At 36.1% G+C, this 106,540-nt stretch overlaps 7 protein-coding genes, 1 non-coding gene and 3 pseudogenes across 15 annotated transcripts; 9 read left to right on the top strand and 2 right to left on the bottom strand.

The window, feature by feature from the left end:
* Positions 1 to 4,841: 4,841 nt before the first annotated feature.
* LOC137743927 (3-ketoacyl-CoA synthase 12-like) lies at positions 4,842 to 6,599 on the top strand. The gene has a single exon (XM_068483858.1). The coding sequence runs from the start codon at positions 4,862 to 4,864 to the stop codon at positions 6,275 to 6,277; it is 1,416 nt and encodes a 471-aa protein (XP_068339959.1). The 5' UTR covers positions 4,842 to 4,861; the 3' UTR covers positions 6,278 to 6,599.
* A 7,958-nt stretch (positions 6,600 to 14,557) lies between these two features.
* LOC137743352 (nudix hydrolase 9) lies at positions 14,558 to 18,240 on the top strand. The gene is made up of 9 exons (XM_068483233.1): positions 14,558 to 14,720; positions 14,849 to 14,923; positions 15,309 to 15,365; positions 15,533 to 15,615; positions 16,023 to 16,081; positions 16,328 to 16,476; positions 16,734 to 16,874; positions 17,449 to 17,607; positions 17,890 to 18,240. The coding sequence occupies exons 1-9, from the start codon at positions 14,640 to 14,642 to the stop codon at positions 17,983 to 17,985; spliced, it is 900 nt and encodes a 299-aa protein (XP_068339334.1). The 5' UTR covers positions 14,558 to 14,639; the 3' UTR covers positions 17,986 to 18,240.
* Positions 18,241 to 39,145: 20,905 nt separating this feature from the next.
* Positions 39,146 to 42,220, top strand: LOC137742053 (ankyrin repeat-containing protein At5g02620-like). 2 transcript variants are annotated; one of them, XM_068481794.1, is made up of 4 exons: positions 39,146 to 39,346; positions 39,566 to 40,204; positions 40,303 to 40,712; positions 41,165 to 42,220. In XM_068481794.1, exons 2-4 carry the CDS (start codon positions 39,844 to 39,846, stop codon positions 42,041 to 42,043), a joined length of 1,650 nt encoding a protein of 549 aa, XP_068337895.1. In that variant the 5' UTR covers positions 39,146 to 39,346; positions 39,566 to 39,843; the 3' UTR covers positions 42,044 to 42,220. The 2 variants fall into 2 exon arrangements, with proteins under 2 accessions (XP_068337895.1, XP_068337894.1); XM_068481793.1 differs by having other exon boundaries at positions 39,522 to 40,204.
* Positions 42,221 to 45,575: 3,355 nt separating this feature from the next.
* On the top strand, positions 45,576 to 53,293 carry LOC137741911 (E3 UFM1-protein ligase 1 homolog). The gene is made up of 20 exons (XM_068481611.1): positions 45,576 to 45,825; positions 46,135 to 46,446; positions 46,526 to 46,792; positions 47,035 to 47,082; positions 47,488 to 47,553; positions 47,677 to 47,780; positions 48,200 to 48,293; positions 48,372 to 48,428; positions 49,114 to 49,546; positions 49,651 to 49,805; positions 49,962 to 50,027; positions 50,119 to 50,187; positions 50,322 to 50,417; positions 50,569 to 50,634; positions 51,229 to 51,275; positions 51,373 to 51,436; positions 51,557 to 51,634; positions 51,731 to 51,793; positions 52,503 to 52,595; positions 52,929 to 53,293. The coding sequence occupies exons 1-20, from the start codon at positions 45,652 to 45,654 to the stop codon at positions 53,028 to 53,030; spliced, it is 2,454 nt and encodes an 817-aa protein (XP_068337712.1). The 5' UTR covers positions 45,576 to 45,651; the 3' UTR covers positions 53,031 to 53,293.
* Positions 53,294 to 55,597: 2,304 nt separating this feature from the next.
* LOC137741631 (BAHD acyltransferase At5g47980-like) lies at positions 55,598 to 56,897 on the top strand (annotated as a pseudogene).
* A 2,363-nt stretch (positions 56,898 to 59,260) lies between these two features.
* Positions 59,261 to 61,898, top strand: LOC137743098 (stemmadenine O-acetyltransferase-like; annotated as a pseudogene).
* A 6,727-nt stretch (positions 61,899 to 68,625) lies between these two features.
* Positions 68,626 to 70,038, top strand: LOC137741570 (stemmadenine O-acetyltransferase-like). Its single transcript, XM_068481265.1, has one exon. The coding sequence runs from the start codon at positions 68,626 to 68,628 to the stop codon at positions 70,036 to 70,038; it is 1,413 nt and encodes a 470-aa protein (XP_068337366.1).
* Positions 70,039 to 79,683: 9,645 nt separating this feature from the next.
* LOC137742040 (stemmadenine O-acetyltransferase-like) lies at positions 79,684 to 82,183 on the top strand (annotated as a pseudogene).
* A 1,297-nt stretch (positions 82,184 to 83,480) lies between these two features.
* On the bottom strand, positions 83,481 to 90,663 carry LOC137742038 (probable NOT transcription complex subunit VIP2). Of its 7 annotated transcripts, none has more exons than XM_068481776.1 (15): positions 90,536 to 90,663; positions 89,108 to 89,240; positions 88,383 to 88,488; positions 88,134 to 88,312; positions 87,925 to 87,973; positions 87,592 to 87,810; positions 86,680 to 86,886; positions 86,500 to 86,601; positions 85,482 to 85,573; positions 85,190 to 85,372; positions 84,457 to 84,882; positions 84,309 to 84,361; positions 84,188 to 84,229; positions 83,782 to 83,926; positions 83,481 to 83,695 (listed from the first exon to the last, which is right to left on the bottom strand). In XM_068481776.1, exons 2-15 carry the CDS (start codon positions 89,123 to 89,125, stop codon positions 83,636 to 83,638), a joined length of 1,881 nt encoding a protein of 626 aa, XP_068337877.1. In that variant the 5' UTR covers positions 89,126 to 89,240; positions 90,536 to 90,663; the 3' UTR covers positions 83,481 to 83,635. The 7 variants fall into 7 exon arrangements, with proteins under 7 accessions (XP_068337877.1, XP_068337878.1, XP_068337872.1 ...); XM_068481777.1 differs by having other exon boundaries at positions 85,482 to 85,570; XM_068481771.1 differs by having other exon boundaries at positions 87,592 to 87,973.
* Positions 88,383 to 88,460, top strand: LOC137743967 (small nucleolar RNA snoR35). The gene has a single exon (XR_011069572.1). It is a non-coding gene; the product is annotated as a small nucleolar RNA snoR35 (small nucleolar RNA).
* Positions 90,664 to 92,536: 1,873 nt separating the features above from the next.
* LOC137743097 (uncharacterized protein At1g24485) lies at positions 92,537 to 97,117 on the bottom strand. Its single transcript, XM_068483008.1, has 9 exons — positions 97,045 to 97,117; positions 96,147 to 96,666; positions 94,987 to 95,462; positions 94,396 to 94,528; positions 94,200 to 94,268; positions 93,982 to 94,053; positions 93,824 to 93,895; positions 93,313 to 93,554; positions 92,537 to 92,721 (listed from the first exon to the last, which is right to left on the bottom strand). Exons 1-9 carry the CDS (start codon positions 97,115 to 97,117, stop codon positions 92,537 to 92,539), a joined length of 1,842 nt encoding a protein of 613 aa, XP_068339109.1.
* Between the last annotated feature and the right edge of the window lie 9,423 nt (positions 97,118 to 106,540).

The raw sequence follows: 106,540 nt of genomic DNA, 5'->3' as shown, positions 1-106,540 counted from the left end.
TTCTTTTTTTCCTTCTTACGTGAAGAGAAAGAGAAAGAGAGCTTGGACTCATAATCCAGAGTGTTTATATATACCTAATGCTTGAAACAAGTAATAGGTTTATTAGGTCAAAGTCAATACATATATGCTAATTAAGTCTACAACGGTCGGATTATTTGTATAATTTGGCAAAGTCCCATGCATATCAACTGGCGACAGCTACAAACTGTCATGCATATTAGGGAATTTGCTTTCAGCTTCATCCGGATAATCGCCAAAGTTAAGAACAAATAATTAAAAAATTCAAGGCCCTGGTTGACCGTAACCTGCAAGAGGCCAACTGGTCAGGTCACGTCCCAACTACATTTTAGTTATATAATTAAACTAAGCTTTTTCTAAACGTTGAACTAGTTAAGTGTGGACCGATAGAGTACTTGTACTCTCGCATTCACAATAAGAGTTCATGAACTTCCATTAATTTTTCGTGCGTACGTCCATCCAATATTTCAATGGTAATTTAGCGAGTTGTTCCCTAGCTCATTTGATCACTGCATCCGAGTTGCAAAGAGGTTTAGGCTTAATGGTCAATACAGTTTAGTAGAATTTTCTTCTCTATTCGCAAGTAGAATGCCTCTTATTCAATACAATATCTAATTTTGACTAACTCATTGTGTTGTTAGTCCAAAATTTCATTCCTACAATATAATATATAGATTTTTTGGGATTGACTTGAGAAGTTGACGCAAGTGGATCAGAGTGAATGATACACATGTAGTCTTGAGGTCTTAACACTATTAAAAAAAATACTTTGCGCGACGAAATAAGATTTGTTGAGCAAAGTATGATTTCGTTGCTCAAAACCTTGCGATACGAAATTTTTGTCGCGCATGATTGGTTGGGCAAAGCTCATTACGATAGGGTTTGCGTGACGAAATATTTTGTCACGCAAATTTTTTGGTTTTTTATTTTTTTATTTAATTAAATTAATTTAATATTTTGCGCGACGAAATTAATTGTTTGCGAGACGAATTATTTTGTTGCGCAAGGTATTTTATATTTGTTTTATTATTTCTCTTATTTTAATTTAGTTATATTAATTGTTTGCATGATGAAATTTTTGGTAGCATAAGATTTTTCGAATTTTTACTTTTTTTAATTTAATTTAATTGTATCTTTATTTTTTTTAATTATTTTAATTTAAATTGACATATTCAAAATAAAATTACATATGAAAAATAGTGATCAAATTATCCATAATATATATTATATTAAAAATGTACACATAAATTAACAAAGTACAATAATAAAATCCTAATACAAGTCTAATGTGGTGGTAGTGGCGGGGGATACAGTCCGATAGCATCCTAATCCTCAAATTTTGCTGTCAAAGTCTCGATGATTCCCTACAAACAAAACAAACATGGTCAAATAACCAAAAAACAACATAAAATAATACAAAAAAATTAGCATAATCTCCCCTAAAATTGTTAATTAACTCCAAAAACACATATTAATGAAAGAAAAATTAAAATTTGGGGGAGAAAATACCTTTTGGCAAGATTGAGAGTGAGTAAGAATGAGAGAGAGGAGTAAGTGTGAGAGAGTTAGAGGAGATAGTGAGAGAGAGATGAGAGAGTGAGGGTGAGAGATAGAAAAGAGAGAGCGAGTGAGAGTGAGAGATAGAGAAGAGAGAGAGAAGAGAGATTAAGTGAGAGGAGTGAGTGTGAGAGAGAGGGTCGGATTTGGGGAGAGGGAAAGAGAGGAGAGGTAAGAGAATAGAGAAAGACATTGAGAAAATTGTGGAGGAGTTATTTTGGTTTTGAAAGGCGTATCACTTTGCACGACGAAGGATACGAGTTTGTGTGACAAAATATTGGTTGCGCAAAGTCTCAAAAAAATTTTAAAAATAAAATTTCCCGCGTCTCATTTTTGGCGCCCGCCCAAAATTTTTAGGGTTTCGTGTGACAAAGTGTTGGTCGCGCAAAGTTTGGCGCGACGAAGGATTCATCGCACAAAGTCTTAAAAAAAATTCCCGCGTCCCATTTTTGGCTCCCGCCCAAATTTAAGGATTTTGCACGATGAAATATATGTTTGTCGTGCAAAATTAAAAAAAAAAATTATAAATAATAAGAAAGAAAATTATTTTATTTTACAATTTAAATATAAATAAGTTAAAATAAATAAGGTTTAAGCGACCAAATGTTGATTTGTCGCGCAAAGAAAATAATTTAGTTTAACAATATAAAATATAAAATTAAATAAAAAATGTAAATAAGGTTTAGGTGACGAAATATTGATATTTGTTGTGCAAAGTTAAAAAAATAAAAATAAAAACTTATGAAAATAACTATATTTTAAAATTTATAATGTAAAATTAATAAAAAAGAAAATAAATTGGTTTAGGCGACGAAATATTTGAATTTCGTCACGCAAAGGTTTTCAAAAAATAATTTGTTATTTTTGTAAAGACTTTGCGCGACAAAGTTCAAAATTTCGTCGGACAAAAGTAACTTTAAGCGATGATGTTTGTTTCGCCGTGTAAGAAGTTTTTTTTACTAGTGTAAAACCTTTGTACAACTTGAGTTAAGAGCTGAGGCCCTAGCTTGGACTGACTTCGTTAGGAAGGCATTGTCTATATACCTAACGCTCATATCAAGGAATAGACTGAACGGAGTCAATACAGAAATGCCAAGTTTCCAACCATAAAATTTTCTACATTAATGTATGTTCTACCAAAGTGCCAAAGTCCAACACAAATCAACTGGCTAGTTACAAAACTAACACAAGTCAACAGACACCAGATTCCAGCAGAAAAATCCCCAAAATTAAAATAATATACTTTTATTAAAGTAAGATATACAATACCCTAGTTGATTGTAAGAGATAATGTATCTTCAGTTCATCAGTTGTGGATCCATTATTTGTTTGAGGGGCTCTAAGTTATAAGAAGATTGAAATAATGTTAATACAACATATGTGTTTACGTTTGTTCGTGCTAAGTGAAACGTTTATACTACTTAAGTAGTAGAGCACTTTACTCACACTCACTACTACGTTTAACAATTATCAAAATGAAACAAAGGCTGTCGCACAAAGAAGATTTTCGTTGCGCAAAAAATTTATCACGACGAAACAAAGATCGTCGCGCAACTTCAGTAGTAGAGCACACTTTACTCGCACTCACTACTGGTTCAACTCACGTTCTCCTTGTCTTTTTCTAAATTATAAAATTTTGCTCCTACTAAATTTGTTTATAGTTTTGGTCATTGGAGAAGTTACACAAAGAGCCTAGAACCCAATTAACAATCCCCAATAGCTTTACTTTTCCACGCTTAAAATGCGACTTAATTTGATCAGGAATAAAGTTTGATATCAAGGAAAATGATAAATACACACCTTTTTGTTTTTGTGACTTTGGAGGTGATCCCTATTTATCAATGTTCTTTTACTCAAGCCTTATTGATTTTCAGTTTTTTATTGAAGTCCTTGAAATTAATGCAATGATGCATTTCTATGTAGGTTATTATAATTTTAGATTAAAATTTGACATTTGTAGTTACTTATATTAATGAGATTTTAAATAAAATCTATGATTTGTTGTATTGAAAATATTAAAATAAATTGTATTTATATTATAAAAAGTATAATTTATCTTAAGGACATGATTTGTCATTAAGATAAATTATTATGTAAATAAAACTCATGATTTGTCATTACTTATATTAATGACATTTTACATACAAAAAATTGGTAATTTTTATAGGGTACATTTTACTTACAAAAAGTTGATATATTTTATATATAAAAAAGATGGTATGTTTTATATAAAAAAAAGGGGGGTACATTTTGTATAAAAAAACAGTGGGTACGTTTTATATAAAAAACCAATGGGTACATTTTAGATTAAAATAAATAAATAGGTCTTGCATTAAAAAAATAGTACTTACAAAGAAAAATTGGTACATTTTACATATAACAAAGTGGTATATTTTTAAAGACAAATGGGTACACTTTCAATAAATTATGGGTACAAATAAAAGGTTAAAAAAATATGAGTACAAATAAAAGTTTGGAAAATATGGACACAAAAAGAAATTAATATATGTGTACAAAACTGAAAAGAAAATTGGTACAATTTAAAAAAAGGGTTGCAAATTAAAATGGGTACAAACTAAAAACAAACATATATGATACAAAATTTAGCCACAAATATATATATATATATATATATTTCAAATGTTACATTTCTAACACTAAATGAATATATTTAGAAATAAAATTTAGTTATCTTGACGTGTAAAATATTTTATTATTGAAATAATTGATGACGTTTATTAAAACCAAGGGACCTCAATAAAAATTGAAAAGGAATAAGGTTTCAATCAATAGAGTTGAAAAAAGAAGGATGTGAACCTAATTTTTTTTTTTTTAAACATATCTCTCTTTATTATTATTATTATTATTTTTTTTTTGTGATTATTATATTAAAAAATTAAATTAAAACATTAGCAAGAGTGTATGCATGGTTATCTTACTTGTCTTTTAAAAAAAAAATTATTATTATTAATAGGAGAGGGAGAATTCAAAATAATTTATAAGAGAGGAGAGTTCAAACTCAGAATGTATGAGTAGAAACGTCGCGCCTTGAACCAAATGCAGGCTATAATTTACTTGTCAAAAAGCTTGAGCCACACACACATGGGATGGTGGGGGTTGAGAAGTTGCAAATGAGTCTTTAGCATCTTCACATGTAGTGTACCTCTTCCTCCTCTCTTCTTATAAGACTCCCATTTTCAATTCCCCATCTACCCAATAAGCTCACATTTCCATCCACCTCTCTCTCTCTCTCTCTCTCTCTCTCTCTCTCTCTCTCCATTTTATAATGGAGCTTCTTGCTTTAGTCTGTGTTTTTTCAGCCTTGTACTTCATTTTTATTATGTGGAAGCTTTTTGATGAGAGGAGAGAGCAAGAGTGCTACATTTTGGACTACCAGTGCCACAAGCCCACAGATGACAGAAAGCTAGACACTGAATTCTCAGGTGAGATTATCAAGAGGACCAAGAATCTTGGTCTTTTGGAATACCAGTTCCTCCTCAAGGCAATTGTAAGCTCAGGGATTGGTGAGCAAACTTATGCTCCAAGAATCATGTTTTCAGGCAGGGAATCATGTCCCACATTGGACGACCGCATCTCGGAGATGGAGGAGTTCTTCCATGATAGCATCAAGAAACTCCTTGACAGATCAGGGATTTCACCTTCAGAAATTGATGTGCTTGTTGTGAATGTCTCCATGTTTGCATCTGTTCCATCTTTGTCCTCCAGGATTATAAACCACTACAAGATGAGGGAGGACATAAAGGTCTTTAACCTCAGTGGGATGGGCTGCTCAGCATCCCTAATCTCAGTTGACATAGTGAAAAACATTTTCAAGTCACACAGAAATGTTTATGCACTTGTGATCACTTCTGAGTCCTTGAGCCCCAATTGGTATTCAGGCAATGCCAGATCCATGATTCTGGCAAACTGTTTGTTCAGGTCCGGCGGTTGCGCGATCCTTCTGACGAACAAACGGGCCTTAAAACACCGAGCCATGTTCAAATTGAAATGCTTGGTGAGAACCCATCACGGCGGGAGAGACGATTCCTACGGGTGCTGCATCCAACAAGAAGATACACAAGGGTATCTAGGGTTTCACCTAGACAAATTCTTACCCAAGGCGGCCACACGAGCTTTTGTGGACAACCTAAGGGTAATATCCCCCAAGATTTTACCCATCAGGGAGCTAATGAGGTTTTTGCTTGTAACCCTAGTGAAAAAAAAGACCTCCTCACAACAATCCACCAAGGGAGGGGCTATTTCTAGCCCATCACCAAAACCTGTGATCAATTTCAAAACTGGGGTGGATCATTTTTGCATCCACACCGGTGGGAAGGCGGTGATCGACGGCATAGGATTAAATCTTGGTCTCAGCGAGTATGATCTGGAACCTGCAAGGATGACACTCCATAGATTTGGGAACACATCAGCTAGCAGCCTCTGGTATGTGTTGGGATACATGGAGGCAAAGAAGAGGTTGAAGAAAGGGAATACTGTTTTGATGATAAGCTTTGGAGCAGGGTTTAAATGCAACAGTTGCTTGTTGGAGGTGGTAAGGGATTTGGGGGATGAAAATGTTTGGAAGGAGGACATTGCTACGTACCCACCAAAGACGCTCACAAACCCTTTCTTGGAGAAGTTTGGTTGGATTCATCAGGAGGATCCAAGCACATTCAACCTGGATAATTATTTGAACCTTTAAACTAAAGGTGATATCAATCTCTCTGATTGTTTTTAATTACTTATAAAAAGTATAACTTCTTTGGGGCTTTTACTCTTTAATTTCTTTGTTTTTGTTGTATTTTGATTTTTCTTTTCTTTCCTGTATACTATAAAGTTCTTATTGTTGAATCCCTCTGCGGATTTCATGACCAATAAGATATGCTGCTGCTGCTGCTGCTGCTTTGAAATTTAAATCCCTTTTCTCTTCTTTTAGGTTTTTCTTTTACATTTCATTTGAATTTATCTTTACCTTGATTCAGAAACATTTATGTAAAACAAGTTTGTCCTACATATTAATTTATACAGATTTATTTGGCTTTGTATTTATTTCCATTGTACAAAGAGGATGCATATAATAAGAACCTTTTTGCATTTGATTTTATGGAGTGATTGCAATAGCTAGCAGATGGGGCCCAAATCCTGGGTGTATAAACTGTGGTAACATGACATGCTTTACACGCTGGACTACCTATAATAAATTTTCTTTATTAGGCAAATAAATTCACCCATCTAACCTAATCTGTACAATGGCCATGGATGATGATTCTCTTACATAAAGTTCAGTTTGAGTTGTCTGTGTTATGTAGTTTTGTTATAAGCAAGGTTTGTGGTCTCGTTATTAGTGAGTTGTCAAGTGTACTCTCTTTAGAGATTCGTCGTGTTTTATCGAGTTGTAACTAATGACTTTTGTCATATTGGTGGTTGAATCGTGAGTGTTCGTCATATTTAGCTCCGTGCTTGCGTGATTCTTGTTTATTGTTTCATTTCAATTAAAATTATATCATTTCTTCTCATTAAAAAAAGGGAAATCTCATTTCCTAAACACTAGGGGGCATATTTGCTAATCCGTAATCAAATTGAGAAGAATTAAATTAAGGAGGAATAAGGTGGAATCAGAATTAGATTCATGTTGGAGTTGTTTACTAAAATTGTCTGGAATCGGAGTAGGAATGATGTTGAGTCCATATAAGTTGTTTACTAATTCACTTCAATCGGAATGAAAACTAGGTTGATTACTATATTACCCTTACATAAATAAATTATTTTCATACTCTTTCTTTATCATTCCAAATTCTTTTTTCATTATCCCCAATTTTTTTTTTCTTTTCCTTTCTCCATCTTCTTCCCCTTCATCCTTGCTCCCTGATACTCTTCTTACCACACCCCCCCCCCCCCCCCCCCAAATTCTTTTAGCTTCCTCATCTTTTTTTCTTTTCTTTTCTCCATCTTCTTCCCTGTCAATTCAATGCCAGATGGGCACCGAACGAGTTACAAACCCAGTTGTCGCCAACGACAACCTATTCTTCACCAACTACATCTTCGAAACCCATCCTGACAAAATCATCCTGAACCAACCAGCTTGAGCCCCGCCATCGTCGGTGGACAGGATTGAGCTAGAGTCGGCACTTTGTTGAAAGGCATAAAGACATGGGTAGTTTGGGTAGAAAAGTCGAATTCCTGATGGTGGCTTCTCCCTGGAATCTAAATACCTCTATAGAGGGGATCCAATTCCGAGAGATTCAGGAGTTCAATTCCTGATTTTGTGTAAGCCCCACCTTGTTTCCAATTACTGAAATGTTGGTAAACAGTTGAATGCCTCGAAAAAAGTGCAAATCCATTTCTTTGATTTCCATTCCAGTTACGTAAACACGGCCTAGGGTTAGAAACATTTTTTCCAAAATAGCTATGGGTATTATACTTTTTTTTTTTTTTTTTTGGTCGAAGGAATTATATTGATCAATCAAAATTCAAATGGAAACATTTGCATCTTCTGCTAAGATATTACAAAGAAATTATGGTCATAACTCATTCTAACCAAAACCCCCGCCATGTTTATGGGTATTATACCTTAAGGAAACCATTTTTCTAATGTATTCGTAATCCCTTCAATTTTGAAACCGCCTACGAAATAAAGAAACAAGGGCAAAACCCATGTTATTAATTGTGTCTAAGCATGTTTTAGAATTGGATTAGTGAGTTAATTTTGATGCTGACTTAAACCATCTTCAAATGAGATATTAAATCATAAGTGGAATATCAAATTTAAAGGTAGGAGCAAACTCCAACCGATATGTCAATCCTATGTGGATTGAAATATGAGTTTTCATATATCAAATTTGCTATATAAGAAAATGTGATGTCAAATCATTTTTAATTATTTTATTGTGTGGATCCTATTAATGCACCAATTATAATTTTGAAAAATTATTTTAATTGATTTCTTTTTTAAAATAGGTAGTACGAATATCATTTATAATAAAAAAAAGTATATCGATTGGAAAAAAAGAAAATCTGACATTGTCACGTTAGCCATCGAATGAACATTTGAGATTCATCTTTTGACATCTCCATTGGAGATGCTCTTACAAGTCAGGATACCCCAATGAATGATTCTTGCAATTTGATGTCCCAAAGAATGGTTCTTGCAATTTGGGGAGTCACATTAAATATATGTATACCCTTGTACTGTAGTACATATGGAATGAGAGGATACTTGTGAGCCTGAAATTGGCACGCCATTGGACGTTGGGGGGATAACTTTGAGAAAGTATGACTTCATTTAATTTTCGGATAATGCTAAAGAGATTAAATTTTTCAGACCAAAGATAGGGTTGTAGATCATTGGATTAATAATTAAGTGTAGATTAATGTGCTTGTTTTGTTATTGGTGACACTTTATTTAATTTGCAAATTTGGTGTAAAAATTTAGTCTCTCTAACATTATCCTTAATTTTCTTAGAGGCTTGGAAGCTTCATCAATAAACTTTTTGTTTTCAAATTTACGATAAGAGTTCGATTCGCGTGAGTTCGATGAATTCAAACAGCAAATAACCGTATAAATATAATCTATTTCCCATAATTAGTGAAGAAGGGTGCATAAATTTCATATGCATCAGAAAAAGGTATAAAATTTACAGATATAATATGGCCTGCAGCAAAATCCACACACAGCTGACACTCCTTTTATCCTTTAATAATATGCCGCTAAGATTGAGAAATGGGCTAACTAGAGAGAGCATACGTGCGATTGATCCACGTACAGCTTAGATGCAACTGGAATTAGTATCACCACCAATAACTGAACTGCTGCAGGTTGATGGAGCTAACGCGATCTACTGCATTAACTTTTACACATCTACTACTCCACCATCATCATTAATTTAATCAATTCAAAAAATTATTTTTAATCAAGGGTCCCTACTGTTGGATTTTTGGATCATTAGGTCTACTTCATTCTAACGACATCGATACTGTTCTCAACTTTACCATCTCCCCAATCAGTTAGGTGTGCAGTTTACCACAGAAAATTTCATTATTAGTTAGAGTAGAATAATACTATTTAAACCCATTGGGTTTCTTTGAACCTACCGATGTAGGACTTTAACACCTACTCCATAGCCGTTGCAATGTGTGTGTGTCTGTGTCTGTGTTAACAGCTTGGACACATGCAGAGAAGAACTTTAGCTCTTCTGTGGCCACCCTCTACAGCAGAAGAACGTTCTTCTGGAAAGAATATTGAAAATCTAATTAAGATCTTTTATGCATATACCAGTTTTCTTAGTTTCTGCTGACACATGGGTACGGATAGTGGTCCATCAGCCAATAGTTGATGTAGGGAAGGTGAGATATGATGGTTAGTCATCCACGCATACATAGACAATTTGTATATGTTTTTTTTATTGTAAACCCTAAACTTTCTAATTGTATTTGTATACAATGTATATGTTGAAGGAATAAATGAAAAAAAAAAAAAATTATGTTCAACTTGGAGGTTGAAGATGAATAACTCATGAAAGGAAAGTTATAAATTAATTTCCTTTGTATCTGATTCATATCTAATCTCTCACCACTTAGTACTATGGTCTAGTAATATTTATCTTCACTTGTAAGTGAGAGGTCTTAAGTTCGATTTAAACCACATTATTGCAAATTCATTGTGAGACTTAGCCCACCTCCTTTCCCCTTAGTGTAGATAATATCGTTTCTTCACAACAAAACAAAACAAAACGAAAAATTCATTTCTAAGACACTAAGAGGAGGGAGAGCTCGGCTAAGTCACATAATGGGCAGCCTAATTTGGTATCGAATTCGTCATCCACGAGATTTGAACTTAAGACCTCTTACTTTCAAGTGAAGAGGAATACCATCAAACCGTAGTACTAAGCGACCTCTACTTTTAATATACCATGATTATAGAAGCTTATTCATTTAAATCCAATCCTTATTGTGTTATAGTCAAGATAAGACGGTACTTAGGGTTTAGGAGTGGTTTAGGGTTTATGGTTTATATATGGGTAGTTTAGGGTAGTTTGAAATCAAGAAATAAACAATTAGAAATGTGAAAACATAATTCCTTCTGTCCAGCCTTCAACCAAAAAGGAGAAGTGAAAAGTAGTAGGCCTGTCTAGCAGAATTTTCTCCCTTGAGTTACACAGTTAACTTCTCCTGTGAAAAACCAAACAGGCGCATTAATTTGCCACTAAACTTAACAACTCTTCGGCCAAATTGTGATTTCATTAAAATCCTATCCCTCTTTTTGCGTTATTAGCCGAATTTCTTGGTGTGATGACTGTTGAACCACATGTGAAAGAAAGCCGCTGAACTGCTAGTTGTTGCAGCTGTTGCTTGGTCTATTTTTCTTCTTTCCGAACTTTTTCAGCTCGAATTTCGAGACAGGGTTTTTAGTTCAATTACCAAACCGAAACCAGCCCTAGTTTACAACATTACATTTGGTATATTTGTATTTATAGCTAAATTTTTTATCACATTTTTTAGTTTTATTTATGCCTATTTTCTAATTTGCATCCATTTTATAGTAATTTTTATTTTAGCTTTTATTTGTACCCATATATTTAATTTCTTTTTGCACCCACTCATCAATTTCGTGTAAGATTATGAGTATGAAACATATACAAGAACTAGTTATGGAAAAGTCTTGGTTAAAACTATTTAGGTTGTCCTTATTGTTTTAGGATAACAGAGTTGAGAGAAGTTCCAATTGGTTTTGGTAAAGAACTTAGTGTTGGAACTTCATGAGGTCTCGTAATTCTTTATGGTTTGTATGAGCTTGAATCTCAATCCAATTCTGATAGGGAATGGACATAGGAGCACTATATATTTATGGTTCAAACCACTGTTCTTGCAATACTAGCTTATGTTGTTCTAAGTCCTATTGATTAGAGAAGCTATTGTGATCGTAAAATAGGAGAAGGTTTTGAACACAGGGACTACAATGGCTTCTTCATCAGGATCGAGCAACGCAGGTATGTTCTAAAAGGTTTTGGTTCTTAAGTCTGTTAAATGCAAAATTTAGACTAGTTGTGATTCAATTGGATGAATTCTTGTTTCTTGGATAAGTTGCTGCGATATTATTCTTCCATTTCGTCCATAGCTGCCAGATACGGAGTAAGATTTGAGTTCGGAGTTCGGTTTGGGTATGAAATTCACTAGTAACCTATAAATACCATTCGTCAGAGAGTATACATAGACATTACCATATTCAATTTAATTCGTTCTAAATTCGCAATGTTGAACCTTTCCTCTCTCCTGTGCAATTCATATCCCATCCACTCTCTTCCCCTCGGTAAGCTCTCCTTAATCTCACTTTCCTTCTTTTCTCTCTCTCTCTCTCTCTCTCCTTTCTTCTCCTTCCCCGACAACCACAAGGACCACAACGGTGGTAAACTCATTCTGACTTTCCCTCTTCTCAGTCTCTCTCTTGCTCCCTCATCTCTCTCTCCTTTTTTCTCCTACCCTGACCTCTTCTTTCCTCTCCTTCCCCGTCAACCACAACCAAGACAACGATAAATTTACCTCCGATTTTACAGTGACCAAATGCGTTTTTCTTTTCTTTAATTTTTTTTTCTAATCTGATTAGAGATCTAGATGAACCATCGAATCGCCAAAGTATTGGTTCGTACGTACCGATACAAAACTCGGACCCTATTTTACCTAATCCAGCAACTATGATTTCGTCCTTACCATCCATCTTTGCCAAATTTTTTGTTAATTTGCTAACATGCCACTTTGTGGGATCCATACGTCGGGTAACACATTGACACATGGACTAAATAAACAAAGTAAAAGTAACATCTAAAAGTTTTAAAACAATAAGAAAACTAAAGAATAAATAGAAATAAGATTAAAAAAAATTTAAAATATATGTTGTCAATTCTCAACAACCCGAACTAGCCACCTCCACCTTACATCACAGTCGGACCCAGCCCCCTTAACCCCATCCACTAAATGCCAACAATGACAAATCTGATTTAAAAACTTGCAAGTGCCAGTGTTAGATAGGGACTAAGCGAACTCCATTCATAAGGGCTAATTCGCAAGGGAATAGGATTTTCTCCCTTTCTATATCTATCTTCTTTCATTTCCTCATCTCATATATTATTTCCCCATCTCATATATTATTTCCCAGCCACCTTAACCCCATTCACTAAATGCCAACAGTGACAAATCTAATTTAAAAACTTGCAAGAGCCAGTGTCAGATAGGGACTCTAAGCGAACTCCATTCATAAGGGCTAATTCGCAAGGGAATAGGATTTTCTCCCTTTCTATATCTATCTTCTTTCATTTCCTCATCTCATATATTATTTCCCAGCCACCTTAACCCCATTCACTAAATGCCAACAGTGACAAATCTAATTTAAAAACTTGCAAGTGCCAGTGTCAGATAGGGACTCTAAGCGAACTCCATTCATAAGGGCTAATTCGCAAGGGAATAGGATTTTCTCCCTTTCTATATCTATCTTCTTTCATTTCCTCATCTCATATATTATTTCCCAGCCACCTTAACCCCATTCACTAAATGCTAACAGTGATAAATCTGATTTAAAAACTTGCAAGTGCCAGTGTTAGATAGGGACTCTAAGCGAACTCCATTCATAAGGGCTAATTCGCAAGGGAGTAGGATTTTCTTTCTTTCTATATCTATCTTCTTTCATTTCCTTATCTCATATATTATTTTTTGTTTTATTGTCTCTATAAAAAAAATTAATATAAAATATTGACGTAGCTTAACCATAACCGTTCAAATAAAATGAGAAGGAAAGGGGAAGAGATTAGAAGGGGAGATTCCTCCATTCGCAAGGGCTAATGACATGACCGCATAAATTAAAGAGCTCCACCACTCTCCATCGATGTCCACCTAAACATCTAGACACCCTTAATTAAATCAACTCAAGTTTACGTCAAGAGGTGACATTATCCTCGCAACTTGTCGACATTTCATTGGCATGCACCAGATTCATTGTAAATTTGTCACTTCAACGCTCTAAAAATGCGGAGAGGAGCAAATCTACCACGATCACCGGTAAATTCATCACTTCAACCCCCCAAACAGGGGCTGACCGATCTAAGAAGATCCAACTCATTTCAGTTGGGATAATAAAGCCCCAAGAAGACTTGAGGTGAGACAAATCCTTGACCGAAAGTCTAGCATCGAAGGGCTAGGAGAGAAAGCTCGATCTCCACATATAATGGGAGGAGTGGCTAGTTTTATTTTCTTAGCCAAATTGGTTTCAAAGGAGCGGGAAAAATAATCAACTAGTGTGAATTTCTATTAAACTTCAAAATAGTTATCATACATCTCTGTCTTCCTTTTTTGTTTTTTTTAGAGAGTGCACAGTGCCCTATTTTAAAGTGGTATTAACATAAGAGAATTGGTTGAATATGATAACTTCAAGATTCAAGACATATTGAATGAAGAAATTGACGACAACTTCCAAAAAAATTCAAGTTGAAAAGTATAAGATGGATTACTAATTAATGAAAGAAAGGTATCCATTCTAATCCCCAAAAAAAATAGTAGGCGGTTGGTGGTTGGCCTTCTACACCTTCCTTGCGGCAGCGAGGAGGGCCTCTCTAAGAATATCTCCAATAGACATGTCAAAAGACAAAGATCAAATATTAACTTGATGGTTTATAAGGTAATGTCAAACTTCCTCCTTTAGATCTAACCCACATGCATTTTGTTTGACCATGTTTGACAATAAAAAAAGTTATTATCTTCAGTTGACAAAGAAAAGAGGAGTGCATGGTGTATACATCTTCGAGTGACAATACCAACTCCCTAGCATACAAACCTGGTAAGCCTAACGGACCAAGACATTGGATTGGTCAATGGGCCTGCCCGACTCGATCCAGGCCTGATAAAAAAGCCCAAACTTTTTATCTTGGGTCCTAAAATTTTAAAACTAAGCTGGCCAAGCCCATCTGAACCATAGAGCAAGTTGGCAACCATCCTTGCCAGTTGCTTGCAAGCATTGGCCTCTCAAAGTTCTCAGAATCCCAGAAGACTTTCATCGACATTGGTCTGCGCTTGCTATTCCAATGGAGAAGGCAGAGATTGAAACGATCACTAAGCCTTACAGGCTTCTGCTCTCTTGCCCCTCTGGTCTTTCGCCCTCGCAGGTTCTTCAACTCTTCGTTTCCATCATTCACTTGATTTGTATGATTAACAAAGCCATACTTCAATGGTAATCTTTTCAAATGCATATGATTTACAAACCTGATGAATTTTTTGTTTTGTGGGTTTATAGATTTCTGTGGTTTTTGATGGAGTCTATGATCGAATTCCCCATCCAGACATCAACTTGGAGAATTCTATTTCTGAGGTGATCTTTTGATTGTGTAATTTTGTATATGTGTGATCAGGAAGCTGCATTTTATATATTTATGTTTATTTATGTATTTATTGTATTTTGGGTTTCTTTAATTTGATTTTTACAACTGATTTTTGAGAGAGTTGTAAATTTAAGGAGAAATGAAACAGTCCAGTGTGTTATGGGTTGCATTTTGGGGAGCCCAGTTCTGGTAGGAATTAGATGAGCTTGTTTGTTCTTTTACAAAATCTGCAATTTTGGATCCTGGGATTGAGTTTATTTTCTTGAATACGCAAGCGTCTTTCGGTGGTTTTTTCATCACAAGCTTGGTTTTCTGATTTGTGTTCACTCACATTTCTATACCGTATGGCTAAGCTGTTTTATTTTGTTTTTATAGATATGGGATCAAAGGGTCCAGAAAAATCCATCACTGTACAATGGGACAAAGTTCAGGGTATGTGGATCTTCTTTGACAATGAAACTTATGTAGTATGATGGCAGGATCATTTAGTGTCTTCCTGACACGTATCGCTCTGTCTGAAATTGTAACCCGTAGTTTCATTTGATTTTCGATATTCATGTAATGTACTGATCTAGTGTACATTGTTGATAATCATACAGTATGGACAACATGTATGGAATGGTGGAGGTGGATCTAACCAAGAGCCTCATGTGTGCCTCCACCTTGGTCTGACAGATTATAGGTCTCTCTCTCTCAATCAAACAAACAAAATGATCGGCATATATACTGTCTAAATCTGATTCTGTAATGCAACATTCTTAGATTTATGCGCTTACTCACAGTTATTACCTCTTCTAAAAATAAAAAAACAAATATTGACAGTGGATAGCATTTTAAGTAATTTAGCTTATTTATACAGTTTCATGAAGAGATGGTTTCTTGAACAAAGTAGAAATGTTTTTCGTTCTGTCTTGGCAGATTCTAATTCCATGATTCTTGATAAGCGAAATTAGTTTGTAATTGGTTCTTTCCGCCTATGAAACTAGGAAAACACTAAACCAATTACAATCGGATGCCACTTTTTTAAAAGGATATACAATCAGCCTTTTACTTTGCTGGTTTTAAATCAGTTACCTACTTGCTTTGCAGGACTTTTGTGGGCACAAACTTAAATCCTTTGTGGGAAAGATTCCTGGTTCAATCAGAAGGTATTACTGCAGGAATTAGTACATTTTTCTCAATGAGCTTCCATTATTTTTCTCATTTTTGTCTTTCGCACGCCCACAAACTTGAGTCCCTGATCATCTTTAATCTTTTGTCCTATTGGAATCCTGAGCATTTGGTAAAATTAATGATAATGAAGCCTTACGATGGGTAAATTCAACTCAGAAGGCATATAATTATTCACTTGGTTCGTAAATTTCTTTGACATTTACAGCTTTGCTTATCTGTAGATGATGCCATACGTTGTCAACACACCTCAAGTTCATTGGGTAATGGTGCTATTGTGGAGACATCTGACAAGAAAGTACTAGTGTTGCAAAGAAGTAACAATGTCGGGGAGTTTCCCGGACACTTTATATTCCCAGGAGGCCATCCAGAGGTATCATAACTGAAACAAAAATAGTTTGCGGCCTCATTTTTAGCTGCATTGTGAGATTTTATCGTTGGATATACGCTTGCCTGTGCATGACTTCATTGTTTTGGGATCATATCAATGCCTGCCACGCATTATCTAGATCATTTCAAACTTTTTTTTTTTTTATCCTTGTAGTTATGGTAAGAAGGTTTTTCTATTGCCTTGTCCTTTTGCGGGGGTTTATCTCGACCTCTAATTCCATAATATTTGATGATTAACAGCCCCACGAAGTTGGAATAATATCCCATCACCATAAGGACGTGACAGACTCCAAAGCTATTAACAACAAAGTTTCTCAGGAGATGTTTGAGAGCATTGTTCGTGAGGTAGTTGAAGAAATCGGGGTACCTTCAGCTTCCCTTGTAAGTACATCTGTATGTTTGTTTCCTAATTGTCCATTACACATTTTATGTGTCTTCCCCACTCACGATGAGTTTTATTTACTCTCTAGGGTTTTAGTATTTTAATATCGGGTTTTAGTTATTTGATTTCCTACTTTTATGAGGATTAAGATTACTTCCAGTTTCATTGGGATTAGATTTAGTTTCCTAACATCCCTTGTAATTCCAATAGTTGTATGAATGAAGAGTTTATGAATAGAAAAGCTGTTCTTCTCAAAAAAATGAATAGAAAAGCTGTGTTTTCCAGAGATTGGAATTCTGATCCTGCGATGGGATTATTTTGTTGAGATGACAAAATTCTTGGCGAGAGGCCAAGAACGGGTGTGATGCCCCTGGAGCGATTCCAGTTATCTTTTGCGCTTGTTTTAGTTAAAGTTAAACTATCTAAATTCTTCTGCCTTCACCAATCTGACTCTCTAGGTTTAGGGCATTTTATTATCCAATGATAATAAGCTTTTTCTTTTGATACTACTTAGTAACTCCTCTCCTCTCTGACTAAAAAGTATCTAATGTTAATCATTTGGCCATGATGCAGCATGAGCAAGTTTTTATCGGTATATCCCGCAGGGAGCTTAATGTGAGGCCAACTGCATTTTTCTTCATGAAATGCAGTCTCAGCTCAAGGGAGATTCAAAAACTGTATCCTAGTGCCCAAGACAGCTTTGAATCAACTCAGCTCTTTACAGTTCCAATGGTAAGTTCAAACTTTTATCCAACAGAGACGCACCATCATGTATTTATTTTCTAAACAATTGTTTGCGTTGGAAGTCTTTCGTTTACTTATTTGTTAATATTCAAGTCACGGTCAATGATGGTAGAATGGCAAGAGGTAATTGTGCGGTAATGTTGTTTGCGAGCTATGGTGATACTGACTGAAACATGGTTGAATAGTGATGCAACCCTATGGGACCACTCATGAATCTCAACTTCCGTTTTGAGTTTCAATGCAAATCTCATGAAATTTTCTTTATACCAGATTGAATTAGAGAACATGGTGTCGAAAATGCCAGGCTGTCATGAAGGTGGATTCGCGTTGTATAAGATGACGGTTGAAGCCGTGAAGAATGTTTGATGGAAGATCTGCTCATATCTCTCAGCCGTTAGTGTCTCAGCAGCTTTCCGTAACACTTCTAAGGCTCGGACTCCCTTTCTTCATCATTAGCGATTCAGTACAAAAACAGATAACCTTGCTTGTTATACTCAGTTATTAGCGATTCGGTACAAATACAGATAACCTTGCTTGTTATACTCAGTTTCACACACATGCTTGTAAAACATATAAACATATTTTACAATCTGTGATTATGGTTTTTTTTTTAATTGGTTAAATTGCAGCAACAGTCCCTTTTCATTTGGATTTTCGATTTCGTCCTTGTAGGTTTTTTGTTGCATTTTGTAGTGAAACCGAATGAAACCGCCAGACGAACATGCAACAAAGAAATACTGCAAAGTCGAAAGTGAAAATCCGAGCAAACTAGGAAGGATAATTCTTATGAGGGATTCATGCCGATAATTTTTCCCGGTTACAATTCATGTTGGATTTAAGTACATTGGTAAAAGCTTCCGTCAGATGATCTGTGTTTTTACTGCGATTTACATCTGAGACTTCAGCAGCAAGGTCAAAACTAAAAAGTGCCCATTTCTGGAGAGTAGGTGCCTAGTTGGAGTCCATGAAAGAGAAGGCTAGGCAAAGGGGTTAGAGTACCTTGTCTTATAATTGCCCTAACAATATTTTTCCCACTTGACCAGATGCATTGTTTATGATCCATTTTTCTGTTGCTTCTTCTTTTTCTTTTCGCTTTATGGGCTTGTGTGGCAGAGAACTTACGGGGGACGGGTGCATTGTCGCTTGGTGTCATTATTAATGAAATAAGGATATGTGGACAAAAAATTGCACGTTTTTATTGACACAAGACGCTACTGTGGTAGTATGCTCACGTCTTGTAAATTCTTCTATGTGTGGTATACATTGTATAGGCTGCTAATCTTTATAATTTATTTTCTTTTTCATCCTTTCAATTTTGGCAATGTTTGTCTTGTAATTTTGTTTAGTTTGTGATCAAGTTCAACCATACATAACTGAAAGACTAAGGAGACGTTTGATAATTATTTCGTTTTTAATTTTTAGTATTTAATTTTTACTTTTCTGAAAAATGAAAACTTTGGTAAGTACTTTTAGTTTTCAAGTTTCAAAAAAATAAAACCTAAAAGACAAAACTAGAAACTCAAGGCCAAGTTTTGAAAACTCAAGAAAGTGGTTTTCATTTTTTGGTTTTGAAGTTTCACTTTTTCTAAAAACCGAAAGTAGTTACCCAATTTCAGAATTCAAATAAGTAAAAGCAAAATAATTATCAAATGGTCTTTAATATTGTCAGAATTAAAACATGTATCAAAATAAGTAGATCGAACGACTTAGATATATTAACCGACACATTCTATTTATGGGAGCTTAGTAAAATTTTGCAACCTACACGTGTACATGAACAAAAATTGCAATTGGGCTAATAATTGATCCATATATAATTACTAGACCTAGAAGCTTTCCAAGTTGCACTGCTTTGACTGGAAAACTGGACACTTCAGTTTAGCAGTCGACACCCACGGTAGTGTGTACGAAAAAAAATGCTGATAGACGTAAATGACAATGAAAGCAATCGGTATTTGGTGAGTCAATGGTGGCGAAAGCAAAGCCCAAGTCAATAAATTTTTTAATAAAAATATAAACCATACATTATATTACTAGATAAGCATATGATGTTTACATGTTGTACCATATTTCAAGAAATTTCACTGTAACACAATATCACGTAACGTCATTAATTTGTCTTATATTAAAAGAAAATTGTAGCAACCGTATCTTAATTTTAACTTAATTGAAGCAATAATTCATTAACAAAAAATATGTGATCATTGGTCATTAACTCATGAAAACGTGCAGTTATAATCTATTTCGTCAAGTCCGTCAGAACGTCTATCAAAATGAGTCTTGTTAAAAGATTCATTGCTACAATCGGATTAAATTTGAAGAACCATTTATTAATTGTGTTTAAGTTGAGGGATTATTTCTCTTAATTGGGTTAAAGTTAAAAGACCATTGCTACAATTTTCTCATCTGATTTTTCATATTTTCTCCTTGATTTAGCCTCACGTACGTGGCACGTGACTTATTTTAACAAAAATTTTAACAGAGTTGAAAAAAAAAGAGCATAGCTACATAGTTGAAAATTTTCTGTCTGTATATCTCCTCAATGAGAAAGAATGACATCAACATTTTAGTTTTACTAAGTAGCTGAGGTGGTCTGTGATTGGGTTTAGGGGAACAAACAAACGCCCAAACAGTGCTTTTCCCTGTGGCTTGTTTGTGTATAATTATAACATAATCTAGCACAAGATTACATTTATATAAAAATATATTCTATTTTTTTCCTTTAATTTTGGCCTTTGTGATTTAAATAAACAATTAATTGGTTCTGTATTTACCACCAATTATGCAGCTTTCTGTGCTTCCTTCGACACTAAGTACTTGTATTTTTTTATTTTTTGTTTCTTTTTAAAAAGGTCGAAAAGCCACCATTGACTTGTAAAGAGATTCTGCTGCATTTCTTCTTTATTTTTGTATCTCAATGTTATAATTTATTTGGTTACGGAGCAGGTGTAGGATTCTTCATTTCTTATTTTTATCTATTTTTCTTTCCTTCTCACATATTATTTATTGTCTTCTTTTGGTTATTAAAAAATTAACACAAAACGTTGATGTGATTTAACTATAACTCTTCAAATAGAAGGGGAAGAAAGAAGAGGGAAATTAAGAGATGAGAGAATCCTACTCCGAACCAATAATGGTGATTGCAGTAGAAGCAATAGGTTGAAGCACAATTTTTTTTTTTTGGGCACACGTCCACAAACACAAAAACAACTAAACAAACTTGGTCCAGCAACCTCCCATAAGTCTTCCTGAACTAAACCACTAACATCATCGGAAGGAGCCTCAAAAATATGAAAACCATACTTCAAAGGACAAATTCCTGCTAATTTATCCATAACATAATCTCCCTCTCTATAAGTATGCTGAATCCTACACATATCACCCTGCATTCAAGATTTACAAAAAGCCCCCACGAAAAATTTTAATTGTATAAAAATAAGTTTACTTGTCCGTTAAGCTAAAAATTTTCTACCAACATATCATAGTTATAAATTATTTATGTACAATTATTTAATTTCTCTCGTAATATTCATGTTCATGTGAGCCTCATTTGTATATAAAGTTATATACTCACATGTCTTAATCTTTATATGTGAGTGTGAACAATTGATTAATCTAGACTTTAGATAGAAGTTTTGACATATGAACAATTGAATTTGGATCTGTTGATCCTAAAAACTACCAAGCCTACATAGCGCGCATGCCGAATAATTAATAAGCTAACTACATCCTTCGGTTATGTGCGGGGCGTGCCAACTCGTCAACTGAGCTAGGCCGGGGAGTAAAATATGTTGATGTGGCATTGGGTGCGCTGTTGGCTTCTCGATCTTGCAACTGCAGCCGAGGAAGGAATACACCTCGGCCTTCGGGTTCTAGAGCTTGAAGACAAGGTTGATAGTTCTGCGAAGTTCAAATATCAAACTCGACTTTCAATGTGCCGAATGTAGTAACCTGGTACCACCTTACTTCGCCGAAAAGGCTGATGAGATGACCTCTACCCACAAAGACTCTTGTTGACCGAGACTTGGATAGGTAACCAGTCGCCTCTAAACAGTGTTGTTTATCTAGGTGCTCCTTGGTCGGCTGATTCTACGGCTCTAGTGCTATTTATCCAAATTGGAGATGTCACTGGTTGCCTTCACAATGCTGTTTATCCAAACTGAAGATGTGTTAGTGGAAAAAGAAAAAGAAAAAGAAAAATCTCAAGGTTGTTGAGAGGTTTCGCGTAAAGCGAAGGTTTGCACAAGGTAGTTTATGTGTTAAATTTGAGAGGGCTTTTACGTTGTGTGCAGCTTTGTATTTATAATACCAAACCGCATGATGGCCGCCTTGTAGAGCCTTTGCCGCGAACAACAAATCACGTATTGATACTAAAGGATAATCAACCACTGTTTGATAATCATATCGAGCAATCCTTATCAACACAATTCGTGGCATGCATGGTTGCACGAGTTCCTAATATTCATGTTAAGTGAATCTGGCTTCACAAAGGTCTTCATTCTGACTCACGGTATAAAGGCATATGCCAATATGCTAAATCTTTTAGCATAAAAAACCAAAAGTTAACTATCTGATTGTTGCCATCTTGTCATCACCATCATCCAAAAAGTCCTTGTGTTCCTTCATACCAACCTGATACATACAGTCTCACTTCAACTGTAAATCTTGCATGCAATCCCTATTTCCCGTAGATGTGATAATGCATGCAATTGCATTATCCCATTTGAATTAAAATACCATGGATATTCGGTGATGATAATTACCCCATCTTGCATGCTTCATCATCTGATGCCGTGCCTTGTAAATTACAGTCGTATCATTCCACACGACATTGCCAGATTCTATCAAATCAATCTCGTAATGATGCATTACCCCACGTGGCCAAAGCAATACATGAATAAGACAAATTATTCCATTTCATTCAAACCGATTGGGATCTTAGATAATATTAAATTAAAATAATTTAATATACTATTAAGAGATAATAATTATGATTAAAACCACAATATTATCCCTCAATAATGATAAGAAATTACCTTAACAACTCCACAAAGGTCTAGAACTCTACTCATTCAACGGCCTCAATCATTCGACTTGATGGTGTAATTTTGGGTCCAAATAGGATCAAACAATTGATAAGTGTAGACTTCTTTGCTCATCGATAATAGATGACAATCTAACATTTTGATTTCAAGATAGTATATAAATTGTTAGAGCATCTCCAAGATAAGCTCTAAATTTTTGTTAACCTAGACAACGAACAATGTCAAATAACTATTTTAGCTACTCAGTTTAACTTTTCATCTCTAACAACACTATATTTAAACAAACTTTGAATATTTTATACTTAACAATTCAAACACAACCCACTTATTTTCTAAAACATTATCTCTCTAAATTTAGAAAGTGAACAATTGCTCTCTAAATTTAAGAGTGACTGTTCATTTTTCTATAATATAAAGTCTTTTGAACTTAAACAGTAACTTTTTCTTACTTAAAAAATCACCTTATTGTTCTTAACTTTTTTATTGTGATAAAAGACAAAAATGTATTTTCACTCTCTTTTAGTTGACAAAGAGAGTTTTATTAATATGTAATTTAGATATAGAGAAATGTTAAGGGAACTCTTTCAAAAGTGAGGCTCTTCACGAACGCACTATCACCTCACAATTTAACATTAATTTCAGTGCCAACATTATAAAACATGTGAAAGAAAAATATAAGATAACAGAGAGTTCCACTTTTATAAGAGTCCCCTTAGTATTTCTCTTAAATATATTATATAACTTATGAGATCAAAAGAGTGGTTATTGACTTCCGATTCGTTGTTTTGGTCTTTTATAAGAGTTCCCTCCTCTCACACTTTACTTTTGGTCTTATTATTTTTATAAAAAAAATCAATATAAAATATTAACGTGGCTTAACCGTAACCATTCAAATATGAGAAGAGAGAATGAGAGAGATATTAGAAAAGGAGAGAATCTTCCTCCAAGAGCCTCATGTGTGCCTCCACCTTGGTCTGACAGATTATAGGTCTCTCTCTCTCAATCAAACAAACAAAATGATTGGCATATATACTGTTGTCTAAATCTGATTCTGAAATGCAACATTCTTAGATTTATGCGCTTATTCACAGTCATTACCTCCTCTAAAAATAAAAATAAAAACAAATATTGACAGTGGATAGCATTTTTAGTAATTTAGCTTATTTATACAGTTTCATGAAGAGATGGTTTCTTGAACAAAGTGGAAATGTTTTTCGTTCTGTCTTGGCAGATTCTAATTCCATGATACTTGATAAGCGAAATTAGTTTGTAATTGGTTCCTTCCGCCTATGAAACAAGGAAAACAAGAAACAAATTACAATCGGATGCCACTTTTTTAAAAGGATATACAATCAGCCTTTTATTTTGCTGGTTTTAAATCAATTACCTACTTGCTTTGCAGGACTTTTGTGGGCACAAACTTAAATCCTTTGTGGGAAAGATTCCTGGTTCGGTCAGAAGGTACTACTGCAGGAATTAGTACATTTTTCTCAATGAGCTTCCATTATTTTTCTCATTTTTGTCTTTCGCACACCCACAAACTCGAGTCCCTGATCATCTTTAATCTTTTGTCCGATTGGAATCCTGAGCATTTGGTAAAATTAATGATCAAGAAGCCTTACGATGGGTAAGCTTTGCTTGTCTGTAGATGATGCCATACGTTGTCAAAACACCTCAAGTCCATTGGGCAATGGTGCTGTTGTGGAGACATCTGACAAGAAAATACTAGTATAAAATTTGTAACAATGTCGGGGAGTCGCAAATACTAGTATTGTGAAGCCGAATGAGACCACGAGACGAACATGCAACAAAAAACAATTGCGAAAGTGAAAATCCGAGCAAACAATAGAAAGGATAATTCTTATGAGGGATTCATGCCGGATAATTTTTCCCGGTTACAATTCATGTTGGATTTAAGTACACTGGTAAAAGCTTCTGTCAGATGATCTGTGTTTTTACTGCGATTTACCTCTGAGACTTTAGCAGCAAGGTAAAAACTAAAAAGTGCCCATTTTTGGAGAGTAGGTGGAGTCCATGAAAGAGAAAGCTAGGCAAAGAGGTGGAGTATCTTGTCTTATAATTGCCCTGTCACTATTTTTCCCACTTGACCAGATGCATTGCTTATGACCCATTTTTCTGTTGCTTCCTCTCTTCTTTTCGCTTTATGGGTTTGTGTGGCTGAGAACTTACACGGTACGGGTGCATTGTCACTTGGTGTCGTTATTAATGAAATAGAGATATATGGACAAAAAACTTGCATGTTTTTATTAGCACAAGATGTTATCGTGACAATACGTTCGTGTCATGTAAATTCTTCTATGTGTGGTATACATTGTAAGTTTGCGACTATACATAACTACATGACTAACGTGACGTTTTATAATCATTTTGTTTTCAATTTTAACTTTTTTAAAAAATGAAAACTTTGGTAATCACTTTCAGTTTTCAAAGTTTGGAAAAATATAACCTAAAAAACAAAAGTTTTGAAAACTCAAGAAAGTGGTTTTCATTTTTTGGTTTTGAAGTTTCGTTTTTCTGGAAACCGAAAGTGGTCACCCAATTTCAGAATTCAAATAAAAAACAAAATGATTATCAAACGATCTCTAATATTCATAATTAAAATATGTATCAAAATAAATAAATGGAACGACTTTGATATATTAACCGACACATCCTATTTATCGGAGTATAGTAAAATTTCGCAAACGACACGTGTACATGAACAAAAATTCCAATTGGGCTAATAATTGATCCATATACAATTACTAGATCTAGAAGCTTTCCAAGTTGCACCACTTTGACTGGAAAACGAGACATTTCAGTTTAGCAGTAGTGTGTACGAACAAAATGCTGATAGACATGAACGATAATGAAAGCAATCCGTTTTTGGTGAGTCAATGATGGCGAAAGCAAAGCCCAAGTCAATAATTTTTTCATAAAAATATAAAACCATATATTATATTGCTAGATAAGCATATGATGTTTACATGTTCTAAAATTAAAGAAAATTCGCTGTAACATAATAACACGTAACATCATTAATTTATGTCTTGTAATATAAATAAGAAAAAATTGTACTAATGGTCATTTAACTAAAAATATGTGACTATTGATCATTGACTCATGAAAACGTGCAGTTATAATCTTTTTCATCAACTCCGTTAAAACTTCCGTCAAAATTTGTCATGTTGAAAGACCATTGCTACAATAGGGTTAAATTGTGAGACAATTTCTACAATTGTGTTAAAGTTGAGGGACCATTACAATAATTTTCACATTTGATTTTCCATATTTTCCCCTTAATTCAACCTCACGTACATAACATGTGACTCATTTAACTGAAGTTTTAACAGAGTTGAAGAAAACGATTATAAATGCACGTTTTGATGAATTAAGGACCTAATAGGCACGTTTTTTAAAATAACCATTACTTCAATTAAGTTAAAATTAAAGAACTTTTACTATAATTTATTCTATAAATAAATAATAGCACTATGTATCATGAGCCTTAATTATAAATTAGATATGATGTAGCGTTGCACAAGCAAACGGAAAAATTTCTGTCCCATTATCCCCCCCCAGTGAGAAAGAATGACACCAACATTTTTGGGGCACTATACGCAGTGCACAGATTCCCACATAGGAGGACTGTTTGGACCAGCACGTGCAAACCACACGTGCGGAGAATTACTCTTCATTTTTTTAATTAAAAAAATAAAATCACTTATAAAGAGAAACTGGGAATACAATCCGTTCAGAAAGTATTTCAAGGGATCCTTTTCCTAGAGATCCTAGGGATCCTGTGATCTCATCCAATCATACGGTTATAAATTATTTTAAAATTTAAAATTTAAAATTAAACATGAATAGTACCTTACGAAAACTGACCACACGATATACAATGAACGGGTGAGATCACGGGATCCTTAGGAAAATGATCCATCCTAGTCGTTTATTGTACATCGTGTGGCTAATTTTCATGAGATACTATTTGTATTTAATTTTAAATTAAAAAAATCAAATGATTTCTGACCGCACAATATACGATGAACGACTAAGATGTAGGGATCCTGGGATCCAATTCCTGTGTATAATTATAACATAATCTAGCACAAGATTACATTTAAGGAGTTTTAACGAAAAGCCCACGGTACTGTTCACTTTAACGAAAAACCACATTTTAACATTGAAAAGTCAATCCTGATACTATTCACTTTACCCTTTATTTTGTCCTTATCCTTAAATCTTAAAGTTTTCAAACTATTTTCATTAATTTTCCTTTATATTTATATAAAAATATATTGGTTTTTTTCTTTTTAATTTTGGCCTTTGTGATTTAAATAAACAATTAATTTTTTCTGTATTTACCACCAATCATGCAGCTTTCTGCGCTTCCATTGATACTAAGTACTTGTATGTTTATTTCTTTTATTTTTTTTTTAAAGGTGGAAAATTATGATTTCTGCTGGCCATCATTGACTTGTACATTAAAGAGATTCTGCTTCATTTTTTTTTTTTTTTTTATCTCAATGTTATAATTTCTTTGGTTATGGTTTAGCAATAAGATTTTATTTCCTCTTATTCCCCTCTATTTTCCTTTCTTTCTCATATATATTGTTTTTTATCTTCTTTTGTCTATTAAAAAATTAACACAAAACGTTGACGTGATTTAACTGTAATTGTTCAAATAGGAGAAGAAGGAAGGGGAAAAAAATTAGGTTGGGAAAGAATCCTACTCTTATGAACAAGTGGTGGTGATTGCAGTAGAGCACTAGGTTGAAGTACAATAACAACTAAACAAATTTGGTCCAGCAACCTTCCATAAATCTTCCTGAACTAAACCACTAACATTATCGGAAGGAGCCTCAAAAATATGACAATCATACTTCAAAGGACAAATTCATGCTAATTTATCCATAACATAATCTCCCTCTCTATGTGTATGTTGAATCCTACACATATCACCCTGCATTAAAGATTTACAAAAAGCCACCACGGAAAATTTTAACTGTATATAAATAAGTTTACTTGTCTGTTATGCTAGAAATTTTCTACCAACACATCACAGTTTGAAATTATTTATGTATAATTATTTAATTTCTCTCATAATATTCATATTCATGTGAGCCTCATTCGTATATAAAGTTATATACTCACATGTCTTAATATTTATATGTGAGTGTGAACAATTGATTAGTCTAGACTTTAGATAGAAGTTTTTACATATGAACAATTGAATTTGGATCGAACAATTGATGCTTGTAGACTTCTTTGCTCATAGATGATAATCTAACATTTTGATTTCAAGATAGTATATATATCAATTGTTAGAGCATCTCTAAGAGAAGTTCTAAATTTTCGTTAAACTAGACAACGAACAGTGTCAAAAAAACTATTTTAGTTACTCAGTTTAACTTTTCATCTCTAACAACATTCTATTTTAACAAACTTTGAATATTTTATAATTAACAATTCAAACACAACCCACTTATTTTCTAAAACACTCATCTCTCTAAATTTAGCAAGTGAACAATTGCTCCCTAAATTTAAGAGTATCTGTTAATTTTTCTATAATATAAAGTCTTTTACATCATCTCTTGAACTTAAACAGTAACTTTTTCTTACTTTAAAAATCACGTTATTGTTCTTAACTTTTTTGTTGTGATAGAAAACAAAAATGTATTTTCACCCTCTTTTAGTTGACAAAGAGAGTTTTATTAATATGTAATTTAGATATTGAGAAATGTTAAGGGAACTCTCTCAAAAGTGGGGCTCTTCATAGACTCACTATCATCAATTTCAATACCAACATTATAAAACATGTGAAAAAAAATATGACATAACAGAGAATCCCACTTTTATAAGACTCTTTAGTGTTTATCTTAGATATATTATATAAATGAAAAGAGTGGTTATTGACTTCCGATTCGTTGATTTTCACCTCATTTTGGACTTATACAGTCTCTCATCCATCATTTTCCTTTTGGACCCTTGCATTGCATATATATATATATATATATATATAGTTAATCAGTCTCCCTCTGAGCCACCAAACTTCAATTTGTCCTCCTATTTTATATCACATTTTTCTACGAGATCATTGGTAATTAGGATTAGGGGGATCTAATTAATTGACTTTGTGTTACACTTAGGAAAATAACACCTCAAAGTTTTCTCTCTCCACTACACTTTTCACAAAGTCAATCGTACATCATCCATGACTCATATAAGTCTAGAAGATTACTTTATATAACTACGAAGATAAACCCAAAACTTATGAACCACTAATGACATATAACAAACTTAGTCAAAATTTTAAGTTAGAACAATACCACATGGCTCATGCTTGCTTACTCATGATCACTATGAAAGATTCATTTACATGGACGAATATCATATAAACATGAGAGGTAATTAGCAATATGATCAATAACCTTGATGCTCTCTGTGTGTGTGTCTATATATATAGCGTTTAAAGGAAGGGATCCCCATTTTTCAAAAAAACTGGGGACATCTTTTTAACCGTTAGATTTAACTTTAATGAAATCCTGTGGTTGAGATTCTGTGGCATGTGATTTAATCTCAGCCACAGAATTTCATTAAAGTCAAATCTAATGGTCAAGAGGGTGTCCTTATTATTATTATTTTTTTTTTAAATGGGGATCCCTTCCCTTAAATGGACCAACTGATGTCTTTGCCAAGGCAAATTACCCTTCCGGGAGCTAAAATGACTCACAGAGGCATTTCAGCCTCCCCTGATCACCATCGTGTGATTCACCACTACAAAAAATCAAACCCAAGACGTGTCATGTGGAATACTGCTTGAAATTCATCTCCAACCACACTGAACTACCCCATAATAGTTACTTGTCGCATATATATGATTTGAATATATGTTGACGCATGTGATTAGATTGAAGAAATATTCTCTGTGTCACATAATTTGAAAAGACAGATTCTCAAACGGTTAATCTAGACTCTTCATTGAATTAAGTCTAGTTTGAGGAGATTATAAAAATAAACATTAAATCACCCTAAAGAAGCATACTCTTGTCAAATAGGCTGAAACTGTAAGTTGTTATGTGCTAAACTATAAACAGCGACTATCAACTTAAATGATTATAGTTCGAAAATGTTTTTAGAAATCAACACCACCGTCAAGCCACATTCTCTTGTCTGATAATAATTTGGTAAAACAATCTATTATATTATGTTGTTAAACTATTAATCTCGATTTTCGATCCAACGCTTTTCAAAATCCTTAATTCTATTATATGAGTCCAAAAATCAAGTGGATAAAACGATTAAAAACGTACATATTTAATCAGGAATTCCAAATCAGAGGGATATTTCTGAGCCGAAAAAATCAAGGAGAATAATCAGTTAGCTGAAAATTAGGCAATCTTGCTTGTTCTGGTGTCGGGTTGGTGTGCTCTGATAGTTGGGATCTCCCTCTCGTTATCGAGAGATTGTTCAGTGTGACTGGTAAATGAAGTAGTATATCATGTATCATTATATAAATAATGTAATATTTTTGTTAAAAAGTTAATAACTTAAAAAATAAAATTTTTCACCAATTAGATAAAAATACGTGATGTACCACCGTGTTAAAAAGTTAATCCGGATATAACCCATCTGAGTTTATCAGCACTTGTCAGCCCACGCATTCACATCCCTGCACGCACATTACGCGGCGCGTGCTTCCACTCTCCAGCAATTGGTGTGATGCGTCCAGCGATAGTAGGGCGCGGGCCCGCGGGATTTGACAAATGAGCGTGGGGTCCACTTCACTGGTGGATTTTGTCTTGTCTTGGACTGCCGTGGCAACGTGGGCGTTATCGCCTCCGTCCACAACCAGCCCCGGTCCACCTACGTAGAGGTCCCAAAATGTTGAAGCCGACCCGGGCCCACCTTTGGCAAATTTATTTTTTTTATTTTTTGGCAAATTTAATCGATTCACACACTGTGTAAAGTATGCAATCATTGTACGCTGGAATTCACATTACCTTCTAAGACTCTAAGGTTTTTAATAGACTCTTTGATAGCTTATATTTTTTATATAATATTACATAAAATTGGTATAAAAATTAACGTTAAACGATAAGATTACAGAATATTTTTAAAAATTCTCACTTTGAGAAAATCTTTTTAGCATTTTCCTTCAAATTATGTACCAATAATGAATGGAAGAAATGTTTTATTGTCAAACGATTTAATTATTTGTATTAGTGTGTGATTATAATGCATGACCCTAATTCTAAAGATGGACTCACGTACTCCATGTGTGAAAATCACAAAAGATTATTAAATTATGAATTTAGGAGAAATCGTTGTTGAACATTTATCCAAAGGCTATTGTCAACTTTTGTTAATTTGATGTGATGTCTGGCAATCTGAGCCTCTAGTGGTGTTTTTCCCATCATCCATTCTATTTTGTAAATCCAATGGCGGCTTTGAGGGGAGAGATCCAGATTTCTTCTACCTAATTCTCCTTATCAAACAATTGAGATCTTTAAAATTTAATTCAACGGTTAAAAACAGAGGTTTACTCTAAAAATATTCATAACTTTAGCCGTTGGATTAAATTTCAAAAGTCCAAATTGTTTGATGAAGAAAATTAAGTAAAAGGGATCCGAAAACATATCCCTTTCCCCTTGGGGAGATCGAAAAGTGCAATTGCACGTGCCTCTAAATTTAAAGGAGCTCTCAAAAAAAATTTGTCATTTAATATTTATATGCAAAAATGTTATACATTTGTTTTTTAAAAAGTTTCTTTTATTAGCACTTCAAAATTTTATTGTGCATTTTTCATAAGTGTAAATATTTTTGTTCTAAATATCAAATTTGGAGCACAGGATGAAATATTTTGAATGCCAATAACATCCAAAAAACGATTTGTTTTCATTATATATAATCCAATATACTAAAGTGGAACATTAAAGTTAGAGTTTTGAAGCTTTTTTTTTTCTTGTTTGATTGTTTAATGTTGAATTGTTTTTAATTATTTATTGAAAGTTATGCTTGCAGTTGTTTTTACTTGTTATTTAACCATATATGTGAACTTATATCAGTGAGTTCTAAAGTTTGTTTTGATTTAAATTATTTTTTTCTAGCATCAATACATTGTCTTATATTTTTGGAAACTACCTTAAGAAGGAGGGTCTCTTTTATAAACTGGCACAAGGCTCCTGAAATCTCAGAGACATTCCTATGTAAACCAAACCAAATCCCAAATTATATTTGTGGAGTAGAAAAAGCAACATGTTGTGTGATAAGTGCTTTCCTCACAAGCACTTTTATAGAGCTTCATATAAGCACTCAATAACCAACAATTTGGTATGCAAAAACAAAAATAAAAAACCCAACAAGTTTAGGGCACTCTCGATCCGTTTATAAGGGAAAATGATTTTTATACACATTTTTTCTCATTTAGTCATTTATGTTTATTTTTTAATTTTAATTATTTTCTACTTTCTTCGGTTTATGAGTCGCAAAAAAGTAACGGTGTGGTGTGCATGAAAGAAAAAGTGTGAAAATTATTTGTTATTTGATATTTGTTTAACTTGTGACGCAAGCAAAAGAGGTGTGATGTTGCATGTCCCATGGCAGTCTTCTTCACGGGTCAGTTGTTTAGAGCATCCCCAGCGTGGGGTTTTGCTCGGGGGTCTGGCTCCAAAACAAAGGCCCGAGGGCCGGTGGAGAAGCTCCAGCGTGCGGGAGGCCGAAGGCAGGGGGAGGCCCGAGGGCCAGGCCCGTGAGGGATTGCCAGGCCTTGAGCCCGAGGTGGGGCTGACGCAAGGCTGACGCCAGGGTGGCGTCAGCGTAATATTTTATTTTTTTGTGTCAGGCGCGTGCACCCCACCCGCGCGTGGGGGCGCGTCGCCGACACAAAAAAAATAAAAAAAGGCAATTGTCAGTTACCGTTGGGAAGCCACGTGGCTTCCCACGGTGCGTTAGATCCTAACGGTCACTTAATGTGGACCGTTAGATCTCAACGGTAAAAAAAAAAAAAAACAGTCAGATTTAATATCCACCGTTCGATCTGAGATCAACGGTGGATATTAAAATGCTTTATAAATTACAAAATAAATGAAAAAATAGTTTTAAAAATTTGAAAAGTTACCGTTGTGACACGTGGCACAATCTGGAGCGTTGGAATTCAAATTTTTTTATATCTAACGGCAGAGATTAATTAATTGAATAAAAATTTAAAAAAAATTGTAAAAAATTCAAAAAAATTCAAAAAAATATCTGAAAAATCTGAAAAAAATGTAAAAAAAATTGTTTTTACTTTTCTATAAATACCTTCTCATTATCATCTACCTTACACAACAATTTCATAATTTCTCAACTACTTTCAATCACATTCCTTTCTTTGTGTCAAAGTTTGAATCCATTTTTTTTCAACAAAATGACCACTGGTGCAGGTACGAATTGGTCGCTTATTGAAGATGTTGCGTTGTGTACTAGCTGGGTTGAAGTTACTCATAGTTCGCTTACGGGTAATGAGATGCAGTTGCGAGAAATGTGGAGTCTTATTCATACCAATTTTCTTGAGAAAATTGGTGGGAAAAGAACCAAAGAATCGATGTCCAGTCGTTGGAAATTACTTAGCCAATCGTTTAGTACGTGGAGAGACGCTTTAGCACAAGCTAGTAGTAATATTCGAAGTGGGGAAAATTACTCGGATCAGGTAACAATATATTATTTATTTGATACCCAAATTTACATTATAATTATTTGTTTGTATTATTTATTTGTTACATACTTACATTATAATTATTTGTTTGTATTATTTATTTGTTACGTACAAAATTTATTATTTATTGTTACTTATTTGTTACATTATAATTATGTTGTTTGTATTATTTATTTATTTGTTTGTTTGTATTATTTATTTACTAAACTTGGAACTCTAGCCCCATGTTATGATTAACATGACATATATATATATATATATATATATATATATATATTTATTTATTTGTTACTTATTTTCATTATTTACTAAACTTGAAGCATTCTTACTTATTTTCATTATATTTGTTACTTTTTATATATATATATGTATATATTTGCTAGTTACTTATTTTCATTATAATTATTTATTTGTTACTTATTTTCATTATTTACTAAACTTGAAGCCTTCTTACTTATTTTCATTATATTTGTTACTTTATATATATATGTATATATTTGCTAGTTACTTATTTTCATTATAATTATTTATTTGTTACTTATTTTCATTATTTACTAACTTGAAGCCTTCTTACTTATTTTCATTATATTTGTTACTTATATATATATGTATATATTTGCTAGTTACTTATTTTCATTATAATTATTTATTTGTTACTTATTTTCATTATTTACTAACTTGAAGCCTTCTTACTTATTTTCATTATATTTGTTACTTATATATATATATATATGTATATATTTGCTAGTTACTTATTTTCATTATAATTATTTATTTGTTACTTATTTTTATTGTGTAGGAACTTCAAGCACAAGCTTGGTACGCTGCCAAAACCAAAAGCAAAAATAAATCATTCAACCGGTGGGAATGTTGGAATATTGTCAAAGATTGTCCTAAATTTAGAGTTGTGCCAGTCGGTCCAGAAGTGCACATGAACAGCACCCCTCTACACTCTACACCCGATCATGTTCATGAAGATGATGCAGAAGAAGTGCCCGAAACGCCCATCCCTGAACGCGCGTCGGGTTCGACCCGTTTTCCAATTAGGCCTGAAGGTAAGAAGGCTTCAAAGAGAAAAGGGAGTGCTTCCAAGAACGATTATGCAAAGTTCATGGAAGAACTTACTCGCCAAGGTGAATTGACTTTGGCGAGGGACCTGGCGAAAGATGAGGCTGATAAGGCTAGAGAGGCATCAAAACAAGCAGCTGTTGAGAGAGAATTTTATGCTAATGAGAGAGAAAGAGAGCTACTTAGGCAAGAAAGGGAACATGTTAGAGAAGAAAGACGGGCTCAACAAGATCGTGAGATTATGAACATGTCTTTAGAAGGGAAGTCTCCAAATTCTAAATTTTTTTGGAAGTCAGAGAAAGCGGACGTTGTGCGAAGGAGGCGTGCAAGAGAAGCAATAGCAAGCCAAGGTGGTTCTAGCACCGCAAGAGAAGATCATCCTAGCACCACAAATTGGTTAAGTGATGATGAATAGAGTACTTTTTGTAATCGGAGCCCATAATTTTCCAATCACTTTGGGTTGTAATTTATTATTTATTGTTTGTATTATTTATGTTGTTTCCAATTTCTTGAATATTTATTCAAATTAATTTGGTAAGTTATTTATTAAAAGTCCATTGTTCAAATTAAAAGTCCTTGTATAAAATAACTAAAAGTCCATCGTTCTAATTAAAAGTCCTTTACATAAACATAAACATAAACATACTAAGAATTACATAAACATAAACATAACAAAATTACATAAACATAAGCATAAACATAAACATACTAAGAATTACATATACTAAGAATTACATAAACATAAACATAAAAAAATTACATAAACATACCAAATAATAAAACACACCAAATAAAATAACATAAAGATACCAAATTAAAAAAAAAACACACTAAATGAACTTAAATATCTTCAGCTTGTTTCAATGCCCACTGGTGCTCTATCAAGTCAATTTGTCGGGCATTGTGCATGTCTGGCATTTGAAATGCAGTATATCGTTGAATGAGCCTTTCATTGTAACGTCCATCCCTTTGTAATGGCTCATGTTGCACGGGCTCATCGGTGGCGTCATGAGCACAATATATACGTGTTCTTGAATTGTTCATCGGGTCTGGCTCATATTCATCAACGGCTTCATAATCGTACTCATCTTCCACAATCATGTTATGAAGAATGATGCACGTCATCATGATGGATCGAAGCGACTCTACATCAAACAATCTGGCAGCACCCCTGACGATCGCCCAGCGAGCTTGGAGGATACCGAAACAACGCTCCACATCCTTCCTGCACCCCTCTTGACAGCTTGCAAAGTGTTTTTCCTTTGCACTCCGTGGACGTGGCACTGTTTTGACAAAGGTTGACCAGCGCGGGTAGATGCCGTCAGCTAGGTAGTATGGCCCGTCGTACATACGTCCGTTGACCTCATACGTAACTTTTGGTGCCTTTCCTTGCAGGACATCGTTGAACACTGGGGATTGGGCAAGGACGTTGATGTCATTTTGAGCTCCCGGGACCCCGAAAAAGGCGTGCCAAATCCATGTATCAAAAGATGCCACCGCCTCCAGAATGATACTTTTTGCTCCTTTTCTGTCCCCGTAAGCGCCTTGCCATGCACTTGGACAGTTTTTCCACGTCCAGTGCATACAATCAATGCTTCCAATCATCCCCGGAAAGCCACGCATCTCCGCCTTCTTCAACAGCCGCTCCAAGTCCATGTGTGTAGGTTTGCGGAGGTACTCAGCGGTGTAGATAGATTCGATTGCTCCGCAAAACCTCATCAGGGACTCAAGAATGGTTGATTGCCCCATCCTCGTTATCTCATCCACTTGGTCTGCAGATGCTCCATATGCAAGCATCCGCAAGGCAGCAGTAATTTTTTGCTCAGGCAGTAGACCCATAGCACCAAAAGCATCTTTTTTTTGCACAAAATAAGAATCATGGTTGCAAACAGCAATCATGATTTTGTTGAACAAATGTCGTTCCATTCTAAAACGACGTCTAAAGTACGTATCAGGGAATGCACTATTAGGAACAAAATAATCATCCAAGAGTTCCATACCTCGTCGTTGCCTGCTTCTATCAAGGTTTCCGGAACGGCTGGGCCTGCAGATCTGAGCCGCAGCTTGGATGACTCGACGGGAATGTGAGGCTCTGCCCCTTCTTACTTCGTCATTTCTCATTTGACGCTCCTCATCCTCATCCCTCTCATTTCTTACCCTCTGCTGATTAAAGATTGCTTCAGATTCGTTAAACAATTCTTCCTCTTCCTGATTGTATTCCCACATCATCCTTGAGGAAGAAGAAGACGACATTGAAAGAAAGAAACAGAAACTATGAATAATGATACAAATTTTTGTGAATAAGGAAGCAGAAACTATGAATAACGATAGAGATCTTGAGAATTTTGGTGTGAGATTTGTGAGGATGGATGGTGGATTATATAGAGGATTCAGAAATGATTAGGTTCTGCATAATGCCACGTGGCATGCCGTCATTCGTTACAAATCTGATGGAAATCTATCCTCAAAGATTATGAACGGATTATGACACGTGGCATGCCGTCATTCGTTAAAAATCTGATGGAAATCTATCCTCAAAGATTGTGAACCGATTATGACACGTGGCGCGGCGTGATTGGTTAATAATCTTATCAGAAATCCATCACCAATAATTGTATTATTTTGTATTATTTAATAATACTTCGGATAATGACACGTGGCGCAACGAGAACGATTAAAAATCTTATCCGATATTACAATTAAAATTATTTTGTTTTATTTATAAAAAATAAAAAAAATACTAATATTTTATTGCCTATTGCCAGGGCTATTGAAGTGTAACGGTGGAGATGCAAATTCTATTGCCAGGGCTACTTACTGTTCATTAAGGGCAATTACTGTTCATTAGGTGGATTGAATAGTGTATTGCCAGGGGGGAGGGCTCCAACGCTGGAGTTGCTCTTAGTGTTTATAAGCCCCTCCTCTATCTTCTACGTTTAAGTCAACGGAAGCTTTGATAATCAATCATATTACCATTTTTACTGCTCAAAAAGATGGAAAAAGGAGAGAAAAGATGTTTTTTAGTATGAGCTAGTTTGGAAAATGCTTTTAAATGATTGCAAGTATTTTTAGATAAAAATTGTTTGAAGTGCTTCTTCACTAGTTTCAAAAACTTTTTTTTTTTTTTTTTCTAAAGCGTTTTCAATTATTTAAGGGGTCGTTTAAAAATACTTTTGAAATGACTGAAAACACTTTTATGAAAGTGCTTTTGTAATCAATTCTTAATAAAAATGCAAGTGAATAATGGAAAAAAACACTTTAAGTGTTTCCTGCAAGAAACGTATACTTGGTGCTTCTTCCATCGTGGAAAACCAATTTCACCAAAAATGTTTTCATTCATTTTAAAAGTACTACCAAACAAGTCGTAAAGGGAGAAGCCATATAACTTGTAAAAAATCATAAACACATATATCTTAAAGTTATGTAGAATTAGTTTTTTGGTTGAAACAAGTTTGTGAATTTATTGAAACAAGTTTGACATTTTCGAAAAGTAAATGTGGCATTCTTATCCATAGAAGGTCATGACTCATAAATATCAAAATTAATAACAGAAAATGGAAAATATAACAAAATAAAAACCTAAAACAACAAATTAATATAATTAATCCAAGCTTTTTATTAAAAAAAAAAAAAAGTTTTTTGGTTTCTTCCCCTAATCTCAACATAAAAAAAGAAAAAAACTTATTGCTTTCAAGAATTTCAATGGTAGGTAACCTGTCACCAGAAATTTTTTTAACGAATATAAATTTCAATATGTCTAGTTCATAACCAATTGTTTGTAAAAATCAAAATAAATAAAAAGAAGAATAAGAACATCAAAACCCTGCGCCAATCCATTGAAAAGCGCGCGTGGTCCTGTTATTTCCATTATTTCTTATATTTTGTCATTTTATTCTGTTTTTTACTCCCCCCATTTTATTCCCTCTTTTTTTTTCTTTATTTCAATAAAACAATATTTATTTAAAAAAATGAATAGTTTTCACATAATATTTTTACTGCGGTGTTTTATCTACACACTTACTTTTACCTATTACACACACTCCCTCTCAATTTTAGATTGTCAGATCAAATGAATTGAAAAATAATAATGATAAAAAATTAACAAGGATATGTGAAAAGTAAAAAAAAGTGTGTGAATACTCTCTTATTTTTCTCTTCATACACACCTGGTCATTTTGGTTGGAAAAAAACTGGCGAGATGATTTTAAATAGAAACGTACTGAAGAAAATAAAAACGTGTAAAAATCATTTTTCGGGAATTTTCTCTAGAGCCAAAACTATTGTTATATATAACCACTATGAGGTGACTCAGTGGTTAGGACTAGTTCAAGGCACATATTTCACGCGACACGTCATGGATCCAATTTTTGCTCGAAAATGTTGAATTCTATGAGTCTTTCCAGTCCCGAAAGAGTAGACTGCCTTCGCCACTATCTGATCCCCTTTTAAAAAAAAAATATATATATATATATATATATATATATATATATATATAACCATTGTTATATATCAACACAAACTTTACAAAAGGCAATCATTTATTGGTTATTCTGGGTTCGATTTAGATTCACATAAAAGTTGCAGCTGTTGCTGTTGTCGCATACAAGTGCCTTTTTTTTATTTAATTTAAAAAATAATTTTCCATTTCTTGGCCTATTTTATTTTCCTTAAATGTACATATTCACCCGCACGTATATTACAAGTTAATTCCTTTGTTGCTCTTTCTACCTCCGAAATAAACGGGCTTCTCAGAAAAAAAAGTTTCTGTTTCCTTTCATTTGTCTCCTAAATATCTTTTTACAGCGTGTTTGTTCGATCCCATTGCTCTCTAGAAACTGCTCCTGAATTTTATGGGCAGTTTTTAGTTACTGGTGCAGGAGAACATACAAGCTTCTTCCTGTTTCTTCAAGCCCAGGTGCATATCATTTCTTCATTTTATTTTTCCCTTTTTTTTCCTTTGGTTTTTAATCCAATTTTTCAAATTCTATTGGATTAAAAACTGAATGAGAAATTGGGATGTGTTGGGAAAAGTGCAGCAACAAAAACCCATAATTTGTTTTTGTGATTTTGTGTTTTTTTTTTGGTTGAAGATGGGACCGATTGGTAGAGCTCTGGTTTTTTGTTGTGGAAACAGGGCAGTGATTTGGGGTGGAGGAGAATTCAGAACCAGAGGTGTGAGATAGAAGACGATTTCGAAGGCCTTGGCTTTACTGGAATTCAGGGGATTTTAGAAGATTTTTTGAATTTATTTGACGTGGTTGGAAGAAATGATGACTGTTTTGGATCAAAACTTCAATTTTTGATCTGGTTTTTGCGGGAAAGAAGAGGAGAATTTCTTCAATCGTTGGCGTTAGAATTAGCTTGTGGAGGACAGAGAGAGAAAGAGGGGGGATATTTTTGTAACTTACTGTAATGGAGGCAGAGGCGGCCTCGGCTGAGCAGCCGCAGGCGGCGGCGCAGCCAACCTTACCCCGGAAGAAGATGACGAAGCAGTTAACAGGAAAGCGCGATGATACGCCTTTGCATTCCGGAGCGAGGTCAGGAAACATGGCCGTGGTGATGGATATCCTTGAAAATACAGAAGAGGGTGCGTTGAAGGAGTTATTGACAAAGCAGAACTCATCTGATGAAACAGCACTATATGTTGCTGCAGAATATGGTTATGTTGATTTGGTCAGGGAGATGATCAAGTGCTACGATCTCTCTGACGCCGGAATCAAAGCGAGAAACGGGTTTGATGCGTTCCACATTGCTGCCAAACAAGGGGATATGGGTATGTCTCTGGTCTACCATGAGACCCTTCGGTTATTTTTTTCATTTTTCGTGTTATGTTGTTTTCGGTGGCAGATTAATGTTTTGGGTTTTTTGCAGATGTGTTGAATGTGCTTATGGAGGCTCATCCGGAATTGACCATGACGGTGGATCTATCAAACACCACGGCTTTGCACACAGCTGCTGCGCAAGGGCATATCGAGGTGGTGAGCTTTCTGTTGGAAGCAGGAAGCAGCCTGGCAACCATTGCTAAAAGCAATGGCAAGACCGCGCTGCATTCTGCGGCGAGAAATGGTCATTTGGAGGTTCTGAAAGCGCTTTTGGACAAGGAGCCTGGTATCACAACACGTGTGGATAAGAAGGGGCAAACGGCACTTCACATGGCGGCTAAGGGGCAGAATCTTGAGGTGGTGGAGCAGTTGATTAACGCAGATCCTTCTTTGATAAACATGGCGGATAACAAAGACAATACCGCATTGCATATAGCTACTCGGAAGGGTAGAGGGGAGGTAAACTGACCTTTTCCCTGACCACTATGAGTTTTCATGTTTTATTAGTTGAGTAGAATGCATCATAGCAATAATGATTTGCTTTCAACAAAATTCTTCACATTCTATGCCTATAGCATTGTAGCCTATAGCGTATGTTATGTTCGGATGCTCTCATCTGCCGGATTTTATGCATTGCTATAGCGCAATGGACCGCTAGATCTCGATCTTCTGGAAAAATAGTAGTCTTGTATAAGCTTGTTTTGTAAATTGGGCATCTTAGTCGCTTTTTTTTGGTGCATTTCCGGGTTGTCTCCCCACAATGTTACAAATTCTACCTTTGTTAGGTTTTATAGGTACGCTTCTTTTACCTTTGATTGGCTCATCGGATGAATTTATGACCCCTTTTACCAAATTACAGAGAGATTGTATGTTTCAATCTTACGAGCATAATGCCGGTTATATGTGTGCAGATTGTGAAGATACTACTCGAACACAGTGAAACCAACACAAAGGCAGTAAACAAGTCTGCAGAAACTGCCCTTGACACTGCCGAGAAAACTGGGAACTCGGACATTAAAGCTTTTCTCCAAGAGCGTGGTGTCCAGAGTGCTAAAGAAATCAAGCCACAAGCAAGAAACCCAGCTCGAGAGCTGAAACAAACAGTGAGTGACATCAAGCACGAAGTCCACCACCAGCTAGAACACACTCGCCAAACCAGAAGACGCGTCCAAGGCATTGCCAAACGCCTTCACAAAATGCACTCGGAAGGCCTCAACAATGCCATAAACTCAAACACTGTCGTGGCTGTCCTCATTGCCACGGTCACCTTTGCGGCAATTTTCCAAATCCCTGGCCAATACGTTGACGACCCTGAAGACATTCCCAAGGGGCAGTCACTTGGCGAGGCAAACATTGCTCCCAAACTCGCCTTCATAATCTTCTTCATCTTCGACTCCATTGCGCTTTTCATTTCTCTTGCTGTCGTGGTGGTGCAAACTTCAGTGGTGGTAATCGAGAGCAAGGCGAAGAAGCAGATGATGGCGATCATCAACAAGCTGATGTGGTTGGCTTGCGTGCTTGTTTCCGTGGCATTTTTGGCGCTCTCTTTCGTTGTGGTGGGTGAACAGAAGTGGCTAGCAATTGGAGTAACAATCATAGGAACTGTAATTATGGCTGCAACTTTGGGGACTATGTGTTTCTGGGTAGTTAGGCATCGGATTGAGGCGAAAAACATGAGGAGCATTCAGAGAACATCGTTGGACAGCAGATCGCGGTCGTGGTCGTTGTCTGCAGTAATGTCTGAATCTGAGCTCCTCAACAATGACTATAAGAAAATGTATGCAATCTGAAACTACTTCCACACACACCTGCCACATTTTTTGGGTTCTTGGTTTTCCAGCATTGGGCCCAACAGGTGTAACTATTATATAGTTAACTTCAAAAATGCATATTCTCGAAGGAGTTGATCATTTTTTTTTTTTTTTTGGAACTGTTATTACCATTCCAAAATCTCATTCTGCGTTGTATTTTTCTTTCTAAGTATAGAAAATTTGGAGTTTAAAATGAGAATGTTGAGTGCTAATAATGATTCTTTTTTTTTCTCCTTCAGAAGTTTTTGGGTTTTTGGTCAATTACATCATATAAAAATAGAAATAGAGATGACAATTCAAACCGTTAAACTCGATAATCGTGGATAATGTTTGAATGGAATGGATTTGGGTATGAAAATCGGTTATATTACGAATATGGTTTCAGATGTTGTTATAGGGGTTTCCGATCTGTATCATTCTTTAAATCCGATTCGAATAATACAATTATATTCACCGAATTCATTACCTTGAGAATTACAAAAGTTGCCTTTTTGTGGGAAAGTTCAAAAGTTTTGAATTAAAACCATTGAGAACTCAATGGTGCTTATGGGAGAGATCAAACATCACCAACATCACCAATGTATCTATTATATTATAATGCATCAACTGAATATATATTTTTGGTATTAACGAAAATGAGTTCCGTTAACTGATGAGAAATTTGTTACCCGGTGGGTATAGTTATGGATAATCCTCGATGGTTAATTTGCGGTTATTAATATGGTTAATTTTTGTGGTGATTGGGATTGATATAGTATTTTAGTCCCCAAATTGAATTGTTGCCACCCCTACATAGGAACAATGTAACCACCACCCCCAGTGACTAGGGACAAATTTCAAACCCGTATTTCACACAGCACGTTCTGAGTTCGACTCCTAGCGCTAATGAATCATATAATGGTGGTTAGGGGAGACTAAAATACCTTTATGAGTCTTCCCCTCCCAAAAAAAATAGATTGGCATGACGAAGTCACCCACTGATCTCTTTTTAATTTTTTTTTTAAAATAAATAAAAAAAAAAGGAACAATGTGTCTAAAGTAAGAGAATATTGGCATTCACGAATTTGACAAGAGGGGGCAATTCTAGTGAGACAATACATTTAATGTACCCGTTATATATATTATCGTGCTGAGTTTACTATTTAGACATGTGATGATAATAATTATTAAGAATTAAAATATGTCGATGTTTAAACAATTTAACTACTCCAACGTTTAGAATATGCTTTATTGATTACAGTGTTAATCACATTTCAAGTGAGGGATGACAATTCTAACCGTTAAACTTGATAACCATGGATAACCACCTGAATGGATTGGATTTGGATATGAAAATTCGGGTATGGTATGGATATGGGGAAAAACCGTGAACTTTATTCGGTTATAGTTTTGGATATGGTTATAGGGGTCCCCAATCCGTGTTCGTCCCCGAATCCCACCCGAATATACATATATATATATATATATATTTGATATATAATATAATTTTATTCAATTTACTGAACTCTCCCTATACTAATTCATTATGCATGCATCAAACCCTATACTATCTTTATTATGCACCAAACATCATGCATGGGGCATACCAACAACCTCATAAATTCAATACTCTTATTGTTACACTCAACCAAATTAATTCATTGAATCATTTTATATATCAATTATCAAATATTACAAGTTTATCAGATCCATCTCTTTTCAAGAGTCTCACTGTCAAGAAATTTGTGCATATTATAATGAACAACTTCAAATATATTGTTAGTTTTTTGTAATTGGATGTTGCTATTTAATGACGGAATTAGCATCTACTAAAATTTATAATGCGTCAATTGGATAATTTTTTTTTTTTTTTTAAGATGGATATAACCGATAATCGATTGAAAATCCGTTACCCGGTAGATATGGTTATGGATAATCCCCTATGATTAATTTGCGGTTATGGATATGGTTAATTTTCATGATTATGGGGATGAATATAATATTTCCGTCCCCAAACCGAACCGTTGCCATCCCTAAGGATGATTTTCTACCATCCTAATCTCTCTACCTTTCCATACCCTCCTATTTGAACAGTCACGGTTAAGCCACGTCAACATTTTATATTGATTTTCTTTTTTATAGAGATAATAAAACAAAAAACAATGTGTGAGAGGAGGAGATAGAAGAGGATGAGAATATGAGGGTAGAGAATCCTCCTCCCACATTTCATGTGAAATTTGTGATTCACGTTTATTCCAAGTATAAAGGTTGGTGTCACTTTTATAAGATGACACAATGGTGGAGCCAATGTGCGGCAATGTGTCACATATAGTCTGCATAGTAAGATATTGTCCGCTTTGGACCACGCTCTCACGGATTTGTTCTTGGCTTACACCTAAAACGCGTATCATTATAGGGAGGTTGTCATGTACATATAAAGCACATCACCTCCTTTTCCCCAGGCGATGTGGAATCTTACAATCCACCCACCTTAGGGACCCGACATCCTTGTCGGTACACTTTCGGCGGGGGAGTAGCTTTGATACCAAATTGTCACATCCAATCCACATAGTAAGATATTGTCCACTTTGGGCCACGCTCTCACAGATTTGTTATTGGGCTTACACCCAAAACACGTCTCACTACAGGGAGGTGGGCATGTACATATAAGGCACATCACCTCCTCTTCCCTGGGTGATGTGAGATCTTACACAATGGCTGTTACCTACCCCAATAACATATAAAATCCTTATTTTGAAATTTGGTTTGACGCTTATACTAGCTAAGATAAATGAAATAAGGAGACCTTTAATCAATATATTTTAAATTGACACAAACCAAAACTACGTCATTTGTGTTCTGTTTTACTTAAAAAAAGAGAGAGTTTAGCATGCTAATTCTCAAATAAGCTGAAGACTTATCAAATACGCAAACACCTTCTCCACTCAAACTTCATATCTCCTAATTCAAAGCTTCTCCAGTATTCAGGTTCCGTCAAACACCTTCATTGCACGTAGTTGTATCACGGAATCCCAATCATATCAGTATTTTTATCATCTTGGGTTCATTGGGATTTTTATGATTATTGTGTTGAGTGATTGATATGAACTAACTTTTATGAAAAAAAAAAAATACAATTACCAATGTGATCAGTAAACGCAATTTTACGGTACGTTCAACCCTAGACAGAGACACAAACACTTTGATGCATGATTGAGAAATATTAGGAACCACATGATAATGCAAGTAGTCATTTGTCGAGGCGGCTGCCAAAATGGACCCCTCTATTGTCCCCCAGTTGCAAATAGGGGACAGTGGGATATTCTGTTGCAGGATGGTCCTCTAAATTCTTTTATTTATTTTCCTTTTCCGGATACCAAAAGAAACGAATATTATACAACATGGGCCTTCTAATGGGCTTCAAGCCCAATTCACAAAGACGCCCAATAGAATCCAGATTCTCCTGAGAAACGGATATTTTCCGGGAAGCCCAATGAAAACCCGTTTTGTGAGAAACGGGTATACGAGATCATTCGGGTCGAAACGTCGAACCAGAAGAATAACACAAGCAAAGGGCCTCTCTCTCTCGTCGACTCAGAGACGGTGATATGGACGACGAATTGCTGGAACTGCAGAGGCAATTCGAGTTCGCACAGCAGGCGAAATCGAGCATCAGATTATCCGATCGAAACGTCGTCGAATTGGTCCAGAAGCTTCAGGAGCTGCATATCATCGACTTCGAGCTTCTCCACACCGTTACCGGCAAAGAATACATTACTCCCGTAAACCTCTCTCTCTCTCTCTCTCTCTCTCTCTCTATCTCTCTCTATCTCTTTCTGTTTGTTTCTCGAGAAAATAGACGAGAAATCATCTAAAGAAACTTTCTTTACTTTTCTTATTTCGGTCATCGTACACGGCATTTCGGTTTGAATTTCATCGCAATTCAAATTAATATTGTGTTTAATTATTAATTATCGTGTTATTGTTATTATTTTATTCGATACGATATTTGCATTTGTAATTTGAGTACTGAGTGTGGTTTTTGGCTTAAAGATTTGAATTTGATGATGGTGGTGGTGTGGTAATGATAGGATCAATTGAGGAATGAGATATCGGTGGAGGTCAGTAAACTAGGGCGTGTTTCGTTGATTGACCTGGCGGACGCTACCGGAGTTGATTTGTATCATGTTGAGAAGCAAGCTCAACATGTTGTTTCGGATGATCTGGGGCTTATGTTGATTCAAGGGGAAATAATATCGCAGTCTTATTGGGATTCTGTCGCCGAAGAAGTCAATGACAGGCTTCAAGAGTGTAGCCAAATCGCTCTGGCAGAACTTGCCGCGCAGTTGCATGTCAGTTCGGAAATGGTGGCATCTGTGTTGGAGCCCCGCCTTGGGACTTTGGTAACTACTTTCCCTGGTTTTGAGTGATTTTGGAATTGAGGAAAGGAAAATTATGATATGGGTTGTTCTCTTGATTCAGGTGAAAGGTAGGCTTGAAGGTGGGCAATTGTATACACCTGCATATGTTGCACGGGTTACTGCTATGGTTCGTGGTGCTGCCAGAGGTATCGCAGTTCCCACAAACTTATCATTGTTGTGGAGTTCCTTACAGCAGTTGCTGCAAGAGATGGATGGAGGGAGTGGAGTGGCTGTAGAAGGTTCTTTTTTCCAGTCCCTATTTAATGGGCTTGTAAAGGAAGGACAGCTTCTTGGATCACTTCGTGCAGGAGTTCATTGGACACCTAATGTATGTGTCATATTCTTGTTTCATTTGGTTTTGGTGCTTCGATTTCATTGCATATGAAGACTGGAGTAAAAACTGCATACTCTGATTAACATCGACTTCTGTAATGTTCCAGAACAAACTTGCAGAACCATTAGCTTTGTTATTACAGAATCACTTCCCATAGACTTTTTGGCTTTCTATCAAAGAAACATATTTTCTTTAAAGCTGACTATATGTCTACATTATTTGTAAATTTCGTACAGGTCTTTGCCATTGCTCAAAAGGAATCAATTGATTCTTTCTTTTCACAGGTATGAAGCCCTTTTCTCCCTCCTATTTGTAAAAACGTGGTGTCCAAAAACCTTCAGATGCTTCCTGAACTTCAAATTTAACATGTACTCCTAATTGCATGCTCAGTTATATGTTTTAGTTTCAGCCTCTGATTTGGCCTTTTACTTTTCTTTTCAACGAGTGTAGTATGTGGCATTTAGCACTATTTTTGTATGTGTAGAGTGTCAAGATTACTGGTAGCTTCTCAGTTCAAGGCTTGGACCTTTTCAATGAATTTGTGGTTTTGTGGTTACATAATTTTCTGGGAAACCAAAGTTCAATACATTTTGTGTGATTTCGGCCATTTCTTTTTGGTTTGAAATAGGGAAGAACATTGTTAGATGTTGATGATTCTTTCTTCTGACTTGTTCTTCAATTTCCTGCAGAATTCTTTCATTAACTATGATGTTCTGCACAAACTTAGAATTCCTCAGCCTATTCAGTTCTTGCAGGTATCTAATTGCTTTCATGTTGACGTTCTGATTTTGGAGCTTATAGGGTTTATATGTGAAGTCATTGCTTATTTCTCTTATTTTTTATGTAATTAAAATTTGTGGTTATGCACTTGAATTTAGTCCAGATATCCAGAAGGCATACCTTTGGTTACTACATTTGTTCACCCCTCAATGATTGAGATGCTTGATGCTGCTATGGAAGATGCTCTCGAACGTGATAGCTGGTAAACTTCTCTACTATTTTTATGAATACTTTACTTTTATATATGAGTTAATTTCGTCACCTCTTAAAACCTTAGTACGAAAATTTATCACTTGACACTGTACCTTTTCCGTTTCTTACTCTTTGTGCCTCTAATTAGATAGCTTTCATGGGTGGGCAAAGTGGCCATCTTATTGTAGTGATAGTGCTGTTTCTTTTCTTTTGGGTTTGGAATTTTTTAGCTGAAGGCCTTTTAATCTGTTGTTTCACTGAAATCCTTTTAATTGAAACAGTACTTAAATTCATCAAGATGTTTTTCGTGGATTAGATAGATATAGAAAGCTGTTTTAACAATGTTCTTGGATGTGTTTCCATTATACTGTTATGTTAAGGTAGGCATTACATTTTTATTTCCTGATATGATTGGATGGAGCAATGCAGGATCGATTCTCTTTCTATACTGCCGATGTCCTTTGGGTCTCAAGATGCATCTAAACTTTTGTCCCTTTGCCCTTCCATTCAGCAGGGTCTCAAGGTGCCTTTCTGATATCAAGCCTGCTCTTCTATTCATACACTTGATCTGTTAAACTCTTATGTGCCTCATCTTTTGCAGTCTGATAAAGCAATACTATTCGGGGACTCGTATGTGTTTAGCAGTGGCTTTATCAAGGTATGTCCATTGAAGTATATTATAAAACTAGTTACTTTTAGGATCCAGGTCCCTGATAGGTATTTTTATTATCTAAGGTCTAATGGCTAAAACTCTTAAGTTGAGTCCAAGTAGGAAAGTAAAATGCTGACATATATTGCATACCCAAAAACAACAAAAGTTACAAACATGGCATTGACAATTTTGCTATTCATAAAATCTATTCTGTTTTTCAGAAGCATGTTGTTTATTTGAGATCTATTGATCAAGACTATGATGATTATTGGATTTTACGAATGACAAATTTACAATACAGAAAATCTATTGTGCATTTTATTTATCCAGAAAAATTTTCTGACTAGGGGCATCAGGCCAATTAAATATGATTTTAATCACAAGTTTGCACATTTGCACCTGGTGTTTTCACTTAAACTGAATTACTTGTGAACCATCAGCCATAAATCTCTTATACCCTCCCTGTACATTTACAATTTCTTGCCTGAAAAGTGATTATCGTTAGAAATATAAATGAGCTTACTTTGCCAAAAAATGAGCAAGAACCTGGTTTTTATGTTTGCTGTAGAAGTAAAACTGTGGGACTCGTGGACTTTCTGACTTCTAGAGGTCTTCGTTGTGACTTTAAGCATTTCTACACCTCTTTTTGGTTTATGAATTCTGATGCTTTGAGTATATGTCCTCATGGCAGGATGTGTATGATCTCCTAGAGAAAGAAATGGAAACCTTTAGTGTTTCAGTTCCTTCCAGTACTGTGGTGTCAGATGATTTGCATGAGACAAAAATTGGTCATGACACAAGCAGGTCGACTGCGTCAAATGAAACTGTTAGTGACAGCAGCAGTAATAAACAGGCAACAGAGAAAGGATCAAAAAAGAAAAAAGGTAGAGGGGCTGGGAACATGATGACAGGGCCAGCTGAGAGTGAGCTGGACAACCAGGACAGTGTTCCTACGAAATCTAAGAAAAACCAAAGGAAAGGCAAGAATATCTCTTCCGGGCAGGCCGCAGAGTCAAAAGCAGCTGCTAAATTGGTGAAAATAAAAGAGGAAAATCTCAACGTCCCTTCAGAAGATTGGGTAATGAATAAGATTACAGCGCTAGTACCTGATTTTGAAGAACAAGGTCTGTTGATTCTGACTTCAGCTACTTTGTTCATTTAATCATTGAGACCTAATGCCATGAGTTTCGAACCCAGTGTTGATAGAAGCAGTGGACTAATTTGATAGGTCTTGACGGTCCCCAAACAATTCTTGGACCTTTGGCACACTATTTGAGGCCTAAGTTAATCAACTCCTGGAAGGAGAGAAGAAAGGCATTGTTTACAGAAAATGCGGAGAGAATGAAGAACTTGCTTGATAATTTGCAAAAGAAACTTGATGAGGTAATAAACTCCTGCAAGGCTGCAACGACTATATTTTTTGTTCAATTCCTTATGGGTATTCTCTTGGAGTATAAGAGGCATCTTTTAGTAAGGTGCTTTTTGGAACCTTTTAATTTAGAATCTTCCATGTGCTAAACTGCCTTTTCTTCCGTGCAGTCTTTCTTAAATATGCAGCTTTATGAAAAGGCTTTAGATTTGTTTGAAGATGACCAATCAACCTCAGTAAGTTTTCCCTCTAGTGATGCGTATTAAATGGTTTCAGTTGGTGATACAATGGACTAAAGAAGGCTCATCTATGAATTATGATGGACAGGTCATTTTTCACCGGCATCTGTTAAGAACAACAGCTACTACCATTGCCGATATACTTCTTCACAATTTGGTAGCTTTTTTTTCATTGTGATCTTGTCATCTTCATGGTCACAATATGTACATGTATACCCATATTAAATGGTCACCATATGCATGTAGCTGAGCTGTTTCACGGATTTTAAATGATGGACACCTATGATGTAGGACATGCACAACAAATTGAAGAATGGAGTCGAAGAAGTTGCCGAGCCTCAAATTTCAGAATCTATTTCCCTCAATGCGGGAGAGAGAACTTCCATTGTAGGAAATAATCTACTACCTGATGTGAATTTTGACATTTCCAGAGAGTAGTTTGTCATTTTCTTTCATAAATATGGAACCTGTCAATCACGTTATGCAATAAAAAAAGTCAAGGTAAGCAAAAGTTTTATGGTCTTTTGGTTTTTTGCAGGCCAAGAATTTTCCTGGATCTCTTTCAATCAAGGCTCTTGCTGTGGTTGAAGCATTGGAAGGAAAGGTCAGTTCTTATTTGGTAGAAACACGTTGATTTCTTGTTTCTTGGACCTATCTGGATCGATTAATTACAAATCTTGTGCTGATTTTTCAGTTTAATGTTGGGTATATAATTATTTATTTCTATTTTATTGATAGATATTCCTTTATTAAGTGATTTTCATTTTTCTTAACTATTTTAGGTTGCATCCTTAGTGGATTCAGTACTTTGTTTCTGATTTCTAAACTCTTCTGGTTCTGTAGAATTTGTATTCATTTTATTATTATTTTGTATGTAAGTTAAGCACTCAACACCAGTTCAGTTTATAGATTGATATCTTAGAGTCTGTTTCCATTTCTTTGTATGCAATGTTCAAGGAAGAGCTGATTATTTCTATCTCTGAAGGTTACCCATTATTAAATGAGTTGAAGGCTCGGAATGTTATTTTTTGCGGAAAGTTTTTGTTTAGTTGCAATTATTATAATTTGTATCTTTTCTTATCTGCCTGATACATCTTATATACTTTTGATGAAATCAAGACTTTGTATGTATTAAACTGTTACTCAACTCCGTCAACTTACCACAATGACTTCACATGTTGAATGTTCTACATGGCAGCGGGTGGAAACATTCATGACTGCTCTAAGAGATATTGCAGAAGAGAGGTATTTGCATGCTTATTTATTTGTCTTTGTGATGGGTTCGTTGAAGCACTTATTTTTCTCTGAAGCTAATATAAACATTTGGGTTTAAATTTTCTAGCGGCTTGCTCTTGAAAAAGCTTGACAAGAAACTGGAAAGAACGCTTCTGCATTCATATCAGAAGGTTTTGCTCTTGTATAAGGAATTGTCAAATCTATAATCCACAAATAGCTAGATGTGTAACTTGATCATATGGAGATGAAAATTACCTTTTACAGTTTTCTTCTATCTGTATCATTTTCAGGATTTGGTGTCTCAAGTTTCTGCTGAGACAGATCCAGTTCCTCTTTTGCCAAAAGTTGTTTCCCTGATTTACGTTCAGGTTTGTTAATTTTTGTTGCTACCAGATTCAGTACAATACATGCATTCATGCTTTGTGTTTCTTGTCCAGTTTAGTAACATGAATTTTCATATGTAGGTTCACCATAAAGCACTTCAAGCACCTGGAAGGGCCATCGCTGTTGCTGTTTCACGGCTGAAGGTACGCTTTTTATTTTTGAAGGGAGTTTCACTGCTAAATTCTCCTACAAGTTGTACATATTTGCAGTATGTCTAGCCAAGATGATTATCCTAGCAGTATAGTATATTACTATATATCTCCGTTCTTTTCAATAAATTATAATATTTGATCCCGTTAACAACTGGGAGAAAAAGAAAGAGACAAGATATGGTGGTTAATTTTGGATTTTATTTATTTTGGTGTTGTGATTTGCCACACAAGATCTGTTGAGTAGTATGTTCCAACATTCAAGTCACCATAGAAACTAAACTTTTTTAAAGTGAACTTAAGGAACTGAAAGCAAGGAAGTGTTCCCTTACTAGAAGAGTTCCTACGATTAATTTTTTTTCATTTGAATAAAAGGGTACAGTGGTAAACATAAAGAGTCTTCCTGCCCTTTTTTCTCGTACATCCGATTAAAGGAAACTTCCTATCTTCTCTCTTAAACAAAAGACATCACATCTCCCTATCCTGCCTTAGTTTCGTCAATAGAAATCATCATCTCATTTCTTTTCCGTATTGAATGCCCAATGAATGTATAAGGACACATTAATTGCTCTGCTAATTGCTTCAGAGAGAACGTTGCTGGTACTTCGCTATTACTGAGCTCCAACGGTGCTCTGGCTCCCTGTATTTGTGTGCATATTGTTTCCAGTATTCTGTTCCTAATAACAACACAACTTTTTTTCAGGATAAACTGGATGAATCAGCCTTCAAGATCTTGACAGATTATCAAACTACAACAGTGACCCTGTTAACGTTAATATCTGGTGCAAGTGGAGAGGTGAGTAGTTATTTTGCAGTTTTCTAGTCAGATACTTGGTGTATGCAATGATAACAATTGATCCATAAATTTTCATCCCTGAGCCAATATTTTATAGCACTTAAAAGTTTTTCTTCAAGGGGAAGTGGCCCTCTACCACAGTGGTGGAGAGGAGTGTTGCCCTTGCACCACGGCATGAGTTTGAACCTCGTCAGCTCCCTAATCTAACAAATCTATTGTTTGACAAAAAAAAAATCTTCAAGGAGTTCATAAATAGTTGAAGTCTTAGTTAATCTTATGCTAGTCGTCGGACTCATTACTTAATTTAATGTACGCAATCTCTGTTTGCATCAGGAAGAAGATTGTTCATCTGATAGAATTTTGAGCAAAAGGGAGCTTTTGGAGACTCAAATGCCTACACTCAAAGGCCTGGTCTTACGCACCTCACAATCCTGACTCTGACGTGAAATCTTGTTTCCGAAAGTGAAATGAACCTCTGAAAACATAGTGGAATGCTTCAAATTAGAGATTAGCGTTCATATGTTAGTGTTTAAATATCATTACTACATCTATATCTTGTAAAAAAGAAAGATTATTAAGGAAGGCTTAGAAATTAGTAGATCCCTTGTGGGGGTCAGTCTTGAATTTGGTATGGATGCTGGTTGAGTTTTGGTATGATTTAACATTAAAGAACTGAGAAATTTTATGTTCTGAATACACTTGGCACGCCCGGACCGGGCTTTGGTGGAAAGTAACCCCACATCATGGGAGAGATTTTTCAATGTTTTCGGAACACAAGGTGATACACTACATGTTATTATACAAGTAATGAGGCACTTATGTTAAAAACTTAACAACTTACAAAATAAAATTTCTCCTTACTTATACAATAACACGTGATGTACTATTTGTGTTTCGAATACACTTTGTGTTGTGTTGAGAATATTTAAAATTATGATGAACTTTTTGTAATTCATTTCTTACTAATTTAGTCGCAATCGATTGCAACTTGACAATCCATCACCCAAACAAAGATTAGAAAACAAATGAAAGGGCCAATGGTAATATAAGACTGTTTTTTATATTATTGGTTGAGGAAATTAAATAATAGTGCATAGCAACATAGCACGAAACAAGGTGTAGAAAATAAATTTAATCATTGCAATAATAAATATGTAGTGGGTAACTTCAACAAGAAGGCATAGTAAATATTCATCTTTTTAGCATAAATACGGTATTCATTAATAATATAGACTAAGAATGCAACGTCCAGAAGAGATTAAGAATGTAATTTGGTTTAAAAGAACATATCACTCATGGTCATTGTCACATCCCGGCCTGGGACGGATCACTTCCCGGGCCCGCTCCACCACCGTTGCACGATATTGTCCGCTTTGGGCTTACCATTCCCTCACGGTTTTGTTTTTTTGGGAACTCACGAGCAACTTCCCAGTGGGTCACCCATCATGGGATTGCTCTAGCCTTCTTCTCGCTTAACTTCGGAGTTCCTACGGAACCCGAAGCCAGTGAGCTCCCAAAAGGCCTCGTGCTAGGTAGGGATGAGAATATACATATAAGGATCACGCCCCTGGGCAATGTGGGATGTCACAATCCACCCCCTTAGGGGCCCGACGTCCTCGTCGGCACACATGTGACCAGGGTTAGGCTCTGATACCAATTTGTCACATCCCGACCCGGGGCGGATCACTTCCCGGGCCCGCTCCACCACCGTTGCACGATATTGTCCGCTTTGGGCTTACCATTCCCTCACGGTTTTGTTTTTTTGGGAACTCACGAGCAACTTCCCAGTGGGTCACCCATCATGGGATTGCTCTAGCCTTCTTCTCGCTTAACTTCGGAGTTCCTACGGAACCCGAAGCCAGTGAGCTCCCAAAAGGCCTCGTGCTAGGTAGGGATGGGAATATACATATAAGGATCACGCCCCTGGGCAATGTGGGATGTCACAGTCATCCCACTTCATGCTAAATAAAATACGTATATGTTTTGGGGTGGCAAGATTCAGAGTTTTCATTTGATAATGGATGAAAGTAGCTTTTGCATTTATTTTGGTTGAGGCTTTGACATTTTTTGTTGTTGAAGTTTGAATTGAGATTGATAGTGATGTATCTAATTGAATTTTAACTTGTGTTGACGTGATTTGATTTAAATTTAAAAAAAATCTATAAATATAAAGTAGAATTGAGTTTGATAAATAAAAAGGAAAATAATGAAAAAATGTTTTAAAACTTTGAATCTTAACTAAAGACATTTTAATAACTTTATTTAATGGTTAGGACAAAAAATAAAAACTAAAATAAAATATTAAAAAAAACACAAATTAATCAATCGTGGGTCCCCACTTGGCTGGCTGGCTACTTATAGCCATGCATGCCAAAAATTGGGTTGTTGCCCTCGGAACCAAATCCCCTCCTGAGCATGGGGACCGAAGTCTGCTGAGCAGCCCATCTAGGCCCTTGAAATTTAATCCAACGACTGTAATTATTATAACTTTTAGAGGAGCCCCTTGTTGTAGCTGTTGGATCAAATTTCAAGGGCCCAAATGGGCTGCTCAGCTGGCTCTCGTCCCCATGCTTAGGAGGGGATCCGGTTTCGTTGCCCTCCTTTCATTGAAGTGCAACCCATTTTAATTAAGTTGGTTTTGGTTTGAAGAACCCTTATCATTAAAATTCTCTAAATAAAATCGGGCAAAGAGCCTAACCTGAGTTGGTTGACCATCCAATCTGTCCCTGAATTTTGTAGACTGGGGCATAAGGTCATGAACAATACTTGGCTACAACTTGGCCAATTCACAGAACATCTTATTTATAATTGAAACTGTTATAACGATAAGCATGATATTTTGTGAAAAAGTCGAAAGCGTTTTTGAGAAAAATTCCTTCATAACCTTGAGCAGCCAAGTATTATTTTAAAGTCAATTAACTTATTGTTGCCGTTGGTCAAGAAAAGCTGCCTACTTTATGGACGGACTATTTATGAAAAACACAACTTTTGTGGAGCAAAAGATGGCTTCAGAGATCAAAATTGAAGTGATCCACAAGGAAACAATTAAACCACTCTCTCCAACTCCTGACCACCTTAGAAGCTTGAGCCTCTCTGTTTTTTTTTATCAGTATCAATCTCAAATTTATTTCCCACTACTTTTCTTCTATCCCAACAACAATAACAGCAACAACGGCGAGGTCGAAAATATCGATCATCGTTCTTTGTTTGCCAAAAGATCCAGCCTTCTAAAGAAATCACTGGCTGAAGCCCTCACTCGATTCTACCCCTTCGCCGGAGAATTCAAATACAATGTTAGGTCAACTGTCCCGTATCGAAGATTTTGGAAAACCCCGATTTTTTGAGATCCTAAAGCAGTTGCTTCCGACTGATTGTATGTCCACACAAGCAGAGACAGGATATCTTGTGCTAGTCCCAGCCAACTTATTTGAATGTGGCGGATTGGCAATCGAGGTCAGCATTTACCATAAAGCCGCCGATGCTGTTACAGCCATCACATTCATCAAATGCTGGGCTGCACTGGCTCTTGGCTCGGCAAGTAGTACTGCTGATCACCATGTACTGCTTCCTGAGGAATTCGGTGTTGCAGCTTGTCTTTCCCCATCCCTTGATTCCTTCAACTCACCTGGAGCTCATGTGACATTTCGTACGGAGAAACGCACAACGAGGAGGTTTGTGTTTGATGCTTCGAAAATTTCTGCTCTCAAGTCTAGGGCTGCTAGCACTGCGGTGCCAAACCCAACGTGTGTTGAAGTAGTCTCAGCAGTCATTTGAAAAGGCCTAATACAAGCATCAAGATCGAAGTTCGGTTTATGAAGCCATCCATGAGGTGTGCACCGTTGAACATGCGCAAAAGATGGGGGCAGGCCGTGACAGAAAATATACGGGGGAATTTCGTGTGGTACGCTGCAGCATTGACGACAGCAGAGAGCAAAGTAGATCTCGAGAGCTTGTAAACTCAGGAAACCGGTTGAGGAATATAAGGAAAAGCATCCAAATGGAGTCAGTGGTGAGGAAGTATTTCAAACCATCAAGGTGTCTGCGGGTCTTTGGATGAGGAGAGAAGTATAAATCTATAATTGCAGCAGCTGGTGCAGGTTTCCTTTGTATGAAACCAATTTCGGATGGGGAAATCCGTCATGGGTGACCTCTCAACCAATCAATGGTATATTTTGTTTGAGTGACACAATAGATGGTGATGGCATAGAAGCGTCCTTGTCATTGAAAGAAGATGTCATGGTCATGATCGAAAGCAGCGAGGACCTGCTCCCGTATGCTTCTCTGAATCCGACTGTCATTTGATTATTATCACCCTCATTCATCATCATCGTTAATTCGTTTTGATGCTTGTACCTTGTGTGTGTGTGTTTCTTCCCCACCTTCTTCTTGTTGTGTTGTTTTTGAACAAGACTGTTGGTGTATTTTCAAAAGAACAAGCAGATGTAACAAGTCGCAGGCAACCAGTTATCAAGCCACTTCGAACCTTGACAGAACAACTTCCTCCCTTCCAACAAACTATCCAAGCCCAAGGATGGACGAAATCCTCTTGACGCAGTCTCGTCGACAAAAGTATTTCGCCTTGAGAACCCTAGCCTGAAAATCCTCCGGATTATTCCATAACCAGGCACATTGTTCTGATAGTAGTGCATCGTTAAACTCCTCCGAATCCCAGAATCTCAAAACGCAGCTTAGGATCACCGAACGTTAAGAGGTTACACACAGCAGCCGACAAATCAGTTACATCTCCCTCAGTCATAAGAGTGTGTTTGATTACATTTCAATTTCTAGTTTTCTAAAAAATAAAAACTGAGAACCAAAATCAAGCCAAATTTTGAAAACTCAAGCTATTGAAATTGAAAATAAAATAGTTATCGAACTGGCTCTAAATATCCTTTTTTTTAGGGGTGAAGTGTGGTTTAACCCTCTGAACTATTACTCTAATTGAAATTGAACCCCCTGAATTATTATTATTATTTTTTGTAAATTAACCCCCTGAACCATTTAAAATTAACCAATTAACCCCTTGTTGTTAGATTTCGTCCACCATTCCGTCAAATTCAAGGGCAAATTAGTCATTTCATCATCAATTCTTACTTGTCAATGATAACTACCATTAAAATTATGACACATGAACACGAAATAATGTGTAAAACATATAACATAATAAGAAAACATAAAAAAATAGTTCAGATTATTTTGTATCCCTATGTCATAAATTTATTGGTGACTATAGTTGACAAGTAAGATTTGATGATGGAAAGACTAATTTGCCCTTGAATTTGACGAAATAATAGATTAAATCTATCGACAAGGGGTTAATTGGCTAATCTCAAATAGTTTAGGAGGTTAATTTACCAAAAAAATAGTTTAGATGATCAATTTCAACTGGAGTAATAGTTCAACGGATCAAATAGCAATTTACCATTTTTTAAATAAAAAATAATATCAAATCCACGCTAGCATTGCTATCATGGACAAACAAGGTTGTGAATAAATTTATTAAATAGAGAAAAAAAATTACAAGCAAAGAGCGGAAGGACAAAAGCCATACTCCTCATAGAAAAATAGAGCTCATTGAGCCGGTACAGTCTAATATACCGTAATAATAAAAATACATGTACAAAAAATACTGACAAGCACAAGATAAATTCAAAAAAAGAAAAGAACAAAGGAAATCTACCCCTGCATTTCCTAGATTGGGGCATAAGGTCGTGAACACTACTTGGCTACAATGTCTTGGCCAATTCACAGAACATCTTGTGTATAATCTAAACTATTATAATCATAAACACAATATTTTGAGAAAAAAGTCGAAAATGTTTTTGTGGAAAACTTCATTCAAAACCTTGAGCAGCCAAATATTATTTTAAAGTCATTGAATCATTGTTGCCCATCTTGTTGTGAAGTCTTATTTTAATAAGATTCATTGCTAAAGAAAACTCGTTCAGTAGTTGCTGTGGAAACGTAAAAAGTCTATACAAGTCGAATAAACCCATCAATTAAATAGTACCTTTCAAACCTCTTTGTTTCAACTAATCCTGGTACGTCTAATTCATAGATTCAACTCGCACCTCAACATATGTAGCTCTTTTTTCAGTGAAAGCATAAGGATAAAATTTCCGTGCAAGCTTGCATATTTGATCAATGTTAAACGCTTTAAAAGCATATATTGGTTCTAAAGTTGAACTGAGAATAAGAAGTTCCATTGCCTCCTCACTAAACCTACTATTTAGCTTTGCCAACTTAGGTTTGAGGTCCATTACAACCCAATACAACATCTTTAAAACATTTCACTTTCATACGTCACCTACTATTTTATTTTAATATAATACCTCCATTACATTTTCCATCAATTGATCCGTTACCTCACCTACTATTTTATTTTAATATAATATCTCCGTTACATTTTTCATTTATTGATCCGTTAAGAGCTTACATGGCTGCCACATTTGTACCACGTGACAAAATAAAATAATTTTTTAATTTTTTTTAAAACATGAATCTTCTCAAAAAAAAAAAAAAAAAAAAAACTGAAAAACGCCGAACCCACACCACTTTCCTCGCAACCCCTCCCCACCCCTCTTCTCCCTCCCAACCACCTCCCTCGTCACCCCTTCTTTCTTCTCACCCTAGTCTCCCTCACTTGCATACGAACCCCTGCCGGCATGGCCTCGTTTTGGCTCTTCTCCGACGTCGAGCACAGCGATAGCAGCTTTCACGCCGCGTACTCCGTCACCCGGTCCGAGATCTTCATAATCGTCTTCACCAGCACCGGTACAGTCAGCCCGTGTGCCGCAAATGCCGCGCAACCCTCGGGGACTCTGCAAAGCTCGAATTGGTTGAGGGTTTTCCCCTTCCTCTTCTGCAATTATTCGGTCATTTTATTGGTTTTGAGATCTGGGTTTTATTTTTGTGCGGGGGTTTTTAAAATCCGCGTCGGGAAGCTTGCTGGCATTGTGGAGTTACTGGAGAAGAAGCTGGGGAGAAGAAAAATGGAGAAGAAGATGTGGGCAGGCATTGCACAAATTCAGGGACCCCAACTCAAATTATAAAGCTTGGTTATGGTTTTGGGAAAGGGTGTCCGCTGGCGGAGTGGGAGAGTTAGGGTCGAGTAGGGTTGCTCTCTGCAATTTCGTGAGTTTGCAGGGTTGTATTTCTCTTTACAGTCTTGCCAGTTCATTGAACTGGATTGAGAGGAAGATGGGAGTTTCAGGGATATTTGGTGGGGTGGATGGAGGATAGTTTGGAGCAGGGAGGGGTTGTCGGATTCCCATGGCAGAAGCAATGGAAGAAGATGGGTGTTTAGTTTTTTTTTTAATTAAATTATTTTTTTTGCCAAGTGGCACAAATTTGGCAGCTACATGGCACACATGTGGCATCCACATCAGCTCTTAACAGATCAATGAATGAAAAATGTAACGGAGACACTATATTGAAATAAAATAGTAGGTGAGGTATGAAAGTGAAATGTTTTAAAGATGTTATGTAGGCTTGTAATGAGTTTACCCTAAAATTTATTACATTATTAAAGATATTAAAGGCTGCTCATTTAATATTAGCAGGCTGTCATTAGCTGCAAAAAGTCTATCACTGTCTCATTTATCACTATCATCTTCTTTTCTAAAGAATGAACCGATAACCTACCAGCCTTGTTGCTACCCACCCTAGCGTTGTTACTCGCTCCGCCCTTGATTGTTGGGCAAAGAAGAGCTGCCTACTTAGGCCTGATTTAGTACTGAGGTGATTCTGAAAAAAGTTGGTATAAAAAAAAGTTGCGAGCTGTTTTTGTATTTGGTAAACATTCAGCCAGCTTCTTTTCACAGTTTTGGTTGAAAAAAGCCAAAAACAAGAAGCTGCAAAACCCAGCTTTGAAAAACCGGTTTTTTTTTCTCATCTGTTTTACATAAAAGTTTATCAAACACTATAATACTGTTTTTTTTTTTTCAAAAGCACTTTTACAAAAAAGTTTACTAAACACTCTGCTGTTTATTCTCACAGCACAGTAGAATCAATTTTTTTTCAAAGCACAGCAATACCAAATTAGCCCCTCTCTGTTTTTTATCAGTATCAACCTGAAATTTATATCCCACTACTTTTCTTCTATCCCAACAACACTAAACAGCGACAACGGCCGGGTCAAAAATATTGATCATCATTCTTTGTTTGCCGAAAGATCCAACCTTCTAAAGAATTCACTGTCTGATGCCCTCACTCGATTCTACCCCTTCGCCGGAGAATTCAAATACAATGTTTCAATCAGCTGTCATGACCATGGGGCTGCACTTCTTGAAGCCCAAGTCAACTGTCCCATATCGAAGATTTTGTAAAATCCCGATTTTGAGATCCTAAAACAGTTGCTTCCGACTGATTGTATGTCCACACAAGCAGAGACACGGTATCTTGTGCTAGTCCAGGCCAACTCATTTGAATGTGGCGGATTGGCAACCGGGGTCAGCATTTACCATAAAGCCCCCGATGCTTTTACAGCGACCACATTCATCAAATGCTGGGCTGCACTTGCTCTTGGCTCGGCTAGTAGTACTACTGATCACCACTTACTGCTTCCTGAGGAATTTGGTATTGCAGCTTCTCTTTCCCCATCCCTTGATTCCTTCAACTCACCAGGAGCTCATGTGACAATTCGTACCGAGAAATGCACAACGAGGAGGTTTGTGTTTGATGCTTTGAAAATTTCTGCTCTCAAGTCTAAGGCTGCTAGCACCATGGTGCCAAACCCAACACATGTTGAAGTAGTATCGGCAGTCATTTGGAAAAGCCTAATCCAAGCATCAAGATCGAAGTTTGGTTTTATGAAGCCATCCACGTGGTTTGCAGCGCTGAACTTGCGCAAAAATGCGGGCAGGCCGTGACAGAAAATATACCGGGGAATTTCGCGTGGATTACTGCAGCATTGACGACAGCAGAGAGTGAAGTAGAACTTGAGAGCTTGGTTGGTCAATTGAGGAAAGGGTTGAGGAATATAAGGAAAAGCATCCAAATGGAGTCAGTGGCGAGGAAGTATTTCAAACCATCAAAGCGACTGTGAGTCGTGCGTTGGGGGGAGACGTAGAAATGTATGGTTGCAGCAGCTGGTGCAGGTTTCCGTTGTATGAAACCAATTTCGGATGGGGAAAGCCGTCATGGGCGACTTCTGTACCTATCAATGGTTTATTTTGTCTGAGTGACACAAGAGATGGTGATGGCATCGAAGCATCCTTGCCATTGAAAGAAGACGTCATGGCCATAATCTAAAGCAGCGAGGACCTGCTCCAGTATGCTTCTCTGAATCCGACTGTCATTTGATTATCATCATCATCATCATTCATCATCATCGTTAATTCGTTTTGATGCTTGTACCTTGTGTGTGTGTGTGTTTCTTCCCCACCTTCTTCTTCTTGTGTTGTTTTTGAACAAGACTGTTGGTATATTTTCAAAAGAACAAGCAAATTTAACAAGTCGCAGGCAACCAGTTGTCAATAAATTATAACATTTGATCCAGTTGGCAACTGGGAGAATAAGAAAGAGACAAGATATGGTGGTTAATTTTGATTTTGATTTATTTTGGTGAATGTGATTTACTACACAAGATCTGTTGAGGAGTATGTTCCAATATTCAAGTCACCATAGAAACTAAACTTTTTAAAGTGAACTTACACTATGTTTGGACGAGAGAGATAACTTGAAATTTAGATAAAAGTCAAAATTTATAAATTGAGATACATCAATTCTCTTGTTTGGATCCATAAATATAGAAATTTAGAATTTCCACGTGAAAAAAAAAACTTGAAATTTGGGACCTCTAATTCCCAAGTCTAAATTCTATGTAAATAGGTGTCATTTCTCAATTTTTACGATTAAGAGTTTAAAATAACAAATTTCATATCCAATTTTATTGTTCTGTTAGGTTAATCAAACAAGAAAATTCATAAATTCTGGAAAAGAAAACTTGTCATTTTAATTTCTATTATTTTAAAATTTCTTAGTAAACTTAATTTTCTTCATCCAAACATAATGTTAAGGAACTGAATGCCAGGAATTCTACCCTTACTAGAAGGGTTCCTACGATTAATTTCTCATTTGAATAAAAGGGTACAATGGTAAACATAAACAGTCTTCTCGCCTTTTTTTCTTGTCCATCCGATTAAAGGAAAACTTCCTATCTTCTCTCTTAAGCAAAAGAGAATTATCATCTCATTTCTTTTCCTCAGTGGACATGTCCCTATCCAATGTCTTATTTTCCTCAATAGAATTATCATCTCATTTCTTTTCCGTATTGAACGCCCAATCAATGCATAAGGACACATTAGTTGCTCTGCTAATTGCTTCAGAGAGAACGTTGTTGGTACTTTGCTATTGGAGCATCTCCACTAGTTGGTGAAGGGCAACGGCAATTAGAGGGTAAGGACAATAAAATTGTGCTTATATTTCACTCTAAACAGTAATTGACTTTATGCAAGTTCACCAGTTTGGGAGGAGGAAGAGCAATAGCAAGGGCAATTACTGTTCACAAATATTTTTTTAATTTTTAATGAATGTGGGCGTTATAATTCTAATAAATAATTTTAAATACAAAGGAAAGTCATTGCATTACAACAAACATAATTAATTTTTAAGATAAAATCAGTGTGGCTCGATTCGTCTTTTCTTGGAATATATGGAACTTCCTCATCTTCCAAGGAAAACCTTCTTCTCATGATCCGATTGTTTCACTTCTCCAAAAACGTTTTGAATTAGGAGATTCCTTGTCGAGGCGTCGGGACATGATCTCCCGATCCTTGTCCTCTTGCCTTTCTTTCCGATTCAACTGTCATTCTTTTGCCTTTGCTTCATCTCTAGCCATTTTTGCTCATATGTTAACCTATCTCGTTCCATATTCAATGAATGTTGGCGAGCCAATTCATCAACAATTTTTGAATAATCATTACTTGTAGAACTCTCTCTTGCAGCTTTTTTTCTTAGCAACCTTCTTACCAATAGGCCTCGTTATTTCTTCAGTTTATGTGGCCGATTCAATAAGGGTCGCCAACGGTGTCTCAAATGGGGTCTCCAATGACAACTCTTCAATAATTGATTCGTGCAATGGCTTGTTTAACAAAATTTGTGTAGGTTTATTAGTGCGTCTATATCTTGTAAAAATGATTATTAAGAAAGGCATAGAAATTAGTAAATTCCTTGTGAAGGTCATTCTTGAATTTAGCCTGGATGCTGGTTCAGTTTTGGTACATTTAACATTGAAGAATTAAGAAATTTTTTTTTGTTCTGATACACTTGGCACCCCCGAACCGGTGGTCTATAGAAAGTAATCCCATGTTCGGGGAGTGAATTAAAAGAAATCTCTTACTATTATAAAGCCAAGGTCCTGTTTTGGTGAAACGAGGGTTCAACAAAAAGAACTGGACTAAAACGCCCTTGAAACAAAAAAAATAAAAAAGACTTAAAATAATATATCAAAATTCGTCACAAAAAAGAAAAAAAAGAGTTTTATAAATAGAGACAAAAACTTTTATTATATTTTAAGGAACTTCACTAGTTTTTAAATATGTCAAGGAGAGACAAAAATATAAAAACAATTAAAGCTCAGCCCAAAAACATGAAAATAATATTTTAAAATACCAATCATACCCCTAAGATTTTAGGCTTTTAATAGAACCTAGCCCTCACAACTCCAACAAAAGTAATGTGTCATAAGCTCAACCCATCTTCGACTATTTCTGCAAAATAAGTTTTGAAACTATATGTAGAATAAGTTCGTATCATTTATTACTATTATAAGTTCAATCCGTCTTCGACCATTTTTGCAGAATCAGTTCAACCCATCCTCGACCATCTTTGCAAAATCAGTTGATGCAAAATCAGTTTAACCCGTCTTCGACCATTTTTCCAGAATCAGTTCAATCCATCATTGACCATTTGCAGAATCAGTACAACCTGTCTTCAACCATTTTTGCAGAATCAGTTCAGCCTGTCCTCGATCATTTTTGCAGAATCATTTTAACCCTTCCTTGACCATTTTTCGCAGAATTAGTTCAACTCGTCTTCGACCATTTTTGCAAAATCAGTTCAACTCATCCTCGACCATTTGCAAAATTAGTTCAACCCGTTCTTGATCATTTTGCAGAATCAATTCAACCTATCCTCAACCATTTTTGCAGAATCAAATCAGTTCAACCTGTCCTCGACCATTTGCAGAATCAGTTCAACCCGTTTTCGACCATTTTTGCAGAATCAGTATAATCCATCATCGACCATTTTTAATCCATCATTGACCGTTTTTGCAGAATTAGTTCAACATGTCCTCAACCATCTGCAGAATCAGTTCAACCCGTCTTCGACCATTTTTGCATAATCAGTTCAAACCATTTTTGCAAAATCAATTTCAAATACATGTTAAATCTTGTACACTTTTTATTCTTTAAAAAAAAAAAAGAAAAAAAAAGAGTTTTAATGAAATACTTCCGCTACTATTCACTTTAACGAAAAAAAACATTTGGGTAAAGTACAAAAAACTACCTCAACTATTGGACTCACGACAGTTTCCTACTTCATCTTTTAAAATTGACAATGTCATACCGCATCTTGTGAATTTGTGACAATGTCATACCTTCGTCAATTTTTCTGTTAAGTGCTGACGTGGCAAGAGACATGGACCACTCACTAATCTAACTGGATTAAAAAATAATTAAATATATTTTTAATAATTAAATATTAAAAAAAATTAAGAATAAAAAAACAAAACAAAAAAATTTCCTAGGGGTGCGGCATCCCGTTTCCCCTCTCCTTCTTCTTCTTCTTCTTCTTCTCCTTCTTCGTCTTCTTCCTTCTTCTGGGTTTTTTTTTTCTTTTCTGGGTTGCAGTTTCCATTTTTTTCCTCCTCCACCTCTTCTTCCTCCTTCTTCTTCTTCTTCGGTTCTTCCTCTTTCTCCTGTGGTGGGGTTGGGTTTTCAATTTTTTTTTTTCCTCCTCCTCTTCTTCCCCCTTCTTCGATTCTCGATTCTTCCTCCTTCTCCTAGGGGGGGGGGGGGGCGGGTGGGGTTGGGTTTTCAAATTTTTATTTATTTTTTTATTTTTTTTCCTCCTCCTCTTCTTCCTCCTCCTTCTTCTTCTTCGGTTCTTCCTCCTTCTCCTGGGGGGCTGGGTGGGGTTGGGTTTTCAAATTTTATTTTATTTTATTTTTTTTGTGTTAAAGATTAAGCAGAAGAAGATGCAGATGGGGAAGAGAGAGAGGGGGAGGGAAGGGACAACTAAGGTTTTTTTTTTTTTTTACTTTTATTTATTATTTTAATATTTAAAAAATATAAATTTTTTTTTTTTAGTTTTTAATAATATTTTATTAATTTTTTAATAGAAAGTGGTCACAGTCTTTTGCCACGTCAGTACTTAACAAAAAAACTAACAGAAAAATTGACAGAGGTATGACATTGTCACAAATTCGTAAGATGCGGTATGACATTGTCAATTTTAAAAGATGAGGTATGAAACTGTCGTGACCCCAATAGTTGAGGTAGTTTTTTGTACTTTACCCAAAACATTTTTACTCTAAAAAATCACTCTTGGTACTATTCACTTACAACATCTTTTTGTTATTTTGATTAAAACTCAAAGTTTTCAAGTTACTTTCATTAGTTTTCCTTAAAAAAAAAAAATGCAACTTAATTGACTTTAGTACTTTTTATAAAAAAAAAATATGCAACTTTCTTGCTTATGCGAGGGAGGCGAGGGTTACGGAAGAATCAAGAGCATCGTGGAGCACGAAATTGAACCGGTTTTTTATATTTTATAATAGAACCAGTTTGTATAGTTTTAGAAGAATTAGTAAATGGGGAAGCCTAGTTTGTGTTGGGTTGGGTAAGATTGATTCTTACTCGGTATTTATAAGTTCCAAAGAATTTACTTTTTTTATCAATCAAATTAAGTTCAAAGTTAAGTAACATAAATTTCTCTTATGCAGGCTCCATCATGTGTTCAATCCTTTGAGAGTTCATTGAATGCCGTCTAAAGGTATAAGGATACAAGATCGACGTTTGTTTACTTGGATCAAATTTTTTATTCTTTTAAAAAGTTTGAGAGCATGTTTGATGTACCTGATGAAACAAATAAATTTGAAATAGGTTTTCCAAAGTCTCATTCCCGAGTGTAAACATAATTGTTTTAGCTTTTGTACTAGTCAACCTCAACTAATGATGGGAAGCTCCTTCTTGTGGCAAAAAGGTGTAGATGCCCAACCTGCACATACTACATCATCTCTTTGAACCCTGAGAACAAGGTGCCTAGGTGGCACGAACAACTCCAATGCTGGAGAGAGAAGTGTGAAAAGATATCAAATATAGGGTATTTTCGTAAGTTAAACTCCAGAGAAAAAAAAGCAAATGATGTCATTTTTCACATTTATTATTGTTTCTCTCTCATTGAAATGTTTAAAAAGTGTTGTCTCAATATAAAATTAGATATTAAAAGTATACTCTATGTGTATTTTTTCCAAAAAAATAAAAAAAAAATTTAAAAAAAAAAATTGAAAAGTAAAACATAAAAGTTAAAGAAAACAAAAAAATGATTTGACAAAAAAAATGATACGTGCTGCTAGCCTCAAACAGAAGCCAGAGACCTGATTTGAGTTAAGTAATGCTCACCTAAAAAATGTGGATTAATCAATAACCTTATATTATTCCTCGTACACCCTAACAAAATGATAATCTCGATTAAAAAAATAAAAAAGTTTCACGCGTGAAACCCTTCTGTCTTCTTCTCCTACCTTTGTTCTCTCTATCCCTCTCTCCCTTCAATTCCTCTCTTCCCATCCCCCTCCCTCTCCGTCTAAGCTTTTTGTGTGAGCAGCAGTGCATATATTAGTATATTAAGATTAAGAATAGTATTTGGCTAAACAAGGAAAGATCACCTCATTATTATCAGATTTCTTGTCAGCTTCGATGAGAACAAAACCCTTGATGATCTCAACAGCAAACGCAGAAACAATCTGTAGTTTGGTACCTAGTGATTGGAAGTCAACAAACATTTGCATCATACAGAAGGCTGAATGCCTCTCGCGTCCAACCAATTAACAGCCCAAAACATTTGACGCGCAGGGGAAGAAGATGGAAGGGGAAGGGAGAGATGGGTAGGGGAGAGAGGGGATTGAGATTATTTGTTTGGGTGTAACAAGAGTAATATTAAAGTTATCGATTAATTGACCCACAAATTAATTTAAGAGTTCAAATAAAAGAGAACCTCACAAGCCCTCAAAATGAGGACCTTAGGTGAGCATTACTCGATTTGAGTTTAGCGGGAATTTGAACATTAACTACCCAAAAAACTGTTTTTGTTGACGATTAAAGCAAGAATAACGGTGAGTGTGTAACTTTTTGTTCCCATTTGGGCAGTAAGTTTCCTCTGTTTCCTCTTCAAATTTACGATTTTGATTTAAGTTTTCTCCCTCCCTCTCTCCTTTTTTTTTTTTTTTTTTTTTTCTCTTTTTTTTGAATGTTGGATTGGATTATGCAGGCAGCAGATTTCTGTTTTCGAGTTTGAATATAATATTATTTTATGGCCTAATTGGATTATTAAACCTTATTTTGTTTGTTAATCATAAATTGGTGATTCCGATGACTTTTTGTAATTCATTCCTTACTAATTTAGTCACCATCACTTACCACTTGACAATCCGTCACCCAAACAAAGACTAGAAAATAAATGAAAGCGTTGAGCCAAGTTTGGAGTAGAGTTTGTGGCCGATGCTAAGTGCCTGCTATGTTAATAATATGACTTTTTTTTTGTTTTATTTGTTGAGGACAACAGTGCATAGCAACACAGCATACATTTAAATCCTTGCAATAAAAAAATATGCAGTGGGTAGCTTCAGCAACAAGGCACAATAAATACTTGGCTGCTATTTCTTGGCCGATTCACAGAACATCTGGTCCATGATCGAAACCATTATAATCATAAACACAATGTTTTGTGAATCAATTTGAAAGTGTTTTTGAGGAAAGCTTTCTTTGAGTAACCAAGTATTATTCTAAAGTCATTGACGCATTGTATGATAACCCTGCCTACTTATATGGACAAACTTTTTATGAAAATCACAACTTGTGTGGAGCAAAAGATGGCTTCAGAGATCAAGGTTGAAGTGATCCACAAGGAAACAATTAAACCATTCTCTCCAACTCCTGACCACCTTAGAAGCTTGAGCCTCTCTGTTTTTGATCAGTATCAACCTGAAGTTTATATCCCACTACTTCTCTTCTATCCCAACAACAATAACAGCGACAATGGAGAGGTCAAAAACATTGATCATCGTTCTTTGTTTGCTGAAAGATCCATCCTTCTAAAGAAATCAATGTCTGAAGCCCTCACTCGATTCTACCCCTTCACCGGAGAATTCAAATACAACGTTTCAATCAATTGCAATGACCATGGGGCTGCATTTCTTGAAGCCCAAGTCAACTGTCCTGTATCGAAGATTTTGAAAAACCCCGATTTTGAGATCCTAAAACAGTTGCTTCCAACTGATTGTATGTCCACACAAGCAGAGACAGGATATCTCGTGCTAGTCCAGGCCAACTTATTTGAATGTGGAGGATTGGCAATTGGGATCAGCATTTACCATAAAGCTGCCGATGCTTTTACAGCCGCCACATTCGTCAAATGTTGGGCTGCACTTGCTTTCCGCTCAGCCAGTAGTACAACTGATCACCACGTATTGCTTCCCGAGGAATTTGGTGTTGCAGCTTCTCTTGCCCCATCCCTTGATTCCTTCGACTCACCAGGAGCTCCTGTGACATTTTCTACGGAGAAACTCACAACGAGGAGGTTTGTGTTTGATGCTTCGAAAATTTGTGCTCTCAAGTCTAAGGCTGCTAGCGCCATGGTGCCAAACCCAACGCGTGTTGAAGTAGTATCGGCAGTCATTTGGAAAAGCCTAATACAAGCATCAAGATCGAAGTTTGGTTTTATGAAGCCATCCACGTGGTGTGCAATGTTGAACTTGCGCAAACGATGGGGGCAGGCCGTGACAGAAAACATACCGGGGAATTTCGTGTGGTTCGCTGCAGCATTGACGACTGAAGAGCAGAGCGAAGTAGAGCTCGAGAGCTTAGTTGGTAAACTCAGGAAAGGGATTGCAGAATATAAGGAAAAGCATCCAAATGGAGTCAGTGGTGAGGAAGTATTTCAAACCATCAAAGCGTTTGCGAGCCTTTTCTTGAGAGGAGACTTAGAAATCTATACTTGCAGCAGCTGGTGCAGGTTTCCGTTGTATGAAACCAATTTCGGATGGGGAAAGCCGACATGGGTGACTTCTCAACCATTCAATGATTTATTTTTTTTGACGGATACAAGAGATGGTGATGGCATAGAATTGTCCTTGTCACTGAAAGAAGACGTCATGGCCCTATTCGAAAGCAGCGAGGACCTGCTCACTTATGCTTCTCTGAATCCGACTGTCATTTGATTGTTATCATCATCGATCATTCATCATCATCATTAATTCGTTTTGATGCTTGTACCTTTTGTGTGTGTTTTTTTACCACCTGTTGTTGTGCTGTTGATGTAGGACAAAAATTAGAATATTTGACATGCAATAAAATTAAAAGAAAAAGGCATTGATGTAGGACAAAAATTAGATAATTTCACATACAATAAAATTAAAAGAAAAAGGTGGTGATCAATCAAGAAAAGTGATTGGAGAATTGATAATTCACGTGTCAATAGATTATTTGTTGCAGCCATAACCCAAAAGTGTATGTTTTGGATTTTTTATATTGTTCGGATTGATGCAACTTTGATTTGACATATATGTTTTGGTTTGACAAGTCACGTTTAAGGCAAAAAACGATGTATTTAACTTCCAAAACCGCGTTTATATATTTGTAATTAAAATTAAACTTTTGGTTTTCTGCCGGATTAATGTCATTTGTTTTCGTTTTAATTATCTAAGCCTTTTGAGATGCCCAAGGGTTGTAATATGTTTACTTAAACCATTTGGCTTCTCATTTGTAACAATCTTTCGTCAATTATCATTTAATAAAAAAACAACCTTCGGATTTCTAACCAAAAACTGGTGGATTCTAGATTACCGGTTATTCAGGGATTTACACTTGTAACCCTTCTACGCTTGTACTGTCGCAGTTGTTTTTGAACAAAACTGTTGGTATACTTTCAAAAGAACAAGCAAATGTAACAGGTCGCAGGCAACCAGACTTATCAAGCCACTTCGAACTTTGACAGAACAACTTCCTCCCTTCCGACGACAAACTAATCCAAGCCCAAGGATGGATGACATCCTCTTGATGCAATCTCCTCAAAGAAAGTATTTCGCCTTGAGAACCGTAGCCCGAAAATCCTCCAGATTATTCCATAAGCTGGATCATTGCCCCCGATAGTTGTGCATTGTTAAACTCCTCCGCATCTCAGAAGCCCATAACGTGGCTTAGGATCACCGAACGTTAAGAGGTCACAAGGAGCAGCCAACAAACCAATTACATCTGCCTCACTCATCATATGATAACTACGTTTGATAACCATTTAAATTTCTCATTGGTCTGTAATGTCAAGTGCCCAAGCACCTTGTGGTTAAGTGCGTGAGCAATAAATCGTCATGGTTACGGGTTCGAGTGCTGGTATTTGATGTGAAAGATGATGATGGCCTAACCCGAAACAATTTGAACATAGCCCCTCACTCGTTAAATTTGCATGGCCAAATTTGATTTTGTCACAAAGTAGAGCTCATGGGATGAAAGAATGAAATGATAACTCTGTTGAGGATATAAAATGAGTGCCGAAAAATAAAAAAATATATATTTATATAAAAAATAAAATAATTAAACCCAAAAAGTGGAGCAACAAAAAAAAATATATTTATATAAAATTTAAAGGATTATGAATATCAAAATTTTAAATCAAATTTACAAATCAAATAATATGTTTTCAATAAGAAATAAACATGTTAATCAATAATTGATAATCCAATCATCAACAATCATATCATTTAGTTTACAAAATTAAATTTAAAAATTTAATCTCTCAGCATTACTGAAAATTAAAATAATTAAACTCAAAAGTGGAGCAGTTGCTCCACGTTGCTGAAATTGCAAAAAAAACCGCAGTGGTGGCTGGACAAGGATTGTTTGCCCTCCCACTTCCGGTGTCCTTTCGTGCCCTCCTGTTTTGTGTGGTCACGGTTAAGCCACGTCAACATTTTATATTGTTTTTTTATAGAGATAATAAGACAAAAATGAATTGTAATATAAAATGTTAACGTGGCTTAACCGTGACCACACAAACAGGAGGGCACAGGAGGGCATCGGAAGTGGGAGGGCAGACAATCCTTGTCCATGGTGGCTTCGTGCCTCTCCACCCACGTCCCTTTCATCCAAAAGTGCTTTTTGAAGTCTATAAAAGCACCCGTTGAGAAATTTTTCTGTCTGTCCGTAACACAAGTGATATTACGTATTATTGTATAAATTGTGAGAAATTTTATTTTTTATGTTATTAATATTTTTGCACAAAAATCTTATTATAGAGACTTGTGGTATATCATAACTGTTCTGGGCATATTGAAAAATTTCTCTCACATTGTAAGCAGCATGGGGGTTGACACCAAAGCACAGCAGGAGACAAAAGAAAAAGAACACGGCAAGGAGAAAGGCAAGAGGTCACGGCAATAAAAAGGAGAAGGAGAAAACCAGAAAAACAGCAGCAGGGAGATACACGGCAAAGAATGAACCAGTGAAGAAGAAACTTCACAGACTCTTTGGGTATAAATTCGTTGTTTTAACTCCTCCTTGGTTATTATTTTTTCTTGCTTCTCTTCACTTTGCAGGAAAGAAAGAAAAGAAGCAAAGAAACACTTAAGCTTCTTCAATCTTCCTCTTTTCCCATGCAAGAAAAACGGAGGGACCGATGCGATGACCCATGGCAGCCATTAGCAAAGGAGAAAATAGGAAGATGAAAAAATCTCTCTTCCTTCCTCCTCAATATTGGCGACAACGGGTAAAGCAACCTAATGAGTAGATTTTATATTATATATTTAACCCTATTCTTAGTATATTTTGGTTATTATTTTGGAAGAATTTTGATACTTTGAATTGTATTTTCAATATAGGACTTTCGACTTCCTCTGGAGAAAAACGTGGTCAAGTGGACGAATTTTGGAGTAATTCTAGTTGGAAGACGTTCGTGAGTCACTTAGCTCGATCGTATCAAAATATCAGATTTTTCCACCAAGCGGTTATTTTCTGGTAATAAAATAAAGGAGCAGTGCGCGATGTTGGAAAGTGACATTTTGGGCTTGAATTGGGTTTTTGGAGCCTAAGATGACCTCGGATGAGTTTGTGACCTTCTGGAGATTTGTTCAAAACGTCCTAATCTTCAAAACAAGCTATATGGGCTGGATTTGGAGGATATTTGAGGCTAAAATGTGGCTGGACAGTTTCTATACAGTTTCTCCTAGCTTAATTAGGACTTTATGTTCTAATATATTTTATTATTAGTTAGCTTCCTAGTGGAAATAAGAGACTTTGTTCTTAGGAATTGTGTCGGTGGCTTTTAGGGAGATATTTAAGGTTTTAGTCGGCCCTAGTTTTAGAGCTACGCTTTCTTTTAGGTTAGGGGTATGCTATCCACACACCTTATTTTACTTCTCACACACCCCTTGATAATTTATGTCCCTTGATCTTCTTCAATTCATCCGATCTGACAGCCGAAAATTAAAAAGGTGTGTGAGAAGTAAAATGGAGTATGTGGATATCACACCCCTTCTTTTATGCAACTTTGGAGACAAAGAGTAATTGCTAGGGTTCTTGGAGATTTTGTACTTTAAAGTGTTTTCAATCCTTTTTCTTTATAATAATATTCTCTATGATTTTAATTATGAATATCCGTAACTAATTCATTTTGTTAGGGTGAAGCCTTGAGCTTTAGCATGAATATATAATTTTTATTTAATTACTTATGATTGATTGCATGCATACTTTGAATTATTGATTACTGCGATTAAAACTATCTAATTGGCTTAATGCTTAATCACCATTAGGATATTTAGAAAAGTAATTTGATACAATTTTGGTCGAAAGGTTCTTTGAAATTGACGCTGACTTCTTGTGATTAATAATTGTAATTTCACTTAAGATGAACACCACGTCTTAGGGGTTGCATGGTATTTCATAAAGTACAATGAGTCTTTCATGTTCAAATTTGATCCGAACGTCCGTACGGGTTGCATGTAGGTTCCAAATAGAATATAAATTAGGAAAACCTAACCTTCAAAGTGGCATGTGTAGATCATAAGTAATTGGTAAAAATACATAGGATAGCTAGGTGATGGTGAAACCCTAGTGCTTTTATAAATTGGTATTTAAAACTCTTTTCTTTATCATATTTGTTTTTAATTAAAATTCATTTTTAATATTACCCAAATTCAAAATCACCTTTCTAAATTTTTAATTCTAAGTAGTTAAATAGGAATTGTTTTTTACATAAATTATCAAAATAGTCTTTGAGCAGAACGACCTTGCATGATCATCTATACTATAACATCCTTGTATTCTTGCAAGTATTTCATATGATTTTAACCTTATTTGCATAGATGGTAAAATTGCTACCAAGAAATTGTCTTTAGAAACCGAAGCCTCTCTCTGTGTCTAGAAAATCAGAAAAGCATCTCTTATTGCTCTCATTCCAAACCCATCCATCTCCGCCCTCTCTCTTCTTCATTTCTCTCAAAAACGCAAGAGCCTTTTATCTCCTTAGAAAATCAGCCTCTCCTCTTTCTCAGCACGTTCGCACCAGCACCCATTATTACAAACCTTCCATCTCACAACAGCTCCTTCATCATCTCTAAGCGCTGCATCCGTTCTGCAACCCATAACCCAGCAACACAACCCATCCCTCTGATAAGGAGCATTGCTTTGAAAACCCAGTCACCATCTAAAGATGCTCCGCTATCTTCATCCTCCTTGCTCAGAGCTTCAACCCAAGACTCTTGTAGTCTGCGGCACCACCTCTCCTGGGGCACTACCTCTTTCTTCCACCAACAATACCAAAATGGGGTGTGTTCAGGCTAGATCTCCATGTCTGGCAAGGTTTGCTGCTTGGTGTACTGCAATACGAGTTTGTTATTAGTTTGAATGGTGCCTTTGTAGGGCCTTTGCTAGGCCTTGAGGCTCACAATCAAAACTAATCTGGGTCTGAGCGTGACACCGTTACCTTTGTATAACATATTGTTCTTTTTTAATTATTAAATGGGTTGATTACTTGCCCCACAAGTTATGTAGACTTCTTAGTTCGATTGGATTGTTTACAGATGGGTTAAGTCTGTATAAGGTTATTTTTTCTTGCCTTGTAAACAATGACTTTTACTCATAATATCATATGTCCAACTAAAGGGAGTTCAGGGCCCTTCAAACTACTTCTTTGGTTACGGTTAACAATAAAGAAGTAAGGTCAATTAGTTTAGCAAGATTAATCATAGATGAAACTTTAAATGAAAAGCAGTCGAGAATGATATAGGATCCCATGAAAGATGCATAGAACAACATATCTAGTTTATGTAAGTACAAACAAAAGAAACTCAGACAAGATTATGACCTTGTCAGGCAAGGTTCGTTTTCTTGCAACCACTTCTTTTTTTGTTTTACAGGGATTATAATCCTTGGAGAATGAAATATAAATTGGGTTTACTAAAGGGATTTGATACTATAACACAAGGTAAAGGTAACAGAGCTTTTAAGACTTGACAAAAGATGGCTTTATATAGTGGACCTACGACTAAAAGGGTGAAGTTTGAACAAACTAAAGCTTTCTGGTTTCTCGCTTGTTGGAGTGCAAAGTTGGATGTATTCTGATTGATTGGTTGAGTGTCCTTTTTCCTTGTGGCCTTCGCTGCTTTTATAGACTCTCTAGCCCAACTGTCTAAGCCTCCTCTTTTGGTGATGGCCTCAGAGCATGGTGAGTAACTATTTTATTTACCTATACATGCCCTTGAAAAGTACTTTATGTTGGGGTGAGCTACCCTCTGAGTGTCACTTCTCACATAGGCTTGTTGCCTATTCCTTAGAAAAAATGATTTTTAATTTTTCCTGGGCTATTGACTTGTCCAAGCCCAATCCTCCTACTTTTTACGTTTTTGGACCTCCAATCGCACTAAACCCAACATTAAATATTCACTCAAACAAAGTGGCCATCAATGGAGCTCTTTGTATCGAATTCCAAAAATCCTCTCTTCCTTCCCAAAAAGATGACCCTGACTCCCTTTGGCCGAGCAGCGCCGATTCCCTGATGGCAGGCAGACCCGCCGCCCCATTTTCTGAGCAAAGAAGCTCTCTTGATGGACGGTTTGACCGGCCAGAGGTCCTCTCTCTGCAGGATATGATACCCCCACCACAGCGGCCGCACCTCTCCCAGGAAGTTGGCCAAAGCCGTGGCCTCCAAGAAACGGGCAAAGCAGAAGCAACCCCGACTCACCGTCTTCCTCCAGTCCGTACCCATGGCAAAACAAATGGGCATTTCGCCTGCGATGAAGAAGAGGATACTTAACCCACGATCAAGTTCTCAGGTTTTGTTTGCTCTACAAAGAGCAAAGCTTGGATATTAAATCCCACAACGGCAAAACTCAGGTCATTAACCTCCATGAACGTTTCGAAAGTGTTAAATCGCGCAAAGAAACTGGGTACAAAACTCATGCAGTTCTTGGATGCCAAATTCGTCTCAAACTCAGTTTCGTCTCTTCTCACAGCTACTGATCACAGTAAACAATCCAACGAAAACATGAGAGATCCCCGTCGTGATTTGCAAGTCCGCAAAATGAAGGAAGGAAGTGAAAAATAGCAATGGTGCTCTAGCACCTGGTACAGTCGGCGAGCCATTAAGTGAAAGCAGAGTAGATGAAGGAAAGTGTGGACAAAAAGTAAGTTACAAGTGGGAAAAACACACCCCATGTCATTCACGTGGTTCATTCACTCATTGAAAATCTAGAACTACGTCGGTTTGATTCCACCAAGGATACATAGGCAGTCTAGTTTTACATTCTAGATGCAACTGCAAAACCAAAAGACCAAATCGAATCCCTCGTTCATTCAACCAAGTTCACCACAAAACTGAAATCGAATCCCTAGTTCATTCAACCAAATTCACCACAAATCCAAATTAAAATCTTTGTTCATTCAACCAAATTCATCCAAATAAACCAAACACAAAATCCTTTTTAGTGGGTCATTCACGCACTAAAAATCCCCAAACCAAATCAAAGGAACTACGAGTGACTTGACCTAGGTTCAGTAGGCAATTTGGGGCTCGACATAAGTTCAGTTGCAAAATCAAATAAGCACACCAATCCCCAAAATTCATATTTTTTCAAGCTAGAATCAAAGGGCATTCCTTTCCACAAGAAGGGTTGTAATTAATAGACGTGTAGTCTAAAATAGATCGAACTCAAACTAATAAAACTCTCTTCGGAAAAATGGACGGGGATAAAATTGTGTCAAGTAAATTATTTGTTCTCGTAACAACCTTTGGTCAACAAACTCATTCAAAATATATCTTCATGAAATTTGGGCAGCGAGGTTTATGATTTCAACGTTTAGTCCAGTGTCGTGGATTAGTCTGCGTAAAACATATTGGACATGAATTCTTTCATCCGGCTGACTCCAAAGGGCTTGAAGGACTTCCAGAGTAAAAACAGGCGCAGGCTGCGTAATCAACCGGTGGTCTCCAATCTCATTCCGTTCAAACTAGAAACAAAGGACAGACAGACTAAATCTGATACATTTAAAAGTATTTCTTCAAGGAGTTCATAAATAGCATCATCAGATAAAATGTGCAGCTTTACTCTTAAATTTTCTAAATTTCTTTACTGTTTCGTTCTTAATTGTTCTTATGCTAGTCAATGGACTCATTACTTAATTTAATGTAAGCAATCTCTATTTGCATCAGGAACAAGACTGTTCATCTGATAGAATTTTGAGAAAACGGAGCTTTTGGAGAGACTGTTAGGATTTAAGTTTGGAGCTGATTTCATGTTGGAAAGCCTTTGAATTTCTGCAAATTTTTAACTTTGTTCGTTGTTGTAATGTAGGTCTGAGATTAGAACTAGCTCATAGGCTAGATGTTTGACATTTGTCATAGCAGATGGCTGTTTTACATATACTCATATGGATAATAGTGAGTGTGTGACTTTTCGTTCTCATACGGGAAGTAAGTTTTCTCTGTTTCCTCTTCAGACTTGCGATTTTGTTTTCCGTTTTCTCCCTCCCTCCCTCTCTCTTCCTTTTTCTAGGGGTCACTTTTATTTTAAATTTGCTATTTTCGTGTACTGCTATTCTTATCATTTTAATGACTATCATACTTTCTATAGAAAAATGATATAGGCTTAAATGTCAAAATGTTCTTTGTGTTATAGTCATATGACCAATTTAGTCTCCGTGTTTTTTATTTGGCTAATTTAGTCATTGTGTTTGTTTCCGTTAGCTAATTAAGGACATTTCATTCAATCTCTTTTAAAAAACTCATAAGAAAAATCATATGAGAAATAATTACCCTTTCTCTTTACAGAAAAATGCAAATCAATGCGAAATAGCACTTATAAGAAATAAAACTTTCAATCTGAAAAATGATTAAGATTGTGACATAGAAGAGAGGGGGTAATGTTAGGGAAGAGGTCGGAGAGTTGGGAGAAGAATAAATTTTCTTTTGATTCTTAATTTTATTTCATTTTAAATATTTTAAATCACATAAACTATAATTTTTAAAATAAGCTTATAATAATTTATAATTTTTTTTTACATAAACTAGATGGAAATGTTCTTAATTGGCCAATGGAGATAAACATAAGGAACAAATTGGCCAAATTGAAAACACAGAAACTAAATTGACCCAATGACTAAAACATAGAGACCATTTTAACATTTAAGCCAATGATATATGCATATAATTACTAGCACGGCCTATCAAATTTAATAATGCATGACTATTGACAACTCGCTTTTTCATATAAAAATATATTTTTTATTAAAAATGAAAATGGTTCGGTTTTTGTAGATCAGAATGAATACCACAATAATCATAACCAAATCCGAAATTAAAAAATTTATCTGATGATTATTCAGAACAGTAAAATATCAGAAAATTAATCTCCGAAACCGAACCGTTCGGATCGGTTCAATCACCGCAACACAAAGACTAGAAAAGAAAAGCACTGAGCCAAGTTGGCAGTAGAGTTGGTGGCTGATGTTAAGTGCTGCTTTGTTAACACAGTGGGCCAATAATAATACAAGACTTTTTTGTTTTATTGGTTTAGGATATTAAATAATAGTGCATAGGAACATAGCATGCAACGTCCAGATTCGGATTATGCAATTTGGTTTAAAATAACATATCACTCGTACTCATCCCACTTCATATTATATAAAATACGTATACGTTTTGGGACGGCAAGATTCCAGGTTTTCTGTGGAGGTTGATATGTGGGGATTTGGATCCTTTCCTGAGCTAATGGAGAGGATTCTCCTGATCAATCATCGTGGGTCGTTGAATTTCTATCCAACGACTACAATCATTATAACTTTAAAGGGACCCCCTGTTTGTAGCCGTTGAATCAAAATCCAACGATCCACGATGATTGGTCAGAAGGATCATCTCCATTAGCTCAGGAGATGATCCAAATCCGATATGTGGAATTGAAGTTTGAGTTGAGACTGATAGTGATTTATCAAATTGAATTTTAACTGGTGCTGACGCTATTTGATTTGATGTTTGATAAATAAAATTGGCCAACCTGAGCTAACCCGAGTCAACTTGAAAACGATTGAAACACGAGCGCACATGAATCTGCAGGAACCCGAATGTGAGTCCAATTGTAGGTTGAGTTAGGGACCTAGGGTTAGTTACCCTTCCAATCCGCCCCTGAATTGCCTAGCGTGGGATACAAGGTCATGAATAATACTTGGCTGCTACTCTTGGCCAATTTACAGAACTTGTTTTTTATGGTCGAAACCGTTGTAAATATAAGCACAATTTTTCGTAAATCAATCAGAAAGTGTTTACGAGGAAAACTTCCTTTAAAACCTTGAGTAGCCAAGAATTATTGACTCATTGTGTGGTAACCCTGCCTACTTATATGGACCAACTCTTTATGAAAATCCCAACTTGTGTGGAGCAAAATATGGCTTCGAAGATCAAAATTGAAGTGGTCCACAAGGAAACAATTAAATCACTCTCTCCAACTCCTGACCACCTTTAAAGCTTGAGCCTCTCTGTTTTTTATCAGTATCAACCTGAAATTTATATCCCATTACTTTTCTTCTATCCTAACAAAAATAACAGCGACAATGGCCAGGTCAAAAATATCGATCATCGTTCTTTGTTTGCCAAAAGATCCAACCTTCTAAAGAAATCACTGTCTGAAGCCCTCACTCGATTCTACCCCTTCGCCGGAGAATTCAAATATAATGTTTCAATTAGCTGCGATGATCGTGGGGCTGCATTTCTTGAAGCCCAAGTGAACTATCCTGTATCGAGGATTTTGGAAAAGCCCAATTTTGAGATCCTGAAACAATTGCTTCCGACTGATTGTATGTCCACACAAGCAGAGACAGGGTATCTTGTGCTAGTCCAGGCCAACTTATTTGAATTTGGCGAATTAACAATCGGGGTCAGCATTTACCCTAAAGCCGCCGATGCTTTTACAACTGCCACATTCATCAAATGTTGGGTTGCACTTGCTTTTGGCTCAACCAGTAGTACTACTACTGATCACCACGTACTGCTTCCCGAGGAATTCGATATTGCAGCTTCTCTTGCCCCATCCCTTGATTCCTTCGACTCACTAGGAGCTTCTGTGACATTTTCTATGGAGAGACACGCGAAGAGGAGATTTGTGTTTGATGCTTCGAAAATTTCTGCTCTCAAGTCTAAGGCTACTAGCGCTACAGTGCCAAACCCAACACGTGTTGAAGTAGTATCGGCAGTCATTTGGAAAAGCCTAATACAAGCATCAAGATCGAAGTTTGGTCTTATGAAGCCATCCATGTGGTGTGCAACCTTGAACATGCGCAAAAGATGGCGGCAGGCTGTGACAGAAAACATACGGGGGAATTTCGTGTGGTACGCTGCAACATTGACCACAGTAGAGAGCGAAGTAGAACTCGAGAGCTTGGTTGGTAAACTCAGGAAGGGGATTGAGGAATATAAGGAAAAGCATCCAAATGGAGTCAATGGTGAGGAAGATGTCAAACCATCAAAAGGTCTGCGGGTTTTTTTGTCACATCCCGACCCGGGCTCCACCACAACTTGGACTCGATTTCGCCGTAGCACGATATTATCCACTTTGGGCCCTAACCACGCCCTCACGGTTTTGTTTCTGAGAACTCATACGAGAACTTCCCAATGGATCACCCATCCTGAGATTGCTCTCGCGCGAACTCGCTTAACTTCAGAGTTCCGATGAACTCCGAAGCCAGTGAGTCCCCAAAATGCCTCGTGCTATATGGAGGTGGGCATACACATATAAGGCTTAGAGGATCTTTTCCCCTAGGCGATGTGGGATCTAACAATCGACCCCTCATTAGGGGCCCGACGTCCTCGTCGGCACACTTCTGGCCAGGGATTGGCTCTGATACCAAATTGTCACATCCCAACCTGGGCTCCATCACATCCCGGACTCAACTCCGCAGTAGCACAATATTGTCCGCTTTGGGCCCCAACCACGTCTTTACGGTTTTGTCTCTGGGAACTCACATGAGAACTTCCCAGTGGATCACCCATCTTGGGATTGCTCTTGCGCGAACTCACTTAACTTCAGAGTTTCGATGAACTCCGGCAGAGTCGAGCCCTGGATGTGGTAGAGCCTGAGTCGAGATGTGACAATTTGGTATCAGAGCCAATCTCTGGCCGGAAGTGTGACGAAGAGGACGTCAGGCCCTTAAGGGGGGTGGATTGTTAGATCCCACATCATCCAGAGGAGAGGATCCTCTATGCCTTATATGTGCATGCTCACCTCCATATAGCATGAGGCCTCTTGGGGACTCACTGGCTTCAGAGTTCATCAGAACTCTGAAGTTAAGCGAGTTCGCGCGAGAGCAATCCCAAGATGGGTGACCCATTGGGAAGCTCTCGTGTGAGTTCCCAGAAACAAAACCGTGAGGGCGTGGTCGGGGCCCAAAGCGGACCATATCGTGTTACGGCGGAGTCGCGCGAAAGCATTCCCAAGATGGGTGACCCATTGGGAAGTTCTCACGTGAGTTCCCAGAAACAAAATCGTGAGGGCATGGTCGGGGCCTAAAGCAGACAATATCGTGTTACAACGGAATCGAGCCTAGGATGTGGTGGAGCTCGGGTAGGGATATGACACTTTTGTTGAGCAGAGATATAGAAATGTATACTTGCAGCAGCTGGTGCAGGTTTCCGTTGTATGAAACCAATTTCGGATGGGGAAAGCCATCATGGGCAACGTCTCAACCATCCAATGGTTTAATTTGTTCAAGTGACAGGAGAGATGGTGATGGCATAGAAGCGTCATTGTCATTGAAAGAAGACGTCATGACCATAATCGAAAACAGCGAGGACCTGCTCTCGTATGCTTCTAGAATCCGACTGTCATTTGATTAGTATCATCATCATCTTTAATTCGTTTTGATGCTTGTATACCTTGTGTGTGCGTGTGTGTGTTTTTTCTCCCACCTTCTTGTTGTGCTGTTTTTGAACAAAAGTGTTGGTATATTTTCCAAAGAACAAGCAAATGTAACAAGTCGCAGGCAACCAGACTTGTCAAGCCACTTCGAACCTTGACACAACAACTTCCTCCCATCAAACTACCCAAGCCCAAGGATGGACGGTATCCTCTGGACGCAGTCTCCTCAACGAAAGTATTTCGCCTGGAGAACCCTAGCCCGAAAATCCTCCGGGTTATTCCATAACCAGGCACATTGCTCCGATGGTAGTGCTTCGTTAAACTCCTCCAAATCCCAGAATCCCATAACGTAGCTTAGGATCGCCGGACGTTAAGAGGTCACACAAAGCAGCCAACAAACCAATTACATCTCTTTCACTCATTGTGTGATAACTAACAACCCGTTTGACAATCTTTTCAAGCTCTAGTTTCAGAAAAAAATAAAAACTGAGAACCAAAATCAAGTTGAATTTTGAAAACTCAAAATATTTAAAGGGAAGTGTTATTGGCACTCCAAAAATCTTATTCTACACTCCTCCCAAGTGTATTTTCTTTCTAAATATAGAAAATTTGGAGTGTAGAATAATAAATTTAAAATGCCAATAACAATTCCCTATTTAAAACTGAAAACAAAATGATTATCAAACGGCTCAAAATATCTCCAGCCAAACAAACTTATATGAACTTTGTGTTTGTCTTAGAATTACTCAACTCCGTAATCAGTCTTAAGAAATATAATCAAAAGATTGCCTCTCTAACTTTTCATTGAAGGCCACTCTAGACAACTCAACGTATAAAGGGAAATAATTTCCGCTGTTTTTTGTTTCTATAAATTCCTGTTTATTTTCGCTTTTAATTCTCCCTTGATCTTTTTTTCTGGAAAAAATAATTCGCCGTTAATTTTATTCAATTCAAGGACCAAAAATAAACAGGGGGTGAGCCGGTGACAAAAGCGTGCAAAACTCACTTCCCTATATAAAGCACCAAGGAGATACTCAAAACTTCAAACAATGCTTCTAACAATGGTTGAAATTTTACAAAACACTTTTGTCCATACAAGCACTTTGATAGCAAAATTTCAACCAATCAGTTGACCCTTTTAAAAATCAAACTATTGTTAAGTAACAAATTTTACCTCCAATGCTTAAACCTTGCAGCCCAGCGTCAAAGCAGCAGCTACTTCAGACAACAGTTATCGTTCGAGCAGTCGCATAAATTGGTAAAAACAGAAGGGTAAGAAGCTGATTAGCTGAACACGGCAATAAGGTGCACAAGACAATTGCTTACAATTGCTAAATTGAAGGAACATTGATACGAGAAACTGATTTACGTTCTAATGAATGAAATCCATCAACTGAAACTTTACATTCTAAAAATATTAAGACCGTCAATGCTGTGGTAACACCGGTCTCTTCTCCAACAACTCGTAATGCACAAGAAAATTATCCTACGCATAAAATATAGGTTCAACTCAGGGGACTACAATTTGTCAAGTTAGGATAAAATGCACGAAATATAAATCAATCAGTTTACCTTTCGGATAGTTTCAAAGGTATTGGGATCAAAGCAGTGATAAGATCCTCTCTCAAACGTGTTGGTCTTCACAAGTGGCTCCATGTTGGGTACTCTTATGAACCATAGGCGGTGTTCCTTGTGATAAAACCAGCCTCTATTATTGCTGCCAACAATAAATGTCATACAACATTTTAGTGCACACCAATCAAAGCTTGTTTATATATATTGCTGAACATTAAACACTCTTATGTCGTAAAAAGAAGGTCACATAGGATTTAAAGCATGATCTCAAAGAAACTGTTAAGAGGTCAAGAGTATTCCATCGCTAAAAGCTCTTAAGTGGACAAACGTACACATATTATGGGGTTTTTAAACTTTTTATATAAGGGAAATAATACAAATTTATAAACAAATGAACGCTTACAGTTCATTGGCAGCATATAATTGGGCCTCGTCTTTGGGCATGCTGCAAACAAAAAAGAATGACTCCGTGAGTTCAATACTTTGAAAATTGAAAATAACTTGAGAGGTCCAACAACAAGCACCTGTAAAAGATATAGAACAACGTTTCCACGGAAAACTTTGAAAAATACCCTTTCTGCAGCCACCAAAGTGAGTTTAGAGCACAGAGGCACAATATGCATGAAGAAGATTGAATTTGAAAAAAGATTTTTAATAAAAAGAACAGCTCACATGTAGTGCAGGCGGTTGTTTAGCATAGTAACATTGGGGAACACTAAACTCTGGATCACCCTTAGCTGGCTCGTCAGACCACGGGGAACCAAAAGTCTTGTGAAGGTTTTCTGTTGAATTCAAGTTTAATCCAAGTGTTGTCAAATCAATTCCAAGTGCAAGGGATGTAAGATCAGGATCACTCATCCTTATGACACTTAACAATCCAAGCAAACCAAATAGGTCTGGAGCAGATTGCGCTGACTGCATCGATTTCATTCCCTGATCCCTAAATGATTGATTGCCAGCTGACATCTGGTGCAGGCGAAACTGGGATTGATTTTGTTGTTGATACTGCTGAATAAGCTGGTCATATGAACCCATACCAGAAACTGAATTGGCAGAATTCAGAGGTCTTAATCCAATGCCAGGAGGTCCTCCACTAGTCTGAATCAAAAGTTTTAGATGTTAGATCCCACAATTACTAAAGAATTTAAATACATGCTTATAACTCAAGCTTTTCCCGATCTGAGGATAAAAAACCATTCAACTTTCCTGATGTACTAGAATCGACTTATTTGGACCAACAAATCATTCTGAATCAAATCATTAGATATAATACCTACAATCATAAGAATATGTTTTTCAATCCACGTTAAATGACACCATAAGAATAAAATCACCATACAATCTATCCCCACAGTGAAACCCCATTATAACAAAAAGAATAATTTGTGAAACCAAACTACCAGACCTGTGAATGATATGTTGAATGTGATGATGGGAATATGTCTGAACCATGCATATGGAGAAGATCCTGATTGTTTACTTGTGAAAACGAGACACCACTACTGCTGACTGATGGAGCATGTTGTTGCTGTTGTGGCCTATGAGAAGAATAAGTTCCCCCCAAGTTAAATCCTGAAGACCGTCCCATCTGCAAAACAATATACATAGATATAAGGGCTTAGAGCAATTTGCAGCAAGTAATAATCCAAGGGGAAGGGGGAAAAAGACTCTTCTTTGATTTAGAGCTTAGAACCCACTGGGAAGTGCTGAGATTGCATCATCGACACAGCATTGTCATGGAGTTGTTCTTTCTGGTGCATATTGATCCCATATTCAGCATCACCACCTGCTGAAGATCTAATAATAAGGTCAAAAATGCAAGTGGGCCAGCAGCCTCCCCTACAGGAATGTTGTTCAACTATTCATGCAGTATGCATATGTGGTAAAAACGACATAATGCTAAGTCCTTGGGGTTATCCTAAGTAGTGAGGGAGGAGGCAATGGTTTAGGAGTATGATAGGTCAAGGGTTACATGATTACATCCCTTCAGTTGTAACAAAAAAAAATGGTAGATGAAAGATATATTGGCACCCATGGTTATCTGAAACCACCTAGTTCCTCAGCTCAAAGGGTGCCCTTCTATCCATCCTTCCACAATTCTCCATCCACTCAACCACACCAACCCACCAAAGAGAAAAAAGAATAAAAGCCCCAAAACCCCAAAACGAATCCATTATCACAAGTCTACCTCTGTCGCCGACAATTGTAATGCACTTTCCTCATACACAACTACAGAACACAATGGGGGATGGTAGGATAAATTAGGTAGAAATTAAAGGATGAACATAGCAAGTATATTGGAGGCTACATTATTTTGTGAAGAGGTCAGCATACTAGCAAAATGGCAAGTCATTTAGGAATTCTGTCCACTATTTTCATAGATTAGTAACTAATTTAATTTTTGAAACACAAGAGAAGGATGTCCTTCAAGATAATATAGTGGAAGTAGGAGCAATTGACTAGAAGAGCAAAACTCCTTTCCGATTCTTCTATTTCATATGAATACCCTCAATCTTCTAAAACTTGGAAATAAAAATGCAAAATCACCAAAAAAAAAATGACAGGTCAAAGACTACTAACATCTGAAAATCACTTCCGAAGAAACATTTCTCAAAATATTAAATTTCAAACTCTAGTCTTGGTTAAATTTAAAATTCAAATTATGCAACTGCAAAAACAAATATTCTAATCAACTTATAAATGAATATATCGCACCTTTAAATCCTGGTAAAGCTGGAAAGTCCTCATTTTGGATACTGAACTCTTGGTTCTGTTGAACAATAGGACTAACACCAAGGCCTTGTTTTCGTAGTGAACCTAAAAAAAATTTCTGTATATTATATTCCAATTACTGTATAGGATGCAACCAAAACTGCACCATATTTCTTTACTAACCCAACTGCCCCTGAGGCCCTCCCGCAGAACTAGGACGACTTGTTAATGAAGGGAAATCATTGATGTCAAAAGGAGAACTGTCATTAGAATTCACATCATTCATTATTCCCATCGAGCTCAAATTATTCACTTGGACATGGCTTTGAGAAAGTGGACCACCAGCATTAGGGTAAGAATTTCCTAGCATCGAAATTACTTGCGGAGACCCTGAAACCAGAAAATTATGTACAGGAAGATTCCATAAGTAAAATTTGATAAAATGATAAAACAATTTCATTTCAGCACCAGACATCCATATGCAATAACAACCAGTACAGCTGAGCCTGCTAGTTCTTGGACTGCTATTCAAACCTAAAAACTAAGGAACTACACCAAACTGTGTTACAACAGTTCAGCAGAATCCACCAAGGTATTAAAAAAAATTATAGTATTTGCATTGATTACCAAATTAATAAGCAAACGAAATCTTATAACAAATCGTGAACCAGAGCTCAAATTCATTTCAAACATCAAATCTTACTAGAACCTAAGTCATCAGTCTCATAGCTAAGGCCTTCCACAGTAGGCTGATAAAATTGAGTTCGTTTCCAATTTTGTAGGAATCAAATTCATACAATAGTCCAAAAAATTTGAGTTCTATGAGCGTGATTCCAACTCTGAGCTCAATATATTGAACTCATGAGTTTGATTCCTATACAATAAATGACAAACGTTCTAAAAGAAAATGGAATAACCAATATGAGAATAAAAATTGGACGGATTCTGCAACTAATAGATATAACTCATGTCTATCAAACTCATACCATTGTAGTAATTGCGTTATAGGAATCAAACTCACCTTAACCACTGCAGCAGGCCTAACTATAGTTATAAAGCACGAAAAGAACTAATTCCATAAGGAAGGCAATATACCTTGTGGTAGCACGCCACTCATCAAGCGATTTTGCCCTTGTACAGTTAAACTTCCAGATCCACTATTTCCGCTTAAATTCAGACGAGAAGCAAGACCAGGCACCGACAAGCCTCCACCAGTGCTAATACTCCTCCCAATGTTTCCCCCACCAACCATGTTTCCCATGGAACTTGTAATCCGAGGACCTGCATTTCCCAAAATTGGGGACACGCCCAATCCTGAAACAGCACTCCGGTTACCAATTGCAGCAGATGTAGGGAGAATCCCAGGAATAGAACCGCCAATTCCATTTGTGCTACTACTAAATCCAGGGTTTCCTACTACACTTATACCTCCTCTATTAGTGACTCCTGAATGTGCATGGGAGCTTCCATGAGATAACTGCAAAAACAGTTTTTTTTTTAAGGAAAATATGGGAGAAGAGTAAAATACAAGACAAAGAATGACAGAGAGACGCAGAGAGAGGCAGAGAGAGAGGTCCATCGATTATGTCACTACTCTCAAAACTACAATCAGCATACGAAATACATATCCCATGTACCTGAGACAAAGCAACAGGAAGGTTATTTGATGTGAATCGTCCGCCAGAGAGGCTTCCAGCTGGTTGTTGGACTCCACCAGAAGGAACATTATTTATTGTTGAGTTTCTTGATGTTAATGTACCTGGCATGTTGGGAACATTGAAGCTCCCATGAATATTATGCAATCCCTGCATACTTCCTGCAGAAAGAAACTTGAAATTTCACTAACATTGACACTAACACAAGAAACTCAAGCAATAGTAACCCACCTGAGTGATGAAAAACAGGAGAAGCTGCACCAGATTGACCAGAGAAAGATGACGCAAATCGCCCACTACTGTCTGGGAGATTTGAGGCTGATCCGTTTAGAGAAGACTGCAACCAAAAACAAATTAGGTTTCACTTCATAAATGAACAAATTATACAACACATATGAAACACAAAACACATATCAACACTAGAGACTTTAAATTCCTCTTAATCCTAAAAATCACGACCGCAACAATAACTGCAAGGAATACAATATTTGGCACCATTCTGTCTAAAACATAAAATTAGAAAAACTATTCAATATTGTAACAATTCTCGTATACTGCAAAAATAATTATAGTTCATCATGCAAACCATAACACTAATAAACAATAGACATGCATGAAATCACCAAAAATTTAGAAACAAAAGCATACAGCATCATGGTCTGACCATAAACTATTTGCAAATAAAGTGCAAATCCTAACGAGCATTTCACGACAATGTTAAAATTGAAGGAGAAAAAAGCCGTGTATAAGTGCAAGTGCTTGGAAAGATACATGAACAGACAAATGACACATTTCTTTCAAAAACAAATCCAGAGTTCAATCATTAAACCATCCAAAACCTTAAATGATTAGACAGACTTGTTGGGAAAAAGATAACATTTTGAGTCAAGAAGACAATCTTAATATCTTATAAACAAAATTTACTGTAGAGAAGTGATATGGACAAAAGACTGTACATTAAGTAAACCCGACATTGCATGAGCATCAAAAGGTCATGCAATAACGCATTCCTTGCTTCCTTGCCGAGAAATAACCCTTCCTTGTGCGAACAACTTGATATATCTTCTCTGTTAACAAATCACCTATAGCCTGAAAAGGACAACTTGATAAATCTTCTTTTTTGACAAATAGCCTACAGATGCATCCATAATAATTCAATAACTTGGCATCAACTTTAGTACAAAATAATTCCACACAGATACACAACCAACACACGCAAACACACATATGAGAGATTATGGTACAGTACAAGTATTTATTTCATTTCTTTTAAAACCCAGGACTCAACATGTCAACCTTGCTGACACAGCTTCTAAACTGGATCCACTGCCTACCCCTACAATCTTTGGGGGAATGAAACACTAGTCATTGCAAGGTAGGTACCTTGGGCTTTCTAACCTGAGACCACAAGGTACAAACCGTTGTTCTTAAGTCCCAAACTGGGTTTTCTTAGGCAAGGAATTGACACACTATAATCAGCTTTACAGAAACCCAAAATCTTCTACATATTAATTTTGCAATGACCAACTAAATTACTAATGCAATGTATCTCCTGCAGCATAAGGTGTCCAGATTTTTTATGAACTCTCGACTTCCCAAATGCAAATGAAACTATCAATTACTATAACAGCATTAAAAATCAGATTCCCACAGATGGTATTTTCAATTACCATATCAAGTTCCATAAAATGAAAAGGTAAACTATACAATATCTTAAAGGTGAGCAATCCCAAGAAGAAAATTACAGAGTTCTCCAGTAACGTTCTCAGATTCCCACAGACTTAACCATCTGCTTCCCAATTTCAAATGCACTTTAACTCGCTGAAAAGATTTTCAAAAACATCTAACACCATTTCAAAATCAAAACCCGACACCGGAACGTTGTAATATGCTTCACCAAAGATTAACTCATAATTCGAGACGTTCCACAAACTACCCCATTTTCAATCGCTAAAATATTCATATCCAGTAAATTAGCAGTTTAATTTTCTTCTCTGAGACTAAAACGAAAATTTAAAAATAAGAAATTAAAAAAAATTAAAAAAAAAAGAAAGGAAAAGATCTCACGCCATAAATTATAACGAATACAAAAACTAACACTTAAATCATAAACTCCAATACTTTCTGGTTTCTTCATTAATCCGAATTTTCTCGACAGCCAAGCAAAATGCAACGCAACGCACACTAGCCTCAGTCATTTCGATGTTAAAATCCTAAAATCAAAAACCTCTCTCAAAAACCCTAGGAGAGAGAGCGATGTTGCTAGGGCACCAAAACCAAAATTTCCTCAACAGTCACAGGCGCGAGGATCCACAAAAGAGGAACGAACTCGGACCGAGTCGGGATCGAGTCCGGGTCGGAGAGAGAGAGGAGAGAGTTAGTACCTGAGGGAGCAGATCAGCGAGAGCGAGGGTTTGGAGGTCTGAGTCAAACAGCGAGTTAGATTGCCCTAAAGAGAGAAGAGGAGAACGTCAGAGCAGAAAGAAAATGTCGAGATTTTTCGATGATAAAGTTCGGTGTAGGGAGAAGAGAAAAGATCGTATGCGGCGGCGAGTACGTGTGGTGGAGTGGGCCGCAGTCTGTGGCTATTGGGTGACTGTTGGATCTGATAATTTAGGTGGGCCTGGGTGCAGTGTAATAAAGGAAAATGGTAATTTAGTGAGGAGAATCTCGACTGCCAATTGTCGATTGTGGTTTGTTTCTATTGCCCAAAACAAAAGTTGTAATTTTTTTTACTTTTATAACGAAATGAAAATAAATTTTTGCTTATAAAACTTTTTTTTTTTTTTAACAAATGATGTAATGTATATTAAGAAGTACGGGATTAGGCTAAGTCTCACAATGGAGTAGCAATAATATAGTTTAAATTCGTCTTTGACGATAATTGACCTAAAACCTTTAATTTACAAAAAAAAAAAAATATCACTAGACTGTAATATTAACTGGCAAAAACATTTTTTGTTAGATAAAACATCATAAGATAAAAATCGGGAATAAAAGCATAATTTTTTTTGTGAAAAAATCTTCAATTCTTATATATTAAGGTGGTATACTTGATTTCTTGACTTTAGTTGTAATTTAGAAGTTTTATTTAAAACATTTTTTCTCGAGAAGATCTTTTTTTTTTTTTTAGGAAAAAAAAGTCGGAAATACAGGTATATACATCAAGTGTCATATTATAATTGTTTTGATTTTTTTTTTTTTTTCAAATTTTCAACCAATTATACTCTAATAATTGATGCACCAAACTGTATACTCAGCACATTGAATTGTGCAAGGATACAGGGATCATCTGCACAGAATTTTTGAACAAAGCATATTCATGTTTTCCATAGAATATCTCAAGAGTGTTGCTATCTACACACCTTTTTTACCTTCCACACATTTCATGTAAATTTATGTCATTTGACCCTCTTCAGCTCATTCGACCGACAATCGAAAATTAAGAGAATGCCGCTACTATCCCAGTGGGCTTTTTAGCAGGTGATCTGCTATTGAAGTGAAGAGTGCTGCCCCTTTTCGGCTGGGCCCATAAGGGCCACTGTTGCGGCATGAGCACCTTCTTGATACCATCTCACTCATGTCAAAACGAGAAGAGATTCTCTTTGGATCTCTTTCACCAAAATTACCGGATCAAATGATTTGAGTCTTTTAAATTTTATCTAACGGTAAAAAATTATTATAACATTTAAGGGGTCAAAACAGATAGGTCGTTTGATGAAATTTCAAAGGTCCGGATTACTTGATCCTGTGATCTTGGTGAAAAAGATCCGAAAATGATCTCTTCTCATTTAAACACACTTCACCTCTTTCTCCAACTCTCCAATCCCTTTTTTTTAATTGAAGGTAACGAACTCAGAACTCCCCAATCCCTTAACTCCATAGAGTTGCATAAATTGTGTCGAAGAATGCACCGGATGAACAAATCATCTTCTGTAATGGTTTTGAGGATGAAATACAAAACAATCAATGTTATGGGTGTTTTAGCCATTAGATTTAATTTCTACAATAATTAGATATTATATTTTCAATCGGTGTTGTGTACTACTGAAGAAAAATTAGAGAATGTAACTTTTTGTAATGCTTTTTCATTTGCGAATATTATTGACACTCTAAATAGTCACCGTGTGGTAACCAGATTAATATAAGTCGTTTAGAAGGTAGAATTGAGTGTAGAGCTTAAATTATGTTTGAACTTTGTGGCACGTTCAGAAATTCCAGCATCTAGCTAGCTTGTGAAACTGCAATTTATTCGACACTTCTTATTGATGGAGGGAAACAAATAAAATTAAAAATTAAAAAACACAACTATGTATGAATACAATTTTGACTCACACATGGCACAACTATAAACAAAAGATGACCGCCCGGCGACGGCGAGCCACTTAATAGAGTGGCCTTTCTTCGTTCTGTTGAGGTGTTAGATCTGGTGTTGTTGGGGCACTTTGCCCTTGAATATTCACCTCAAACTGATTCATTGCTACTTCTGCATATTTCCCCACCATCTGGGGATCCATTGGCCCTCCTTGTGGTGGCTGGCCGTTAGGCATGTTGCCACCACCATTTTGCCCTGTAAAATGCACAAAAATAGGAGTCACAATAGTTCATAATTTCAAGCATATAGACTAATTACTAAAATATTGAGTAAATCCGCATAGCTTGTCGTTGTGTATCATGACACTAACATGAGAGAATCTGGAATCATCAGGTCGTTGAATTAAATGATTGTTTGGACCATTTAATATTTTGTAAGTATATATATAGACACGTTATTGACTACTGACACGTTAGTCATACTATTGATACTTCGAATACATGTTTGTCGATATGCTTGTCAGTAGAAATCTAGGTGAAAAGTAAATCCTAATGTGAGGACATCTTATTATAGGTGGCTAGATAAGACACACGGTCAAACTCTTCAACCTAAGATTTTCCCACTAACAAAATCGAGACTTACATACAATATGCCACTAAGGTGGTATTGTAAAATCATGCGTTATTAGTTTAGAGTATCATCAACGTAGGTGAAAAGTTGTTTGTCACGTGATAAGTCATACTACTTTTAATTGGACAGATAGGTCGCTACCTAGGTTTACTACCTCTTTTAACGTGATGTATTACACAATATCATACTTAGAGATTAGGTTGTATGCTTAATTACCTGCATAGTGTGCTGCAATTGCCGCTCTTCTCCTGGTACCGCTGCTTATAACACAAACTATGATTACCACAATGACCACAAAAACAATGATAGCTGGAACTGTAACTCCAATAATTAACGGTAGCTTGCTGCTTTTCTTCTTGCTGCTACCACCACCACTAGAAGAGCCATTATCACTATCAGCTGGAATTATTGTCTTACAGGACGCGCCGGCGGCACAAAGATCAGGATTTCCCGACGACCTTCCTCCCCAGAAAATAGAAGTTCAAACTGTCAACACAAAAGCAAAGAAAAAATATATACATATATGCAAAAACAGAACCGGTTCTAAACTCTTTTTTTGTTTAAATAAAATAAAAAATAGAACTTGAGGAATTCTAACCCGATAATAATATGTCACTAAATCGTAGCTCGTATAATATGATCTAGTTTTCATATTTTAAAAAAAAATTGTTATCAATTCTATTTGTCCATATTACATCAAGGGAGAAAAAGGAATAAGTATACTTACACTAATTTCAGTTTGCTATTCGTTGAAATTGTGGTGGGAATGGGTCCACTGAGTTTATTGTCTGCTAAGTTCCTAATAGAGGAGAAAATTTATGGTTAATTATACAGAAATTAGCAAGAATATAATCTTCTAGGAGACATTTTCTGGGGAAATATTACAATTGGGTTAGTTTGGGTAAGGTGCCAAGAAAATCAGGAATGGCTCCACCCAAGCTGTTGTTGTGCATGTCTCTGCATATTCAGAAAATAATTTGCAAGTGACATGGTTAGAATCTGAAAAACTATCTAAACAGGTTCCTTTTTTTATTTAATTATATTTTTCAGTTTATATTATTTTCTTTTCACCAACTAACTAGCTGTGTTCAGTGATAGCTTACATTGTCTGAAGAGCATCAAGGGAGCTGAAGTCTGGAAGTTGGCCAGAGAGGCCATAGCCACTCAGATACCTGAAAACCTCAAGTGCGTTACAAATTAATGAATATAATATAAATTGAAAATTGAATATAATATAAATTGAAATTTTAACATAAAAATAAAAGGGTTTACTTAGAAAAAAAATTAAAGTATAATTACAGTGCTGTTACGCGGGGTGTAGTATCAGAACTGCAATTGACCCAGTCCCAGGTAAATGGAGAAGGGAGGCATGGGTCACCAGTCCATTCCTGTAATATACTGAACTTGTCTTGCAATATCCCTAACCCTGTCACTGATATGTAGCAAAAGAAAACCCACAAAAAAGGAAAAAATTCGTCAATTTTCTGATTGTAATAACTAGAAAATGCACACACAAAATAATGAGCTCATTGATGGTCATATAATGATATGAAATGTAAATCATGCTATGTTATTAGGTTCTTAATATGATCAACGCTATTGAGCGCCTTGTTTTCAATGATTCATGTTCACATGTCAACGTGAGCAGTAGTACTATATCCCGGAAATCCTCAAATCGTGTTCCTTTATAGTATATCGTACAGTTAGTTTTCGTTAGGTACTGTTCATGTTTAACTTTAAATAAAAATATTTAGAATGATTTTTGATCTTACGATGTACGATGAACGAACATTTGAGGATCCTCAAGATCCTTACGAAGAGGATCCGGAGAGGATCCTCATTCGTGCATGAATTATCATAGTATGATAAGATTAAGGACTCGATACCAACCGTCATTGCTATCCGTTCCACCCGTTAACGGACCACTGACATAATAAACTTCCATGGCATTAATCAACGGAGGAAGTGTCGAATCGGCGGTAGCTACCAGAGAAATATTTGTGCTGGAAGAAGCAGTAATGTTGGTAATAGACATCTCCGTGACAGTTCCATAGACAGGAACAATGGGGTCCGACTCCGACTTGCCGTCGATGTAAATCTCGAAGGATCTGGTCTCGGACGTGGTCAGTTGGCTCATTTCGGTGAAGTACATGATGATGTAGATGGGAACTTTATCGGTCGGAAGATCAGTGCCCAGACTAATTGATACGGAGGGTTTTGAGGTAGTTATTGCATACTGGAAAGCAGCAGCTGGAGGCTGATCTGGCACAGAGGTATCAATAATATGTAGATCGTTTGTGAGTTTTACTAATCCATCTCCTCCCTCCACTGGCTCCCAAATCCGATCATAATCATCACTTGGGTACCTGGAAAACCCACACACATATAAATATATCAATATCGCATGGAATTTGATTGTCTCATGAAATAAATAAATTGAAGTCAACTTAAATAGGATTAGTATTATACTATAGACTTTTGATAAACTATGGACTGTGTATGGATCCTACATCCAATCCATTGTCAGGCTTTGGGTTAAGTTGACTTAAAATTTGGCCTAGTTAAATTGAGTATGTGGATATAGTACTACTATTCACGTTCACATGAGCGACTGTTGTTAGTTTTTCTTTAATCTCTAATAGATTTATTGTTAGTCTCTCGTGAACATGTGATTGATTATTGCTAAACGTAAATCTAGGTGAGCTCACATGCAGTGGAGCTTACAAGTATATATGCCACCAAAATTGTTTATATGCTCACGTTCACATGAGCGATTGTTAGTTTTTCTTTAATCTCTAACAGATTTATTGTCGGTCTCTAGTGAACATGTTGGATTATTGCTAAATGTAAATCTAGGTGAGCACACATGCAGTGGAGCTTACAAGTATATACGGCCACCAAAATTGTTTATATGACACAAGTGAATGACTAATAATGTTAGAGTCGTCATCAAATTTATTCACTAAATAATGTGCCTATAGAGGTGTAAAGTATAGAAAGAAAAAAGAAAGGCGTCAAAATGCTTGAATTATAAGCAACCTTTTATATACCTTATATTATCAGTTGCACCATAAGCAACCCTTCTTGTATGAACCATAGCATATTCAGCGTCGACATGGCTGTACATATCCGTGCCCAAGCCCCCGATCTCGATAGCTGATATAAACGGAAGCTGGTTAGGCTTCGTTTGAGCAAGACAAATCTCTATAAAATCACCGTTGGCGACATAAACTAGTTCTTTATACACAAGATCAGTGGCTGAAGTTATGACGCCGGCCCAATAGTTCCCGTCCAGTAGAAGAGCAAATTCAGGAGGAGATGATTTCTTGTCATAGTTTCCATAAAAGAAAGATGCTCGCACAAGAAACTGAGCCCCCTTTTCTGCTTTGATGGAGTAACAGTTTCTTTTCCTGGTTGAAAACACTCTCAAGGTGGTCAACACACGAGCCACTCCGTTTGTGGTTTGAACCACTTGGGATTTTCCACCTGAAACAAATTCCTCGTCTCCAACCCATTTGATCGTATTTTCGTCCGTGAACGAATCCGATGACCCGCAATCGATGCTAACAACTGCAGATGAATCATGTGTAAGCAAGAAAAAGAGGTATTAGTTTGATACAAAACATACAAGGATGGTATCCAACACGGTGATGCTATACGGCAACTGTGTATCCGAATTCTAAAATAGTCATCATACACTCATTCAAATGCAAAATCTCTCCATCACTTTTAAAATGACAAAAACAACTTTTTTAAAGTTAAGAAAATGAAATCTAAGAACAAAAAAATACAAGAATAATCTTATTTGTATCAAATTTACTAACATATCGCATTTATGACATACTGATTACTAAAGTACATTTACTTATAAGGTATGAAATTAAATTACGAATATAAAGCGTAAATAGATAACTTAATAAACGTAGTACAAATAATTGTGTTACTCACGATTAGCGGATACAGATAACAGAGACAGAGCTACGAGGAGTAACACTAACAACAGTACTATGGAGCTAGCCATGGTGATTGGTGAGCACTGAGGACAAAATAAGAGGCACATATTATTGGTAATAAGCCTTTCCCATATATAGTGATAGTTGGTTGATCTTGATCCTTACATTAAGGGCATTGACTTGCCGAATGTGGAGTTTTTCTTGCCAATAATACTAGTTGCATGTTGGTAGTAAAGGAATTGTATCCAGTGGGAATTTCCTCTATATTTTAGTTGTCATCAGATGAGCTCACACTCATATGAGACCGAAGAGTTGTAGAGACTAGAACCAATAGAATTGCATAGTGTCTTTTTTTCTTAGGGGATTTGATTTCCTGTAAGAATTTTCTCTTCGTGCATATCTTGTTTATTTAGACTTTAAGATTGAATAAATTAAATGAAAATTAACAAATAAAAATAGATAGTACTTGTATTTCCTCATGAAAGAGGAATGGATGTATCTCACTCTTTGCAAATAATTTGTTAATCTTCTTTCAAAGAGCATCTTTACAAAAAACAACCATTCGCGTTAGTCATCGTTTATGCATTAAAATGTATGGATTTAGTCGACGACATAAATGCTAAGTAACATATTCATGATGAACCGTTTATTAATTCCATAATTTGAATGATTGAACGATATTCATTCGAATGATTTTTTGTAGTGATAATTTTCAAATAAAGTTTAAGAAATTGAATCTTTTGGATTATATGATTAACATATGTTTTCTTTAAGAGGTGAGATAAATGCATTTTTACATAGAAAGTTGAAAGTATTTTTTAACAAAGATAAACAAGCATACGCAAAAGGAGAAAAGAATGTGCGAAAATTATTTTTCTTTGCTTAAATGATTATTCTATCCGCTGTTCGCCAATTTGATTTGAAAGCATAGGTGAAGCTCCTGGACCTGAACGGAACCCACAAGATTATCTCTCTGTTGACTTTGACGTTAACTATAGCTCTCATTCGTTTGATTCTAGGGATCTCTATGGATTAAGAAGTAGTCAAAATCAACGGTTGGTGGTGAATTTCTGGGAAAGGAAGAGAGTGGACTTTATGAACTTAGAACAAGTTAAAGAGTAGACCCAGTCGCAGACAACGACATTTTTATGGAGATTAACGGCGTTGATATTCTTGTAATCATTGCTTATCATAAACAAGTTGGCAGTTGAAAAATAGGATGGAACGTGCATGAACGTGAATCTTCACATGAAGATAATGGGAAGAAGTTTTTGAAGATATAATCTTCATTAAGCAAGCAAGTCCACAATCAAATGTTACTAAACACTTGGTAGTTTGCTAGAGGTTGATTAGTGAAGGGGCCGCTTAAATTACATTTGATCAACTAGCTCGTAATTTAACGATAATAGAAGATATTTTAGATTCGATTTTCATTCATCTTTTGATAAAATAAAATAAAAAGCAAAACTTTTGTTTTTTTGTTTGACGTCAAACTAAAACTAGTTAGGGTTAGTTTAGAAACGCTTGAAGCACTTCTACTCAAAGCACTTTTATTGTAAGGGCCTCTATAAGAAGCACGTATAAAAATTTGGGTGAAGTGTTGATTTAGTTTATGAACTATCACTTCAGTGAAAATTAGTTCCCTAAATTATTTTTTTGGGTAAAATACGTCCCTAAATTCATTAAAAATTGCTAATTGCATCCTTACTATTAAGGTAAAGTGCCGATTTAATTAATCAATTATCATCTTAGTGAAAATTAGGTCCCTGAATTATTTTTCAGGTAAAATAAGTCCCTAAATAATTGCTAATTTTATCCCTACTATTATATTCAAAGCTATTTTTTCCAATTTTTTGTCAACTTAAGTCATTTGACACATTTTAAAGTCCAACACCGTCATTTTCTCAAGCTCTTCACATTTCATATAGGTTGTGAATCTAACGTCTAATTTACCCTCCAAAGTTACCTTTTTACACTATTTCTTTATGAAAAATTATCAATCTACCCTTTAATGTGTATCACATGCAAGTAAAGTGACTTAAACTGACTGAAAATTGAATAGAGTAGCTTCAAATATAATATTAGGGAAGTAATTTGCAGATTTTTATAATTCAATGACTGATTTTTTTGGAAAAATAGTTTAGGGACCTAATTTTCACTCAGGTGATAATTTAGGGACTGAATTGACAGTTCTTCCCTACTATTATATTCAAAACTATTTTATCTAATTTTTCGTCAACTTAAGTCACTTGACACACTTTACAGTGTAATACAACCTTTTCTAGCCTCTAAGCTCATATAGGTTGCGAATCTAATGTCTAATTTACCTTCCAAAATTAACTCCATACACTTTCTTTATGAAAAATTATCAATCTACCATCCAATATGTATTACATGCAAGTAACGTGACTTAAATTGATAGAAAATCGAATATAGTAGTTTTGAATCGAATATTATGAATGTAATTGACAGATTTTTATAATTCAATGACTAATTTTTATGGAAAAAAATAGTTTAGAGACTTAATTTTCACTAAGGTGATAATTCATGGACTCAAGGCCGGTCCACAAATTTTTGAGGCCTGGGACGACGTAAAAAAATGTGTCTTCATTTCATATAAAAAAAAAATTTGTTTTCACACGTAAAACATTGATAAAATTATATTTAGAAAGACACTTCAAACTCAATAATTTAGAAATACGGAATAATTAATTTATTTTGTATCAAGAGAAGGAAACTAAAAAGCTTCGGGCTTTCAAGTAGATAGAATATGAGTTTTGTTTTCTTATTTACTAACCTCGTCAATATAAGACTAAAAAAATATTAATGTTTTTGAGTCTTTAAGGATATGTATAAGTAATGAATGAATACTAAATTAAACATTTTGATGACACGTAATATTATTTGCAAATTTGGTCTAAAAATTTAGTCTACGCATTATTTTTTTGCTGAATATTAGGCTTGAATTGGAATAGATATTTAAAAATAGCAACCCACATAGCTACTAGCTAGTAAATAAATTAACAACTAAACAAAAATTTGTAAAAATTGAAAAAAATAAACATGCACATAACATTTCAAACTTAGGACCTCTCGTTAATTTTAAACAACAAAAATTATTGCTTCTAATTAAACTTCTTGATCATTTAGCCAAATTTTATAAATTTATACTATTATGAAAAGAAATTTGTAAAAATTGGAATCTAAATAAGCACACACGGTGTTTTGAACCTAAGACCTCTTCATTCATTTTAAACAACAAAACCACCCACTCTAGTTAAATTTCTTTGTCACTAAACCAAATTTTATAAATTTATACTCTTATAAAAACATATATAAATATATCAACCTAATAATTTTGGTGCCCCCAATTTTTTTGGGCCCCGGACAGTAGGCCTGCCCACATTGGGCCTGGGTCGAGTCATGGACTAATTGGCAGTTCACCCTAAATTTTTTGTTAAAACTTCAATTGCTTATTGAAAAAAGAACCAAAGTGTTTTTTGAAGGATTTGGATCCTCTCCTGAGCTAATGGAGAGGATCCTCCTGACCAATCATCGTGGGCTGTTGGATTTTTATCCAACAGCTACAATCATTATAACTTTAAAGAGACCCCCTGTTTGTAACCGTTAGATAAAAATCCAACGGTCCACGATGATTGGTCAGGAGGATCCTCTCCATTAGCTCAAGAGAGGATCCAAATCCTTTTTTGAAATAAGTATTTAAAGTGCTTTATGAAAAAAAGTATCTAGCAACTACTTTTTCTATAAACCACTTCCAAGTGATTTTTCGTACCCGGAAACGTTTTTGAACTTTTTCTTTTCAAACATTGTCAAAAGTGTTATTTAATAGTGTATCTAGGTAACACTTCTAAACATGCTCTTAATCACATTTAGGTCCTGGATAATAGTTTTTTTTTCATAACTATGGTCGTAATTAAAGCAAAATTAAGGTTGACAAAGAGATTTGTAAGACTTTTTAGTTTTCACGCCTTTGTTCAATAAATTTTATTATCAACTTATCATAAGCCGAATTTATTTTATTGTCCAAAGCAATATTTGCATAAACAGTATATCGAGCGTGTAAGGTCATCTCTAATCAACCTAGCTAAAAGGTTATAGGGCTAAATAACTTGAAATGACACGAAAACGGTCTCTAACCGGGGCTAGCCCAAAGGGCTTGTGGGCTCCACCAGGCCAAAATTTTGAAATCAAGCCAACCAGCTGGCCTATTCTAGCCTGCCAGCCAACCCCAGGCAACCCAAGAATTTGAATTGCAACAGTAACCTAGCGTCATGCTAACGTCATTTCTACATAATTTTCCTATAAATACCTAAGCTATTCATACACCATTTCTCACATAATTTTCACCATTCTATACTACCTTACCTCATTTTATTTCAATTCTTCACATTCTATTCTCTTACCTCTTCCAAAAATCTTTCCTTTAGTTTTTTCAATAATTTTCAAATGACGACATCTGCAATGAAAAGAAGGGCTTGGACCCGAAAAGATGATGAAATTCTTTGCATGGCTTGTAGATAGGTCTCGGAATGTAGTGTCAAGGGGAGTTCTCAAAACAAGTGAAGGTCTTTGGACTCATACGTCCAAGAAGTACTATGAGTTCTACGAAGGTACAACTCCACCGAATCCCCGAAATCACAAGAGTTGTTCTTCAAGATGGAAAAAAACATCTTCATCCAAGTTTGAATAAATGGCATCAAGCAGTGGTAAAGGACGGAAGCAGACATGAAAGCGAAGCCAATTACTATGACGAAGTGTTTTCACAAGTTATTTCAAAGATTTAATTATATTACATTTAATTTCCTTTAATTTTTGTAATTATATTTAAGGTGTAGTTTTTAAATTTAAGTTGTAGTTTTTAAACTTAATTTGTTGTAGTCTTTAAATTGAAGTTGTAATCTTTAAATTTAAGTTGTAGTTTTTAAATTGAAGTAGTTGAATCTTTAAATTTAAGTTGTGGCACTCAAAATATGTCCGAAAACCTTATTTTAATATGGTAGTTTAACTTAAGTAACCATATTAATTCAATTAAAATAATAAATTATATTTGGCATATGACCTTTTGGCCCCTTCAGTTGGTGATGGTTTTTTGTCAAAGGGTTATGTTTGCCTTATGGCCCTTTGGCCCCCTCGATTGGAGATGGTATAAAATATGGTATGACACTGTTCATTAAAATATTAATTTCTTGCAGGGTTATAAAGCTAGCCCTTTGGTTCTCATTCGGTTGGAGATGGCCTAACGTCTACTATTTTCATTTGACTCAGCTCCTTGAGGTGTGGATTTAATGGCAACTCATTTGGAATAAAGCTAAAATGTTGTCAACTAATTTCTTCATTACCAAATTCTAAGATCAATTTTCCCTTCAAAAAAAAATGCTGATATTGCTTTCATATACATTTTATTTTAGGAGAATGCTAGAGAGACTATTTTTAAGACCACAATTATAAGAGCGTCTCCAACAGTGAAGGCAAAGAAAATATACAAAATTGTACTATAATGGTTGACGTGACAAGTTGCCTACTTAATTGCCTCACAAAAAAAGTGCATCACTCCAATAGAATAGGCAAACCAAGTAGGCAAATTTTATTTATTATTTTATTTTCATCTCTAACATCTCTAACTATTTTTAAGACCACAATTATAAGAACGTCTCTAACAGTGAAGGCAAAGAAAATAGACAAAATTGTACTATAATGGTTGACGTGACAAATTGCTTACTTAATTGCCTCACAAAAAAAGTGCATCACTCCAATAGAATAGGCAAACCAAGTAGGCAAATTTTATTTATTATTTTATTTTCATCTCTAACATCTCTAACATCTCTAACATCTCCTCTTATCCTTTATTTTTGTCTCCTTCATCCATATGGAATACTTTATTATAAATATAAATGTGGAACCCTATTTGCCTATAATGTTGAAAGTAGGCAATTACATTGCTTACTTTGTGGGAGTAGGTAAACTTTGCCTACTCAATTGCCTACACCAAGCATGTTTTTGCTGACGTGGCTCATCAAAATAGGTTTAATTACCCATTTGCCTACTCCATTAGAAATGCTCTAAATCACCTTATATCGTGGTTGATGTGGCACGCCAAGTCATTAAGTATATTTTAAAACATTTAATCTCCTAATGAAAAATAATCACCCATATAAGCAATTATTTTTTTAGAAAACTTATATTCAATTTGATAAAAGAAAAATATTCATATACAAATTTTAATAGTAGAAAAACAGAATTAGGATATTTTAATATAAAGAGTCATTGAATAGGGAAGACCCAGAAAACAATGGAAGCTGGATTATTCCAAAGTGTAATTAAAAGGTCCACTAGTTCATAACGAAAGCTGGATTATAATTTTCTTACAACTTGCATTATCTCAAGAGATGCATGTTAATCTTTGACAAAAAAGACGAGATGCATGTTAATCTGATCATATCAGTGCAGATGTATTGACGTACAACATCTTAGCTGACACACATTGTAAGGAGGGGATCGTTGTAGAAGCAAAAATTGTGGTTGAAATGATGAATCATAGAGACATTGCACCTGATACGTTTACTTACAATTCGCTAATGGGTTGTTACTGCTTGCGAGGGGGAAATGGGTGATGCGCAAAAGGTTTTTGACCTAATGCTTAGCAAGGGCTCCATGGTTACTGCTTATAGTTATTACATACTAATAAATGTTGTAAGCATAGAAAGATAAATGAGGCACTGATGCTTTTTAGAGCAGTTCCACCAACCAACACCCTGTCTAAGTGCTCCAGCCTGCAAAACAGCCTGGCACCCAGCCCAAGCCAGGCAACAGACCAGCCCATTCGGATAGACCCAGAAGCCGACCTATTTGGCTGGAGCGTGCACAACACTCGCGACTGGATGCGAGTAGGAGACAAGGTTGCAGGCGACGGGGCCCGCTTGTCAGGCCACTTGCGTTTACCCAGATGAGGGCTACGTGGCCCTCCTCAGAGTCGTTGGATTTCCAACGGCTAGTTTTTGTAGACCGTTGGATTTCCAACGGTAAAAAAAAATTCAAATTTGACTTTTAAAATGGACCGTCCGATCACAGATCAACGGTCCACGTTTTTTTCACCAAAAATAAAAATAAAACAAAAAAAAAAGGCCCAACGGTCAGAATTTTGACCGTTGGCCACGTGGCAGCTCGTTGGTTGTTGGATTTGATTATTTTTCAAATCCAACGGTCCAGATTAATTACAACATTAAAATTTATTAAAAATTGTGAAATTTTTTTTTAAAATACAGAAAAATTTTAAAAAATTAATTTTTTTTCTATAAATACCTAACTCTCATCTTCCACCTTATACCACATTTCAATATTTTCTACACTTTCTACATTTGAATATTTTGTACACTTTAAGAGAAAAACATGACTTCGTGGAAGCTCATTGAAGATGTTACGTTGTGTGAATGTTGGGTTCACACTACTCATGACCCAATTACGGGTAATGAGATGGATAAGCGAGAAATGTGGAGTAAAATTACGAAATTGTTTTGCGATGTACATGGAAAAGATGCCAGATCTAGTCAAGGTCTTCAAGGTCAATGGAAAAAACTCAACGCATCCTTTACTTGTTGGAAAAATGCCATCTCTCATGCTTCTGGTAATCTGCATAGTGTGACAAGTTTAGCGGATCAGGTAACAATATTTTTATTTATTTATATGCATTCCACCCACATCAATATTTTAATTTATTTAATTTCTTATGTAATTTATATGCATTCCACGCCCATCAATATTTTAATTTATTTATTTGTGTTACACCCGTATTTTTTAATATTATCTTATCAAACATTTTTATAGACACTACAAGCACAAGCATTCTACAATGCAAAGAACCGTAACAAATCATTCAACAAATGGGAATGTTGGCAAATTGTCAAAGATTGCCCTAGATACAAAATTGTGGCAACCGGTCTAGAAGTTGTCATGCACGGTATGGGTCTACACAGTTCGCCAGAAGCAAACACGGCCAAACAAGAAGCCAACACATTTGAAGACACGGAAGGGACGCCTGAAGAAGTGCCGGAGACCCAACCGACTCGTCAGTCCCTCAGGCCTCAAGGTAAGAAGGCATCAAAGAAAAAAGGTTGTTCTTCCAAAAATGACTATACTAAATATATGGAGGAACTTGCTCGCCAAGGTGAATTGAACATGGCATGGGAAAAGGCTAAAGATGAGGAAAAAGCTACTGCTATGGCAGCAATAATAGCAGCTACTGAGGCTCGTGATGCGGCGGCTGAGAGACAAAGAGAAATAGTTAATCGAGAGAACGAGATGATTAGAGAAGCACTTCATCGAGAGAATGAGATGCTTAGAGAAGAAAGGATGGCTCAAGCAGATCGTGGCACTATGAACAAGTCTCTAGTAAGACTGTCTCCGAATTCAAAATATTTTTGGACATCAGAAAAAAGAGATGTCGTGCGAATGAGGCGTGCAAGAGATGCCGAAACAAGTCAAGGGGGTTCCAGCTACAAAAATCCTAGCAACGAAGATCCTAGCACCACATATCCTAACTCCACAAACTTTGTATAATTTCGTATTTATTTGTACTACTTTATTTAATTTGTTATGTAATTTCTTAACATTTTTAGAACTTTATTTAATTTCTTATGTAATTTCTTATTTATTTTTAGAACTTTATTTAATTTCTTATGTAATTTTTGTACTTTATTTAAATATTTGAATAAGATTACATAAACTCACCAAATAAACATTTAAAAAAAACACCAAATAAAATTACATAACCTCACCATATAAACTTAAAAAAAAAAAAACACACTAAATAAGATTACTTAAAAAACAATACACTTTATTCTTCAACCACAAACCTTATTTTAATTATGTTCGCCTTCATGCAATCCCCACTAGTGGTCAATCAAGTCATTCTGGCGGGTTATGTGCCAATATGGCTCTTGCAATGAAGTGTACCGCTGAACGATCAATTCATTGTAACGTCCATCCCGTTCTAACAGCTCGTGTTGCACCGGATCTTCGGTCCAGTCATGAGCATAGTAGATTTGTGTTCTTGAGTTGTTCATCAGATCCGGCTTGTATTCATCGATGGCATCATAATCATACTCGTCTTTAACAATCATGTTGTGGAGAATAATACACGTCATCATGATGGATCGAAGAGCCTCGACATCAAACATTCTAGCTGCAGTCCTGACAATCGCCCAATGAGCTTGCAGGATACCAAAACAACGCTCGACATCCTTCCTACACCCTTCTTGACACTTTGCGAAGTGTTTTTCTTTTTCACTCTGTGGATGTGGCACTGTTTTGACAAATGTTGACTACCTTGGGTAAATGCCATCTGCAAGGTAGTATGGTCCCTCGTATTTATTACCATTAACCCAATATGTGCATCTCGGCCCATTTCCTTGTAGCAGTTTGTCAAACACTGGAGATTGGGCAAGGACATTTAGGTCATTCTGAGCTCCTGGAAC

Source organism: Pyrus communis, chromosome 8 (genome assembly GCF_963583255.1).
Source record: "Pyrus communis chromosome 8, drPyrComm1.1, whole genome shotgun sequence".
Taxonomy (NCBI): domain Eukaryota; kingdom Viridiplantae; phylum Streptophyta; class Magnoliopsida; order Rosales; family Rosaceae; genus Pyrus; species Pyrus communis.
This window is presented reverse-complemented; position numbering and strand designations above follow the sequence as displayed.

Bases quoted from the DNA above. Each gene is read 5' to 3' on its own strand.
- LOC137743927 (XM_068483858.1), top strand. From the start codon at position 4,862: ATGGAGCTTCTTGCTTTAGTCTGTGTTTTTTCAGCCTTGTACTTCATT.
- LOC137743352 (XM_068483233.1), top strand. From the start codon at position 14,640: ATGGAGAAGGCAGAGATTGAAACGATCACTAAGCCTTACAGGCTTCTG. The intron at 15,616-16,022 runs GTCTCTCTCTCT...CTTGCTTTGCAG, and splicing joins CTTGGTCTGACAGATTATAG to GACTTTTGTGGGCACAAACT. The intron at 16,477-16,733 runs GTATCATAACTG...GATGATTAACAG, and splicing joins TCCCAGGAGGCCATCCAGAG to CCCCACGAAGTTGGAATAAT.
- LOC137742053 (XM_068481794.1), top strand. From the start codon at position 39,844: ATGGAGGCAGAGGCGGCCTCGGCTGAGCAGCCGCAGGCGGCGGCGCAG. The intron at 40,205-40,302 runs GTATGTCTCTGG...GGTTTTTTGCAG, and splicing joins TGCCAAACAAGGGGATATGG to ATGTGTTGAATGTGCTTATG. The intron at 40,713-41,164 runs GTAAACTGACCT...ATATGTGTGCAG, and splicing joins CTCGGAAGGGTAGAGGGGAG to ATTGTGAAGATACTACTCGA.
- LOC137741911 (XM_068481611.1), top strand. From the start codon at position 45,652: ATGGACGACGAATTGCTGGAACTGCAGAGGCAATTCGAGTTCGCACAG. The intron at 47,083-47,487 runs GTATGAAGCCCT...AATTTCCTGCAG, and splicing joins TTGATTCTTTCTTTTCACAG to AATTCTTTCATTAACTATGA. The intron at 51,437-51,556 runs GTTTTGCTCTTG...TATCATTTTCAG, and splicing joins TTCTGCATTCATATCAGAAG to GATTTGGTGTCTCAAGTTTC.
- LOC137741570 (XM_068481265.1), top strand. From the start codon at position 68,626: ATGATAACCCTGCCTACTTATATGGACAAACTTTTTATGAAAATCACA.
- LOC137742038 (XM_068481771.1), bottom strand. The intron at 85,373-85,481 runs GTGGGTTCTAAG...ATTGTTTTGCAG, and splicing joins TGCAATCTCAGCACTTCCCA to ATGGGACGGTCTTCAGGATT. The intron at 83,696-83,781 runs GTAAACTGATTG...TTTTATGCGTAG, and splicing joins CCTTTGAAACTATCCGAAAG to GATAATTTTCTTGTGCATTA.
- LOC137743097 (XM_068483008.1), bottom strand. From the start codon at position 97,117: ATGGCTAGCTCCATAGTACTGTTGTTAGTGTTACTCCTCGTAGCTCTG. The intron at 93,896-93,981 runs GTAATATTTCCC...CTCCTCTATTAG, and splicing joins TTACCCAAACTAACCCAATT to GAACTTAGCAGACAATAAAC. The intron at 93,555-93,823 runs GTAAGTATACTT...CTGGGGAGGAAG, and splicing joins AATAGCAAACTGAAATTAGT to GTCGTCGGGAAATCCTGATC.